The sequence below is a fragment of the Argiope bruennichi genome, chromosome 8, assembly GCF_947563725.1.
Source record: "Argiope bruennichi chromosome 8, qqArgBrue1.1, whole genome shotgun sequence".
NCBI classification, from domain to species: Eukaryota; Metazoa; Arthropoda; class Arachnida; order Araneae; family Araneidae; genus Argiope; species Argiope bruennichi.
The window spans coordinates 44,871,227-44,988,732 of record NC_079158.1 but is presented as its reverse complement, the minus strand read 5'-3'; the positions used below and the strand labels follow the sequence as shown (position 1 = coordinate 44,988,732).

Below are 117,506 nucleotides of genomic sequence, written 5' to 3'. Positions count from 1 at the left end.
AAAAAGGGTATGGAGAGATAGGAAAGCCTGATTAATGCCTAGTCAGCGTCAATTTCCAGGGGATATGGAAAAAATACTGCGGCGTAGAAAAAGTGGAGCTAAGTTTCTGTAGTAATATAGAAATCTTTTTCGATTTTAATTGAGGTTTCGTTAAAGAATAATGCTGAGGGTTTTTTCCAGCTAAATTTCCTTTATAAGATATAATTAACGAGTGATTTTCATTTTTAATTGCACAATGTCATCGAAAATTAGAAACAAAGACTATGCAAATGATACGAGAAATATAAACGATAAATTCTTGAAATATCTTTAATATATTGAAAGATGCAATTCAAATGAAAACCACAAATTTTTATCAAAAAAAAATTTAGTAACGCTATTTCATTCTAATGAAAATTACCCGCGATAATTCAAATTTAGATCTACTACGTATCGAACAACTGTTTCCCATAACCGTAATAAGAATCTTAATGTTTCAAGCGATTATTTGTGTTTCCTTTCTATTTTTTAATAACATCTTTCAAATTTTTCCATTAGAATTTTGATTATATATATATATCAAACAATTGTTGCTCATAATGGTAATAAGAATTTTCTTGCTGTTTCAAACAATTATTTGTTTTTCCTTTATATTTTTCTAATTCTTACATCAGAAGATAGATTAAATGTTTACCTCATAAATTCTTTAATTTTGCTCAATATATTTAATATGGTTTTCTGTTTATAGTACTTTTTCACGAATAAAAGTTTAGATTATATTGGTATTCTTTTAAATTTATAATCTGTGTTTGTTAATATTATTTCAATTATTTATAACTTTTCTTAGCAAGTTAGTTTATAAATACAATGGAATCAGGAGGGTTTGAAAAAATACTCCTTTATACTTGAAAGAACTCAATCCATGATATACGTTTACGTTGCATGTATGATTTGTATACATAGTATGATATAAGTTTCGAAAAATTCCTTTCGAAATTTCACAGCCTATGTTTGAAGTACCCAAGATATTTAATTGGACATTTGAAAAACATCTTCAAAGTTCAATACTAGTTCTTCACGTTTGTCAAGTGATTTTTGCATCACATAAAATGACGACAGAGAAAATTTTATTTGAATAATTGAAAAAAGTAATTTTCCAAATAACAAGAGTTTTAGTAAATACAGTCGACAAGTTCTGCTATTTTAATTGCGCTTTGATCTTGTGAAATGGAAGATAAGATAAAATCCTTTTTCAACGAGTACAACCGATTCTGACTTATCAAATCACAGATTATCGTCCTCAGAAGAAAACATACCGCTAGATGCATTCGAGGAACTCTAACAAGATCAACACGGTAAGGAAACATCGATGCAGTTGAAGCGAGTTTATTTTTAGTCACTGACTGAAAACATAGGTAAGTCTTCTTTCTTTATGAAGCATTTTTTATTGCAATTAGGAAAAAAATTATTAAAGAAAGAAGAGAGAAAAGTTCGATGCTTTTTTTAAAAACGAATGTTAATTCTACAAAAACAAACAAAGACATTAAGTAGTCATTATATGTTGCGAAATTTCTGTTAATTTTTACTTCAGAGTTAATTGCTATATCGAAATCGTGTTTCTACTGTTTTAGTATTTTAATTTGAGCTATTTACTTGCGAAATTGTGTTATTATTTATGAGTTATGCTTATACATATATTAAAACCCCCGGGGGGGAACCTCGAAATGAGATTGAGATGCTTCCGGCATGGTGGGGGATCTGACTCCTCCCATCGATGACGGGACGTTTTTCCTTTTGAGTGGGTTGTACCGTGGCCAGTGATGGCCCTTAGGACTCAACCACAGTTCCCGACAATGTTGCTATCGCGGCGGTCAGGTCATTCAGTTTTTTTGGTTTAAATTCGTGTGGCTTCGTGTGCTGTTGCTGCGTCAAGTGAATCTGACGACTTTGGTTTGCTGTGGGTAGCTGGTGCCACAACAGTTGTACGAAGGTTGAAGGTTCATCGTCTGGGTCACCAATGTAGCGGATTGTGATGAACAAGAATAGAATCTGGGATCTTATGGTTCGTAGCCGTGTAACATGACCACAATACAAAAGCAATTGCTCGTGTAGCTCAGCTGTTAACTGGCTTATAAGCTTTCACCACAACACTCGGAGATTTTCCCATGACACGATTCTTTTTTTTCTGTCTGAAGTTGCATATAAATAAAATAGATTTACGTCATCGAATATGCATTAAATTATTACAAGTTGTACAGTATTTTTAAAAAAATTTGTCTTCCGATGTTTTGATTTTGATATCTTACTGAATATATTAACTAATTATTTGAATTTGTTTACTTAAATTATTTAATTTGAATTTCTTTTTAATAAACATTAAGAAGAAATATTTATCTTATATGAACTTAATAAAACAAATGTTCATGAATTTGCGTTAAAAATGGATTAATTTTTAAACTTTTTATAACTCTGCTGTAACGTTTCTTTAATCTATTATATAACTTTGACTGAATGCACTTTAACAAAAACTTAAAGTATCAACAATTACAGCATTCTACAAAATCTTTGGTATCGTTTGGTAAATTTTGCGGGAAAAATGAATGACAGTTTTGCAAATGTTTTTTAAAAAAATATGTTTACTTCTTTTATAGTTATTAATGAGTTGTGTTGTAATTATTCTAGCTATAGAAGTTTCTCTTTCTTAAAACTTTTGAAGAGGACAAACTATTCTTATGAATCCTTCCATTAGAAAATGTAGCTTTTGATATATAGAAGAACTATAAAATAATCCTCAAGTTCAATACATTTTTAAAATATTTCGATTAGGGAAATAAACAATACTTTATAAAAATAGAAATATTTCAATTTCTTTGTTTCGAATTACAAATGTATGTTTTAGTTTTGTTAGTTAGGAGCCACATAACTATATGTTAGTCCTCTTCTCCTGGTAGATGCTGAAATAAGTCATTGTCTATGCTCATAAAAGCATTAGTAATTTGTTCCGGAGTTCTTTCTAACAATTAGCAATGACGGCTTTTAACTGCATCTTAGATGTAATTCCGAAGAAAGCAATTGCAAATCATTAGATTTGGGCACTTCTGGGGGTTAAAAAAAGAAAGCTTCATCAACACATTACTCAAGCTTGAATTAAAGAATTTCCTCTTGGGGGTAGCCATAGCTATAGCATTTCAAGATAAAAGTTGACTATTAAAGTTATTGCAGTGAAAAAAAGAAATAGCGGTAGTCTCTCCGAAATTAATTGCGGTATTATCTTTCTTATCTTTCATAAAATTTTAGATCTTGGGCTAAACTGAGGAACGCCACAAATGTTCAGATTTTTATTTTCACACATAACAGCAATGTTTTTCGTAGTAAAATAAAGGAAACCCCGGAATTTGTGCATTAACTGCATAAAATAAATGGTGCCTCATCGCTGATCACACGCATTTTTTTTTCAAATAATCGCCCAATAATTCTTTTTGAAAAAATGAGTTGCAATAGACGTATATCATGATATTGCTATGGAGCCGCTCGTTTATTGTTTTGTTCATTTGTTACAACACATGTTGTTTGAGACTTAATCGGCTTTGAAAAAATATTTCCATAAAATTCTTCCTGCTCATAGAGAATGAGTTTGCGTTTCACTTAGTGGCTAATTAGGAAAAATGACAGGAAGGGAAAATAAATTTTTACCGTTGCTTCTTCACCTTTTTATTGTCGAAGGGTGTAAATAATAGTTTTAAAGTTCTTTTATTTTATAATTGGATGTTTTATTTTATAATTATGCTGTTTTTTCCAATATACTGATAATTAATTCATACAATGATATATAAATTTATATGTAAAATAATTAACGAACTTTTTCATAATTCTCTTTTCAGTTTGATTATGCAGAAAATACTTATTTTCAGCTTATTTGCCATAACAGCTTGTCAGGCTCTTTCTCTTCCACTTCTTCCTGCTCTGGAACCTCTATTAAATCATCTTCCTGATATACCTATTCTGGATGATGTTTTGGATTCGGTCTGGGACAATTTTAAGGTACGAATCTCATATGATGTTTCGATTAAAGGAAATTTCTCGATCATTTTAGAACAAGGAATCAAGTAAGTATTTAAGTTCTGAATATCAAGTATTTTAATGTTTAATTTTTTTAGAACTGTTTACTAATATATTGATGGCAGTATGATATATTTTGTTTGCAGATTTGTAGCTTAAGTTAAGTATTTCTTTTCTTAGATGTACAAAAGAATTAATGTGACCACGTTTGAAGGTTTAGAAACAAAATTTAAGTAACTGGAATTCAAACCCAGATTTCTAGATTTATAAAATTCCACAAACTTTCATGTTTGAATTTGCATTGAGCAATTTTATCTTTGAATTTCTATGATTGTGCTAAATATAATTCGTTTCATGCAAATGGAAGTTATTGAGGGCTTGCTCACGTACTTTAAATTTTAATATTTGAATAGGTGTATAAATAACTTGCAAAACTGAACATATTCGAAGACATCAATCAAGTGCAAATGAAAAAAAAAAAAGACCAACTCTTTATTTTTAGATTTCGATAATAATTCTTAAATTAGAGGAATAGCTGTTAACTATTTTGATTACATTTTTCTAATGAGAATATTTTTATTTACAGGATGTATTCGACAAGACATATGATACATTGGAGGAAAATATCAGGCGTCCTATTTTGTTGAATAGACTAGTTTCAATAATCAAATTTAACCTAAAGAACTCAACTTATAATTTAGGATTGAACAAATACTCAGATCTGGTAAAGTATATTCGTTTAATTTTGCATTAATTTAATTTAATAAGTATTTATCCATTGTAAAAAGAAATTTATAGTATCGCCTGCATTAATAACGATGCTTTTAGCATTTTATGTCCTTTCTAATCGCATCCTGTAATGGCAGTTTGACTTTATACGTTCAGTGGGTCTAATTTGGGATAAGGCCATTTTTGGCTTTTTAAATTAATTTGGATTAATAAATGAATTAATTAAATTATTTGCTTAACATATTTTTGTCTTGTAGAAGGAAGGAAGGTTTTAATTGATTGGTTTAATTAGTAATTAGCAGCAATAGGTAACCAGCTATTTGCTCACTATATTGTAGTGAATAGCATATAAGCCAGTTAACAACTACGCTGCACTAGCAATTGCTTTTGCATAATGGTTATGGTACTGTACTGCACCACAAAGTCACAGGTTCTATCCTCACTCATCTCAATCGCTAAATTGGTGACCTCGGAAGATGAAACTTCAACCTTTGTACAGCTGTTGCGGTGCCATCTACCCGCAACGAAAGTCGTCAGACTCACTTGACGCAGCAACCACTCACTCGCACACACTCGCTACTCAACTGGGTACAGGCCCATTAGACAACAGCTACATACATCACCACTCAACAGCCTTATCGTTCGTCTCACCTCCGACTCATTGGAGGGAGAGTCTGTGGTGAATAGCATATAAGCCAGTTAACAAGTACGCAGCACGAGCAATTGCTTTTGCATAATGGTTATGTTACTGGACTGCGAACCACAAGGTCCCAGGCTCTATCCTCGCTCATCTCAATCGCTAAAATATTAATAGAATTAATTAAGTCTGTCAACCAGTTCTGAGGAATTATATCCTACCACAATAAAAGAAAATATTATTTAGAATTGTATTTGCACAATAAAAACTGAACGTTTTGATCTATCAGCAATGAACCGAAACTAATTGGAGATATCATTCCAGTTGTTGAAATTAAGAGCTCTGCAAAATTTTACTATAGTTGAAAATGCAACTTGATAGTGAGTCGGTGATATATTAAATTTCTCAATATCTATGAACGAAATAATTCAATGATATATTTAAATATGCTGGGAGTATGCAAATAACATCCATTTTTATGATAATGTCTTTTTAAATATTAATTATTTCTACAATTTCGGTTTTTTTCACGAATATATTATTATTGTTTGGTTCCATTTGAAACTTTGGTTCCATGGTTCCATTTGAAACGTTGGAATGGAATTATCTTAAAAATGTGGGAGCATGTTCAACATTTTATTATAAATCAAAACTTTTGTACGAAATTTAATAAAATGTAAGAAATTTCTGTACGAGATTTGATCACATGACTAATTAAAATATTGATTATTGAACAAAGAATTTTATTTTTATAATTATTTTTTTTAAAATTCCGATTTTTTATGAAAGTTATCCACCCAATATACTACTAAATACGATGTATTAATAATAAATGTATTATTTGTATATTTGTATGCTATATTTAGTAATATATACGACGTAATATAATATTAAATATTGTATAAATTTTTTTTTAAATCTCGATTTTTTTTGTGAGTTACTCGTATTTAGATGGTTACGGTTACAAAACAATTTTTTTTTAAAAAAAACTAAACTACACCAGATTTACTTTAGTTCTTACAAAGACTTTTTTAAAATCAGATTAAATATAATTCATAATCAAAGCATCTATTCTAGTAGGAATATCATAACAGGAAGTTCTTTAAAAGTCCATTTTACGAAAAATCGTATATTTATATGCATTTTGTTTTCTATGATGTTTTAAATGCTTAAATATACTACAAAATACTAGAAATAAGTCAAATAAATACTATTAAACACGATGCATTAGTGATATAATATAATACTTAATGTTATATATCTATAATAATAAAGTTCAATGTGTATGTGTGTTGGCGCTCTACAGACCAGAACGTTGGACCTGCAGCTGCCAAATTTGGCATGTGTATATTTTGGAGGCCAGGAATGTGCTCCTCGAAACGATTTTTTTTGTATTTTTAATTAGAATTTTAATTAAATTAAGCGAAATTTCGACGTTTTTGCGCCATAACTTCCGAAAATATTACAGCATAGAATTAATTTTTGCAACAAAAAGCTCAAAATATTATCTTTCTAATGATACTAATGTTTTAATCCATAAATTAAGTTTCGATTTAAAAAAAATATTTTAACCGTATTTTTCAACAATATATTTCGCACAAAATAAAAAATAAAATTTAATCTGCACGAGCAAGTCAATGGCAAAAAATTAGCTTTTATCAATGTGTTGCCATCACATTAACAGAAGTTCAAATTTTAAAAAATAAATAAGCTATTATTGCAAATTAAATATATAAAAGTGTAATTTTCAGCACGTACCTGTATGAAGTGAATAAAATTTGAAATATATTTTCTAAAAAGTAAATGGAGGAAAATTTTTCTATGATCTTTTACAATATCTGTATTATTAATTAACAATATCTATAATATATGCATTATTAATGTAAAACAGTTTAATTTAAGGCAAACATGGTTAAATATATATAGGATAATCACTCTAATTAGCACCCATCATCTAATTTGGGGCATATTTTTGCTAACAAAGTATTCTAAATGAACTAAATAATTATATTTTATGTAGCTTGAGTCTATAAATGTTCCGATAAATTACGAATTTTAAATTTTTGCCTAGTTCCTCTGTTCTTTGAATCATATTTAACAAAATATTCTTGATACACTAATATTTTAAATAAAAATTGTTGAACTCCAATCAACTAAATCAATAACTAAAACTGACTAATTTATGAAATTTGAATATCGCTCTTCTATAAAGACTGGCGATTTTAGACCACTTCATCGACCTTCTCAAAGAAGATGCGCCAATCTTCTGGACAGTGATTAGCCTATAAAAGCTTCATAAATCGGTCAAATTTGATCGCAGAAGATAGAAACGTTTATTTATTTATTTAAAAGTTGAAGCGTCAAGATTATTTCTCAGGATATGATTCCATAGGACAAAAGAACTGTGTAAAATTTATACTTCATAATTTTTTCTTAAGTAATTTATGGACTGAAATAAAATAAAATATTTTATTTACATCAGTTAAACATTTTGAAAGTAAAACTAAAAACTGAGTTTTACGATGAATCTGAGAGATTTTTGTTGAATAATTTTTAAAGATATTATATAAATTACTAAAATTATTCTGCAGTGCACATACAACTTCAATGCCGAACGACTCTTTTATAATAATTGTTATTTTAGTTTTTATATTTTATATTAATTTAAAGTTGAAATTTTATGGGCACTGACAGAAAATTAAAGAGAGATATAATTAGGGCAATGAACAGAACTGTTTAAGGCCTGCATAATAGTATTAATTATATAACTATCAAAACTGAATTATATAATTATCAAAATCTGAAGCCTAAAAATACTTTACAGGAAAAGCTATTAAGAGACCAAGTTACATAAAATATTTAATTGAACATTTTAGCATTCATTAATACCGGTGAAGCGGCTGGTCGTCAAAGGCGGATAGTTAATAAATAAATTTAATTGAAATGTTTCCTAATGAAATTGTATCTTAAATATGAAAACTTTTAGTAATACAAATTTAATTAGAAAATAAAAATATGCTATGATTGAATTAGAAATTTATTGTTGTAACACACATACAACTTGATTCTTGTATTAGTCAGTAATTAATTTAATTTTTAAAATTAAATTCAGTGCCAAATTTTTTGATATATTTAATATCCTTTATCATCATCGGGAAACCTTTATGTTGAATAACTAAAATGTTAAAATAAGAAAATTCAAAAATAATTTTCCGCATTTTTATCTGAAGCTTTACTTATTCGAACCTATCTTCTATTATTACATATTTATTCTCCCTATTTTAATCTTATGAGTTTTATGCACCATTAAAATGACAAACATAAATCATAAATGTTATAGAGGCTACTTAGTTTTCCAATAAAAATTTCATTCAAGTTCAGATGTTCAAAATGGACTAGATCAGATTTTGAATTATGTATGAAAACATGATTTATGATATGGCATATTATGGCTTGTTCTTTGTATGATATAACAGTGAAACAGCATAAAGATTGAACAATATTTGAAGTATTATCCAATATCGTTAAATTATGCATTATTTGACAACAAAACTGCTCTGAAGTGAATCAAAAAGGGTTTGGAATCTTTCCTTTTTTTAAGGTATAATTTAAGTTTGATCGAATTCATTTTATAGAGTTTTCTTTAACATAAAAAGAAAAGGTTTCATTAAATAAATTAAATAAAATAAAAATTGTTAACAAAATCAAACAGCTTCTCTCTATTGAGATCCAATTCATTATACAAATTTAAAATTCATTAACTTAAAAAATAAATGAATCAAACAAATAAATTTAAAAATAATATAAATTAAAAAAAATTTAAAAATATTTCTGCTCATTTTTATTTGTTAAAAACATAAGTACCCTTCCTTACATGCTTCTTGTGTTCACTATATTTTTTTTATAAATAAAATTATTTTCAGGTTAAGATACAATTTTTTTTCTTTTTTTTAATTGCATAATTTTAATTAAAGCAATGATTTTTGTTTAATTTTTTTAGAGTCATGATGAATATATGAAGTATCTGAATGGTTTTAAAGTTGGGAATACTTCCAGGATAAATCCAAAACCTTTTATATTACCAAATATTTCTAAAATACCAGATGAAGTAGATTGGAGAGACCATGGATTGGTGACACCTGTTAAAGACCAGGTATCTTTGAAAAATATAGCTAATCATTCGCGCGTTTTTATATTTTACAGTACGAATAACTAAAACTTATAAAAAATTAAATGTTTAAAGGTAAAAGATTTTTAATGGAAATATGTCGCATAGCTTGATTTCGATGTAAATCTTCGTTCAAAATGAACATGCGTTAGTTTTAAGATGTGATTTAAAAAAATAAATTTAAAAAATTAAAAAGAAAGCAATTTAACTCTGAAATGGTATATGCTGTTATTGATTTATCAGTTTAAAAATGAGGGAAAGGATATTTGAAACGTAGGAATTTGAAAGACAGTGGAACCAAACAAATGAATGAAAACAAAAAATGATTGACTCCTACAAACAGACTAAATAGAAATAGATGAATATTTCGATTTAAAAAATAAACATGCGAAATAAATCTATATTTGATGAAAATAAAAGTTCAAAAGATTATGCAGATTGAAGACAGATTAAAAGAGTTTTAATCTGTTTTCTTTTAAAATAACGGAAATGAAAAATAATGAAATTTTAAATTAATTGAGAAAAAGAGAAAACCTATTGTCTTTCATTTAAGTTTTTCCTTAAAAATCTCTACTTATTTTTTTAAAACTTACTAGCTTACTAATAAAAAATTTAAGCATTGAAAAATATTAAAATTTCCAATAACTCAGAAAAAGAAAGAAATTAAAGCATAAAATTATCTATAAAATATTAACTTTAAATTGATAGCAATGAAATCAATAGATTTATTGATACTAATTTCACAAGCTCAAGAGTTTATTCAAGTTTTGAGATTCAATAAGAAAAAAAAATAAAATTTTGTTGTTCTAGAAGAAAAATAAGTATAAAAATACCTATACCTTTTTCTTTTCAAACGCAGAGCAATGTGTAATACCATATTGTCTTATGTATTGTAAGTCAAATGTCCCACAATATATACAACATATATAAATATGGCAATTTTAAACCCTCTTTTTTCTGTATAATTTTCAGAAACTCTGTGGCAGTTGTTGGGCATTTTCTTCAACGGGTGCTTTGGAAGGTCAGACGAAGAAAAAGACAGGAAAGCTAATATCTCTTAGCGAACAGAATCTCGTAGATTGTGTTTCAGGTAGGCAGTTTTATTTATTAGGCACGCATTTCAGATTTTTTTCCCCGACTATATAAGGTTAAAGGAAATTAAAGCGTAAACGTGCTATGAAAAGAAGTCAAATCAATAGCATCTTTAGTGAATGAATTGTTTTTCAGAGTACCCTCGCATAGGATGCAATTTAATCGTATCAAAAACTCGTTCTGAAAATGCATAAAAGCATTTGAGGGATGGATTAGGCCATTTTGTCTATGGGTTAATAATCAAGGATGGCATTGATCCAAGGGCATCTAATAATTTTATTACATTCATTTTATTTGAGTAAAAAATGTGTATCTGTTGTGAACTTTAAAAAAAATTCATTTAATTATCATTTGAATTATGTTGAAATCATAAACGTTTATCTCAGTAATGCATTTAGTTCTTCAATAACCCTACAGAGCGCTATATTAAAGAATATTGTAAATTACTATTATTACCAAAATCAGCCAGTGGATGTCAGATGGCAAAAGTCCAACGCAATAGGTGATGAAAACGACGTTTTATTCCATGAGTATTTCAGAAAACACGGAGCACAGGTAATCACAAATGACTACTTCAATCTGCCTTCAAAGCACAAGGCAGAAACTAAATTACCGGATGGCCGCTACAGCATGGATGTTCGTTGGCCCATATTTTCTCAAATTCATAGTTATGATTTTGATGGAGGGCCTTGAATAGGGAGTTCAAATATCATATTAATGGGACAAAGTTTAATTCTATTAATTTATTGCTCACCAAGCTTCTTAAACACAGGCGGATCATGAGTTATTCATGCTAAAGTCGACTGGATCATCAGGTCTCTACGGATAGGTCAGAATAAAAAGATCAAACTAAATATTTGGCATTCAAATATAATAAAGTCTCAGAAAAATTCAAACCTTTTAGCTTTTGATACTAAAAATATCACTTATAAATACCATTCCTTCAAGTGGTATTTTTTTAATTTAATTTTTAATTCTTTCAATGAATTTTGGAAATAATTAGAATGGGATTCTTCTAACGTCATCACTTGTACTCATTTATTTTTTAAAAGTTGTAATTTATTTATAAGATTAGAATATATATTTTCTATTTTTTTATAATTGTAATTACATTTCCAATTTTGTTGGCCTATCTTACTATTTTTGAGATCTGATTCGTTATTTACGTTCTACCAACAGCACAGATGAATGCCTTAAGGGTTTCCAATATAACATGATAACACTGCCTTCACTCTTTTAAAAATATTCTGTACCAACTTTTTGAATCAGAATTAGATCCTTTGTAGAAATTTGTTCAAGAATTCGTTCATATAAAGATTCTATCCTGGATAGATTCAAATTCACCTATAGGATTGCTTGAGATTCTGTTAAAAATCTACTTTTCATAGTTCATACAATGCACAAGAAAAGAACGTAATTAGTTTCTTAACAAAAAGGTCATGTTTAGAAAATTCAATTTGTTAATTAATTTTATTGCAAAATTATATGCTATATTTCACATTTCAAGAAAAGATAATTTTTGAAAAACATCAATATTTTCATCTATATAATTTTCTAGGTAACAATGAAACAAAGTGACGTTAAAATTGTTAATTTTGGCTTTCAAGCGCACAATCTTTTGCTTTTTGTGAACAGAATAATATTTGAATTTGAATGATTCATCCTTGCTTCATGTCTGTTTCAGATTTTTAAATTACAGTCATTTTTTTTAATTATATATATATATATATAAACTTAAGAAAATATTAGCTGTAATAAACGATATTCAGAATAGGTCATGAATTAGAATAGAATTATTAAACAATAGAAAGAAAAAGTAGAAGGTACTCATATGTTTGATCCATATAATAAAGGAACCGAATAAATTCAGTTCATTATATTATAAACCCTGTTTCCTCAATTTCTAAAAATAATGAAAGAGAAAATATGTACATAAATAAATTTTGGAGAGTGGGAAGCAGCAACTAAATGAGTCTTTTTCTTGAAATTTTAACTATAAATTTAATTAATTAAAATTAATTATTTTTCATTAAACGTATGGAAGAAATATTTAAAAAAAAACATAAGGAAAAAAAATTACACAAAACACAAAATTTATTCTACCGATAAATAAGGCTACATCATTTCGAAAGATTATTTTCACGATAAACAACAAAAATTACAGTGTAATCCAATTTTTAAAGGATTAGATGATAAGTCTGGTGTTTACCATCAAAAAGTTTTATTTTAATATAAAATGTATCCGTCTCTGTTTTTATTCATGATCAAATGCTCACTGTAATGTTTATCCATTTAAAACTAAATACAATTAATAATCACTACAAGATATCTTGCTGCCTAATAAATTAAAAAATAAATTAACCATAAACTTACTAGGATTAATAAATTTAATAGATATATTAATAAACTTCTTACTTAATTCTGTTTTAAAAATTGTTATTGAAATATTCATTCTTATATTAATTGATGCAAAATTGTCAACATCTTTTAAAATTTCCAAGTGAAAATTAAAATTCATAAATTTAGAGTGATTGTAAAAATACCGTTAGAATAACTGAATAGCTAATGACAAACAAAATTAATATAGTAAATGTAAATTAATATAGTACTATTAAAATATAGTAAACAAAATTAACTAAAAAAACATTTCTTAAAGTTATATAAAAACGTCAAGTCAGTTTTAGAATAAAACACCTCTAAAATATTTTAATAAGCCTAATAGCATATTTATCAAGTCAAGCTTATTTTAAAAGCAAGTTTATTTAGCAAGAGAAGGAAAAAAAAAAGGCACATTATTTAAAGAAAAAATAAATAAACAATAATAATAATAAAAGTCCGCACTAGTAGCTTCCATTCTACAAGAGGATATTTTTCATTAAATCATTATTCATATAAAATTTCAAACAACAGTTAACCCTGAAATAATTCATTTGCATTTAAAAAAGTTTCATTTGTATTCTAAATTTCCACTTACCTTTCATTCATCTTTATTTCATCGTAGTCATTTTGAATAGTCTAATATTCTGTCAAAAAATTACATATAAAAATTCATAAGTTCACTGAAATTCGATAATTAAAAACAAAAAAGAAAATCGTTTATCAAACGCAAACGATTAAAAAAACAGAAAAATTCTTTTTAAAATAATGATCTAATAAAAATCGTCCAACTTGGCAGAATGAACGATTAAAATTTTCTGACTTCTTTAATTTATGAATGGTTGTCAATGTACAAAATAAAGTAATAATTTTTTTCTTAAATAATATGCTATTTATTTAATTATTTTCTAAAATACAGGATGAAACAGATATTAAAATGTAGAATTAAAATTTTTTTAAAGTTTTACAACAATATAAATGTTTTATTTTTCAAATAATCAATTTTAATCCTTTTTTTCGTGTATTGTTATTTTTAATTTTTTTCCTAATAACTTCCAATTTTATGATGTTCAATTGATGTAATATTTATTTTTATTCTAATTTTGCATGAAAAATTTTAATAATAAAAATTATGGCAACGCGATAAGAATTTTAAAAGTGATTAATAAGGGGCCGTTAATTCATTATGCGTTTTTGTCAAAATTAAACCTAACGAATGTCAATTTGAAATTATTAATTTGATGAATATTAGTTAAGTAAAATTAAATGTTTTTATAGAATTTTGGTTGTTATTGCCTTTTGTTATTCGCTTATGAAATAGTAAAAATTTGCTTGATTATTTTATATGCTGGTTATTATTTTCTATAGTCTTCAGCTTTATTTTTATCTTTTCATAGTTAATATTTTAAATTTAATTTAATAATTTTAATAAAATTTCTGATCAGACTAATTTAAGGTATTTTATGAAATGAGATAGAATTTAATTGAATTTGAAAAATTAAATTTTGTAGACTTTATTACATATTATATACTTTTTATTATATTATGCTATGGGAAAGTGGCTTAAAGCACTTTTAAGTTACGTTGCGTCTAAAGATGAAAAATTTCGAAAATGCCTTGTCTTTTTAAATACCCCCCCCCCGCTGTTTGGTAAAATGACAAAAAAAATAGAAAAACAAATCTTATTATCTCATTTTTGTTATAAATTCTTATGATTACTTTTTCCGCATTATTTTTATGTAGTAATAACGACAGGTGGCACAACTTAGAGATGTATTTCAGCATCTTTTTGTATGTATTCTAAAAGAAGTTCTTTAAATGTTAATGCTAATTCATTTTCACCCGTTACGTTGTCAGGTTAAAGTCATCCTTGTCTAAAGTTATCATACCACTTTTTTTGCAATCTTAGATGGGTAACCTATTTAAATTCTATGTTACGTAATGCTATTTGATCTTATATAGTATTACATTTTATAATACAATAATATTCAATATTGCAACGCTGTACAGTAACGTTGCGCAATTATTGTGCAACTATCAGCTCCTTGTATGGCACTTTTCTTACATATTTTATATTCTTCTTCCTGAAACTATGAAATTAGCAATTCATGAAATCTATGAAGGGACTTTTTATTTAAAGATTCTCGAAATATAAGAAACAAGGAAACTTTTTTGTCCAACAAGAAAAACATTGCTACCAGTTTTTTATTTACAACAATTTGTGGAAAGATGTAAATATATAGCAAATTTAAATTAATATCGTTAATAATATATGATTTCTGAAGAAAAGGAAAGATGTAATCGTAGAATAGAATATAGCCAAACTTTACTTTTGATGAATTATATTTGCATTCATCAAAAGTGAATGTTTAAAAAGTTACCAAGTTAAATGATTCCATCAACCAGATCTCAGTTAGTTGATGAAATATTGGATTTGTATCTCACCAACGAGTATTTATTAACATGCTCATATAGAAAGCAGAGCCGGCGTCCTGGTTTAGGGGTAGCTCGTCTTTCCCGTAACCTGGGCATCCCGGGTTCGGGAATGGTTGTTCTTCATCTGTGTTCTATCTGTGAGGTGTGTGAATGTGCCCCCCTGTGAAGAGGGGTTGTGCAAACGAATGTGTGAGTTTCATCTTCATATGAGCAAGAAATCAGACTTCTGCCCTCGGGTACTCTGGGGTCTTTACTCTCAGAAGCTACTGCACCCACTTTCAGTGGTAACGCGGACACGACATCATCATCATATAGAAAACAGATATGAAATCTTTTTTTTGCATTACAATTGAAATTTTTCATTGATAGAGTTTAAAAATACTTGGATTCTTTTTCGATGAAGAAGAGGGAAAGAGAAAGAGTATAAAGAGATCTTTTTTTAATTTCCCAAGAACTTTATTTCTTTATTTAATACAACCGAATAGGCATTCCTATTATTTTGTCTTGTTCTAATCGCAGGCAATTAAAGTATTTTATTATTTTTTTTCTTGCTACAGATAATTCTGGCTGTGATGGCGGCTGGATGGATCCTGCTTTCGAGCAAATAAAAAAAGAAAAGGGCATAGATACAGAGGTGTCTTATCCATACGTAGGAATAGTAAGTTACCTTGAAAATATTTAATTCCTTTTTTGAACCAGTGGGAGCGGTCCCTCAAAATCTTCGCTCATATTCCCTAATAAAAGTACTATAAGAGAGAACGCCTCACATGGCACTGGCGGACAATAGTTACGAAATATTAAAATTTTGCAATTTTACTGAATCTATCATGTCATCCTTGGCGAGTTATTTAGCGATTGATCTCTGGAATACGGTTAAAAATCGAATATATATTTTAAATATATATTCGATTATATTTGCGCTTTTCCCAATCGATTGAAACAAGTACTTCTTAAAAAGCTACACTTATAGTCACAAAATCCCATACCATATTTAATAAATTTAAAAAGTTGCGTTTTGAGCTATCGCGTTTATATACTTCTGAAAGTGCTTATGATAGACGTCAACCCTTTTTTGGATTTGGCGCAAAATTTGATAGATGTTTTCACTATAGATGTAAAATGTGTGTGCCGAATTTTATTCCTCTAGCTTTCCTCGTTTTGTAATTAATGTCTTAACTACACGATAACTACAACAACTGGGACAGACAGATTTCTGTCATTTGAACAATCGGACGAACAGACTTCCTCTGATCGGATTTGTTTAAAATTTGATAGAAATCTATAAATCTGGTGTAAAAACAATATACCAAATTTCATCTCCCTACCTCAAAGAGTTTTTGTGTTATCTTTGTCACAGAGGGACAGATAGACAGATAATTTTCTTTTTTTCAAAAATGTGTTTTTCGAACTTTGGGAGGTCTTAAAGAGGAGATTCGTCAGAATCTGGGGTTCGAATCTTTTGACGAATACTATACTTTCTGTTTATTACGTATACGAGAAAGTAAAAAAAATATTGGATTTGAAGAAAATAATGCATTTTTAAAGACTTGAATAGTTTTTTAAAATTGATATTTAAAGAAAAATTAAACTGAGGACAGCCCGGAAACTTGTAATATGTGAAGTATAAAAACGGGGTTTCAAATTTCGAGATTTCATTTAGATGAAATGAGATATCTCAAATGGTTGTTCCGACATTGGGTGAAAATCGGAACAGCGTCGATATTGTTCCGACAATCTTGACACTGGATTGCGACATCATATTTTTGTATTATTAACTTTTCTCGTTTTCTTTTTTATTTCTTTCTTTTTCTGTTATCAACACTATGGTGCAAACGTTTCCCGCTTGTCGCCATGGGACTCATCTTTGAATCTGTACTTGTAATTCAACTTCATCACTTACCATGTTAAGAGCGATACTTTGTTAATCCGAAATAATTTCAATATATAAGGTGCATTCAAGACTTGGTATATTGTTGATTGAAAACTTTTTCTGAATTCATCTGCCGTGAAGTAGAAGTGAGATCCGGAAGAGACGGAACTTCCCTAAGTAAATAAATAAATACTTAAGTAGAAAAGGATTTTAATACGACAATGTCTTTTCCAAAGGTTTTACTTTGACTCTAAGCTATTATAGAAGAGATTAATACAATATATTTTTCCCTTCTAAAATCGCTAGTAGTCAGAAAATGTTAATCTACATACAGATACAGAAAAGATTAATTATTTCCTATTTTGAAACATATTGTTACGAATCTGTGATACGGCTTCCCAGCATAGTTAGTTCCATAGAAGATCCCAGAGCTTGGCGACAAACTTGGTGACCATTTGGCGACTTGGCGACGAATTTGGCGCCGAATTCGTCGCCAAGTTTGTCGCCAAGCTCTGTTACCTCCTATGGAACCAACTATGCTGGGAAGCCGCATCACAGATTCGTAACAATATAAAGTAAGAAATGTAATTAGATTTGAAAATTCATAATCATATACTTCGTATTTTTCAGCAAGACAGCTGCTTTTTCAACTCATTCACAATTGGTGCAACTTGCAGAGGTTACGTCGACATACCGACAGGAGACGAGGAAGCTTTGAAACGAGCTGTGGCAACAATTGGACCGATATCCGTTGCCATCGATGCCGAAGATGAAGAGTTTCACAGCTACAAGTAAGTCTTAAATGTTCTAAGTAAAAAAATAATATTTTCAAATTACAATGAAAATTTGTACAATCTCATTCTACTCACAGTTTAACTGAATTAAACTACACCCCCTCCCCCCCCAAAAGAGACTTTTTTGCATGCACTTTAATAAAGGCTTTATCCCAAAGATCACCTTGCTAGGTATTGGCGTCCAATAGTTACTAAATATTAACCTTTGGCATGAATTAAGCATATTTTCTCTGAATCTATCGTGTGATAATTGGCGAGATTTTTGGCGATTAATATCTGGTATGTTGTTAATAGTATACGAAAATCGATTTTTTTTGTTTGAGATGCATTTTTACCAATCGATTAAAACAAAAAAATTGACATAAGATTTGGTTCATAATTCAGTAGATGTCTACGTTACAGATGTTAAGTCTGTGTTCTCAATTTTATCTATTTGGCTGTCTTCGCTTTGTAGTTATTGTGCTAACTTATATTCGAACAGCCGGACAGACGGACTTCCTCTAAGCAGAACTTGCTCAAAATTTGATAAAAAAAAACTGCAAATCAAAGACCATATATGAAATTTCATTCATTTAGCTCAAAGCATTTTTGAGTTATCGTTGTCACATACAGACATTTCCCAAAAATGTGTTTTTCGAACTCAGGAGGGTCTAAAAAACGTGGATATTCTTTAAAATATTGAGTTCGAATTTTTTGACGATTAAAATACGAATACGAGAAAGTGAGTTTAATTCTAAAGAAATTTAGCATCTAAAGCGGTAATATTATTATTTTTCCTTGTTCCTTCATATCCGCAATATTGACTTATTTTTGTTGATAGATAGATTTGGCATGAAAGCTAAAATTGAATTTTCTCATGAAATGCTAAATATTTATAATTTTTTTTTTTTAAATTTCAAATTTCGATTCTTGCAGAAAGCAATTATGTAACAGTTATTAAGCGTAGTAAATTTTTCAGTTAAAAGCAATTATGTAACAGTTACTAAGCGTAGTAAATTTTTCAGTTAAAGTCAAAATACTTATAAAATTAAGATTCATTCAGATTCAATAAAAAACCAAATTTTTTAAAGAAGTGACCTTGAAAGATACAAAACCAATTTTTTTTCAAATTCTCATTTTATTCATAAAATCAAAGTTATAAAAAGCACAAAAATGAACTTTTTAAATTTTAAATAGAAATATTTTGATATGTAAAATATAGCTCAAAGAATTTGTTGATAAGTAAATAAAATAGATATTGGAGCTTATGTTTTGATGCTATCAGGATATTTCACTATTTTAATCTCTCTTCTGTCTTGACGTCATCAGATTCATTTAATGTCTGCTTATTATATTTTGATATCTTCATATTCATTGTTTCTATACCTTCTTTTGTTTTGATGCGCATTCAGGTCATTATTTTGTTTAAATATCAACAATTTCAGTGTGAGATTTTTAATATAACACCATTACACACTCATTTAACTTGTATAACCGTATTCCTCTTTGACGAATTCAATCCTTCATTCTGCCATGAGAACGCGATTGACATAAATTACTTTTAGGAGTGGAATCTACGACCAACCGAATTGTCAGAAAGATGTTGAGTTACTTACGCATGCTGTTCTTGTTGTTGGTTATGGCACAGAAAATGGCTTGGACTACTGGCTTGTAAAAAACAGGTGAGCAGCTCTTTCCTTCCACCAGAAATAATAAACATTTTATGCTGTGAAAATTGATATAATTTCTCACATAATGAAAATTTTACAAGTTCATTAAATTAAAAAAATCTAAAATATTAAAATTCCATAATGAATTACTTGCTTTGCTATAATAGCATTTAATGCTTAATATAGATATAATATAAGCATATTTGGGAACCAGTCACTAATAATATGGTGGTTTATTCTTTTAAATCCTGCCTATAAAATAATTCCAAATAATAGAATGTTTTTTCGCGTAATTGTTTCCTCTAATGGTTCTTAAATGCATTTTCACAAATGGTCAGCGTTTGGAATTACATATTGTTGATTTAAGTCACCTAATACAATAATTTTTATTTTACGAATCCAGTGTATTCTCTTAATTTCTTAGACCTCAGGCACTTGTTTAATATTTATTTATGGAGTATTTGAATACAGATATTAAGAAGACATTTAAATACATTTGCAACGAAGTGGATTACGAACTGTTTAATTAATTGTTAAAATTAAGATTAAAATAGTATTCTTATAAAAGCAAAATTAATAATTAAAAAAATGAGAAATAATACAAATTTCCTCTTAAAAATTAAACAATTTAAAGAATATATTTAAAAATTTATGTATGGGATTTAAGTAAAATAGATTTAATATATTTATCAGTATAAATAATATTTAAATAAACGCAATTTAAATAAAAACGCATTTTATTATACTAATGTGATTTAAAAGGAATCCGGAATACTTCATTTTAAACAACATTAAGAACGTTAAGAAACTTTTATCAAATATTTTTACGACTTCTGTAAACATCTGGTAATTAAAGGAATGTATCTCATTGTAGCGCCTGAAAATAAACTTGCTTTTAAGATAAGATAAGATAAGAATTTTCACTTTAATGATTTTCTGAAATGGCAAATTTTATTGAGTAAAAAACACGCATTTTTGCTATACAAATTTCTCCTACAAAAGTATTCGAAACTATGCAAAAGATGGTAAAGAAACTGTCATGGATGATCCGAGATCTTATAGACCATCCAATTCGATTAATAATCAAGATATCAATAAAGTCAAAGAACTAGTGTTTGGGAAATAGGGATTGCCGTTTGATGGTATGAGACATTATTGAACTTGTTCCTGTATTATTTGTTTGCATTTAGCAATTTTTAAATTTTGTAACGCGCTGTCTTGTTGTTAAAAGAACTTTGAATTTGTTCCTCTCACCTCCGCAGCCCAAACACTCAAATGGCCTGATAAATGCTTTATGAAAGCAATTCTTCTTTAAAACTCATCATTACATTAATGAAGTTCAGTTATATGATTTTAATATGAGAAAAGAAGAATTAAATACATGGTACCCGAAAGGTGTTGCAAGATTTAAAGATCTACGTCAAAGTCGCTCAAAAATCAAGATAATATTGACTTTTTTCTTTGATTATCATGATAAAGAGGCTTTGATTATTATAATTATTATAATTTAATCTTTGATTATTATAATTCAAAGATTATAATAATCAAAGCTTTCTTTGATTATTATAATTTAATCAATTCCAATTATTATTTAAGTGCTGTGCGGCATTTGCGCGAAAGAATGCGTCGAAAACGCACTGTAATATGGCGAGAAAGCTTGTGAGTTTTGCACAAAGATAATGCGCTTTCTCACAGTAGTTATAATTTGTGAGTTTTTAATTAAACATTCAACAAATATAATTCCATACGCTTTGCATTCACATAATATGACCCCTTGTAATCTTTTCTTTTTATCACAGTTGATATTGCGTCTTTGTGTTCACAGCTTCGAGTCCTTTAATTCGATAAAAGAAAATTCGTTGCAAACTCTGAAGTTGGTTCTGAAAAAAAAAAGATTTAAGTATGTTTTGATGATTTGGAAAAATGTTGGCAAATGTTATTACAGTTGGAGGGGATTTCTTTGAAGGAGATGGAATAAATGTTGACCATTAAATTTATACTTTATTGTTTTATACCACCATTCAGAGTACTTTTTCATCACAGCAATAATTTCATAAGAATCAATTTTTCACATTTTAATTTGATAATTTTTTGCGCAAATATTTTAACTTGGAAATTTATTTTAATTTAGTAATATAAATTAAAATAACGGCAACGGCAACGTTGTGATGTTTCGGAGTTCCCCCGTTTGACAAAGTGATCACGAGCAACCCCACATCATATTTTGGAATAATTACTTTAATTTTTAAGTTTAGGGAAAGATTAAATTTAATTGAACTGGTTCGAACGAGCACAATAAAGCTCTAACGTCATGAAATTTGGTATAATTTTTAGATTTTAACTTTTAAGATTTAATTATTAATTTAAAATAATATTTAGATTATTTATGGGGGTCAATAGAACTTTAATGGAATTACTTTGTATGTGCCTTTTTCTATGGGGACTGAATTAGCTATTTTAAATTATTTATTTTCAAAATTTTTTTAAAAAAAATTACGCAATTTTCTAAAAATTAAATATATGCTTATAGCAAGTCTGCGCATTTTCAATCTGCATGGATTTTTTAAATAATAAATTTTTTTCCATGGTATTCGGCAATGTGAATAATCGAAAAAAAATGTCAAAAAAAATCTTCTGACTCAGATAGATTGATATGCTGCATTAATTTCTTGTTTTGAAGCAGTTAAATTGATATATATTTAATCTACGTTTGTTTATAAATTGCGGTCAAGTGCCAATAAAAATAATAATTTATGTAAAGAAACTTTAACAATATCTCGCTACAAACTGCAGTTTATAGATTTTTTTGTTTTCTTTTGTTGTTTTGTCATTATTAAAATAAATAATAGTTAAGAACGTATTTTAAATATCTTAGAAACAAAAAAAGTAATTGAAAACGCTATATATTTCTGGAGTATATATTATTATGCAAATAAATTTGTGATACTAATTTTTTAATAAAATTTCAGTTGGGGACCGACATGGGGCATGAATGGATACATAAAGATGTCAAGAAACAAGGACAACCAATGTGGAATTGCCACTAAAGCTAGTTACCCACTGGTGTGAAGAACTGTTCCATAAGAAAAAACACCGATGAAAAAAGATATAATTATTGATAATTGAATGAAATTATGTGCATTAATTTTACTTTCTGCATAATGTTTTAGATTATGCAGAAACAATTTCAAAATGTTGAGAAACAAATTATTATGAGCAGAACAATATTAAAAAAATAAATAAATCTTTATGAATGGAATTCTACTAATGCTAGAAATATTCTGATGATTGAAAATTATTGTCTGCGTATCATTATGTGTATTTATTTAATTTAATTTAGATTATTTTTTTTTTGTTATGAAAGTTGTATTTCTAGATTAAAAAATATCGTTTGCTAAATAGTCAGTGTATATATAGTATATGTTTAAGTGTTTTGTAATAAAAGAATATATATTTCTGTTGAAGAATGCAGTGGATTTTGTTATTTTGCGTGATTTAAGTTTCATTTGTTAGAAATCACAAACATTTTTTTCTTTCAGTAATTATTGAAAAAACTAAAACCTAAAAAATGTTGTTATATGTCAAGAAATTGTTGTTTAATTTCTTCCATGGTTTTATTAGGAAATCATTACTTTTATAAAAAAAATATTTATATAATTTTTTTATTTGAGTGAATGGAGATATTTATGCTATTTTTAAAAATTATTAATAGAAATAATTTTTGTAAATATTTGTTTGAAATTTAATGCTTATTACTGAAAGTGAAATATAAAAATACATATTTTATATTTAACTGTTGTATTTTTTCTTGAAAAATAAACATTAAATACTTTAAAAGCAAGAAAATAAATGAAAATACGTTCGATATTTTTTCCTTATGTCGAGGTAATTTTTTTTCTGAGCACTGCCATTTTGTGAATATCCATGATAAGAGTATTTTTTCTTACTTCATTTCACTTAAATAGTAACTAAACATGTATGAAAAAATTCAAATAAATAACTATTTCTAAGAATCGATAAAAATTTTAATTGTGATAAAATCAGAAGCATAACAAAAATCATAATTTATTTTTATATAATCTCATGAAAAAATATATCCACAATTATTTATTAAAATAAAATTGGACATGGAAGCTGCAATTGCTACTTAGAATTAAAAGATAACTATTTATATTAATTTTTTTGAATTTTTTCTGTTTCTAAGTAATATGTATGAAGATTTATTATTACTTATTTACTGATTATTTTATTTTATGAAATTCCTTATTCAGTCACATTCGATATTTTTGAAATTTAATAATAATAAAAAATATTTTTTAGGCTATAGATCTTTAAATTTGTGTGTTTATTTCAGAGAAAAATTCTTAAAATGATGTAAAAACATTTGTGTTTCATAAATTGACAAAATAGACAACTAATCAAAATATTGTAAATTATTCTAAAATATAAATCATTTATCATATTTAATGTACATCCATTATGTGGAAATAGAATATTTCAGTTTTCTTGTTCTGAATTCAAATTAAGATAACTTAAAACAATCGAACTTTACTAACTATGAAATAATATTCCAAGAAGTTGAAAATATAAAATTGCAAAATAAGAATACGTCATAAAAAATCCATAATCTTGACCACTATAGTAATATCATTGAACATTAAACAAGAAGAATTCATCTGCAATGACAGAAAATGTACAATATTTTGATATTTTACATCTTTCAGAAATGTTTAAATTGCTATTAAAGTTCAAAGAAATAAACTCAATTGTTAACTTTGCTATCCTGTTCAAACTACATCAAATCGAAACTGAAAGATTTTTTTTCTGTCTGTGAACGATATACTAGTTAAATTGTGTTTCTTCCCATATCTGTAACAATCATGGAGATATGAGTCAGAACGTATAAAATCCCCGAGTGAATACAATATTACTTTCTGCTTTTTGAAATATTTTGTTGTGCAAATGTTATAAACGAGTAATTGAAGCTCACCGTTCTTTTAGGCGAGCAGTCATATTGAAGTAACATATGTTTATAATCATTTGAAAATGATCGCAAGATACTGATGGAGGTCCTTTAAAAAAGGATATAGAAAAATTTCGTCATTTTATCAAGGCACGGACAATTCCACATCGCTGTTACTATTAATTCACTTCGTAAATGATACATTCTCATTCAATTTTTTGAAATTTCATCAGCAAGCAAGGATATCAAGTAAGTTAATTCTTTAAATTTCTTCTTATTTTTAAATTAGAAATAAAATAAAAAGTTGCTGTTTTAACCCATTTCGGTTCAGTAACCTTATTTGAAGATATTGAAATGACTAAACCGTTTCATTTCTTCGTTTACTTTTTATTTTATCTAACAAGTTTATTGCGTGTACCTTAAATTTAAAACTATTTCGACCAGCTTATGCCACTCATTGAACTGATTTGTAAGTCAAAATTCCGCCATTTTGAAATTTTTCTTTTTTCCCCCCTATGATTTATTGATTTGAAATCAAAAATAGTCTTGATTTTTGACGTTTTATTATATATTAAAAATCTTTTAACATACATTTATTATAAAAATTCTATGAATTTTTTGCAATTAAATTGCAAATTAAAATTGCAATTAATATTAAGTGAAATTAATATTGCAATTGCTTTGCAATATTAATTTTTTTTAAATATTTGATATGTTATAAGTACTTCGAATTTTGTTCCTGAAATATAAGCAAGGGTTTAACAAATTTTTTTGTAAAAATTCAATAGACAATTTTTCTATTTATAAAAAAAATCCCTAAAAAATGAACTTGCTTAGCATTGGATATATGTGTTTGTATTTATTAATAATAAAGATGAATGTATGTGTGTATGTTGTCCTCTAAAGGCCTGATCACTTGATAAGTGCCAAATTTGGCATATATTATGCAGAATAAAAATGTGCATGTCTGTATAATTTTTAAAAATTTTAATTAATTAAAAATTAAGGTGAATTTTACCGATGTTCCGCGATAACTTCCGAAATTATTATTGCGCAAAAATAAATTTTGCACCACTCCAAAATTTAAAAAAATCATTTGTGATATCAGTTTGTGTAAATTTTCTTAAATTTTGGAAATGAAATGTTTTTTTTTTTTTTTTTGCCTAACATCTAACAATAGATCACTTTTTTGCTTTGAAACTGAAGCCGTTTCCAATCAAATATTTAATCGTATGATTTTCTTCCATTTTCAAAAGCTAAAGAAAAAGAATTCTGTAATTTATAAAAGAAAGATCTGTGCAGTTTACAAAAAGAATAATAATAATAAAAAAAAGAAGTTACAATATCGCGAATGATAGAAAACTGATGAATTGACATTTACATTTCTAACAATAGTACAACGACACCAGGGGACTGCTTAAAATTAGAGCTATATTAGAAAATTAAAATAACATCGGTTTATTTACTTATTTGATAGAATCATGGTCATTAAATTATATCTAAACGATTGAACTGAAATTAATTATAACCAATATATGCAGGTGATCTCTAAAGAATCGACTACTATTAAATAAAATATGCATTTAAAAATAATATAAGAAACTCTTGAATGCTTTTTTCAGTCTGATCATGCAGAAAATAATCATCTTCAGTTTGTTTGCCATCACAACATGCCAAGCTTCCCCCCTATTGGATGACGTTCCTCTCTTGGATAACGTTCCATCTGTGCTAAATGGTCTTGGGTGCAGTCTGGGAGAATTTCCAGGTATCAATATTACATGATGTTTACATATATAGAAATATGTCTCCTCCACCCCTATGCCCAACAAAAATTGAAATACTAATATAAAATAATTTTAATATTAAGAAGGAAAATATAAAACAAAAGATGAGCAATTATTCGAAACAAAAAGAATTTTTTTTTTTCTGGAAATTCTAGATATGTACTAAATTGAAACATCTTTTTCCTTGCATTACAAATTACGGAACATAAGAATGAATCAATAAATCTTGTAAGTGTGTAAACGTCAAAAAGAAATAATAAGGAAATTTGAAAACGAAATAAAACTTCCCAGCTGTCAAGTTGATAGTAAACCGCAATGAAAAAACAGATGCTCTATATTAAATAAATTTTTTTATAATTTTACGGATAGAATGTTTTATTGTTAGATGAGTTGAAATTGCATCAATTATAATTAGATGCTTAAATATGCCATAATAATTTTATTTTCGATAAAATTGTGTGATCATATTTTTGAGTAAAAATTTTTTATTCTATAACGTTCCAATAAAGAAATTTATGATATAAAATTTCCATGAAAAAATGGAAGAGTGTTGTTTTAGAAAATAATTTGCATTTACTTGAATGGGAGTTGCTGTTTTAACTTGTTGTATATTAACTATAATGTGATACCGATATTATATATACAAGTAATGATCTTAGTTAAAAAAAAATACTAAAATATTTGAAAAAAAATATCTATTAAATTAATCTATCGGTTAAAATCTGTTTTTGATAATTCAAATTTGTGATATCATAAAAGAATTCTATAGCAATATTAAATCAAGCAAAAAATTAAATTAAAAATTAATGAAACTAAAATTAGTAATACTATTGAAATTACTAATAGAAAGGAAAGAGAGGAAATATTTAAAAATTTTACAAGATAAATAAATAAAGAAAGAACTTCGAAAAAAATTTCCAATTTGATTATATCATTAATTGTTTCAATTTTTATTATTATTTTAATCAAATTTTTATTTCAGTCGTACGCAAAATTTTTTTTAATTTCAAATTCTTATTTTTTTATTATTATTAAATATTATTTTAATCCAAGTTATGTATATTTAAAAAATATATATTTTATTATTATCACTAATAATCATTTATTTCATTTCATTTATTTAATTATTAACATATTTTCATTCTTAGGAAGTCTTTGATAAGTCATACAGTCCCGAGGAAGTAGCTGAGAGGCGTACCAACTTGCTGAACACAGCACTTGAGATACTTTCTTTTAATTTGGACAATTTGACCACCTACACGTTGGGACTGAACAAGTACTCGGATCTGGTAAAATCAATTTTAAATTTCGATATATTTTGGCTTCATTATAAATCATGAAATGGCGCTGCAACATCGTCATTTTTATTTCAAATTTCACAAGCACTTTCATTAGTTCACACAGTTACTAATTTTCATCATTGGTTTGATGATTTGCGTATAGTATCCATTCAATAGCTCGTTCATCATATCTTGTTATTGCATTAAAAAAAAGTACCGGCTGTTATGCTGGCGTCCTGGCCTAGAAGTAGCGCGTCTTCCCTGTGAACTGGGCGTTCTGGGTTCGAGTCCTGGTTCTGGCATGGTTATTCTTCAAAGAAAGAGCCCCCACCCCCGGTAAAAATGGTTGTGCGAGCGAGCGAGTGTGTGTCACCTTCATATGAGCTAGAAGTCAGACTTCTGCCCTCGAGTACTCGGGAATGTTTACCCTCGGAAGCTACCGCACCCCCTTTCCACACGACATCATCCTCTATTGTTATTTTAAGATACGACAACACATGCGAAAGTTAGAATTGTTTCTATTGTACGGGCTGCAGATAAAAAATGCCGGTGTCCTGGCATAGGGGTAGCGCGTCTTCCTTGTGATCTGGGAGTCCAGGGTTCGAATCCCGGTTTGGGCATGGTTGTTCTTCATCTGTGTTCTATCTGTGAGGTGTGTGAATGTGCCCCCCCCCCCCCCTGTAAAAAAGGGTTGTGCAAGCGAATGTGTGTGAGTGTCATGAGCTAGAAATCAGACTTCTGCCCTCGGCTGCTCAGGGGTCTTTACCCTCAGAAGCTACTGCACTTCCTTTCCGTGGTAACGCGGGTACGACATCATCATCACAGATAAAAAAATAAGTGATTTTACCAATGAGTAAGAAAGATCATTTCTACCATTTTCAAAATGTTATGCAAGTAAGGAAAAATGCCGCTTCTTTCTTCCTTACTATACTGGAAAAATCGGAGATAAGCAACGAAAAATTCACAAATTTTCATTTAGTTGCGTGGTTGTTTCCTCACCTGATTAGTTTTTCTTAGATTTTCTTTCTTGAATACGAAAACTTCGTTATGTATAACATTTCTTGCAGTTTAAGCCAAGTATTGTGATATTGTTTATATCTAAGTAAATAATCAACCGTGCAAGATGATTCATTATAGTCTATAAATGGGAGATATTTCATTAATGCCTTTACAGCCCAGATCTCATCCCTTTTGATTTTTTTTTACAAATATAGACTTGCTTTCTGTCAAAGATTCCAGATTTATGATACCGTGAATGCAGTCATCACATGGTTATCATTAAGGAATACAAATACGTTAAAATATAGGCAAAGATATGAACCTCAATTAACAATGAAGTATTTTATTCCATTTCATTTTGTATTATTTTAAGTGACCAGTGGAACTTACTTTCTGGAGCTCTAAATATCTACATCGCTTCATTTGGAAGAGCCAAAAACATTGGATTCTGCTTTACAATCTTTTAGAAAAACATTCCGCAAGCTGGTTGTCTTGTCAGCTATAATAAATTACAACCGTGATGCTATTATTATTTCTTTTTTTTTCCTCTCTCTTTTTTTCTGAAAGTTCCACCGAGATTCCTCATTTCTTCATAAGTGCATAATACCTTACTAATATCGTTGGTTTTGATTCATCAGGTACGATAGTTACAAGAAGCATGGATTTTTACTTTCTGATACAGAAGTGCAAAAAAGTATTGTAATTATCAAAAGCTTCGAACTAGAGATTTTAACGAATATCCACGCTTCAGAAATCAATTCAGACCGACTGTCAAAAATCTTTTTGACAGTCGATCTTTCTTTCGGCCTGTCTGAGAACAAACCCATTTTGAGCTAAGTGGATGGTGTATGGACTTTAGACTAAATTTGTTAGATTTCTATCAACCTTTGAACAAATCCATTCACAGGAATGTCTCCCTGTCTGTCTATTAGAGTACAAGTGAAAATGATAGCTAAAAAACGCAAAGAGCTAAGCAGATAAAACTAAAAAACGCAAAAAACGCAAGAGCTAAGCAGGTAATATGTGGCACGCATGTTTAGCATCGAAAAGATTTTGAACCAAATTCATCAAATGGTTGACCGTCTGTCGATACATACATGTGCATGCATGTAATCGCAATAATTTACAATCGTTATGACTTAAACCAATGAAATTTGGTATGTGACCTTGTGGCGACAACTGTAGTTTCGAGTCAAATTTTGGTTTCAGTTGACTCAGAAGAAAGACGTCCAAACTATATATTCGCAAAACAGATTCAATGCAAATACTTGAAACATCTTGAAGCTATATATTTCGTAATTATTATTCTTTAATGTCATGCAAATCATTCACAGCTTTACCTACACTATTTCATGCAGTTTGAGGGGTGGGAATTGAAGTGAGCAGTGGACTGTACTTTTGCTTTACTTCTTTATTTACAACTACATACACTTCTTTTGCGGTGAGTAGTTTGTGGTGAATATCATATAAGCCAGTTAACAATATGCTGCACGGGCAATTGCTTTTGCATAATGGTTATGCTTCTGAACTGCGAACCACAAGGCCCCAGGTTCTATCCCCGCGAGTCTTAATCGCCACATTGGTGACCTTGGACGATGAAGCTTCAAAAATCCTTCTACCGCCATCTATCCGCAACCAAAGTCGTCAGACTCACTTGACGCAGCAACAGCATCAGCAACCACTCACCCACACACGCTCGTCATAACGCTTGGCACTACTCAAATGGGTACAGGCGCATGAGAATCAACAGCTAATACGTCACCATTCAACAGCCATTTCGTTCGTCTCGCCTCCGACTCACTGGAGGGAGAGTCTGTGGTGAATAGCATATAAGTCAGTTATTAACTACGCTGCACGAACAATTGCTTTTGCATAATGGTTATGTTACTGGACTGCGAACCACAAGGTCCCACGTTCTATCCCTAAAAGGTTCTTCCAGGTTCTATCCACATCGCATATCCCTAAAAGTTCATATAATACATGGCTGATTGCGGTATTGCATTGCGGTTGGCTTTGTTAAGCCTTACAACTGAAGTTGTTTACAGCTTCTACGGGGGCTGGGGAGCCTATGCGGGTCAACGTTCTAATGAACCCCTGAAAGACTCGACTTTCAGGGCGGGTAAAAGGGTTGCCGTAATTTCAAGATGGCCAAGTTTAGCGTTAAGCTACATTATCGTGAACAAGGGGGATATGACTTTCATTTGAAAAAAATGAAGGTGGTGGGGTAATTGACATTCTTTGATAGCAATCTAGGGGTGGAAGACTCTTTCAAGTCCCCCCCATAGGGAATGCATAATGTTTTTGCGATTTTTCTCAATAGTGGACAATGGCCAAAAGAAAACAACCCATGATCGATATATCTAGAGTCCTTAAACTTTCATTCAAAACAAAAAAATTTGAAATCGGTAACCAGTGGTTTTAGCTGGATGAATGATATTTTTTTCTTTGAATTTTTTAAATGTATAAATATTTAAATTTTATCTATTTGTCATTTGTTACATTTGAAAACTGAAAATTACTGTCTAAAATCTATTAAAATAATCATTTAATTTTCTAGAATTACACTGAGTACATGAAATATCTGAACGGCTTCCGAATCAACAACATGTCGAATACCAATCCGAAGTTATATGTTCCCCCATCCAATGACATGAAGTTGCCGGACAGAGTGGACTGGCGAGATCAAGGATATGTGACATCTGTTAAAGATCAGGTATCCGTCTAATATGCAGTTATCACATCTTCTTATTATTATGTTCTATACCATCATTTCTATATCTATTAAAAATAAAGATAAATATGTATTCGCGCTTTTTAGGGTAAATCATTTGATCTACAGCTACTAATTTCCATATAAATATTAATACAGAGTGAAAATGTGCTCTTCCAAGAGAATTTTTCTAATTAAAATTTTAATTAATCTATATACTTATAATAAAGCTCAATGTGTGTGTGTGTGTGTGTGTGTGTGTTGGCGCTCTACAGGCCAGACCGTTTGACATACAGCTACCAAATTTGGTACATGTATACCTTGGAGGTTGGGAATGTGCACCTGGGGTTTCTTTTTTCGAATTTTTAATTAGAATTTTAATTATTAATTAAAAACTAACTTTCCCGCCAAAAAAATCTTCCATTTTCCCCACCGCCAACTTTTCCGCCAAAAAAATCTTCCATTATCCCCAGCGCCAAACGAGAAAGGCTTCAGGTTTTTTTTTCTCCCAACAGTAATGAGGCTAGGGTTAAAATTTTTCGGCGGATTATTATCAATCGGTTCTGTTTATTTTCTTAATGTTTGATGCATTTAAAATTAAACATTGTTAATGAATCAATCTTTCAGATTCATTCTGAAGTACTTTTGAATTAAAATAAAACAGAATAAAGGAAATTAAAAATTTCTAATCCGCATAGCGTTACCCCAACTGGCGTAGAAAAAATCACGTATTTGCGTTACGTAACCGGCGAAGAAAATTCACGCATGCGCATTCTGTTCTGAGTGTTGCCATGACAACGTTATCAATGAATGATTTAAATTATTTTTGGGTTAGTTGCATGCTTTTGTAAGTAAATTGTATTTATGTTAGTTATATATTTTTTGTATATGCTTATAGTTTTAAGTACATCGTTTTTTAAGTAGTTTTTTTAAAACCTGTTTTCAACCGTTTATTTTAAACGATTCGTTTTATTTTCTTAGTGTTTGATGCATTTAAATTTAAACATTGTTAATTAATCGATCTGCTCATAATGAATCTAAGAAAATTTTGTTGACCAACTCTTGAGATATTACATAAATTAAAAAAGATATTCTTTAGTGCCCATAAAGTTTAAACGCTGAGTGACTCTATTTTCAGTAATCAGATTATAAAAAAATGCTTTGTTTCAGTAAAAAATATTATTATATTAATTGAAGATAAATTCTTTCCACTTTAATTTAAAGCATAAATTCTACGGGTGCTAACAGAAAATGAGAGAGATACATATTACGTTATGACTGAAGGCCTTTATAATATTATGAATGAATTATGTGATAATCAAAATTTGAAGTTTTAAAATATTTTGATAAAGAAGCTATTAAAGTAGAAATTGCATAAAATATTTAATTATTAAAATTTTAACGAACATTAAGATTGGCGAACCGGCTGGTCGCCAAAGGCGGCTAGTTAAAAATAAAGCGAAATATAAGCGTTGGCTCTAGAAACAATTGTTCAAAACTGATTTTTTTACTTTCTCGTACACATAGTATAGATAAAGTATAGTAATCGTCAAAAAATTTGAACTCGAGATTTTGCGGAATTTCCACGTTTTAGACCTCCTTGAGTTGGAAAAATACATTTTTGGAAAATGTCCGTCTGTCTGTGACATAGATAACAACACTTGGAAATAGAGGGATAAAATTAGGTATACGGTCTTGGCACCAAATTCGCAGATTTCAAATTTTGAGTAAGCAGTGTTCAGAGAAAGTCCATCTGCCATGCTGTTCGAATATAAGTTAACACGATAATTAAAAAACGATAGAGAGCTAGATAAATAAGATTCGGTACACAGATTTAATACCTGTAGTGAAAATACCTATCAAGGTTTGAGCCAATCAGCAACGAGTTGACTGTCGGTAGGGCTATACTTTCAGAAACATATGAAAGTCATAATTCAGAAATACAATGACTTAAATGTATCAAATTTGGTGTGGGATTTTATGAATACGAGTGCAGTTTTGTGCCAAATCTTTGTTTCAATCGATTGAGAAAAACCTGTCTAAAGCACGACTTTGAATTTTCTGATACTACTAATCGTGTACCAAGGATTAATCGCCAAAGAACTCCCAAGGATGACACGATAGATTCAGTAAAAATTCTAAGTTTACGCCAAAGGTTAATATTTCGTAATTATTGTGCACCAGTGCCATGGAAGGCGTTCTCTGGCATAATAAGTTTATTAGAGAACATGAGAGAAAGTTTTTGGTAGATCACTCCTGTTGGTTACATTTTAAAATTTTAAAAATTCTCATTTTAATTCTTCCAGTTTCATTGTCGTGCAATTTTTTTCCTTTTGATTTTTTTCAAAAAATATTTATTTTTGTTTATTTTTATTGACAGATTTCGTTGTTGCAAACAAAATCAACCATTTCAATCATTCTATCAAATATTCTATCAGAGAATAGTATAATTTTCTTTTTTCATCAAAAACAAAGGAGATAATATTCTGCTAATTATCCGGGTAATTTATATTACCCGGAGTACTAATGCCTTTCAAGATTAACAGATCATGACTATCAAGATTAACAGATCATGACTATCAAGATTAATAGATTTAAATCATGATAGAAGCTCTTAATATTTTCGACGAACGAACAGGTCACCAAAGACAACTAGTGCATCAAAATACTTAAATCCAGGATATCTGATAATAACATCTTAACTGTTTTATTTCCTTTACTAAGTAATGAGATGATATCTTCTGTTTGTTCTCTGCAATGTTCTCTTCTATCGGCAAACTTCGAGGAGAACTCCGAAATTGAGGACGACAAGCTTCCGACATGGTGGTTGGTTCTCGCCACCCTTGTGGGTACACGAAAAAATGAGATTTTGGCTCTTCCCATCGCTGACGGGACGTACTTCTTAGGGAAGGATTGTACCGTGACCGGTGATGGCCATTGCGATTCAACCACAGTTCCCGCCTGTGTTGCTATTGCGGTGGTCCGGTCATTTTTTTCCGTGTGCCTTCCAGCGGGTCGGAGTAGCCAGTTTGTGAGCTTACCCTATTAGGTTTTCAGATTTCTGAGAACTGATCACTCTTGATCCTGCTTAAGTTAGGTAGTCAAACAATCGGTCATTTGAGTACAGTATACATACAAATAATATTGTAATTTTTAAAATTTTTTCGCAGGTATTATACTGTAAATAATAGTATCTAATAAAAAAAGTTGCAGAAGATTGAAATGTATGAAGTTTTTATTTTATTTTCTGGTATAGAGAAAAAGCATTTGTGAAAAAAAATAATCGAAGGAAGGCTTTAAACAACGACGATCTTTCGGTTATTATTTAGAAAAACGAATGGATTGAATTTGCTCATCCAACTTTCAATTGTTCACTTTTTTCTTATCCAAACAAATAAATTAGTTTAATCGTTTTCAAAAATATTATCTTTAAATTTATTTACCAGTTTTAAAATGAGAGAAAAAAAATATTTTTCATATGATGATAAAAAGATAAGATGATTAAAATATATTAAAAAATAATGCATAAGGTATTTTTAAAAAATCCAATTTAAACTTTTCACTTTATTATCGCAAACTGAGCTAAGTAACTTCTACTACAATATGAATTTGATCTCTCTCTCTTTATTGCATAGTCACTCTGTGGCAGCTGTTGGGCCTTCTCATCAGCAGGTGCTCTGGAGGGTCAGCTGAAGAAGAAGACGGGATCTCTTGTATCTCTCAGTGCGGAGAATCTCCTCGACTGTGTCACAGGTGGGTTTGTCGTGTGACTATTTTAAGCCAAGTTTTTGCAGAGTAACTTCTGAAGGTAAAAACCCCTAAGCACTAGACGGCAGAAGTCTGATTTCTAGCTCATATGAAGAAGAAACACGCACACACTCGCTTGCACAACCCCTTTTCACACGGGGGGGGGGGCTCATTCAAGCACCTCACAGATAGAACACAGGGCAGAGAACAACCATGCCCGAACTGAGACTCGAATCCAGGACTCCCAGAACACGGGGAAGACGCGCTACCCCTAAGCCAGGATGCTGGCGGTGGATTTGATGCCTCAATCATATTCAGGATGTGACAAAACACAATATTAACACTAAAACAAAGGGATTGTTCTTCCCTCGACTTCTCGTACACTTACACAATGTAACAATTTCTTTCCTCCTCCCCCCGCCCCCCATCCCCTCTCCACCGAATGCAACATAGAGAAGGGCACGTTCAAAGGGTAAAATATCATGCTAAAAGATATTCGAATTCTTTTGAGCATTAGACAACTTTATATGTTTTGTATACGAAAAAGTAGGAAAGTCGATATATGGCTTTTTTGTGGTTGTGAAAAAATATCGAGACCATACTCTTTATCCTCAAGACTAAAACACACATAGAGAAAAGGCTTGGCAGATACCCACGATACTGGCTTTGAAACTCCCACGCATTCGTCAATATATGTCCTAGCTTCGGCGAACCAACTAAACACCAAAGCGGCTAATTCCTAATAATGCAAAAATATAGCAAATGATAGTACTGTAAACAGCAATATAAGTTACTAGTATCATAAGCTACTGTGGCCATTCACGATAGGAGATAATAATAAGAGATAAAGAAAAGATACTAAAGAACCAGTAGGTATGGTTTCGATAAAATATTCTCTATTTTCTCCAATAAAGGTGTTAGCCTAGAGAACGCATTGCATAGCATTGGCGTACAATAGTTACGAAACATTCACTTTTTTTTTACTGAATCTATCGTGACATCCTAAATGAGTTTAATGGAGGTTAATCCTTGGTATTCAGTTAGTAGCATCCGAAAATGGAATTTGTGGTTCAAACGTGTTTTTCCCAATCGAGTGAAACAAAATTTTGACACAAAATTACACTTGTAGTCACAAAATCCCATAACAAATTTGATATATTTAAGTCACAGCGTTTTTGAGTTATTGTGTTCCCATATATTTGAAAGTACAGATTGTAACACTCCCCGTTTCCCAGTACTGATAAGACATTTACAGCCAGCTGTGTCGTCGATGTTAAGTACTTAACTCCTCGAGATAGCCAGATGGTGGATCATTTCACCTGGGTGGTCTCGCATCCGTTCATTAGTGACTACAGTGAAAGACCTCATGTGGGAATTCCTCTTCCAAGAGATATTGATAGTACCTTTAAAGAGAAAGGGGTGTCCAAACATCTGGAGGCTAGATGTTTCTTATTGTGAAAGGACCATCCCACGACCCACTGGCACCGCTGAGGGAGCATATGGCTGAACCCCGATTGACCGAAAGAGAGCTCAAATGACCAATGTAAATTAAGAGGGGGAGATTGTCGCCGAAATAAAGTGCGGAAATTTTTTTTAGGAGGGGAGAAGAAACGAATTGCAGGAGACTCTTGGACTACGCCCACGAGTTCGGAGACCGAGAACCAACTGAATTTCAAGATAAACTTTCGACTTCGACTGTTTTATCTCCTACTACAGGTGTAAATAACTATTTATTTAACCAAGATTAGAACAAGTTGTTCTTTTGTATATATAGGGCTGTAAAATAAAGGATTGTCTGGAAATTCTGCTTCGTTATTTGATCAGTCTAGATCAAGACATTACAAGTTCGACAGATGGTCAATCCCTTGTTGGATTTGGCTTAGAATTTGATGGCAGTCCACACTGTAAATATAAATTCTGTGCACAGAATTTTACCTGTCTATATGTCTTCATTTTGTAATTATTGCTTTGAATTATATTCGTACAGCCGGACAGGCATATTTTATCTGATCGGCTTTTTCCTCAAAATTTGCTATGGCCGCGGTGGCCTGGTGATAAGGTCTCGGCTTCGGAACTGGAGGGCTTCAGGTTCGTGACCCGATTCGTCGTGTAAGCGAGTCTGGTAACGTTAAAACCGTCCGGGCCAAAGGCCTTCTCGCTGGTGTGGTGTGGAGAGGAGGATGCCAGCTCAGGTGTCGTCCTCGTCCTCTGACCATGGTTCAAATTTGAGAAGTCCGTCTTAAAATAGCCCTAGTTTTGTTTTAAAACTGGACATTAATATAATTAATCTAAAGCTCAAAACTTGCTGAAAATCCACAAATTTTGTATAAAGTAACTAAATTTAATCCGTCTAATTCAAAGCTTTTTTGAGTTATCTTTGTCACAGATGGACATTTTCCAGAAATGTGTTTTTCGGACTCAGAGCTTGGAGATTTGTCAAAATCTCGAATTCGAATTTTTTGATGTTTATTATACTTTCTCTATTACTGCGTATTCGAGAAAGTAAAAATGTAACATTTGTCTAAACGTTTTAATTCATCAACACTGCAAGCCAATTCGTAATATCATTTCAAAACCAGCCATTACTGAGTTTAACCAAGGGGATCAATTTCACTAATTCCTCATCTAATTTATTTATTTGTATTTGGTTATTTATGTGTTTTTTTATTGTATATTCTTCATCTAAATTTAATTTATAATCTAAAGTTATTATTTTCTATTAGCTTTACTATTTTTAAAAATTACTTGTTATCTTTTATTGCATAGGTATTTCTGTTTCTTATCTTGTTTTTGAATTATGTAATTCATTTCTTATTTTTATTTTCTTTTTTACTTTATTTATTTTTTATTTTTTTATTTATTAATTATTCTGTAGATATTTATGCATGTTATTTCTTAATTCATTTATATTCACTGTATTCCATAAATTTTCTGTATATATTGCGCCTTTGTATCGAGGGATGAAAATATGGACTCTTATGTCTTTATACTGAAGTATTTGTGTTTAGGTGGCCAGCCGACTTCCTTCCGAACGGCTCAAGTCAGATCGGGGATTCTTCATTAAAAGTATATTTTCAAAAAGAGAGAAATAAATTTAATTTCTCATTAATATGAAACATCAAATGCAAAGCAACTGGGAATTGAAAAAACTCTTTAAACTATAAAAAAAGTATAAAATTATAAGTATTAACTCACAATTTTTTAAATATAAATATAATTATAATTTACGTACATTTAAAAAGAGTTTTTTTTGATAAAAGGGTTTATAAGTCAAATTCCTATTTTTTTCTATTTTTCTTCCCTTTTAATTCACGTTTCTTATCTCCAGGATTGGAACAATATTAGAATGAATTTCATTCTTTTTCTTAATAGACTATTTTGAAAAATTTCTTCTGCGGGGCTGCTGATTCTTTTAAATTAAGTGCCTTTGAATTAAGTGCTTCATAATTTTTCTCATTCAGCACGATCACTTCCATGGTTTACGCTTGTGCGATTATCTAATCTTCTTTGCTACCTCATAGCTGTAGTAACCATAACCCTAACTATAACCGGCTACTCCGACCCGCCCGAAGGCACACGCAAGAATATGAATGAAGCAGCAGCACTGGCCAGAGCTGTGGGTGAATCCTAAGACTTCACCGACCACGACACAAACATTCCCTTGGGAAGTACGTTCCGTCATCGATGGGAGGAGCCAACACGCACCTTTTTCTGTATCCACTAGGGTGGCGAGTACCAAACAGCATGCTGGAAGCTTCTCATCTTCAATTACGACGTGACCCCCAATGGAAGTCATAAGTATAGTAGATAAAGAAGAATCTAATTAGATTGTGAGTATAAATAAAAGGCGGGTTATATGGCGGCAAGCCTCCTAAGGCTAGTATGCACCACTGCAATTGTGTCTTTTATACACTAGTATTATGCATTCTTGCCAAAGAAAGTACTAATAAGATTTGATTAAAACATATCAAACATAAGTTCACTTCCTTTATTCCATTTACTGGAAAATAACGGATTTTTTCTTCCCAACAGACAACTACGGCTGCGACGGCGGGTACATGGATCCAGCTTTCGAACTGGTGAAAAAGGAAAAAGGAATTGATACCGAGGCATCTTATCCTTATCAAGGCGTTGTGAGTTTCTTTTTTAATAATTCACAATCCTCTCGGGGGAAAAAATCAAAGCATGTTAATGGGTATTTCAGTTTACTCTGGTACTCCAGATGCCATTGAATAAATGGCATCTTTAGCAAAGTCATCGGAAGGCGCGGGGAAATCTCATAATTTAAATCCTCAATAATCATTTTAATGTAAATAATGTATATTGTTTTACGTAATTTTACGCAAGAATAAATAGATGAAAAGGCAATCTGAAATTTATGCACCACATTGGCAACTAGATATCCGAGAGATCAATACGTTACATAAAAAATTATTATGTACACAAACAAAAATTTAGACTTATGTATTGTGCTCTTCCTATCAATGCAGCCAAGAAAGCTATAGTAATTTTATTCGATGTTATTATTTTTAAAAAATCTAGTAGAATAAGACTTCTTTTGTTGTTTATTAGACTGGTTTCTTAAGGAAAAAAAAAACGCTGTACATGATTATGTCTGAATTTGTATATTCAGATGTCTCTTGTATTCACTAGGCAGACAAATGCAGTTTCAAACCGTCAACAATCGGAGCAACATGTAAAGGTTATGTAGACATACCGTCCGGAGATGAGAATGCTTTGAAACAAGCCGTGGCAACAGTAGGCCCGATTTCGGTTGCTATTGACGCTAATTCTAAGGAATTTCTAAACTACAAGTAAGTTGTAGAAGTTTTAAGCAAAATATGATATGTATCTTTTGAAACATAATGCTATTATTACATCTTCCAGTACAATGGATTAGTAAAAAAGTGGTTTGAATAAACTTTATGCATTATGTTTCCGAGAGTATAAATTTAGATTAATCGAATATCTAAAATAATTATAGCATTATCATCTGCCATTTTTTTTTTATTTCGGCAAAAAAATGGCAGACAATATTCGCGATAACATAGAACGTTATTCATGTATCGAAAGTTACTTCTTGCAAAAGATATTTATTTTCTGTTAGGCCTTGAAGTTCCTCAAAAAGTATCCGAGAACAGAAGTATTGATTTTGTAAGTTTTTTATGGGAAAGGGGCTATGCTGCCTTTTTCTATATTTCTTGGGATGTTAAATATAATCCTCTTTATATTTCACTAGAGTCTTCTGTAACTCTTGCCACTTTTCCTTAGAGCCTTTATTCTATTCCTTTTTACATTTCACGAGAGTCTACTCTTTTTGGAGTGTCTTCTCTACCATTTTTCAAATTTTCATGAAAATATACTCGAACTCTTTTCACATTTCTTAGAATTTCTGCTTTAATCTTTTCCAAATTTCCATGAGAAATTAATCTGATTTTTTCATACTTTCTGGGGTAAATGGCTTATATGTGCCTTTAAATGGTATCTAATGTACATTTAGTTTTGAATTATGATGGATTATGATCTTTTGCACGCAAATGAACCCAATTTAAAATTGCTTTAAACTAGGGAAGTGAGTCGTTACGGTGGAACTCATATCGAAATACGATAATGAAGACACCATTTCTCACAAAACAGTCTCGTAAGCAAAATTATTCTGTTCTAATATCCCAGCTGCATGATGCAGACTGAAATGCTACTGCTGTGAGCAATGGAACTGATTTATCTGCACTACCTTGCACCGCACACACACACACACACACACACACACACACACACACACACACACACACACACACACACACACACACACACACCTGCATAAGAAGGACATTTCCAGAAAATTCAAGAAAATGCATAAATATGATATTTTACTTTAATGGTATATTTTCTCATGCAAATAGGAGCTTCAGAATTCACTAAAAACTGCCAGAAAAAAACATTTGTTACTTAACTCACCGAAATGCTGCTCCTAGAGAGTATGGTTTATTTTCAAAGATGTGATGTGAAAATTTCTATAGGTGATACCGGTTAATTTAGATTTAATCTAGAATTTTATAATAATATTCTATGCCACTTAATTAATGACCAAATCCCCACCTTCCATTGTTCTCTTAGCATTAAATTTTAGAAAATGATTTTCTTCTTATAAGATTCATAAGACGGCAAACGTTAAGAGAAAATTCAATTATTATAAAAAATAGAAGATACATTTATTTTAGCTTACGACGATCAGCTCTCATTGTTATTCAGAATTTAAAACTACTTCGTCTTTTATTTGTTGTCATTACCACTACATTTATTAAAGTTAGTAAAAAAAAAAATTAACTTGCATTGTTTGGAAAAAAAAATAAATAAGAAAGCAGAGAAAAACAAAATTAAATAAGAAACTTACACTTATTACTGATGATAGTGGTAATTAATTATATAGATTCACATGAAAATGTTAGGCGCCATGTGAATCACTAAACTTCCCATTCAAACAGCACCGGTAATTGATTTTATACTGATATGGCCTGAACGAAACCATATCAGTCATTTTTGATTGAAAATATAATTTCAGATCAAGCTACGTTAGTCATTGTAGACTAATGATATGCATTGAAAAATTATATTCTAATAATAAATTTTAATATATAGATCACAAAATAATACATCTAAATGGATGCAGTCTTATCGGATGCATAAGTTTGGTAATCATGCATATTAATCTAATTGGACATCGAGGGCTGGACAGAAAGAACGTCAAAATAGACTTGGTGTTTAACGTTCTAAAAACAATACATCTTTCTCTAAAGTCTCCTGGTTTGAGTATTTTGTTCAGAATTGTATTTGTATTATTACAATTTATTTAAAACAGTACAATATGGTATTAGTAAACTTATAAATATCTTGACAAGACTTTAGTCTGTGCTCTTATCTTTTGTTTTAGGAGTGGCATCTATGACCAGCCAGCTTGCAAAAGTGATTATAATTCTATGAGCCACGCTGTCCTCCTGGTTGGTTACGGCACAGAAAATGGCATGGATTACTGGCTCATAAAAAACAGGTGCATTAAGTTAAAAAGTTGACGTTTCTGTGTGATACACTCGAAATTCTAAATTCAGTTTTATTTAAATTTTTTCCATTAAAATTTTTAAAAATAGCCAATTTTTATGATGCAGAGAGATTTATTTATTAAAATAAAAAGCAAAGTTTCATTAGCTACTTTCAATTGGCGCCCTATTTACTGACAAAAATATTTGATGATTCCTTTTCTCTTAATTATATACGGCAAAAATTAAATGTGAGGAATCTGCATATCATGAAAGGTAATGAGTGCCTGCCAAAATATCTATACTGTATTGACCTAGAAAGTTTACAAATCTACCTTTCATGCAGTTTTATTCACAGGAGTGGCAACTACAAGTTTTAGTCAACACCGTTATGATTGTGATTCTGTAATTAATATCATAAAGGTCGTATTACAATCATAAATGTCGTGTAATTTATTATACAACAAGTTTAATTAAATCAATTTTAAACAAATGTTAAGCTGTAATAGCTGAGAATGACTAACACAGGACAAAAATGTTTATTATATATTGTTACGAAATTTCCTGGGGTTCGTTTAGATAGTGGGAGTTATATGGTGTGGAGAACGCTCAATCAGCAGTAGAAAATAAAACAACGACGTTTATTTACACGAAGACACACAGGACAACACAAAGACGACAGCTATATACAGCACAGAAGACGATTATCTTCAGCCGAGACGTGCAGCATACAACAGACTCTACTGCAGACACTAGCGCACAGTTTAGTTCAGCACTAGCTTCAGTCCGTCGCTGCTCCGCTTATCCCTGGAAGACCAGTTCTTCACTGTCGACTCCACTGGTTCACGACTCCTCTCCGGCAGCTGCAGCTCCTTTTATACGCCTCAGGAGGCGGGGCTAGAAGCCTCTCAACCAATCAGGAACGTTCGAGGCGTATCTCCGTTCCTACTGGACGGATCGGGAAAATTCTCGATGTTTCGGGTATAATCTATTTTGGCGCCAAACTCGCCAAATTCGTAGCCAAGCTCTGGGACTTCCTATGGAACCAAGTATGCTGGGAAGCCGAATCACAAATTCGTAACAATATATTACATGCAGAGGCATAGGGCGAAACATTTCATAGGAAGACTTCTTTAACTTTAAAACATAACTCAAACTTAATTTTATTGTTTATTTTTAAGAGGAAAAGGAATATTTAGAGTAGAGGATTTCGAATATTATATTTGCAAACCAATTGCCAAGCGTCTTTTTTTTTTCTTGCTAAGAAAAAATCAAAATACATTTGGAATTAATTGAAATATATAACATAGAAAGTGTACTTACTCTATCTTGACTCATTCTGTTTCTCAAGTAGGAATTTAGTAATCGAAGAGAAGAAAAATTTCTTTTATTCTAAACTGTAGATTTAGAAAGAGTTACTAAGATTCTTTGAAGCTTATTTTATCGTTGGAAATTGTCCAGAATGCAAATGTAGAACTTCCAGAAAAGATTTCGGTGATTTTTCCAAAGCTGACTATTCCTTTCCGCATTTCATTTCCACGATGGCACTGTAAATTGTTCCAGAATAATGGAATTCAAAATAGATCTTTTATGTTAATTATATAGTTGTTAAAACGTGCATGTAAAAATGTTTAATACCCTCTCGATATGTTCGGGTGTAAACAGTATAACAATGATGGTGAAAGTATTGATCGAGATTATAATTAAAAATATTTTTTTAATTTATTAAAATCGGAGAAAAAAATGAATTGAATTAAAATATCATCACTGGAAAGCTTATCTATTTCTAAAACGTCTTCGGAATAGTTGTGTAGTCTTGCAGGAAGAGACCTGGCAAGCACTGATAGTCGGTATAGGCTGAAAGCGTTTTGTTTTGTTTATATTCACAAAAATCTAAAGATTGACATATTTACGCAAACCCAATTTGACTTTGGAGAGATAAATTCTAAAACTAATTTCTTGAAAGAAATATAATAACGGAATCTTAATATAATTACACCATAACTAATAACGCCATCTTACCGAACACATTTCGTTCTAAAAGCTTGATGCATCCATGCATCAATCATTTCTCCTGTCAAGTTTTATCGTAACGCAAGGGTGCGGTGTTCGGCCATGAATCTATCGGAAACGAATATAAGCGTCGTTCGTCCTGAAAAGATGAAAATAGTGCAAAAATAAAACTGCATTAGCAGATGATAGATATTTCAAAAGCTATAATGTGAAAGCCGACCCCAAAATAAAAAAAAGAAGAATAAATAGCCAGTTTGTTGCTTACGAATTTTGTGGCTTCAACAGTTTGTTGCCTTCAAATCGCTTCGAAAACCTCAAGCCAAAACAATATCATGTTTTCACACGATAATTGTTTTTGAGTGATAATTTGTTCCTAAGTGATTGAACAGAAACCTTAACATTTTTGATTGAAATGTTGCCCACCCCCTTTTTTTTAATGAACCCTCATTACACAAGAAAGCATAATTTCATGGCAAATTTGATAGCTTTAGTTCTTCTCTGTAGAGCATCCACAAGGATTTTGTATTGTGCATATCGCATCACATATGCAGATAGTATGTAAATCTATTAGCATCATCTGGTTTAAATAATCTTAAAATAATTCATACCATTAAATTACATGACATTTCATATTTATACTTGTTTTCAGCTGGGGTCCCTCTTGGGGCATGAAGGGATACGCTAAGATGGCAAGAAACAAGAACAACAAGTGTGGAATTGCAACGATAGCAAGCTACCCTTTGATGTGAAGAACAATTCGCTAAGAACAAATTGCAAACCACATCAGAAATGAGAATAAATTATTTATTGATATTTTTTTCTTCTTTTCTTGATTTTTTAGATAACGCATATATTTAATAATAGCTGTAAAAACATGATTGTAAAATAAATAAATTTTTTAATAAATGTTCTTATTGTGAATTGAATTTTAATAGAATATGAAAGCTTTTAATATTTTTAGAAATTTTTTTGCCTTTCGGAACATGAAAAATAAATGTTATTAATTTATTTATGTATATATTAATTCTGTTTTCTAATATATTAAGATTCTGGACTAAACGTAATGCGTGAAAAAAAATTCTTTTGAAAATATTTTTTATGTATGGTTTATTTTAGAATATGTTTAATGCTCAACTGTGCAAATATATCGTATTAAGTGTGCTTGTATTATAAAGAAACATATTTTTTTTTCATCTAAGAATAAAACAGTTATGATTACATGAAAACAATTTAAATGGCATAAAAGATTTCTGAGTTTAGGCTATTACATTTCATTCTTAAAAATATTATTTTAAAAGCTTGTAAATATATGTTTTTTAATTGCTTTTTAAATGTAGTTATAAATCTTTGAATTGAAAGATATCTATTGTCAGTTTTATTCAGTTTGCTTAAATAAATGATTGAAATTGAAATTAAAAGATTTTATTAAGTATAACGGAATAAAATTAAATTTATCTTATTCCATTGATTTCTGCAGACGATAAAGACAATCTATGTTGAACTTGTGATGTCTGAAATTTGCTGGAAAGTGAAGGAATAACTCGAGTGAATTGGCTGTTGGGCCCGTTAAATAAATATCAAGAAATATGAGAGAGATATTTTAAGCTGTTTCTACGAATCTTCATGTTTCGAATACGAGAGGTTCGAATAAAAAACGATATGAATTTTACACATTCAGAAACATTTATTTTTCACGCACACCACAGGACGTCACAAAACATTAAAGTACGGTGTTTCCACCCCAATACCGTGCACGAAGCACATCGTTGATGAAATGGTGGAACCCGAAGACGTCACAAGACAGATAGATACAACACCAACTTACATCGTTTTACTAATGAACATGTTAGGTGTGCCCTCTAGTGGCGAAAATTCGGAAAATAAGCAAACACCCTTTGAAACTAACAGCATATGAAGAATATGCTTATTGAACAATTAGTTTTCTAACCTTATTGTACAATTATTAGTAAGGTGGGGTAGCAGTATGGAATTTTGAGTACGGAAAGATCGAACTTTCTTACTAAATGACATCTATTTATAACTTTTATTTTTATAAATAACCATTTATATTAAACCCATTTGGTAACATCATTAAGACACTTCGTTTCAAATTATGTATATTCTATTCATATTTATTGTCATTAGACTTCTTGCTGAAAAAAACTAGTGAACTTTATCTTCGATTTCTCATATGCAAACTTAATATGTACATTTTGTGCTCCTTTGTAAAGTGAAAGAAAATGAATATACTTTTTAAACATCTGCTTTTTGATTAATACAGTCCATAATTTGAAACATATCTGGAATTTCATGTTGCGTTTAGCTAGGCTTTCCCGTTTTCGATTTATCGCATTCACATACTAGACTGACAGTCAACCCGTTGAAGCACTCAGCCCTAAATTTAACATGACTTTACAATTTTTATAGTAAAAAATACCTAAGATTTTTATGACTATAAGATGTATTTCATTTATATAATATTTTCACTTTTAATTTTCACATAGTGTGATCAGACTTCCAATCCATTGATAAATTTTTGATGAAATTTAATTTTATTATAACGATTTTTAATTATAAAGATAAAGCATTAAGCTGCATTGCATTCTTCCTGCCGTTTGCGTTTTTAAGTTATCAAACTTATCCACAGGTGGAAAAAAGACTGACAGAATTGAAAGACTGACAGACTTCATCCAAACTGACAGAAATCGTCAGTTTTACTGTCAAGACCTTATACTACTTTGATTAAAAAGTGTCCAGAATGTTTCATTTGAAACAAATATCTAGCCAATATCATCTGAAAATTTTAACAATACTTAATTCTGTAAATAAATGGCAATAATCAGAAATTTATTTTATTTTATTGCTTGAAAAAAATCGTTTTTTTTAATTAAAAAAGAATTTCCACTAATGTATGTTCTTTGTAAAGTAATATTCGTCATTTTTCTGAAATGGCGAATCTTATTGAACAAAAAACATGCATTATTTTTTGTTTTCGCAGTGAAATTCCTGTCACAAAAGAATTCGAAATGTTTCAAAAAGTTTTTAATGATCACGATATAAATTAGTTCAAAGAATTAATGACTTTTTTTTTTTGACGAGAAGCAACAATATTGAACAAGTTCCTGTTTCATTTGGTTCTTGTCAAGTAATTTTAAAAGATTTAAGGCTACAACAAGTCGTTTCGCGAACAAATTCGTGTATCATTTGGTTCGTGGCAAGTAATTTTAAAAGATATAAGGCTGCAACGCGTCGTTTCTCGAATTCTCCCAAAAAATTTGAATCTGTTCCAAAAATAGCTAAGTGATCTGAACGAAGCTTTCTAAAGGTACCATTACCGGTATTGAAACGTAAACATTAGCTTTTAAAACAGAAGTAGCTCAAGAACCATGTTAATGGCCTTAGAAATATAAAGCGAAGCCGAAAAGAAAACGGCTTTGAGAAAAGGGAAAAACGTTAAAATTTGCTCAAGAATCAAAGAAATGCTGCATGTTTTCAGTTGATTATCGTGGTGTTTGCATTATGAATTTCTATCAAAGAGTTAAGCAATCAATAAAGATTATTATTTGAATGTTTTGAGATATTTGCTTGCAGGAATTAATCAAAAACAGCTTGAAATGTTACAAGAAAATTCGCAGGTTTTAACCTACAATAAATAATTCGAATTCTCATAATGCAATTTTGATTCGTGAGTTTTTAATCAAAAATGAACAAATGTTACACCACAAGCTCCATATACATGTGATATGACATCGTTTCATTTTTTTCTTATTTCAATATTTAAATTGCATTGCTGTGATTATTATTTTGAGTTCATTAATTCGATAAAAGAAAATTTGACACAAACTTTGAAGAATTTCACAAAAATAATTTTAAGACATGGTTTGATGATTGGAAAATACGTTGGCAAAAGTGCATAACAGTCACAGCTTGATAGCTATTATCTTAAAGAATATGCAATACATTTTGATCAATAAATTAATACCCTTTTTACAAGCTATCAAGTACCCTTAGTACCCTTTTACAAGCAATCCGTGCACGTATGATTATAGTAATACTTCATTTTAATTATTTAAGCTTTCGCTGTTTCTGAATTATCGTGTTGATAAATGGATGAAATTCTAAGATTTTTTTTTAAGCTCTAGTAGTTTAAAACAGAGAGACTAGTCAATATCTTCAGGTTCAATTCTTTTTGACAAATACTGTATCTTCTCATACATTTCGTATACTGGAAAGAAAAAATCATATTTCAAAATCGTACTTTTCTTTTTAGTTTATATTTCCTGGCGCCATCTACTGGTGATAGAATTTATTAGAAAAATAAGAAATAAATTATTCCCCCAATAAAATTTTTTTAATACTAAAAAATAATCAATTTTCTCTTAAAGGCGGTCTTTTTGTAAATCAGTTCAAATATGAAAATTCACGTGCAAACAATTTACTGTTAAATTGATTGTTCAGTTTTTCCACCTCATTTCGATTAAAATTTTAAAAATCTTAAAATACATTTTGAGGTAAAAATAATCATTAATCGCAAGAGGATGAAAGTAATTCTAGGGATTATTTTTATGCATTTTTTTCACATTACGTTATTTCAAATAATTTTATCAATATGATTTAAAAATATTATGTGTCTCTAAGTTAATGATTTTCAGAGATTAAATATTAAATATAAACGTAAAAAAAAGGTAGAAATTTAAAATGAACTTTAAAATAAAAAATACATGATTATAGTCCAGGTTTAATTCATGCATATTGTCTTTATCTAGCTTGCTTGCAACAGCCATTGCATTCTACGCGAAAGATTTTTAAATCACACAGCTATTTATTATTGCATTATCATGTTAACAGAAACAAACCTTAAAATTCTGATTTAAAATTAATTCCCAAAGAAAGTAGTTTCGTTTAATCATAAAATTAGCACTGAAAAAACCCGCGATTGAAATATTTGATAAGAAAAAAATATTGGTATGAATTCCTTTACAACAATAAAAATAATTCTTATTCATTATGGTTAAATTTAATTAGGAAAAAAAAATTAAGAAATGTAAAATGAGTTAATCACTAAAAAGCTATTTTGAGGACTTTTAAGTGATGCAAAAAAAATTTTCACGTTATTTTATTCCCAGAAATTATTGAGGAAAAATTTTGAAATTTCAATGAATTAAAAATCAAATTGAAGTTCCGTAAAACCTTATCCTTGTGATTGGCTTCTACCTTAGTAACTGTTTGCCAATTTTAGCAGTTCTATATCGGAATATTTACCATGTAAAAAGTTTTGAGCAGTTTTTACATCTCTTAATATATTGAAAGTGTGTATGCAAAAATAATGTTAAAAAATGTTAAATGGAATATCATGTTAAAATTCTTACTTTTAACACTGAAAGGGAAAAAGGGAAACTTTAAAAAAAAAATGTACCGGAATATGCTAAATTAAAAGCATTTAGAAGACCACTGTATTTTTTTAAAACCAACAGATTAAATTATTTATGAATTAGTTATATGAGGTATTATATTTTAATTTAAATTAAATAATTGAATCAGATGAAAATACTATACCCTTCCTTTCACGAAATCCTGATGTACATAAACCTAAGTTAATTATTCATAAATAGAGCTAACAAGGCAGGTATGCAACTAATATTTGATAATGTTCTTTCCATTTTTATTTTTTCGTATACGAAATACAGATAAATCTTATGATCAGCAAAAGTTTTAATTTCAAGTTTTCGATAAATCTCCATGTTTCGGACTTCCATGAGTTTGAAAAGCAAATTTTCGGAATTATGTCTGTCCGTAAACACGATAATTAAAAACCACTTTTGACTAGAGGAATAAAATTTTATATATTGACTTCAGACCAATCTTTTCCAAGGAAGTGTGTCTGTCTGGCTGTTCAAGTACAAGTAAGCTTGTTAGCTACAAAATGTAAAGAGCTAGATTCATGAAATTTGGCACATAGATTTGGCATCTAAAATGTAGACACATTTCAAACTTTAAATGAAATCTGCCAAATAGTTGATTTGATGTTGGTGTATATTTTCATGTGTATGTGGACACCATGCCTTAAATCAATGAAATCCGGATTCAGTTGTAGTTTCGTATGAAATTTGGTTTCAATTGATGTGAAAAAAAAAGAATCCAAAACACAAATTCGCCAGCTATATTCAGTAAAAATGCTAAATTCATGCAAAAGTTCTATATTCCGAAACGATTGTTTACAATGTCATGCCAAGTCATTAGCAGTCTTGGCCAAGATCCACAGTTTTATGTGGGGGTGGGGTTTAGCTCCGTTATTAGAGAGTGCCGAGAAAGTTTTGTGGAGACCAATTAGGTTGGTTTTTAATAGTTTATAATAATCATTTTTTAAAATAATTTTTGATATTCTCGGATACGTAGATTGTCAAAAAAATCCAGCCTCGAAACTTTTTAAATTTATTTTTTCGCTTAAGACCATCCAGAGTTCGAAAAGGAACATTTTTGAAATCATATCTATGTATAAGCACATGAATATAATAACTATAAAAAGTAAGGAATTAATCGGATGATGTTTAATATGACGCCTATATACCATTATCGTAAATTGCTTTACAAATTTCATCAAAATGTATCTAAGGACTCTATCTGGCCATTTATGCTTTTAAACTCAGCTTAGAAGCTTAGCGAGGCAAATGAAATTTTTTTATCTAATGATTTTATTACCAGAGATGCTGATTCACATTCATTTTATGGAACTGATGATAATGATGATGTCGTGTCCGCGTTAGCACGAAAAGGGGGCGCAGTAGCTTCTGAAGGTAAAGGCCCCTGAGCCCTCGAGGGCAGAAGTCTGACTTCTAGCTAATGTGAAGACCCCTTTTTACAGGTGGGCACATTCACACACCTCACAGATAGAACACAGATGAAGAACAACCATGCCCGAACCGGGCTTCGAACCCGGAACGCCCAGAACACGAGGAAGGCGCGCTACCCCTATGCCAGGACGCCGGCATTTTATGGAGCTAATTTATTAATATGTTAAATGTCAGTTGATTTGCCTATTCATATGATGTAAACACAGTAACTCAAAATTGTAATTAGAAAGATGTTAAAATTTAATCCATTATACAAAATTAAAAGTATCTAAATTATTTAGATTAAATCCATTACCGGATAGATAATCTATTTTTTTATTTGCATGTAGTGAAAATATTAATTCAAGAACACAACCAATAAGGTAATTGAAATTTAGTATATGGCCTAGGCATTAAAACTCTAGACCAGTATTAAAATGAAGTGTCCTCAATTCAACATTAAGAATTCCAAATGTTGCCTGTAAATACGTATAAAAATGCAGAATATAAGGCATAGGAATATGCTTATTAAAACTATTACAAATTTCTAAAAATAATTAGCACGAGTTTGAGATTCCAAAGCTTGAAATTAAAAACCTATGAGATTGGTCAAACTTATGAAATCACACTTATACATTGAAAACAACCGCGAATAAATGCAAAATTATATTTTTAAAAATACAAACTTCAATGGTACAGGAGATCAATGGATAATATAAGTCATTTAAAGAAAATTTTACATAAAATTTATATTATTTTTTGGAATTAGCTATAACCATTCAAAAGTGTATTGATGTAGATTATTACAAACAAATTTACTTCAATTTAATAAATTACATATGAAAACTTATTTTTATTTCGATATTTTACAAAATATGTCTGGTAACCTGGATCATGCTAAAAAGCACAAGGTTTAAAATGAAAATAAATAATTTTTGGTCTTAACTTTCAATATCAGAAATAATATAATTTTTACCAATTACATCTTTATTAGCTATTTAATTCACAATAATTGCAATAGTAAAATAATAAAACTTTACCTTTTAACACATAGTTTATTAAATCTTACACAATGCATCGAGTTTGTTGATAATTAAAAAAAGAAGAAATAAATCATAATATTTGAATAGTTTATAGATTATAAGATACAGTGAAAGAAAAAAAAAAACACATGACTTCTTTCTCTAATTATCTAACTCATGCAACAAAAGGTAAAGTTTAAATTCCAAATGTTTACACTATTTCTTAAAAAAAAAGATTAAAGAAATTATCTTTTGTGCTATCATAGAAGCATTTTGTTCTCCAAAGAATTTTAATTCATTATGTGAATTATCTTTATTTCAAGCTTTCACTCATTGTCATGACTTTTCTTTTTACACATACAGATAAAATAAATCGCGTGTTTTAGAAAATCGGACAGCAATTTATCACGTTTTTTTTCGATAATTTAATCGTATGACAAATCATTCATTTTTAATAAATCTCGTGAGTTGAATTTAATATAAAAGGCATCAAATGGACATTTTGAGTATGAATTCATTGTTGATATATCAACAAAATATTGTTTAATTCTACGTAGGTAAGTCAGGATTTAAACTGAAACTAAATAGGTAAGTTGCATTTCGTATTCAATATTCTTTCCTTTGTTTGCATGTCTCTAGTAAAAAAAAATAAAAAAATAAAAAAATAAATTTGTAAATCGATAAAAGAATGTTTTAAAAAGAACTATTTAAATTTATTTCTTAAACTAGACCATCAGCATCGAATTTTTTAAAAAAAAAGAATAAAAATTATAAGTTTGCGTATCTCAGTTACAATGCTGTTCCATTAATTATTTGCTCAGAGTTTCTAAGAAAATTACTTAAAATTTAAATGCATTAATCCCCAAAATATAACTTTTTTTTGCATTTGACTTACATAAATTCTTAGCAAAAATTGAAACATTTAATAATATTTAATAGTAAATTTCAGTTTAATATTTGCGTGTTTACAGATATGTTAATCAGACAAAATAATAGTAAAAATATAAACGAGAGCACTAACCTGTGTATTTATAATAATGTATTTCCTTTAAAATATTTAATTTATTGATTTATTTATAATAAATTTGTAAAGCAAACTTTATTTGCTATTTTAGATTATCGTTTGCGGATTAAAATGGAAATTCACGAATAAGTATATTAGTTCAGGTTATTCTTTTAAATTTCATTGATCGTAAATTGTTTGCAAACAAATAATGTTTTATTAAATAAAATATTTGTTATTATATTATGTTATTATTATATTATATTTAATAATGATAAATGAAATAATATTAAATAAAACTTCTTTAAGTTGACAGAATAAATATTTTCTTATGATATTTATATCATTTTTTTTTCACTTTTCATTTCCAGATTGAACGCGATGCAGCTGATCATTATTTTAGGTTTGTTTGCGGTGGCAACGAGTTACTCTCTGTCCATCAAATCTGAGCTGGATGAACACTGGGGGCATTTCAAAGTACGACTGTTCAATTATCATATTCTGTTTTTTTTTTTTTTTTTTTTTTTTTTTTACTTAAATCTAAATTAATGTAAACTATAATTTACTAATAAGTTTAATAGTTTACCTAGACTTAGAAATTGTTATAGTTTTATGATAAGGTCTCAGCTTTGCTGCTGAAAAACTGAAACTGCACTCTACTGAAGAATCCACAATCTATTTGGTTTGGTGCAAGTTAAATAGACCTTACATATGTGTTTTTTAAAGTTCAGACTTAAAAGTATCACTTATTCTCTACAAAATGTTCAAAATAACAAAAGAGATTGAAAATGGAATCTAAAAAGTATAAGGTTATTTGCTATCTTTCGGTTACTATATTTGGTAATTACATCTCAAACTAAGACGTCTTTAGAAGAAATTTTTAAAAATAAGATATATCAAATGCTATAACGATTCATACACAATAGGAGATATTATATGCATTTTATTTTGTTTTTTGAAGTTATTTGTTAGAAATCGGCAAACATTATTTTTATAAATTAAATCTGAAATTTTGATCATTTATGCCTGATCTAGACAAAATCGGCATACGCGTTCTTTAAGGCAACAGAAAGGTCAAATTTTCCAACTCCAGAATTAAATAAAAATAATAATTAATTAAAATTTAATCAAGTGTTTGGATAGTTTTCTGCTATCTTTTCCAAAAGTATTATTTCACAATACCATCTTTAAAAACTTCAAAAATTATTTCACTTCAAAAAAATTCGGAATTTATTCCGGTACAATTTTTTTTTTTTCGTTTTAATAAATTATTTAAATTGATGATACGTAACGTTTTTATTGTTATGATGAAATTCAAACTAATTTCATTTTTTCATCAAACCATTCCAATACCTCTTTTTTTTTTGCCAATGCTAAAATTACCACAGGTGCCAAATTGACACTCTTTGAATAAGCCAGAACAAAGAAAAAAATAAAATTTTCAAAAAAAAAAAAAAAAATGTTTACATTGAGATAAGATGTTGCTTTCTTTAGTGTATACTCTCGTGTAGAATTTTCACTTCCAATTTTATTTCGTAATATAGTATATACTTTTTAATTTGAACGTTCAATTACTTGAAGTATACTGATCCCACCGAATATTTTTATTATTAACAAATTACAAAATGAAATTTTAAATACATGCATTGCACATTAAGTTTCAACAGTCAGATAAGCCGATATACCAAATAAATGAGCTATTTACCAAAAGTGGATAGTTTTCTATAAAATCTCCAAGCTTGAAGACAACCATGTAACTGCAGTACAATTAATTTAGGGAGCAAGATTTCATATTGAAATAACGTCATTCTGAAATTGTATATTGAACTTTTCCTAAACGTTATAATAATTTAATTTTTAGGTAATTTTTTTTTGGAATAGAATGAAAATGAATTTTTCAAAACATCAAATATTTACTCAAAGACATCTCCATATTTTTGAAAGCTTAAGTTTAGTTATTTCTGTTAATTAATAAACAAAATAAAGTTTACGACACTTATTAATTGATATTAAATTTTGGAATTCGTACGATAAGTATATATAAAAATGATAATGTATACGATAATGCATACAAAAAAGGTAATATATATGCTAATGTATTCAAAAATGATAATGTATATGATAATGCATACAAAAAAGGTAATATATATGCTAATGTATTCAAAAATGATAATGTATATGATAATGCATACAAAAAAAGGTAATATATATGCTAATGTATGCAAAAATGATAATGTATATGATAATGCATACAAAAAAGGTAATATATATGCTAATGTATGCAAAAATGATAATGTATATGATAATGCATACAAAAAAGGTAATATATATGCTAATGTATGCAAAAATGATAATGTATATAAAAATGATAAATTATTGATGTATAAAAATGATTGCAGAGAAATTAACTGATATTTTTGTCTGTACATAGAAAGCATTTGGAAAATCGTATAAAGATTCAGAGGAAACAAGAAGGCGTCTTATATGGGAGGAGAGAATCACTTCCATTTCCAACCACAACCTTAGAGCTGACATGGGATTTCACACCTACAAAAGAGGACTCAACAAATACTCAGACTTGGTAAGAAATTTCATGAAATTCATATCATGCCTAGTAATTTATTCATATCAGGAAAATCAATTGAGAAATTATGTTTCTTTTGATAAATATTTCGTTGTCCTAGAAACTAATTTCATTCTTCGATAAAATCAGCTGGAGTGCCCCCCCCCCAATTTTTTTTTCGCATACTCTCTAATGAAGTTGTCATGCCAGACAACGCCTTGCGAGGTAATGGCTTACTATAATTAGGAAATATTAACTTTTGGAGTGTGTATTCAGCAGTTTTACTGAATCCATCGTGTCATTCTTGGCGAGTGATTTGGCGATTTATCCCTGTCATGCGGTTAATACTATTCAAAAATCGAATTTGTGTTTTAGACATGTTTTCCGCAACCGATTGAAACAAAATTTTAATACAAAACTGCACTTGTAGTCACAAAATTTCATACCAAATTTGATATATTTAAGTCATTGCATTTCTGAACTGTCGCACTTAGATGTTTCTGAAAGTTCAGACCGACAGACAGTCAAACTGTCTTTGGATTTGGCTCTGAATTTGACAGATGTCTAACACTATAAATATTAAACCTATGTACCAAATTTTATCTATCTAGCGCTCTTCTTTTTTTAAATATCATTTTAACTTATATTTGAAGAACTGGATAGACGGACTTCCACTGAATAGATCTTATTCAAAATTTGATAGAAATCTCCAAATTTGGTATAAAGATCAATTACCAAATTTCAACCGTCTAGCTCAAAGCGTATTTCAGTTATCTTTATCACAGACAGACAGACGGCCATTTTCTGAAAATGTGTTTTTCGAAATGAGGGATGTCTAAAACGTGTAGATTCGTTACAATCTCGTGTTCGAATTTTTCGACAATTACTATATTTTCTCTATACAACGTATACTAGAAAGTAAAAAATTTCGGTAATTTCTTTCATTCCATGAATAGAGCTTATTTTTTTATCATTTGGGCATCTATAATTTACAGCATTTTTACGTTTTGAAATTGATATTGGGTCCTATCATTTATATCCTCTGCTTTTACACTGTGGACTGTACAGAATATTATATAATTGAATGCAAAAACAAGAACTTCTGGATATCTGTCTTATTTTTACCTACATAATTTTTTTGTACGTTTATAAATTAAAACATGGCCAAAAGTATTCTAATAATATGTTATGAATATGTAAATTTAGTTAAAATGCCACAATCAGTCAGAGCTTGTGATATTGAAACCTAAACAAAATATTACTGATTTACCATTGCATAATTGGTTCAAAAACATATCATAAAACACTTTTTATTTAAGTCGAAACAAATGTACAAATTTTTAGTCAAATACTTGAAATAATCGGTTTTTCAATGTATTTGCTTTATAGTATTGTATGTTCTTTATGTAAGCAACTTTTGAATATAAATGATATAACTTTTGAATATAAATGATATAACTTTTGAATATAAATGATATATATATAAATTCATAAGATATTTTAAATTATTTAAAACATTTAACCTTATATCTATCAACGATTTATATTTATACCATATTTTTTTAAAAATTTAATTTTGAATAAGATAACAATTCACCATTTAATTACTTACTTCCTACATTCTTTTAGCTTTAAGAAGAAAAATGTTTAGGAAAAGAAAAATTTATTAAATACTGATTTACAATACAAAAAATTTTAATTAAAAATTTAATAGTAATACAACTTCCGAATAATATTTTCTGAATTTACTCCTATATTTATAGATTTAAACTACTGCTGTTGCAAAGAAGTGAATGTAGTTCAAAATACAGATTGTTTAGCTTTTAATATATATATATATATATTTGTTGTTGTTTCTTGAGATGCCAATTAAAATGATTTTTTTTCACGAAATATTTCAGACCCACGAAGAATACATGAGTACTCTGAATGGTTTTAGAGTCAGGAACGGCATGAAAAAAAATGTGACCTCTTGGTTTCGCTCGATCAATGATCAGGTTCCAAATCAAGTGGACTGGAGGGATGATGGATTGGTGACTTCTGTTAAAGATCAGGTACGTGAGATTAAATGTTTTTTTTTTAAAGTTATTGTTATGAAAGTAATCTGGCAGCCTTGATAACTTAAGCTGTTTATCCCAGTGAGAATTATTCGATATTATTTTCGTACATTTAAAACTGGTAAAAATAAAAGAATATGTGTGGTACGTTGATATGTGTAAATTGAAAGAAAACAAAATAATTATTCTGTTAATTAAATGCTTTACTTATCTAATTTTTATGTTGAAAATGCTGATAAAGATTGTTATAATGTATTTTTAAACATTAAATAAGACTAAATATGTTTGTGATTTTTTTAATATTCGAAAAATAGCAAAATCACGCATTTAAATACTATGAAATATGAAATTTCCGAGTAGCAACAACAAAAATATTCGGATTTTGATAAATTACTGAAACTCAAAGTAAGAAAAAGCCATTTTTTTTTTAAATAGCAAAAAAAGATGTATGATGTTTTTTATGAACTTAAAACTCTCTATATACTGCTTGATGCACAAGGGATGCAAATACATATATATATACACTTAATTTTTCTGCGCATTTGTATTATTAACGATAATGCAATATAAAATTTTCATAATTTAATTACCAGCTAATCGGTTTACGTAATTAATTTTAATTTTATAAACATAATGCCACGTAAAATTTAATTTAAATAGAAAAAAAAAAGATTTTTCGATATTATCCTATTTATAACGACGATTTTTAATTTAAAGACCATAATGTAAAAAATTAAATTTTACATTTAAACACTTTTATAGAAATGTTATAGAACACTACTAAAATTTGCCAATGATTTAAGGGAATTGTTTTTATTTATTTTCCAAGTAAGGGTAAAGACTATCGAATAGAATAAAAAGAAGTGAAAAATGAAATGAAGGTATTCATTTTTAGCTGGAAATGTTTTCGGATATATAGATTTTGAAATATATTGAAATTTAAACCTCGGACTCCCTTGAAAGATCTACCTTGAAAAGAAATCTTGAAATTTAAATCAAATAGCGGGTAAATGGATCCACTTTCGCTTTATAATTATTTATGTCATGAGTAGGCAATTTCTAAAAGATCTGCTAATAAACCTTACGATTGAAAAAATCATTTTATAAATTTTTCAATTATCTGTTGTTCGACCAAAGAATATTAAATTTACTCACGATTTTTCCTTTCTTTTCTCCAGGGTTCATGCGGTAGTTGCTGGGCCTTCTCCACAACCGGCTCTTTAGAAGGACAACATAAGAAGAAGACTGGAAAATTGGTGTCACTTAGTGAACAGAATCTTATAGACTGTGTTACAGGTATAAGCTACATAATCTTGAACAGTTAAATAGATTTTCATGTGTTACATACACCAGATAATTATATCTATAATATCGGTAGATAAATTTTGTATCGAATTAATGATATATTTCATTGTTGTAAAGAGATTGAATAGATTAAGCGCGGTCAGGTATCAAATTAATTGGGAATATTCAGTCTACAAATGAAAGATTATTCAATTCCTCTATATAAGAAACGAGCAAAACTAGCAGGAGTAAGTTTCTATCAAATTAAACAAAATATCTTGTTTTGCAGAGTATTGACTTTTTTTGTTCCCTCTTCTCCATTAAACAAAAATTAAAAAGGGAAGCAATATTGACAAAGACAACAGCAGGAAGTTTTCGGACAGAATTGAAGATATTGTAATGATTCAGCTTCTTCCTGGGTGACCACTGTGACATTCCTTTTTCCCACACTCGATAATTTACATTCCGGGCCATTCTTCATCAACGAAACTCCCACAGTGTTAAGTGCCTCCAGATTGCCAAATGGAAGACCCTCCTTTTAAGTACGGTCGTCTGGCCAATTAGTGCTAATCCAGATAAGGAACCACACGTGCGTTTCCCAGGGAAATAAATCGTGTCTTCGAAAGGCGAGAGTGTCAAACACTCCAGATGTCCTTCATTTTTCCCATTGTGGAGGGTGGATCATCAATGGACATTTCCTACGGGCGACCAGAGACGATTCAGGTTGTTCTGAACGGTGATTGGGTAACAGGGAGTCTGAGAGGAAAATAAAAGGTGAGATTTTTCGGAAGAAGGGGAGAGAGAAGCTTTGTGTAAATCGGACTTCTGAGTAAAATTCGGTGGATTCCGAGAGCTACCCCTGGAGTAGCCTAAGACGCCAAAAGCCTGTTAGCTGTTCTTGTAAAGTTGTTTCCTTCGAAATTGTTCGAGGAACTATTCTTGTTTAATTTTCGTGTTGTAAATAGCATCATTCATTTAACCTAGATGAGAAAGAGTTGTTTTTATGTAATAAAGCTGTAAATAAAGAATTTGATCATAACGCTACCTGTTATTGGATCGAGACTTTACAATATACTTGAAAAACTGTTTTTGTCAAAACTACATCAATTCTGAAAATTAATGATTATATAAATAAAAAAATCAAAGAAATCTAATTGGAATTTGAAAACATTCCACTTAAAAGGTTTTCAGCAATTCCGGTTTTAAAATTTTCGACAAAGAACAAGTGGCTAAGAAAAAGTCAAAAGACTCAATTTCAGTAGCTTTTCACTGCATTAAAGATATAAAAATCATTAACTTGAATTTTAAACAAACAATAGATTGCAAAAATATAAGCAAAATGTAAAAATCGTTATGCCGATCTTATTTATACAAAATATGATTGTTCGGAAATGATTCTTTTATTCTTTTTCCTTAATTATATATATAAAAACATTAACTTATTTTAGCTTATTTTCGGTAGTAGTTTTGCTTATGATACAAAAATCCTCAAATTATATTTATTTTCTGAAAAAAAAAAAATGTAGCAGAATTTTACAGATTGAGGAGTCGTAATTTTCTTTTATTTGTTCATCTTTGAAAAGCAATGTGAAAACTTAATATATATTTAAAATATTTAAGGATAACAATAATTATTTATTCCTTTTAGAGAATAACGGGTGTCACGGAGGTACCATGGATGTAGCATTTGAGTTTATAAAAAAAGAAAATGGCATCGACACGGAAGACTCATATCCTTACGAAGAAGCTGTAAGTACAATTTTTTTCAAAATTTTATTACAATCATTGTTTGAAAGTATTTCTGTAGATCAAAGATTCTAAATTTTGTTAAGTCCCCCAGTTTTAAGAGAAGATATAAAAAATTACCTGGAAATGAATAGTGTAAAGTTTATATTATTAACGCTTTTTTGTTTTTTAAAAACTTAGCTTCCTATTTTTTTAAATTATATTTATTCCCATCTTTTGAATTTACAAATTTAATCAGAAAAACTGAAGTTGTTCCAATACGAAGCATTAGAACAGGAGCAAATAAAATTTTAATTCTTTTAACACATTTCATAAAAATTAAATAATGCTATAAATAAATAGCAAAATACGGCAAAAATCAAAGCATGTTAAAATGTTTGGTAAAATACCGAAATTTTAAAATTTTTGTCTATTAGTCATAATATATATAATGTGTTAAATGCAATTCAGATATGAGAATTCACTAGTAAAACCTCCAGAAAAGTAAATAATTAATTACCTTCAAAATCTGTTTAAAATTTATCTCACCAGTAAATTTGTTTACATTTTATAGCTGGTATTTGCAGATCTCGTGCCTTTTCTGTTTAAATGAAATTATTTTCGAAATTCGATGTACATTGTCATTCGAATCGGCTGTGAATCTTCTGATTGATGCAACCGTGAAACATATCTAGCTGCTATTTAAAATGGAAAAGTTTAAATTTTTTTTTTTTTTTTGTATTTCATATAATGCAAAAAATTGCAATTTTTAAAACAATCGATTTTTTTAAACATATTTTGAGTAAAAGCACTGCAATGAAGCTTTAAAGCTGTGTCCTTTAAAAATGCTTAATTAATGAAATATATTAAATTATAAAGCAGTTCGGATAAATATTGAAAATTAACTGAACTAAAATAGTGCATTTTTCCTTGTCGGAGTTATTAAAATCGATAAAATAATATTAAATGTTATTAACGTTTTTAGACAGGGTGCCGAGAAATTTAAACAGGTTGTCCAAAATTATGAAAGTTACATCAGAAATAAAACTGATATTGCAAAAATATGATTGACTTTTGATCAATGAAACAATGCGTGCATTGTTTATAATTAAAAGCATATGTTTTTAATTTATAGCAAGACAGCTGTTTGTTCAAGCCATCTGGAGTAGGAGCCACATGTACAGGACATGCTGCCATCCCAACGGGAAATGAAAAAGCCTTGAAACAGGCAGTGGCCACCCTCGGACCCATATCTGTGGCGATCGATGCTCACCATGAATCATTTCATGACTACAAGTAAGAGAAAAATGCTAAAAATACGCAGAAATTTTTTCATTAGAATGTGTGGTGAAAAATTATAATCCTATGTGCTATTCGACTAAATTTTTTCGATTGTCTTCAATAAAAATTTTCTAATAAATAATCATATTTTGCTATATGAGATTTATTATTATCCGAAGCCGTTATCTGAATAAAAGCATTTTATGCCATGTTAAAAAGAAAAAATCTATGTAATGACGTTAATGTAATTGTCCAGTGTAATTTTCTCAGTTTCTGTTCCTTTTTAATATTAATGTTGTAGTGAATAGCATATAAGCCAGTTAACAACTACGCTACCCGAGCAATTGCTTTTGTATCATGGTCATGTTATTAGGCTGCGAACCACAAGGTCCCAAGTTCTATCCTCGCTCACATCTATCCGCTACATTGGTGACCTCAGACGATGAACCTTCGTACAGCTGTTGTGGCGCCATCTACCCACAACCAAAGTCATCAGACTCACATGACGCTAGACTCACTTGACGCAGCAAAAGCATAAGCAACCACTCACCCACACTGGCTCGCCATAACGCTTGGCGCTACTCAAATGGGTATAGGCGCATTAGAATCAACAGTCATATCGATCGTCTCGCCTCCGACTGACTGGAGGGAGAATCTGTAGTGAATAGCATATTAACCAGTTAACAATTACGCTACCCGAGCAATTGCTTTTCTATCATGGTCATGTTACTGGACTGCGAACCAGAAGGTCCCAGGTTCTATCCTTGCGCATCTCAATTCGTTACAATGTTAACTACAATAGTGGCAATATATTTACAAATAAATGCTTTTATATTTAAAATGAATAGAGTGGGCACTAAGGGCACCTAATTAAAAATTATAACTTAATATATATGTATTTTCTAAGGCATGAAAGGCAACGCATAAGTTAATAGATGAAAATTCAAATATATTCAGAGTTACTTATAAAGTAGTGTTAAGCACTTTAAATTAAAAATAGCCTCTCGTTTATCCAAGAAAACAGCATATACCTATACCAAAATGACTACTCAGTATTCATTAAAACAGGTTGCAGCACCCATAGTAGCGAAATAAGGGAGTTACAAAAATAACTCAAAGGAGATTGGTAAAAAAAAATCCAGTCAGAAAAATGTACTCTATATCATAATAAAAATACAAATAAAAGTTTCATGAAGCTATCTGCAAAATTGGCGGAGATATTTACGATTATAATTATGAAATTTCTATGACTTAAAAAAGATTTCGTCCTAAAATTGAAAAATGTATCCTCACACTCCCTTCTCCGAATGAGTTTTTCATATATTTTTTAAAATTATTTTTTAATCACTTCCTTTGTTGCTTAAATATCACTTTACATTTACTTAACTAGGAAAAAACTGTCTGATAATACTAAGAATGCATTTTTCATTTTTAGACGAAACTCTTTTTCAAACTCGGAAAACTCATAATTTTAATCTCAAATATTTCTGCCAATCTTACTGATGACTAACCATGAAACTTTTTCTTGTGTTTTTATTTTCTTAGATTTTCTAATTGAATATTTTAACCGATTTCTTTTACTTTTTTTTTTTGAGTTACTTCTGTAACTTTCTTATTTCACCTCCAGGGGCTCTGTAGCATGACTCAATAAATACAAATTAGAAACATGTTATTTCCCTATATTGATAACATATTCCTGTATAAAATATATTACATGCATTTGTAATACACTTGATTACAGGTACATGTTATTTCTTTGGCTCAAATGAGTTATCGTTTTGAATTGAAGAAGTTTGGCTTTATAGGAAATTACCGATTACCCTTTATAATGCTTTCATTCAACATGGATGGCAAACTCGCATGTTAAAAAAAAAGGATAACTTTACTTTTTTAAAACCTTATAATATAGAAATAAAAACAGAGTATGCTCATATTAACTTTCACCTGTTGATGGGCTTATTTCTTAGTCTCATTCAGACCCCTAATTTTGTACAAGAACAACTATTTTATTTATCTAGCTCGTATCTTTATTTAAAATAATTTTCATAAACTCTAGGACAAACTGATAGATAGGAATACAAAAAAAATCTTATTCAAGTTATCAGTACTTTAATTGATCAAGTAATCAATGCCAAAATTTCGATTTGATTTTTTTGGAGGGAGGGGGGGGGAGGTTTAAAGCAGAAATGGGAAACAAAAATTGAAGAAGGGTACAATAAAATAGTTTATTCAAACTAAAATAAGCAAGAATTAAAGACTTCAATATTTTTTTATAGAATTGGTATCTACGATGAACCTAATTGCGGAAATGAATTGTCCGATTTGACCCATGCAGTTCTGGTCATTGGGTACGGTACAGAAGACGGTGCTGATTACTGGTTGGTCAAAAACAGGTGATAAAATCTAATTTGAAATATAAATTCTCTATTAGCTTAATTTTTCGGTGCAGGAAATTAAATATTAATAAGTAATAATAAAAACAAAACTTGTTTCTCATGTTGCTTGTATTAAGAGAAGCGTTTATTTTATTAGAATAAACCAGTGCTTATAAAAACATTTTATAAATAAATTGAAATTACAATCACATTTATAATATATTATCTGCAATTTTAACTTCGTTACATTAAGGTTTCGTTTTGAAATAATGTGAGGAATATTTTGGAACAGACCGTAGAATTGAATTTTTCTCAAATGACGAGACCAAACTTGAGCTGGCACTCCCTCCTCTTCACATCAGCGGGAAAGCGTTTGACTTTCACTGTCAATTTTAATATGCAATTAACCCACATATGCGCAGAATATATGTAGACTCGGATTTCAATCCTGGAATCCACCGAAACGAAACTGAGACCTTAACTTTAAGTATAATAAGTATGTCCTAACAATGTAAATAATTGTAGAATATAATTTAGCAACTAAATAGATTTAATAACTCGAAATAACTTATAGCAGTAAAGAGCTTGCTCTCTAGTTTCCTTAAGTGTGCAAATAATAGACTCACTATTTTTTATAAATTAAAAAAAATTCTACAGTATGTTAGCAGAAATAAAAAAATATATATATATAGAATTCTCTAGAATATAAATGAGGAACAAATACCTTTCTGAACTGAATTATCGATTCTTTGTTTAAAATAATCGATTTTACATTGGTCTGAATTCGAGCCACAGACAAGCAAATTTCAATTTCGGAGCTTTGTTGATAAAGTTTATTAAGCGGCAAAATTTTAATATTTACAGAATGTTTAGGAGATTTTTTTATGATATTTCATTCTGCTTTAGTTTCCATACAATATTATTTTCAAATCCTTAGTTCAGAACTTTTAATGTCCGTATTTATTTTTAAATAAAAAATTTGTATAAATGTATCTTCCATTTTTTTAGCTTACAAATATATTATACTTTATATTGTATTGTATATATTGTACTTTGTCATTTTAAATATTTCTTATTTTTCAATGTTTATAATATGCCATAATTCGTTATTTTAAATTGTACAGAATCAAAAAATTAATTTTTTCTCATATTTACAACTAGATGGCGCCACATAAATGGAATTAAAAATTAATAAAAATCAATCGATTTATTAATAATTAAGCTAAATAAAAAGACAAGAATAAATTAGGAAGTAAGGAAATACTATTAATTCTTAAATATTTCCATGAAGATAGTTTAAAAACAGATTATACTTTATATTGTATTGTATATATTGTACTTTGTAGTTTTAATTTTTTCTTATTTTTCAATGTTTATAATATGCCATAATTCGTTATTTTAAATTGTACAGAATCAAAAAATTAATTTTTTCTCATATTTATAACTAGATGGCGCCACATAAATAGAATTAAAAATCAATGAAAATCGATCGGTTTAGTAATAATTAAGCTAAATAAAAACACAAGAATAAATTAGAATGTAAGGAAATACTATTAATTCGTAAATATTTCCATGAAGATAGTTTAAAAACCGATTCAAACATAAAAAATTCATTATTTATCTTCAATATAATTATGATTCATCTCTGTATTTCATCTATATGTGCCGATAATTTATTTCGAGGTTATCTTCCAAAAGTTAAGGACTCAACTGAAATTAAGGAAAAATTAAGTGCCTAATAAATTCTACATTGTAGAATTCATAATTGAAGATGAAGCAGTAATGCTTTTAGTTGTAAATCCGAAAATGGGGAAAAAATGATTAATATACTTATGCATATAATTAAGTACCTTTAATTACTTTAAATAAGTTATATTTTTAAATCTGAATACAATTGCTGATTACTGTTTTTGTTATGGCTGATTAAAATTTCACATTTTAGCTTTTTTCTTTTCCTTCAAATTTTGTTCTTTTCTTATGCATGCATGCCAAATTTGATAGGAGCTATTAACGTTGTAGAGACAGATATTTGGTGTTTTAGGGGTTTAGGGAAAAATTTCCTTTTTAAATCATTGGAAGTCATTTCTTTAGATAGCCATTGGGAATATCTATTATTCTCTCATTAATAATGCAGTAAAACTGTGTAATAAAATTGTCTATTGAATAAGTAGACAGTGTAACGAATTGGGATGAGCGAGGATAGAACCTGGGACCTTGTGGTTCGCCGTCCAGTAACATGACCACGATACAAAAGCAATTGCTCCGGCAGCGTAGCTGTTAACTGGCTTATAGCTTTTACCACAACAGTAATCAAATTATTCAATGAGATGCACAAAATTATAATTAGTATTCTTATTAAAATTTTAGGTATTGTACCCGTATTAATTCCCAAGCTAAGAGAAAACTTTTGTTTGATACAGGATTCTGCCATAACAAATACATTTGAATTTGCACTTTTATGTCAAATTTTAATTTTTTATTTCAGTTGGGGTGAATCCTTTGGAGTAAATGGATACATTAAGATGTCAAGGAACAAGGACAATCAGTGTGGAATAGCTACGTTTGCATCCTATCCGCTTATCTGAAGACATTTTGAGAATTATTCACATAGAAATGTGAATAATTACTTGCCCTTTCATTTAAATTATGTTCGGACTACATATATTTATTATGTATATATTACATTTTATTTATTTTTTTCATCAATAAATTTGTAGTTAATATAGCAGGCATTTTCATTTAAAAAATTACACATATTTTAAAATGTTTTTAATATTTGAGCACAGGAAAATGAACACAACTATCATATAAAGAAGAAATTTTATAATCATGTTTATACATATAAGTCTGATATATGTATGAGACCACTTTCATAAAAAATAAACAAAGCAGTTAAAAGCTGCTCAATCAAAGAGTGTATTGATTTTGAGATCTATGAATTACTTATAATTCTAGCAGGCAATTAAAAAAATATCTAATTTTAAGTCTTAAAAATACTGTAGTTAATTTAAGGACAGTAATATAAAGAAATTAAGATATTATTAACATAAAAAACATGGACAATTTATTGTAATTTAAAATTGTTTATGTTTCCTCAAGAATACAAAATGGTTTCTCTTTTTGAATTAATGTGCATTGACTTAATATTACATTGACTTAATATTAGAAATAGAGCAAAAAAATACGTAATTTTTTTTCAAAATAAATAAATTACAATCTAATTAAAATATTATATAATATAAAATTAATAATAATTAGAACTATCAATTTGTTAGAAAATTTGCATATATTCTGTCTAAACGTGTTCGGTACTAAAACCTCAATATTTTTATTACTAAATGAATGAATAAATTGAATATAATCGAGCAGAATATGTGTTGAAAGCCTAATAGAATTACGATAATAATTTATCAAAAATCATAAATCAAGAAATAAATGGAAATCGATCTGGAGATAAATAACAATATTTTAATCTTTAAAGCAACATTAAATAATATACAAATTAATTTTTGGATATAGCTTACTTAGTAAAAAAATGGATAATACTGGCAAACTGTTAGAGAAATGACTGGTTTTTGCTATGAAACTAGAGACGCTATTACAGTGGTAAAGATAACAAATAATTCAATAGTTGTTGTTATGTAGATTATCTCATTTTAAATTATCTTTGCTGCGTTGTCTCTGATTTACTGATAACGAACTGATTAAACATAGAGTCAACTGATCGAACAAAAGATTCGTTTCTCAGATTTAGGTCTTTCACACTTCAGGTAAGTTTTAATATGATGATTTTATAATTTTATTAATCGGGGGTTATAAAATTAGGATTAGCTTTTCTTTTAAGAATAGACAAATGCTTATATTTAGAACGGAGTTTTATTGATATTATTTTATGAGTCAAAGTAAAATACTGATTTAGATCTTTTTGAAAAGAATTGAGTCTAAAGATACTGAGATGGTTATATTAAGAGCGAGTTAATGAAACAACTCTTTATATTTCTATATTAAATTGTCACGGTTCAGATAAAATTGTTTTCATAGTTTCTTTAATAAAGGTTCTAAAATTATTAATGATTTTGGAATCTTTTAATCATAGAATAAAAATTAGTTGAAAAAGCATTATCTGTATATTTATAGCAAAACGAATTGAGAAATTATATAATACCATCACTTATTCTTAATGTTGTTGCTGCAATATTATTTCTTGGATTATTAAATTATGTGAGAATAAGTTTGTTCTATTTCTGCCTACTAAAATGATATTGTTTCAAGATGAAGAAAATGGATGGAGTTAAAAACAGTCGATAATTATATAGTATATCAAATTTTTGTAACAAATAAAATAAAATAAATTAATTAAAAACTTGGATAATTTGAAGAAGTATTTATGGAACATACTTTAAATAAACAGACTGTATTTCAGCTAAAAGGGAAAATATTAATACGTAAACAAATTCTACACATTACCATACTTTTCAATATCATTTTTATTTCATTTCACTTCACTACCCATTTAATAATATTTATTTATATGTAAGATTATTTCACCCTACATGCGTTTCTTTTGCAAAAGATATTTTTTACTAAAACCACGCCACGCTAAGATATTATTTTCATTCATAAGAGGAAGGATAATTAATTTAACTTAAAAATTAGACGTTATTAGTTTGAAACTACTCAAATACCCTGTTTATTATTGAGTCTTACACTATATTTATTAGATAACAGTTTTATATATTAAATAAATATCATTAAATTTTTGACAAAAAAAGGCATACCTAATTTTTTAAAATAATTATCTTTTATTAAAAAACAGAAAAAATTGTTAATTATATGTCGTTTAACTATTTTAAGGTTTTTTTTAAATATAATTTAAATAAAACTGTATTTTTGCAGAATTTGAGTTAAATAAAAAGAGTGTTAAGCCGTTTTCAAAATATACCCATACTAAGAAAATCCTCGAAAGATGTATTGTTTTCATCGTAAGTAGAATATCAACAATTTGGTTAATGTATTTATCTATAATATTTAATTAATATGTCTATTTCAATATATTTATCTAATTTATATGTCTATAATATCCAAAACTATAAAAATATTTTGTAAATTTATAGTTTAGATAGAATTTTAGAGAAAAATCTTGATTGAATTGATTTGATATAATCAAAAGAATGTAAAAATTTTAAAAATATATTTGGAATCAGCAGTTTATTTTTCATGCAAAATATATTCATTAAGATATATTTTTTTATTTGAAATTCATTATTCTGTAAGTATAAAATTATACAATGAGTTAGTAAACTTATATCGTTCTATCTATCTATCTCGATATCATAAATTACAATTAAAATGGGAGCGTATAAAAACATAGACTATAAATCTATGCCAGTTTTTCATGTATTGTATTATAACTAGAAATAATTAATCATGGAAATTAAACGTCTAGTTTCAAAACTGAACAGAAATATTCCTGACTGTAATTTATAGGTTTACTTTTCTCTGAAGATGAAGGCTCTAATTTTCTTCGTAGTTTTTCATGTAGCAACAGGTCAGCTTTTACCAAAACACGAGGAGCTTGACAAACAGTGGACGCTTTTCAAAGTAAAGTCTTTGATTTATATTCATAATTTTTGATTGAAGATGGCGATGCATAATAATTACAATGTATGAAATGACACATTAATTTGAAAAATATTTCAAATATTTGAATACACAATAGTTTGAAAATAAATAAATATTATTTTATAAAGCTTTCAAATCAAAGAAATTAGTATTTTTCATTCTGAAAAATTTTTAATCCTCCAAATTTGGTTTACTTATTAATGCTATTTATACAAAGCGCTTACAGAAATGACTCAAAAGTTGTAATAATACAGTTAATTTATAGTTATATTCAAGGCTAAAATATTGCTTTTAAATTGATTTAAAGAAACAAAATACTCTTTTTCAAAAAAAGAAATTGTGAATTGTAGTAGTAAAAGCAATTAAAATCGTCTTGCGGATTGTATTATCAAATTTGGTTTTATTTCACTTCATTTTTGATTTAATATTAAAAAAATTAAGATTTTTAAATTAAAAAAATTCATAAAACTTTTATTTTTTAATGTTTTAAAATTATTTTAACTGATTTTTTCCTGAATGAATTGGCAACAGAAGTTAATATGGAATGAAAGCTCTGACTTTATGTAAAAGTTTAATTATTTTTTTTTTTGCCAGTTAAATATGAAAATTTTTACCCTTAGTACCTGTATTCTAATGCAATATCGTATTCTATTCAAAACGCTTGTATTTTGAAATCTCACACACTATTATCTGCAAAAAGTTGATTTTCAGAATTATTGCTTCCATTAAGCTGCTAACTTTTCAAAGCATTATAAGTCTTTGTAATTCGAGAATGTGGCAGTTGTTTCGCCAGAAGTATGAATAAAGAAAAAAACTTAAAGCTAAAAATATTCTAAGTAAAAAAAAAAAAAAAAAAAATGTATAATTTTATAAATTCACATTTGTAATATTTGTCTTGGAAAAATTAATGTCTTGGAATTGGTCTTGAAGTTATGAATATTAGTTAGATTGTAAAACGAAGAACAGAAATATATACAAAACGCAGAACACAAACGGAATTTATTTGAGTAGTGAAATATAATAACCATTTCAGCTAAGAAATTCATTCATTCAAAAATATTTTTAATTAATTAACTTTGAATATGGAAAACTGATTCAAACTGAAAAGGAAACTTATCACGTCTAACTAACCACGACTTCCATTTCTCCAGCGTTTTCCACTTCACCAATGGGAAGACAATTAAAAAAAATAAATAGATATTACATTGTTACAATATATGAGCCAAAAATAATATTGATTACAGCCGTTAGTTAAAATGATGGTATGCTCACCGCCTATTACGTTTTATGTTGCTATCTAATATTCAACGTATTACAATGTAAGTTAATAAATAAGTATGAAAAAATTATGAACTTGCAGGTGATTAACTATTAAAGATAAATTGTCTTCTTTACGAAAAAAAAATGATAAAATTACAATAATAGTTAAATCATATTTAGATTTCATTATAAATAAGTTAATATCTAAAAGACTTAATTTCTTTGTAAGTTAAAATTTTTATTCCTTAAAAGTAATTATAATTACCTGTCAAAGAATATCGAGATATTAATAAGAAGTTGAGTAGTTAAGTATTTTTCAGGGATATTATTAGAATCTGTGCAAAGTTTTGTTAGGAGCACTATTAATTACTATTCAAATGATTAATAGCTAACTGTTTCTTTAATAATTTTTGTATTCTTTTTCATTTGTCCACAAGTACATTATATATGAGACTAAATACATTTCAGAACGAATTAAGAATACAGTATGCATTTAAAGGAATTTAATATTTGTAATATTTCAAGATCTATTATGCTCTTTTTACAAATTATCATTTATAGCTTATTTCATTTAATAATTTGATCAAAAATTATTCAAAATCTTTTTCAAAATCTATTTATTCTGATTTTTTTATTGTATTCTTGATGCATTGTTCTTTCTGTTCTGTTTTAAAAGATTCGTTTCGGAAAATCATACGAAAATGAGGAAGAAAAATTACGTCGTACGATTTGGCAACACACATTGCGTGATATTGCCCAGCATAACATTGAAGCAGATCTTGGAATGCATTCCTACAGGATGGGAATCAATCAGTTTTCTGACAGAGTGAGTATATTTTTCCTGAATAATCTTCAAAATATATTTTTATTTGTATAAAAATAATTATCCTGAAGTTTTTCCACATTTATGGAGAAAAAACACTGAAGGTTAAAAAAAATTAAATATATGAAGTTTATAATATTTATCATTGATTTTTTTTCAAAGAGGTTTTGAACTAATTTTCGGATTATTCATTTCAGTTATAAAATTGCTACTGCTTGAGTGAAATTTTAATTAAATGGGAAGCAAATAAATGAAATAATAATAAAAATAAAATTAAAATTAATTGAATTAATATTAAAGTGAATCTAACAGATTTGAGAGCAAAATCTAAATTTTATTGTTTTTAACATCTGGGTTAGAAGACATTGTGAGTTATTTTTGTAAAAAAAGGCGTTTGTTCTTTTAAAGTATGGAATTTTATATTGATTAAAAATGTTTTATATCCATTTGATTCTTCTCGTGAAGTCACAGTTGAAAGTCCTGCGTAAAGAGTCTTTCTTAAACATAGAGAAGTCTCTTCAACGAGGAATAGAATATTTAAATGTGAATGTGTCATTATTTAAAGTGATTTGATATTAGAAGAAACCTCTGAATTAAATTGTACGCAATTCGAATGGATTTCAATTTAAAAGGTAACCGACAAGTTGAAACTCGAATTTGGATGAAGATTCGCATTTTTATTTTTCGTCGTTTCAAGAAATAGGTACGTTTCTGTTTCCAGTGATATTTTATCATGTAAGAACATGATGTTGTTTTGGTTAGGAGTTTTTGAAGCTCGAAATTGCGTAGACAATGAATATTGAAAGAATACAAATTAATTTTTAGTTAGTTTAAAGAAAAGTTAGCTCAATTTTTATTTAATAAACTTTTTTTTTATCTATCATTTCTATGAAACCTTTTCTTGAGCTGACTTTTTGAAAACATTAATAATTTAAATTAAAAAAACAAGCTACTATTAGAAAAAGTGATGCAGAAATACTCAATAACAATATTTTTCAATTTGTTCTATACTTCATAGCGTGCAATTATCGCTGACAAATTTTATTGTTATTCATTAAAATATGTCAGAATTATTAATTTTTAGAAAAATTCGAATTTAACAAAAAAAAAAATCATTTGCACATTTCTTTGTTTCCAATGGTTCAACTAATCTATAAAGAAAAAATATTTATAAAACAAACTAAAATATTTTATTGTTTTGACAGATTTTGAAAATTTGAATTTTGTTTGGAGTTATTCAACTATTTTAATAAATGAATATTAGTAATTGGAATAATTAACTAAGTGTGTTTAAAGAGTTATTTTTTCATGATTGTTAAGTTTAATTCTTCCTTTGAAAGTATTACTAAAATTCCTTTTTTTGAAACCAAACTATTTCAAGCACTTAATTTTATAGTTTAGAAGCGCAGATTTTAAAAGGGAGGATGGCAATTAAGGGCTGATTAGTTATAATATTCATTAAGATTTTGGATTTGTAATATTAACGACTACCAGACTAATGGAATAACGTTTACATCAATAAAAGAGAATTCATATAGTTTTTGTTGAATTTTAATCTAAAGGATCAGATTTCAAGCAATAATCTACAATATTGTTTGGAAAATAAATTTTTTCTAAGACTTTAACTAATACTTTTATTGTTATCTTGTTATAATTCTTTTTAGCTCAAAAGAAATTATAATAAAAAAAAGTTTGTCACAGAAATAACTTCATTTAAATCCAATTCTTACTTGGTCGAATATGATTTATTTTGAAATGCTCTGTTTTTTGTAGGTGCCACAGGAGTTGGTTGGAAATGCTGGGGAATTCTTCAGTAAAAGAAATCCTCGGATTGGACCTTACTGGAAATACAATCCATTCCACGATGATCCTGTACCGGAGACATTAGATTGGAGAGACGCTGGACTCGTGACACCAGTTAAAAACCAGGTATAAAGCCATTTTCGTTATTATTTATCGGTGAATTTTTTTCATACCATATCGCGTTTTTTGATATTTTTACTTGAATCAATCTTTTTTTAAAAATTATACTTTGAAACAATTTATTTTGATTTATTATGTTTAATATAATGCTCCCTATATGTTGCTATAATGCTAATAATATGCTCCCTATAAGTTGAATTTGATATTAAACACAGGGTTACTATAATTATTATAGCCTTATAGCTAATTTTTAAACAGTTAGTGAAATGCCGGGAATATTTCATCTTGTTTGAGTCAATAAATTATTTCTGTAAAAGTTAAGATTTCTACTTTTTTCCTCCTGAACCATCAGGTCATAGTAAAAAATTGCCGGCACTCTAAAACATCTGAAAAAAAATTCTCATCGTTTTATAACTAAAATTAACCGAGCTATAGTTGTTTAACCTTAATAGGGGTTGCGCAAAAAATTAGTTTAAGAAACCATTTGGAAAAATAACACAATGCTGCATAATTTCAATTTGCAAACGATGACTTAACATTTCTTTAAAAGTTTAAAATTCATATTTAAAATTCTTCTAAAATATTTAATTTCAGAATTTCATCAATTTATAATAAAAATTTCATAAGTTTCTTCATCAATTTTAGTAGCAGGAGAATGGAATTTTATTTTGTTTTAAATTTTACTTAAAATTTTTAAAAGTGTCAAGAATATATAACTAAATTTTATTGATAAGACTAAGAGATTAAAAGATAAAGTAACAGGAATTATAGGAATAGTATAAGAGGTTATATTTCAAAACTTTTTGAGAAATATATTTAGTGACTCAAATAACGTAAAATATTTTCCTGTTATTTCAACATTTTTCCAATTGGGACTATTTGTATATCATTAATGGTGTAGAAATGAGCTGTTGGGCCACAATAACAGTTGCCAACTTGTATTTTAAATTTTCGTGCCTGAAGAAAGTATGATACGAAAAATATTTTCTAGTTATTTTTCTATTTTCAGCACACCAGAATTTCAAAAGGAATATCAAAAATAAAAGCTTGCCACTCTTTAGTGACAGATAAAATAAAACATTATTTCAAACTAAACATTCCATTCTGAAAATCGTGTTTTCTAATGTTCAACGTAACGTTTCCTGAGTGATTGAATAAATGCGAAGCATAATATTATCTTACAGATCAGAGATCGTCTGGCGTCTATCAATGGAAGCTATATCTTTCAAATAAAATCACAGTTAAAAATCGCATGATATGAGATTGGCGATCATTTTTGTGAGTTTATTTGAAAGTAACGATTCGTACTCGACACATTTTTTTTACTGCCTCTCAAGCTGATATATTTTCACTCGCGTGTTGGCATAGTCATCAAACTTTAATTCATGCCTTTTCCATACCAAAATAAATTCGGCATAAAATCGTTAAAAAATCATGAAATAATAATTAAAAAATCTAAAAATTTCCTCTGTCTACTCAGAGATCTTCAATTGTTAGACTAATGCAGATTTTATATTCCTTATCTCTTTAAATGAATGTTTTGGTTCTGTAGTGCAAAGTACGGCTTTTGTGTCATTAAAGGGCAGAGAAACATTTTGTTTGAATGCTTGTTTAAATTTCAGGAGCCTTGTGGTGCCTGTTGGGCCTTTTCTGCCACGGGATCATTAGAGGGACAACATAAGAAAAAAACTGGGCAGCTTGTTTCTCTCAGTGAGCAGAATCTAGTCGATTGCTCTACAGGTAATTTAGATACTCTACTGGTAATTCAGTCATGAGTTCTCGCGAAAAAATGGTTTCGATTTTAAAGTTTCAGAAAAATTCAAAAGCCCCGTAATTAAGTTTAAAAAATCTATAAAGGGTAAAAATAATAGGTCTGAACATTGGGAGTGACGAAAAAGTGAAAAGAGATGATCATTCACAAATTTTCTAAAATCATTAGGAGTGGTCTTCTCCAAACTTTCTCGTATATTCTCTAATAAAGGTGTTATTCCAGGGAACTCCTTGCATGGCAGTTGCGTACAATAGTTACGGAATATTAATCTTTGGCGAGAATAGCGCATTTTTACTGAATTTATCGGGTTATCCTTGGCGAGTTATTTGGCATTAATCCCTGACTTGCGGTTAATAGTGCCTGAAAATCGAAATGTTTTAGATGCGTTTTTAATTTTCCCAATCGATTGAAACAAAATTTGTTAAAAAGCTACACTAGTAATCACAAAATCTCATACCAAATTTAATATATTTAACTCACTGTATTTTTGTGTTATCGCGTTTATATGTTTCTGAAAGTACAGACCAACAAACTGTCAACCTCTCATTGGTTTCGGCTCAAAATGTGACCAATGTGTGCACTATAGATGTTAAATGTGTGCATCGAATTTTATAGTTATTGTATTAAATTATATTAACAGTCGGACATACGGATTTCCTCTAAACAGAGTTTGCTCAAAATTTGATCGAAATCTACAAATCTGATGTAAAGACCGTATACCAAATTTCACCCGCCTAGCTCAAAGCGTTTTTGAGTTATCTTTATCACAGACAGACAGACATTTTCCAGAAAAAAAATGTTTTTCAAACTCAAGAGGATCTAAAATGAAAGGTGGAGACTCGTCAAAATCTCGAGTTCGAATTTTTTGACAATTACTATACTTTCTCTACACTATGCATACGAGAAAGTAAAAATGAAAATTTCACAATATTTTGGAGATTTTTGTATTTTAAGACAGAAATGTTTTTATTGACTAATTCTTCACTATTTTTTGCTGCTCATATTTTTAAAATATGTCTGGATTTTCCTTATGTATAAACTTCAGAATTTTTTATTTTTTCAAAATTAATTTGCATATTTATTTTCATTAACTTACATATTCATTTCTGTGGACTGAAATGGGATAATGACCTGGATAATTTAAACTAGCAACAACTTATATTATTTTAAACAACTTCATAATTTTAAAAGCAACATCTGAAGGAAGAATAATTTTCTTTGCTAATGAAATAAATTTGATTGTTAGAAAACTTTATTCTTTTTCTAAACTCAAACGTATAGCGAAGACTCTTTATAACGCTTTTAATTTGTTGATTTTTTAATGCCAAAACAGTTTTAATTTTTTTAAATATATAAAGATAAAGATTTTTTTCCATTATATAAGATAATAAATATTTCATTTCTTATCTAGAAAACAATGGATGCAATGGCGGAGATGTGAATGCTGCTTTCGAATACGTAGTCAAAAATGGAGGAATAGACACAGAGTCTTCATATCCTTATACAGCCACGGTATGATCACAATTTTAAAAAAACAATACATAGCGCAATATAGTCATTATTTCATAGAAATTTTAATTCATAAATGTGTACTTTCTTGATAGTTGAACTGCAGATAAACATTAATTTCGTTTATATGAAAATTATTTTCTAACATCAGAAATATGCTACACAATAAGTGCAACAGACTTTGAATTCTTTGGATCGTCTAGGCTCAAATCAATTAAGAATTATTCTTATTTCTCATTTAGAACGGAACTTGTCATTTTAACAACAAGAATATTGGTGCCACCTGTTCAGGATATATGAATATTCCAGAGGGGGATGAGGAAGCTTTAAAGAAAGCAGTTGCTACCGTTGGACCCATATCAGTCATCATTGACGCTTGCCACAATACATTCATCAATTACAGGTATGTGTTCAAAATAGAAAGTTTCATTCAAATAAAAGCATATTTATTAAATTTTCCATTATAATTCTACATTATTATTGAAATATTTTTGCTAAATTTCGTATTTTATTTGCTCTTTATATTAGATTTTTCCATGTTTTTGAAATTTGTTGGATTAATGTACAGATTGTAATGCTACAGAAAGTTAATTTTGTATTATAAAATTTTTAAAGATTTCTAAAGTTCTATCATGTTTTTCTTTATATGAGAATGGCTACATTTTTCATTTACCTTAAGTATATTGGATTTCTTATATTTCCAACCTTAATAAACGAATATCTTTGAACTAGGAGTGGAATTTTCGACGAACCGAAGTGTCGGACAGACATCCCGAGTCATGCTGTACTTGTGATTGGTTATGGAACGGAAGATGGAAAAGATTACTGGCTAGTTAAAAATAGGTATGATATCGCAGTTATTTTTCTAATACTTGACATTTTTCTGTCGTTCTTGTTTTATTTAAAAATAATACCATTTTTACTTTCTCCTTTACGAAATTCATTTAGAGAAAAAGTAATGGTTCAAAAAATAAAGTTCTAAAATATTGAAGAATCATTCCATTTTTAATGTCATAAAATATACAATAAAATATTTTTGGAGTCATGCCTATCAATCCATGCACAAGGAATATTAACAGCTCAAAACTAAATAAATGAAATTTAGTCAATTGTCCTTGTACTAAAATCAGAAATTAATAGCAAAATTTGTGTAATTTATTGAACAGGAAGAAACAATTCTCCTAAATGCATAGTTGTTCATTTCAAGTACGCAATGAATATGTATGTATTCGAGATACAGATGGAGAGAAGTCTAAAACAATGCAAATGTTAATAAGTCTTAACATTTGCATTTCTCTAGATTTCTCGCCATCTGCATATTCTTCTAAAGAAAATATCATATCTATTTCTAATTATTGTATTTATTTGAGAAATCGTACAGCAAAAATATTACTCTTAATCGTTTCTGTTATTTTATCTATAATTAAAGAACAGTTTACAGGCTTACGAAAATCGAGATAAAAAAAGTGTGATAGTTAAAGCAAGCAATGTTTTAAAATCTAAATTCTAAATTAAGTTTTAAAGAAATTTTTTCTTCATGTTATACTACCAAATTTATAGACAGAAACCATCAAAAATACTTTCTTTTGAGACCTCTATCGGTTGATTGATACTATGATAAATTTATTTTTAATGATTGTATATTATTGATATTCTTATGTGAAGCGTACAATATCACCCCACTTTTATATTTTAAAAAGAAGTAAATTAGTCATAGTAATCTAAGAGTGGCGAAAAACTGAAAATAGGGGAAAATCTTTCACATAAATAAAAATGCTTAGAAAAAAAAAGAGTTAATCGCTTCACAAAAACACATTATTAATATTATAGAGTATGTATTGTAGTACGTTTTCGCACCTATTCCTAGTATTTACATCAAATGAATCTATATTGCAAGATAGTTGATTGCACTAATCTATTTTTCTAGTTATCTGCTGACTGAGTTTTGGCTATATTAACGTCCCGTTTTAAAGCAACATTAATGCTAATTTGAGACGGACCTCATAATTTTGAACAGTGGTCAGATGACGAGGCACCTAAGCTGGCACCTACCTCTCCGCACCACATCACACCAGCTGGAGGAAGTTTGGCTCGGACGGATTTAACGTGCACCAACCCTCTTACACGACGGTTCTTCGGTAGAATCTGGTCATGAACCTAAAACCCTCTGGTTCCGAAGCCAAGACTTTACCACCAGGCCACCGCAATTCCAACTAATGACTGAGAGAAAACAGTTAAAATATTATAATTTGTTTTTATGTAATATATTCCCATTATATATTGAAAAAGATGGGAAACAATGTTAAAAACAAGAGAAAAAACAAACAAACAGGATACTACTATACCTGAAAAGCAGGATTATTTATAATTATGATAAGCCGAAAAAATTTTAATTTTTCTATGATGAAATTGCATAAGTTAGCAAATTAAAAAAAACGCATGTAAGTATATTCCAATTCCATGTATAAAAGTCTTATATAATGCTGCAGTAGATATTGTTACGAATTTGAAATATTGCTCCGCTGCTCAGTTTATTTGCCTTTAAAGAAGGCAGCTCTAATAGATGCTGAATGGAATCTGGGTCAATGGTCCCTGGGCTTGAAGAGAATTTGGCGATAAAAATATTTGACCCGAAATATTTGTGAATCTTGGCGACAGCTCCATTGTACTAGAGTTTTGACATTTATTAGAAATTCGAGACCTTGTCATCACTAGAGAGCTTAGTCTAACAGATGCTAGGAGTTAAATCTATTAGGTGGAGCAATTGAGCTGACTTCGACTTAATGAGTAAAGCCTCTTTTTGAAGAAATGATCTCCTGCGTGTTCTCTGTCTTATGCAACTGAAGTTGCTTAATAGCGATGAACGGCTTATGTGTTGCTGTTTACTGCAAGTGAGTACAGTTCTTGAGTATGCGTCGGCTGCGTTTTGCTACTATGTATTCGTATTTTTATAGAATAAAGCGTCGTTATCTGTTATTGAGTCTGTTGGGATTTTTAATCGAAATACATCAAACAGATTTGATTTTCCGTAGAAATTGCATTTAAAGTATTTTTAAATCCATCCTTGAATCCCTCATTTAGATAATATTTCCATCTTTGTTTGTTTGATTTTTTCAAATTTTTCTTCTTTTTGGCAGTTGGGGCGTATCTTGGGGAGTGTCTGGCTACATCAAGATGTCGAGGAATAAAAATAATCAGTGCGGAATCGCATCGAGAGCAAGTTTTCCCCTCGTTTGATATAACTTCATAATTAAAAATGATGTAGATGAACTCAGACGACGAGAAATAGCGGCATGTATAAGAAATGTGAATATTTTTGTGAATTTTATATTATTTAATACTTAATAAAATTTGATAGAAAAAAAACCTTTTTACTTTTTTTTAGTTTCAATGATTTACAGACGAATGAAAATGCCTTTTGACATGAAAATAAGAATGTATTTTTGAACATAATAATTCTATATTGAGGTATTCTTTGTAAATCGAGAGATATATTTATGTGCTTTATGTACAGAATGTTTCTCTTTCTTTCTTTTCAAATCTTTCGAGTTCTGCAGAGTAATATGATGGAACTAGAGTTACAAAATTTGGCATGTAATTATTTTCTTAGGATGATACTAGTCACAAAACTATACTTTTCAGAATTTTAAATAAAAAAATCATCAAAATTTTAATGCTTTATTTCAGTAACTTTTTTGCTATAATATGATCCAAAATCATTGTGAAAAATGACGAAATTATAATTAATTTTTAACAGGAATATCTGTTCAAAATTCTGAAATCTTTTTCTTATTGAATACCCATTGAACAAGAAGTAACTACAAGTCAACTTTGTCAAAGCTGAGTCCTATAACTTACCCAGTACAGGCAGTTCAGATACATTTTGTTATCATTAACTTTGCAATTGATAAATAATAGCTAGATTACAAGTATTAAAACTAAACTCAGTAACGGGTCAGCCAGTGTGGGCCATGGCCTACAATGCACATACCTACTTTTCTGACCGAAAGCCCTGGGAAGTACGGCATATATCGCGATTAGGCAGTCAGCCTAACGCGGAACCCCACTGCTTAGTTCCCAGGAATGCTTGGTCTTCAGTTTAGTGACCCACAGAATGGGTGAATAGGCCTTGCATAGCCCGAAGATCGAACCTCGGACCTGTGCGTTGGTAATGCAAAGTGCTACCACTATGCTACCGGGCTTCAGAGTGTCTGTATTATTAAATTTAAATAAAATAAACCATGTGTCCGACTATTATTTTTTTTTTAAGTATGAAACTTCGAGACAGGCATTATATGTTCATATGATAGCTGTCACATTCAACACATTGATTTAATTTTGGAATCCATAGCACATCTTGCAAGTATTAAAGAGCTTCACAAATTACAAATATTAAAACAACATGCAATTATATGTTAGAATAACTCATTTAGCGACTAATTAGTTCGTCAAAAGTAATAATTTCTAAAAATTTCAATTAAATACAGAGGGTATTGATACATTTTTAGAATGATTTCCATAAAGATTTATTTAAAAAAAGCAAATATTTTGGAATAATAATTTAATCATTGGCTTGTAATTTGCAATAAGAAATATCGTCAGCTACTTTTAAATTTATACTTCTTTCAAAATTGCATATGCAAAGAAACAAGCTGTGGATTAATAGATATGTTTTTGCGCTAAAGGAATGAGAAAGAGAAATATTCCTGTTCCTTAAACCATAAGCAATATGAAATACATGGTATTAAGATTTTTAAACTCAAAATAAGCAACCTTATTAATTAAAAAGGGAACAAATCGAATGTAATTGTTTCTGTATTGAAAGAAGACTCATAGTAATACCCAAAAAAATTCAAATATTTCTTGAATGAAGCGTCTTTAAGTGCGTTTGTAGCAACAATAATTAAAAAAAACTGAGGTTTACTACTTAAAAAAATCTAAAAAATCTAATATTCATCTTCCTTTGTCGAGGTTGTTTGCTATAGCTTGTGTGAAAACTGTCTAACAGGGTATAAAAGGATATATACTGTGACCCGTGATAAAGCATGAGTTTACCTAAATAAGTACAATTAAACTAGGCCTGTTAACTATCGAAAACAAAGAGAGAGAAAAAAATATAGGAATCTGATTACGTCAATGCTAAGAAGATGAGGGTTTAATGATTGTTAAAGGATGATTAATGAAGGTGAAGGGGATGACAATGTGAAATAAAAAAATAAGAAAAGTGAGAAAAAAATGTCAAAATCAATAAACACAATATATTAACACGAGACAATTTTACATTCGATATTTTAGAAGAAATTCCATTTCTTTATCCCAGTGACCTTCATCAAGACAAAGCTTCAAATCACACTTCGAAATGTATTACTGCAATCCTTAAAAAAATGAAGTATGGCATACATATTTTGCATATATAATGCAGCTGTTGAATACACATTTTTTAAACATATTTTTGCAAAATTCCCTGACTTTTCACATGTGGATTATTGTACCTCCGGTCAGTTTAAAAAAGCTCTAAGTTCTAATGCGCCTTGATTGATGGATTCTAGAAGGTAGTAGAAGAAGAATGGAAAGAAATATCTCTAGAAAAGCCCTTCTATCGTAAAAATATAGATTCAGACTAATAAATATAAAAAAAAAGGATATCGTATACAACTTGTAAAAAATATTCTTTACATTTTGAATATTAATTAAATGGCTCCAAAGTGTATTTAAAAAAATTACGTACACCTTCTATATTTGTGCAATTTGCTTGATTTTAAAGGCTTTTTCAGCAAAATCTTTTTAAAATTGATACTTTGATTGACACGCAATACGTACTAAAAACATTATAGAGTGTGCTTGCATTGTGATATGCATTTCTCTTATTTTCTGTTCATATAATTGCGCTTACAATTACATTCACAAGAAAGAGTAGCAGCGTTTAAAAATGGACACGGCTTAAAAAATCTTCATTATTATTTGATTCTAAAATTACATCTTAAATGCAAGCACAACGAAATTTCAGAAATTTTACAAAAGGCAACAATTAATACAGCGTATCTTTCAACAACGAAATATACTGTTATAAAATGTGCTAAAATTACATTCTTAAAATTGAGGAAAATATTACGCGAGCAGAAGATTTGTTTCATTGAAGAGATAAATTTCTGATGATGTAAAAATAATTTTGGATTGCAATATTTTTGAAAGTTATGGCAAAAATCGCCAAACTCTCACTTATTTTTATTTGATTAAAATTTACAAAAAAAAAAAAGGAAACATTTCTCTGCAACTTGACATATTTTCTAATAAATGTTGTGTACTATTAAGTGTATGCTATTGGTTATCTGTAGTTACATAAGAGCCTATTAGAGCGGGATCTTTAGCGATTAATCGTTAGGATGGAGTTCATAAAATATCGGCAGAAAACCGAATGTGTATTTTGGACACTTTTTCCCTGACTGTTTGAATACCAAAATTTATCAATAATTACAACTGTAATCAAAAGATCACACACCAAATTTCATATATTTAAATCATTACGTTTTTAACTTACCGCTTTTACTTGTTTCTGAAAGTACAGACATACAGATACTCACCATTTGGCAGATTTGGTTCAAAATTGGACACTTATCTATAATTTAGGTATTAAATTTATGTATAAAATTTTATCCACCCCTTTCTCTCTTCATTTTGTATTTATTGTACCCTCTTATATTCGGACAGCCTGACAGACAAATACCCTAAGAATTGATTTCGTTTAAAATTTAATAGAAATTTACAAATTTGTTCTGAAGTTCATGTACCAAATTTCACCTATCTAGCTGAAAGCATCTTTGAGTTATCATGTTCAGAGACAGACATATAAAAATGAATTTCTCTAAGTCAGGAATGTTTGAAACGTATAGATTCCTCAAAATCTCGCGTTCGAATCTTTTGATGATTACAATATTTACTCTTTGCATATTTCGTTACGAAGAATTAAAAATTTCTCCAAGAACCACATTCCTACCATTCAAAGTTTATATGTACCAAATCTGGTAGTTTAGGTCAAACGATCTAATCTATCGAAAACCAACACATAAACACACACATTTATTTTTATTATTTGTAACGATGATATACTCAGTTTCGTTTTCCATGAGACCGTTACGTCACGTAAATCAACAACATCCATTCAAATCTTCAAGAAATGAAATTCACTCCACCCAGCATTAGAGCTTCCTTTAAATATGTGGCATCCGAGTCTGTTTACAAAATTTTCTTCCCAAGTTCGAAAACAACTGGCATATATCCGTTTAACGACCTCATTTAAATAATGTAAGAATGACTCATTTTGAAATAATGGTCTTCATTTCCATTCTTTATCGCCTGGAGTGTTTATGCCTTTATTATCTTCATTTAGTCGCGCCTTAGACGGTGACTGAAATTTGATCAGCTGAGTATCCTTTGGAAATATGCTTTTAACTTCAAGCACGCCGGAGAAATTCCCAGATCTTTATCTTGACATGGAGATAAAGATCTGGGAATTTTGCATGTTCATATGCAACTGTAACATATCGCAATAAAATGTGTTCTCTATAATTGTATGAAATATTTATTCATGTAAAGAATTATTTCTTTTTTCAGATTTACTTAGATCCGCAATTATTTTCAAATACCAAACCCGAATCCGAATACACATCCGAGTTCTCCAGATTAAAATAACTCAAATGTATATAGCATTTTGTAATTAATTTTGATTAAACAGTTGATGAGTTATAAGATTAAAAATTTGAATTCTTAATGTTAAATTATTTAAAAGGACCTATTTGCTGCGTATGTATTGAAAGAGATTTTAATTTATTTTTCTCGGTCATCTTCGGTTATTTTAAACTTATTTGTCTGAAAATTTATACCTGGGGATTTCACATTATGTAAAATCAGTGAAACGATGAAAAATTAGTTACTGTTGTTTATAGAAGAATCAAAATACATATGTATATAGTCCCTTACGTCAAGGCAATTAACACATTTTTAAAATGTATATTCTTCTCAATCCAATGACAATTTTACCTTGATTTTAACTTTTATAGATTATGAGCAATAACTAGTGTCTGGGTACTTTTCTTTACTCAGAAACTAATTAAAGTATAATAAAACTCTAAATGCCTGTAAGGGATCATATCCATATTTACATTTACTCAAATTGTAGCAGTTGCATTCCTCTTATCTTCTCTTTTGGATACTACATGGCGATGCCTGATTAGGCCATCCCATAGTGCATTGCGATTGTGATTGGAATGAGATGTGATGTTGTGAAGCCGCGCGCGTGAATGTCTTGTGTTTGTGTTTGTTCAGTGTGTGAATGTGATTATTAAAAGAAATGTTCCTAAAACATTCGTCCTGTTGCTTCCTGCATGGATCATAATAATCTACATACCACCACAATGGCGCCCAACGTGGGGCCCGACGGAAAAGAATTTGTGAGGAAATGAAAGTGACGTCTTCCCGACCATCACAAGAAAAGTTTTCCCGCCACCACAAAATTCAATTTTTATTTTCTCATATACGAAGTATAGAAAAGTATACTGTAACCGTCAAAAAATTCAAACACCAAATCATCTTTAGACTTTTCTGAATCCGAAAAATATATTTTGGGAATTGTGTCGATCTGCCAGTAAACACAATAAATTGAAAACGCATTGAGCTAGAAAAGGGAAATTCGGTATAGGGTCTGTACAACAACTTTGTAGATTTCTGTCAAATTTTTAACGAAGTCTGTCTGGCTGTTCGAGTACAAGTAAATTCGATAGCTATAAAACGTAAAAAGCTAGAAAATAAAACAACGACGTTTATTTACACGAAGACACGATACAGCACAGAAGACGATTATCTTCAGCCGAGACATGCAGCATACAAACAGACTCTACTGCAGACAGTAGCGCACAGCGTAGTTCAGCACTAGCTTCACTCCGTCGCTCTGGAAGGCTAGTTCTTTACCGTCGATTCCGACTACTCTTCTCTGTCGCTTCAGATTACGACTCGACTACTCTCTGGTTCACGACTACTCCCCGGCAGCTGCAGCTCCTTTTATAGGTCTCAGGAGGCGGAGCTAGAAGCCTCTCAACCAATCAGGAACGTTCGAGGCATATCTCGGTTCCTACTGGAAGGATCGGGAAAATTCTCGATGTTTCGGGTATAATCTATTTTGGCGCCAAATTCGCTGCCAAGTCGCCAAATGGTCGCCTAGCTCTGGGACCTCCTATGAAACCAACTATGCTGGGAAGCCGCATCGCAGATTCGTAACAATATATAAACGAACTGTTAAGGAATAATTGTCGGTAAGCAACATTTAAGGAATATATTGAATAGTTATCTTTGACCTTGAGACTTACGTATCTAAGAAGTTTTTAAGATAAATTAAAAATTCTTGTCATTTCTTATCAATTCAACAAAAATTAAAAATAACGATTTTAAACCCATTTTTCTCGAAATATAGTTTTTCACCATTTTTATTTTTTCAAACCCGATTAATAAAATTCTATTGAAAATATTTGTTTGAAATTTAGCAAACATTTAGCTTATAATATTATCCAAGGAATGAACCAAAATATGAGTGCAATGTCAAAACATTTGAAAATAAGGCACCTGTTAAACTTGAAAAACGATAAAAAAATCCTTAAAATTCCCCAAAGTTTTTCAAATCTTGAAATGGAACTCTGGAGAGGAGCATTGTTGGTAGGTCAAGCATCATTCTCATTATCCCCCCATTGTTCTAAATTGCAAGGGCGTTTCCAATAGCCTTCATATTGCTTCACAATTTTGTAAATCTAATACTCAATGTTCTGTTTAATCTGTAACTGCAAAAATTTTAAATGAAAGTGAAGGAAGTTGAATAATTGTTCCGAAGTTCTAAATGAAAGGAACGTATCTAAACGATTCATACGTTTGTTCTTTGACATAAACTCGACAACTATTTATTTTTGAGTAACAATTTCTCTTTTAATATTGTATTAACATGTCACGCCAACTTATTTATTCAAAAAGACTTTAAATAAAATAATAATACTGTGAAGTAATGTAAGTGTAATTCAGCATGCAAAGATGCATACAAAATGTTCCTGGTAATGGTCTGATGATACAACACGTGTTAACCCTTGGATTAATTACTTGTGGAAAACCCTATCCTTTACCACCCCACCCCTTCGTGAAATTAATTGTCCTAGGAAACATAGTGGATGTGCAATGTCAAAAATAACAGAGAAATTCCTCTGCAATGAAGTCTTGGCGTATTTTCAGCTGTAATTATTTTAACAATTACCCACAATTTCAAAACAACATGATTTCCATTGTTAAAGAAATAGCTTCAGGTGATATTTTGTAAATGTCACCTTACGACATTTTACAGAATAATACCCTTCCTCCAACAGAAATAAAGGATCCCTTCTGCAAGTATTTTTAAAGAAAGAGAATATATTGGCCAGTTGTTACAAGTTTTATACTGCAGTGTTTTGAACGTGTCATCATTACCCGGATGAGATAAGTGACAAGTCATGCAGTGACAGTTTGTTAAAAGTAAGTCATACTCTAAACTAATTGAAAATTATTATGTTGATCAATGAATAAATTATCAGTTAATAAATATTCATGTTTGCAGTAAAATTTAGATTTCAGAAGGCAATTGAAAAATTATGAATACTCAATTAGTCGTGCTTTGTAAAAATTCAACTATTGTTAATAACTCAGCTCTATACAGCTTAAATTTTTAATTTTTAAAAGCAAAAGTTTGATTTATATAATCGCGCTCATTGATATATATGTATATAAAGTAGATCTATTTAATTAAGAGTTAAGAATGCATGAAAATATTAAGGAAAGATTTCTCTTCTCGATTTTTAACACTTCTTTACATGATGATGGAAATTTCCATCATACCATTTAGTGAACAAAAAATTGTACTCTAAACAGGTGTACTGTAAATTTGCTATTGTTGGCAACCTTTTTCACAACTATTGTGTAATAAGAAATGTAGCTGACAAACAAAAATCAAATGTCACAATCATTATAGGTTTGAACTTGTCATTCCACTGTTTGTTGTGGTTGGAATAAACGAGCGATTTCTTGAATATTTTTTTATAACTAATCTGAGATTTTTTTGCTAATAAAAGCGATAATGAGTGGAGAAATTTAAAAAAGAAGTACATTGAAATTTTATACAGAGCTTAACATGTAAATTTGCATGATGATGGACATTTCCATCATACTGTTTTTAATTATTTTATATTATATATTTATACTATAATTTTTTTAAACATCTTTTTTCTAATCTAGATCATAAATTATATCCGCCTGGTTTATTCCACAAAAAAGAAAAATATCATCCAAAAAAGGGCTAATATACTTCTCAGTATGTCTTGTTTTGTGTTAAGCTTCGTTCGCCAGGGAAGATATTTGAATAGGCATTTTAGACTTAACATGGATCGATAAAAAATGCAAGTTATGAGGCCTCTCGTTAAATAACTTTTCAATTACGATTCATATTTTATCAGACTTTTTAACTTAATCAACCCGTAATTTATTTATTTTTGTATTTTTAAAAAAATATAAATTTTATTTAATTATTTATTTTGATTAACGAGAGTGTAGAATCCATATTTGCTCAGAATATATTATTTAAGCAAATGCTCTATGTTAATAAATATTGTTATATATATATATATGTTATGAAACAGATTGGTACTTGATCAGATGTAGCTGACAGTGTGTTGATCTTATCCTAATAATTTTTAATTCGAAGAATTGGGATTTTTTACAAATCAATTTATTTGACAAGTAGGTTAATATTACATTTTTAACCGATTTGTCGCTCCCCTCCCTTCAATTTTGCATTTCAAACAGGTAGCAAATCAAAAATTGGTCAAGCAAGTCCAAAATTGGTACATATTTACAATTTTGGTGTATGTCTAGACAGTGTATCGTTATCAATCTTCTCACCTGTGGCAATGTTCCCCTCTTTTCAATTTTGTATTCCAGTCAGATATCAAAACAGAAATGGGGCAAGAAAGTCCAAAATTACTTATTTACAATTTTGGTAAATAGGTATCGATTTTGCTTAGTAAAATATGTAAATATGTATCGATTTTGCTGAGCTAAACATGGTTAGAGAGAAAAACATGGCGAGTACACGTTGACGGATTTAGATAAACATTACAGATGTATAATTTCAGCATAATGATAATTTAGCAAAATTAAATGTTATAAGTATTATTTTTGGACTATGCAGACAGGCACAATTTTAAAAAATGGGATTTGGCCAATCAGCAGCCATCTCGTTGAAACGAAATCTTTTGATTGGCCGATCTTCCTAGAGATAGAGGATAAAATTCTCTAAATAATGAATTGCCTCTAAAATACTTATAAACAATGAAATTCGAAGGTTCTTAACACAGTCAAATTTAATACCAAAAATTAATTTTGAAATTTAAAATGTTACTTTCACCGGATTATTTTATGAAGTACGATTAAAACACCGAGGGGGGGGTTTAGTAAAGTTAAATTTTTTTCACCAGTATATTAATTAACTCAAATAACATAATTCAGTGGTATGAGTGGCAAAACTTTCTGATACACACACTAATAAAGATGCTGTCCACCTTTTTTATTCATTAACCACATAAAACTATGGAGTTTGAGTAAGGTTGAATATTTAACCCTTTCAATTTTTCCCAATTCTAGAACATGAGAGTTTTGTTCTTCTTAGTATAGCAAAAACAGTCGGATATAGACGCTTTTTCTACAACCGAATTAAATTTAAATTAATAAAATGAACAGTTTAGTAAAAAGATAGTCACTAAATTTCATTAAATAAGCTGTGAGATTTTGAATTATTGTATCTACAGGTTAGTTGTTAGACATGTGTACCATATTTTATCTATCTAGCTCTTTATGTTCTGTAGCTATCATATTCCCTTGTTTTCAGGCAGCTGTTCGGACAGGTTTCCTCTACATACATTTTACTCAAAACTTGATAGAATTCTACAGATTTGGTGTAAGGATCATATACCGAATTTCATCTGTCTAGCTCTATACTTTTTTGAGTTATACCGTTTTGAATATATCGTGTTCATAGAGAAGCAGGTATAATTCCAAGAATGTGCTTTTCGAACCCAGCGAGGTCTAAAACATGAAAATTCGTCAAAATATTAAAATTTTTTTAACGATTACAATATTTTCTCTATGTATATTACTCATTCGAGAAAAGTAAAAAAAAAAAATTAATTTAAAATATTCCTTTTATTGGAAATACATGCCTGCTTTTGGATGTTCACAAGTTAACGATTAGACCACTACTTGAATAGCCATCAAATATATGAAATACATTTTTATCTATCATAGATACTGAAAGTTTAAATAATGTTTTGATTCTATTTTCACTTTTTTACGATCTCACGTTCTTTCATAGATAATATTGGTGGTTTCGATATGATGTTTCTGCAAGAAAAGCATTTATTTTACAGTTTGTGATAATGCCTATGAAACAAGGTTCATCGAAAATTTGCATCCTAAAAAAAGTGTTAACTGGTAACTGCATTCAATAAAAAAACATCCAATATTACTTAATTTTTGGCATCGATATAACTTTAAGAGTTGCTATTCTTTCTCTAACTAAATCATTAATTATTTTGTGCGTTTATTTATATTATTATCATTTATATTAACATCAAAATAATTAAATATTTTTCATATGTCTTCATTATCGCCTTATTTATTCTTTATTTAAAAGGACATCTATAGTAAAACAATCCATTTACAGAGCGCATTACAAATTAAACAACAAGCATATATATACAAAACACTATAATAAGGGAACGACAAGATTATTATTATAAAACATAAAGGTATTTAATAGATGCATATAATTAATTTAAACACATTAAAAACAAACTAAAAATTAAGAAATTGCTAATTATGAATTTTAAAAGAATTTAATATGTTCAAAAGATTTAAAAACTAAATAAATTTTATTTGGAAAACATTAAAAATGCATTAGTTGAATTTAATCAGTCTTAAAAATGCACAAATATGAAAAGTCGAACAGTAGAAATTTCAAAATTAACTGCATTTAAGCCTAAAATCTATTGATTTTAGGCTTATTGTGCTTATTGTTGCAAAATTTTTGCTATTTGATTTTAAAAACTCTAAAAGCCATATAAAAAAATCAAGTTCTTCAAAAAATTTGTTGAATAGTTTGTATAATGAGAATTCAACTACAGATTAAATATTTCAGATAAAATGTTTATAGTCAACAACTTATCTGAGAACATGTTAGTAAATCTTAATTATGTGAAAAAAATTTCATTACATAGAGGCAGAAACATTTACTATCCACTTTATTTTCTCCATAGGTTACGATTTTGTAGCTTACTGCGCCATATTGCCCAGAGAAGATGCGTGGAACTACCAATAATTCATTTCTCACTCCAGTGATCTTTCCTGCTCTGATTCTCATTTGTTTCACATTGTACGAAGTTTCTACTGACACCTTAAATGTAGATTTTGATGATTACTGGGAGTTATTTAAGGTAAGAAAGTTTTCTTTTTCTTAAAATTTCTCTCTTAACGAAAAAGATTTGTGAACTGGGAGATCCGAAAATCAGCAATCTGCAATTGCGTTACCTCAATTTTCTTCCAATGTATGAATATAATCGGCATTTTTTAAAGTTTTCGGGTAATGATTTAATTTATCAAATTATGAGGGTCTTTTTTTCAACCTCTGTTGAATCACTGAAAGATTAAACCAAGAGTAGATTTAATTATCAATAGTGCCATAAGTTACGTAAGAACTCCAGAAGTCCATGTTACACCAATGGCGCATATTCTTCGAAAAGGGGGTCGAAAACTTGCTCCAAAGCACTCTGATAAATGCCCGAATATTCGTAGCGATTATGTAAAAAAGTAACCATGCATGAATATAATTTTCATAATAAATTAATCTTGCTGTCGATTCTTCTGTATTTTTATGGCCCATCGGAGGTTGAAATTTGAAATAAAAAACACTCCTACCCTCCTGTAGGCGATGGACGTGCTGTGGAAGCTTAGTAATTTTCTACCTATTTTATAGACGAGTTATTCAGCTCAGAAATACAGTACACTCACGAGTATCCGGCCTAATGCGGTGGAAGGGTAAGCCGGATACCAAAAAATCTGGATAGGTCGGAGTTCTACGAACTCATTTCCTTGCCCAACAATACCAGAAGACAAAGTTTTTATACCAAAATTCACTATATATATATAGGGATGACGAATATTTTCAGAGCGGTTATTACGTAACCAATATCAAAAAGTCACAAATACAAGTGATCAATACTTTTTAAAGAGGGGTGTGATTCAAATCCTTGATACGATCTTACTGATGATATTTCGATTACAGGTTTTGGATCACGATAGAAAGTAACAATCGATACGATATCACTGAAATTTGCCGGAGCGGTGACTTTACTGGAAAGTGACAATCGATACGATCTGTCCAATGGAAGCTCTCGAAAGAAATCTGTGATTGGATTGAAAAGTGAACGGACCGGTTATTGGAATTATCGTATCGTATCATTGAATTGCATATCACTGAAATTTATCGGAGCGGTGATTTCACCGGAAAGTGCGAAGTCACCGCTCCACTTTACGGGAGTGACCGATATTCGTATTTGATGATGCACTATTCCATACAGATCATTTTTAATTGCTCGTGACATGATTGACTTTGATTACATGTACTCTGTTTACTGCTGGCGCCATCTATTGGTAGAATATAGGACTAAAGTAAACATTTTAAAGAAATGACATATTTTTAACTCATCTTTTCCAGAAAATGGTTCACTCTAATAAATAAATTAAATAAATAGTTTCGAAAAAAAAATTTAAGAAGTAAGCTGAAACAGATAAATTAATTCAATCACACGTTAATTAAATTAGTAAATTAAGTATTAATTACAATTAATAAATGTTATATTTAATATTAAGTAATAATTTTTAATTAATAATATGATTGAAGTAACAGATATTTGGAACGCATATTTAAAAATAACAATAGCAATATTATTTGTTATTCAAAAAATCGTGGATTATGCGTCTCTCTCTCTCTATATATATATATATTCACTCCTGCGTATTTTCTCACTTCGTATTCAGTACTGCGCCCTCCATTTATCTCAAGCCACGAAAAATGTGAACGCGATCGCGGCCCAATAAATCATAGAAGCAGTTGCCGGTAAAGTGTCGAGTTAAAATAGAAGCCTCTATATTAGTTGTTTATTAATGTTTATATACTACACAGCACGTTTCAGTATTTATTAGAGAAAAAGTAAGTTAAATGATATAAACTATTCACATTAAAGCATAAATTTTTAGATTCACTATGGTATACTAAAAAAACATTAAAAATACCCCCAAGAACAATTTACGAATCAGAAACAGTAGCAACAATTCAGGTCCATTACACCCTGACGAAATAATGAGCAACGAGCAGAACGCTGCTCTTTTCCTGTTACAACTTGTATTTCGCACACGACACGTAGGAGGATCGTAGCAGACGCCGCTTCGAATACCTTGGCAATGTTGCCAATACAATGCCTTGCCTCCCTCATTTAATAATGATAAAAGAAAATTAGGCCTAATAGTACAGAAACCGGATAATTTCTAACCGGATACTTGATAGTGTACTCTATAGGAATATTGAAATTATCATTTCTCTATAACTTCCTTGCGATTTTCGATCTAGACATAGTTAAAATTAGGTAAATTATCGCCGCCACTTACTGCAACTTTTTTAGATGCGTTTCGATATTTACTTCGGCTTGCATTAAAAATTAATTTACTTCTAAACTGGGCTGCTTTTTAATCTGTATATGTGGCGTCTTATTAGAAAGTTTTCATCAGCTGCATTCTCTTTCATTCACTTTGAATTTCATAGTTCTGTCCTAAGAGCTGTCATATAAGCGGGTCTGGTTCACATTAAATCCGTCGGAGACAAATGTCATACCACTGGTGTGATGCGGAAGTTTGAAGAGGGGGCGCCATTTCAGGTGTCAGCCTCGTCATCTGATTGCATTTCAAAATTACGAAGTCCGTTCTAAAATAGCCCTAGTGTTGCTTCAAAACGGGACGTTATATAACTAAACAGAACTATGGAAATCGGACACGAATTTGTCAATGATCCGATATTTTTAAACATATAAAACATAAATATTTTAAAATTACCATTAAGAGTGAATTTATGAAAAGATAGACGAATCAAGTCTAAAACATTATCATTCAACGAGAGTGTGGACAAGAAGTTCCAATATCCTTGAATTTTTTTAACTGCAAATTATTTCACTATTATTTCAAACCACTAAATTCATTTCAGTTTTTCATTGCAGAGAACATACTGCAAAGTGTATCGTGACGCCGATGAAGAAGCACAACGCCGACTGCTGTGGGAGACTCAAGTCCTGGAATGCTTTCTGCATAACATCAGAGCTCATTTCGGGCTCTTGCCTTTCACCAGAGGATGCAACGCTTATTCGGACCTTGTAAGAAACAAACATTTTGATTTTAGATACACACATTTCGCTGATTTCCATTTGTTTCACGTTTATGAAAATCCAATTTCATTACCGATTTTTTACTCAATTATTTACACTGTTGCAGATGAAATTCCACTAAAATCAACAAGTGAGCTCTAGTGAGTGTATGATAACAGAGTCAACAGACCTGAATAACAAATAACTACGTTTATTAACACAAAGACACGAATACACAGAAGACAAAACATTGTCAAGATATACACAAGCATTACACAAAAGAAGTTACAACGAACAACACCGCACAAGTAGTAATCGGTAGTAAAACCCCAACAGCACACAAAGTGGCTAGACAAAACTCAATAGGAAGAGAGAACCCACGTAGATTTGAACTAATGTCTTTTCAAACGTCTGCTATTCCTCACAATCTCCTCGCTTTAGATGTACCCAACTGTCGACTCATTGCTATACAATTAACTACTCAATACATAAATCGATGTTACTTGAATACTTTCTCCAAAACTCGGCGCACGGCTCAATTTTGAACCACTAATCACTTGAATTCCGCTCAACGCTTGCATTACGCTGGACTAATCTAACTAATTCGTCGTTAAGTCAACTCGTATTCACTATATCATTTTTGGCTTGGGCAGACGGTTTTTTATAGCTTCCAGAACAGAGCAGAGAAGGTTTTCGAAGAATAAAGCATAATTCGCCTCATATTAATTCTATCGCTCAAATTCCTGATGGTTCTACTATCATACACTTTGTCGCCAAATTTGCCGCCAAGCTCGGGGGTCACTGATTCGGCATTTGATCAGCATCCAATAGAGCTATTTGTAAACTATTTTTTCTGCGATGGAACTAATTGTGCTGGAAAGCAACATTACAGGTTCGTAGCAATATATACTAGATCAGGTTTCCCAATTTTTTATGTTTGAATAACCACATTCTTTCATGCCATTTCTCTGTTCAAATAAATATTAAAAAATGATATTAAATGATTAAGACTAAATGACTATATCGTTATCCAAGATGGTGTAAGTAATAATGAGGAATAACTGATGAGACTTCGAAATTTTCCAGAATACTCCTATCAAAGTATTATCAATCCCTTCCCCAAAATAAACATTGTTGGCGTGAGAAATTGAAAATCATGAATGTCAAGAGTGCACTTATTTCTGCCTTCTAACACGAGCGTTTTGTACTTCATTGTATTGTGAAAAAAAAATCTAATGTTCACTTTGGAGCATTTTTTCAGTTGACTAAAACCAAAATTTCCCTCCGAACTAAAATTTTAGTAACAGGATTGCAAACCAATTTCTTTTATCTAAGTCATTGCGTTTTTATTTTATCATATATGAAGAGAAAGTATTACAATCGTCAAAAAAAATTCGAACTTCAGATTTCAATAAAACTTCATGTTGCAGATCTTTCTAAGACCGAAAAACATATTTTTGGAATTATGTTTGTCCCTCTGTATGTCTGTGAACTAGATCATACCAAAAACCTTTATCTTCGCTTTATAATCTACACAGCAGATTTGAAAATTTTTATCAATTTTTTGAGGAACCTCGTTCAAAGGAAGTCCGTCTGTCAGGCAGTCCAAATAAAAATTAACACGATAGCATCAAAATGAACAAAGCTAGATGTACAAAACTGGTACCAGATTTAATATCTAAAATGCAAATATATATATCAAATTTAAATTAAATATCTCTAGAAGGTTCACTGTTTGTCGGTCTGTACTTTTGCATATATGTAAATTCTATAATTTAAAAACGCAATGACTTTATTTAAATCATTAAATTAATTTTAGTATTTCATTATATAACTTTAATTGCAATTCTATAGATTTTTTTAGATTTCGTTTAAATAGAAAAAAAAGAATGGTGTTTGCACAGATGCTAGTATTTATGTTCTAAACACACGCAAATAACCTAAGAACGCACGCTGATAGACGATTTTTTTAACTATATTTTTCAACAATGGGATGAGGTTAATAATATACAAATGCATGTATTAGATAGCAGGCGGGAAAGATTTATGGAGACCACACCCGCTAGTGTAATAATTGTGTTTTCAAGATTAAGAACATACAGATTAACAGATGGTCAACCAATCAACGGATTTGATTTAAAATTTACTGCGGACCTACAATTAACATGTTAAAACTGTGCACCCTATTCAGTAGTAACTGTGTTCAAATGCTTTTAGATAGACTGATAGACAAACTTCCAATGAATAGATTTCGTTCAAAATTTAATATACTGTGTTCAAAGGCTTTTAGATAGACTGATAGAACAAACTTCCTCTGAATAGATTTCTTTCAAAATTTAATATACTGTGTTCAAATGCTTTTAGATAGGCTGATAGACAAACTTCCTCTGAATAAATTTCGTTCAAAATTTAATATATTTTGTTCAAATGCTTTTAGATAGACTGATAGACAAATTTCCTCTGAATAGATTTCGTTCAAAATTTAATATACTGTGTTCGAATGCTTTTAGATAGACTGATAGACAAACTTCCTCTGAATAGATTTCGTTCAAAATTTAATATAAATGAATAAATTTGATGCAATATACACGTATTTAATTTCAGCCATCTATCTGTAATGCTTTTAAAGCTGTACTGATTACAGATAAATTAAATGCGAAAATACGAAAAAAGTCTTTTTGGAACTTGAATATTAGGAATTCGAATTTTTTAAGGATTAAATACTTCGTATATGATACAGGAAAAAAAAAACAGAAGTTGCTCTACACAGAGTGCAAAGCATTGACGTTTATTCTATACACAGTATTTGTTCGTTAATAATCGTGATAAAACCATCATTCGGCGATTTCATGCTCGCCATTTAAGCAACGGTAGTTACACAGTAACCCACGACTCCAAAGATTACAATGATTTCTACAATAAATAAATAAATAAAAAATAAATAAAATAAATAAAAATAAAAAAATTTTAAAAAATCAGGGTGGTTGGTCCCCCCCCCCCCCAAATTTTCTTGCTTACTCTGTAATAAAGGTGTTATTTCAGAGAAGGGCTTACATCGCATCGGCGTACAATAGTTACGAAATATTAACTTTTGGAGTGAATTTAGCATTTCTTGGCGAGTTATTACGAGTTCTTAGCCATTCTTGGCGAGTTATTTCGCAATTAATGCCTGGCGTTCGGTTAATGTTATCCGAAAATCGAATTTGTGTTTTAGATGCATTTTTACCAACCGATAGAAAAAAATGTGGCTCAAAACTTCACTTGTAGTCACAAAATCACATACCAAATTTCATATATTTAAGTCATTGCGTCTTTGAGTTATCGCGTTTACATGTTTCTGAAAGTACAGACCGACAGACGGTCAATTCCTTGTTGGATTTGGCTCAAAATTGGAAAGATGATTACACTATAGATGTTAATTCTGTGTATATAATTTTATCTATCTAGCTCTCCTCATTTTGTAGTTATCGTGTTAAATTATATTCGAATAGCCGGCCGGACAGACAGACTTCCTTTGAACGAAATGTGCTCAAAATTTCATAAAAATCTATAAATTTGGTATAAAGACCGTATACCAAATTTCATTTTTCTAGATTAAAGCGTTCGCGAGTCATAGATAGTAAGTCAGCCATCTAACTCTCCGACCCGCCGCGAAGGCACACGGATTTAAACCATAAAACTGAATGACCAGACCGCCGCAACAGCAACATTGGCGGGAACTGTGGTTGAGTCCTAAGGGCCGTCACCGGCCACGGTACAACCCTCCCCGAAAGAAGTACGTCCCGTCATCGATGGGAGGAGTCAGATTTCCCACCTGTTAGTGTACCCTCCAGGGTGGCGAGATTCAGCCATCATGCCGGAAGCATCTCATCCTCATTTCGAAGTGCCCCCCCCCCCCTGGGAGTTTGTCATAGATAGTAAGATGGACATTTTCCAAAAATGTGTTTTCCGAAGAAGGTCTCTTAAATGTAGAGATTCAAGAAGGTCTCAAATGAGGAGATTCGTCACAATCTCGAGTTTGAATTTTTTGACGATTACTATACTTTCTCAACGCGCATGTCACGCATATGTAATCATTTTGTAATACCTTTGCTGTTTCTTTTGCTGGTTTTTGAATTAGCTGAATAATTAGTTGCAGTAAAGCTTTCTATTTCATTTTTAATTGTTCACCACCAGACAGATGAGGAATTCAACCAACACATGAAAGGATACAAGAATATAGACTACCAGAGTAACAGCTCATCTTGGGTAGGAACTTCCAGTTTGGGTGCTCCTTCCTCTATCGACCATAGAAACGATGGTTTAGTCACAGGCGTTAAAGATCAAGTAAGAGCTTGTATTTAATTGACTTGAATTGGTGTTATGAATATAAAATTGCGCGTATGTGTGTGTGGGAGGGGAGGGGTTCCCAACTCGGGATGATATCAGGGGGACAGATACTTTTTTACTAAGTGTCGCTATGTATATGATCTATTTCCTGGAACATTGAATGTTTCTTACAATAATAGTTAATCATTTTGGAAATTTCAGAAGTCGTATTCTCTCTCTCACGCACATAACTGTCTTAGAGAATCAACTGGGTCCATCTGCTACAAAAATACACAAATAAGCAAATATGAGATAATATCAGGTGGCTTACCAACGGGCAATTTCTTACTGCCATCTGTATGTTATTGGCATAATATAAGAAAATAGCTAAATAAGTGAAAGTAAAAACAAAAGGAGAAAATTCGTTTTTGAAGTTCATTTTTGATATTGCTAAAAGAGTTTTGAATTCTATTGAACGCATGTAAGATAAAAACAAATATTTTGAATAGAGCTACCAAAAGGCAAATCTATCAAATTAAGATAATTGGTAAAACGAAGAAACAGTTATACAGCCCCAATTATTGATCCAATTTCACCACTTTCTATTTCATTTGAAAGCTCATGATGTGTAGACATGCCGTCAGTCCTTTCTCTTCCACCTCTACCTCCAAAATATCTAATAACACATCTTAGATGAAAATTGCTCATTTCAATCGGCTTGATTTCCAAATACTTCTCAACTGTAATTGAAGCACACATGTGAATCAATTTCCTCACAAAATTTTTCTGGAAAACATCCTACTCCAATGTAAAACAGAAATAGAAGTTTCCACGAAATTTTCCCGCATTTTCTCTATTAAAAGTTTTAACCCCCCCCCCCGCCCCTGCCACATATGTCCTGGACAATAGGTAAGGCAGCGAATGTCTTATATGGCATTTGTCGACAATAATTACGAAATATAGATCTTTGTTGTGAGTTTAGCATTTTTGCAGAATTTGTCGTGAAGAATACGTATTTCAAACGCCTTTTCTTCCGATCGAATAGTAACCAAAATTTGACACGAAATCGCAATGGTAATTGCAAATTGACATATGCATGTGAAAGTGTAAATTGACAGACAGGCAACATTTTTACTGATTTGACACAAAACTTAATAGAAATCTGTCCTCTCATTTTAGATGCTAGATCTGTATACCAAAACTTATTTATATAATTCTATACGTTTCGAAGATATAAAGTTCATTTCTACAGTAATAGCCAGATAAATAGACTCCATCTAAATGGATTTCATTTAAAATTTTGTAGAAATATATAAATTTGGTTTAAAATTTATATATTAAATTACATCTTTTTAACTCAAAGTGTTTGTAAATTAGCGTTTTCACAGACAAACAGGCAGACATAATGCCAAAAATATGTTTTCGAACTTAAAGAGGTTTGAAATGTGATGATTCATCAAATTTCCGAATGTGAGTTTTTTGATGAATACAATTCTTTCTCTACGTATACGAAAATGTATCTATTTTTTCATGCAATATTTATATATTCCAATGTAGTTTTGACTAGTAGAAATTAACAGCAATTTCCTTTACTATGGGTTCTTGATTTGTGGGTTTGGCTCCTTGCAACATGCCAAACTGGGTGAATCAAAAAATATATGAATTATATGCATTAAGTTTGATATTTTTTAAATTCTTAATATTGATACGTAAAGTAAAAAATAAACCTTAAAATTTAAAAGCAGTTTTGTCTTTTTTAATTACAATCAATAAATCTTGATTTCACTGGACTTCACATTAGCGTTATACGATGCATCATATTTGAATTTCTATATGTATTCAACAAGACAAGATTATCTTAGTCCCCATATCTATATATTTCAGTATAACGAATGAAATAAAGATGTGTGATTAAATAATCAATCATTGCCTAATCAATAAAGAAAATACAATATTGGATATTACTTGAAATCTTTTTCAGTTTTTTTTTTCTTTCGATTATCGTTTTCTGGTTAGCTGTCCAGCAACCAAGCAATCAATATAAAAGGAAATATTAACAGAAAAAAGTTTGACATCAAATTTTTTTTTTTGATGAAGAAAGCGGGAAGAAAAGCAATTATAATAAAAGAACGGAGGATTTGTTGTAACGCCTCAAATGAAAGTGATAAGTATCTAATTCATCTCTCTCTCTTAAGCCTTCTCTGAAATTCCGATATCGACCTGTATGTTCTTTCACAATTCTTCTCTTGTTGGTATTGAAAAATCGAATTGTTGTCTTTGAAGTTTCTTGTTTCTTTTATGTCACATGAAGGATTCTTTATTTTTTTCTATTTTCCTTTCCAATGCCTTTTTTAGATGGGCAAAAATATTTCCTTTTTTATCTTTCTCTTTTCGATTAGTCATGTCTATTTAAATAAATTTCTACCTTTGTATTTGTGTATATGTTACCTTTAAAGTATGAAATCCGTTATTTTATAGAATACTTAGTTATTCCATGAAATAACTGATCGTGTCCGTTAAAGTGTAAAACTCTCTTGTATTTCATGGTTTAACTAGTTATTTCATAGAATAACGATCTGCAGCCCGTTAAAGTGTAAAATAATCTATATCATATATCTCGCATGACAAATACATTTACCTTCCACCCCTACTGCATTTATGTTTTTGTTTGTTTGCTTTAGAAATAAAAAATGTTTTTGTTTTAGAAACAATGTTCTTTGTAATTCCAAGTGTCATTTTAGTAATCCTTGTTGTAACAAATGATTTTATGGTACGTTTCCATAAATACCATTTATGCACTGCATAAATTAGATAAATTGCTACTGTTTCATTTTAATTGTCTATCATTAGTTTAATTTCATTTGAGATAAATTGTTTATTTTAAACTTTAACTGTTTCTCATTAGTTAATTTATAGAATACCTCGTTATTTCATAGAATAACTAGTTAAAGTGTCAAATGAATAACATATTACACACTTTAACGGACACGATCAGTTATTTCATGGAATAACTAGGTATTCTATGAAATAACTGCATTATATACTTTAACGGTAACATATATATATATATATATATATATATATATATATATATATATATATATATATATATATATATATATATATATATATATATATATATATATATATATATATATATATATATATATATATATATATATATATATATACATATATATATATATATATTCGAATCTCCATATATAGAAACTGAAGATTCACGGAGATAAAATTCGATATATAGAAATTTTGATTTATAGAAATTTCAATATATAGAAATATATACCAAAAGTTTTTCATCATTTTCGTGCTAAAAATAATTATAGAAAGTTAATTTCTTAGATTTAAAGAAGATGAATTTAAAAAAGAAACATAAGTTTCTTCTAATAGCTTTTTTAAATGTATAAATAACAATGATTTTTTCATAATTATTTTGATTTTATTTTCAAAAATTTAATAATTTTTTTACTATTTCTTTCTTTCCAACTTGTTTTCTACGTCTTTTATAAAATGTGACTTTTTTTTTTTTTGACATTTATAGAGTTAAGATAGAAAATTATGTTTGTTACTGAGAAATTTAAAAGGAAATTAAAGTAAAAATGTTGATGCAATTTAGGAAAAGAATGTGTAAAAAGGGGCTAATATTGACATAACATCAACACGGGTGTATTGCTTTTTCGTAAATGATTTTCCGATCTTCAAAAATCTCCATTGCATTTAAAATTACACTCCATTGCATTTAACTGCAATAGAGTTTCTAATAATTATAGAAGAAGATAAAGTATTATAGCAATTGCAAAGAAATTTGTTTTACATCAATGATATAATTTACTAAATTTTAATAAATTCTTTTCTTTATTCACTTTTCCTGAAACTTAATAAGATTTGGAGAAAAAAAATGAGATATTAAAGTTCCTATATCAGACATTTTTATTCCGTTATTTTCTTCTTATTTTTCCAGTTCTTATTTGAAAATCTCGCTCTAATTTAAAATTAGAAGAATCAAAATAAGTTTTTTTTCATTAATAATTTTCCTATTGAATACTGAGACATCTTTTCCCTGGCAGAGGCAGAGATTCAGTTTATTTTATTTAACTAAGTTCAATTATATTAACGTCCCGTTTGAAAACAACACAACGGATATTTTGAAACTGACCTCGGAATTTTGAACTGATCAGATGATGAGGACAACACCTGAGACGGCACACCATCTCCAAATTTCCGCACCATACCAATGGCAGAGTACCTTGCCCATGATGCTGGATAAGATATGTATTAGGCTCACATATGTTCCGTTTCATATATTCCTCAAATTTACAACTAGACAAAACAGGCCACTCCAGGGATTTTGTCAATACTAAGTATAGTCTAGGCTAAATTTTAAAAAATATATCATTTTTTAATGTACAGAAAGTAATTTTTACTATCATACATTTAAAGTACGAATCCTTTGGTGCTCAAAGATTCATATTTAAAATGCATTAGTTTAATTTAAATTAGTGCGATTACTTTTAACCAGAGATTCCTAGATCCTATTCTAGATTATATTACACTCATGTTCATAAATTAAGGATAATGCAAGTTCAGGAAAAGAAAGAGTCAGAAGCAAAATAAATGTAAATTATTTGTAAAGCATATTTATTAAACAAAAGGTAAAGAGCAAAAAAGATGCTATATGTTTGATATCATTTATAAAAATTGTGATTTTTTCCGCATTGGAGCAAATTACAAAAAAAAAAAAAAAAAAAAACCCCTATTTACAAAAATTAATATTACATGGTTGATATGATGGTTTATACATAGTATGTCTCCCAGACGATGTAATACAGTCCGTACAACGCCTAGGCATGCTGAGTATCAAATTATCGATATGATCTTGGGGAATATTACACCACTCATCAAGCAATGCTCTTCGAAGTTTCGGTAGACATGTAGGAGGTGGTTGACGGGCTGCAACTCGTCCGTCAAGCGTGTCGCACACATGCTCTACTAGATTCGAGTCCGGTTGAGAATGCTGGCCAGTCCATACGGGTGATATCCTCCGATCGAAGGCATTCGTTTACGATGTTTGCATGGTGAGGACGGGCGCTGTCATCCATAAACACAAATTCTGCGCATATTGCGCCCAGAAACAAATGTACATGTTGTTCCAGAATGACGTCCCGATAGATTTGGCCTGTCATGGTTCCAATTTGAACATGGAGGTCAGTTCTGGAACCCAGAATAATTCCTCCCCAAACGAGCAATTCTGCTCCATCGTAACGGTGTCGTTCAATGATGTTCTCTTGGTGATAACGGGTACCTGGCGCTCTCCATATGAAAGTCCGGCGAGAATCAGACTGCAAGCTAAACCTGGACTCGTCGGAAAACATCACACAAGCCGACTCTTGGGGTGTCCACAATGCATGCTCTCTACTCCAGGCTAGCCGCAGTAAGTGGAACACATTTGGCAGTCCTATGAGCATATAGACCAATATGCCCTAAGCGTCTGTACATGGTCTGCCTTGAAACTGTCGTACCAATGGCTGAAGAGAGAAGACGAGACAGGTATAATGCTGTTCTTCGTCTGTTTCTTTTGGCAGTAATTGCCAAATAATTGTCCTCATTCGGCATTGGGGGCGACCTGTACTGTAACGTCTACTCACATTACCATCATCTTGGAATTGGTGCCAAAGCCTGGATATGACTCTCTGGGCGATTCCAAGTTCCTCGGATACTTCCAGCTGGGTACGCCCACATTCTTGACGGTCGATAATTCTACCACGTAAAAAATCATCCAAATGCGTCCTTTGTGTCATAACTATGCGGTTATTGCACTGAAAGGCTTATAAAGCGCTTGCGAACAATCTTACTTCTTTGCCTTCTTTGCCTGCCTCCTTTGCCTGTATTCCTTATACATTACTCTCTTACACTCTTGTCATTGTGACGTACGATTCATGTCATTTGGTGGCTTCCTGCAATTTGCATATGATTTTTGAAGATGTGTGTAGTCATTTTACGGGTGATATATGTATTTTAGAGTTCGATTTCCGCGTGACTCTTGAATTAACCTTATTTATGAACATGAGTGTAAGTATCTACTACAAAACTGTCGAAAAAGAAAGATTCATCCTCTTCATATTTCGTTTCGTATCACAGCAAAAATTGATTATCTCTCTACTTGCAATCTAAGTTTCATATTTCATTTTTAGTTGATTAAACTGCGATCATTGATTGCTTAATAAGGGAGCAGCTGCGACTTCAACGACATACGATACGGCATTAATCATATGAATGTATTAATGATAATCGACTTTGATGATTTACATCTTATCACACTAAATAAAAGTACAATTTAAAATTATACTTGAACAGCAAAGATTCTGACTTATTAGATATACTGATTAAAGGGGAAATTATAACCAAATTGGGAAAATTGGTCTATTACTTGAGGATGGGTCAAAGTCAAAGGGGTTGGTCAAGTTGGGAGTTAGGTCAATATATCAATTCTACTTTACAATATATTTCAAAAACGGAGGGTGGATTGAGTTTCTTTCCCTTTTTGCACGGTGAATAGGGTTTTATCTCGGATGTGTAGAGTGCTGGGAGACTCGCAACCATCTTGGACATACCTAGATAAATGATCTTTCATTTGAAATAATATAAAATTGACAAAATCATTTCAGTAATTGAAACTGGGGGACTAGCTCTTTGACTTTTCCTTTTATTTTGGATGTGTAGATCAGTAACCGAAGTCAAATATCAAAGTATGTGTGTGCATGAGAAAGAGAGAGAAAAAAATGTAACAATGCCCGTCTAGATCGTGTGATTGCTTCTAATTTTTATGAACTTAAAGGCATTATTTATTGAAGAACTAGAAACCAGTTGTTTAGACAGTTATGTTACCCATGACTGAAAAATATAAATTCTGTTTCAGAGAATGTGTGGTGCCTGTTGGGCATTTTCTGCCATCGGTTCTTTGGAGGGTCAGCAGAAAAAGAAGTCCGACAACCTCGTCGCTCTCAGCGAACAACAGCTGGTCGAGTGTTCAACTAATGATAGTAACCATCACTTCTTTATCTTTACTAATAATAAAAATGAATGCGTATGTGTGTGTATTACACTTTACAAATCAGACCTTTTGATACGTAATTCACAGATTTGGTGTATATATACTTCGAAAGAAGGAAATGTGCCCCTAGAGCCCTTTTTCTGATATATTAATCAGAATTTTAATTAATAAAAAAATTAAGCGCCATTTTGGCATTTCGCCCCGATAGATTTCGAAAATACTGCAGCATAAAAATTATTTTTACATCTTCTCAAAATTCAATAGATTATCTTTTCAATGCTGCCAATTTTTGACTACATAATTTCGTTCGAATGTTTAATTGATTTAGGAAAAATTTAAGTTTTGTTTCCACAAAAATACATTTTATGGTTAAAATAAATTTCAAATCGTTTTCATTACGGTTAATAATATCGCAACACGGTTTTTTTTCCTTCCATTATTGATGATCAAAATATGAAGATTATCTTTTTTCCATGTTGAATAGGTTTCAGTATAAGACATACTTTTAATAAATTTTTTTAAAAAATATTGTTGTAAATTGTGTCCCAAAATTAACGCAAGATTTGAATTTGCCACCATTCGGGCAGTAAAGTATTGGCAACCCTATTAAAAAACCATTTGACAGCTGATAGCTTAGGGTTAGTAAATATGGGTCGTTAAACGATAGAACAACTTAACGAACAAAAATAACAAAGCCTGGCTTCCACAGTTCAAAAATCTGAGAATTGGTCCCCTGGATCGCGTGATTTAACACCATTGGATTTCTTTTTATGGGGATATTTCACAGGTCTATGCCATCAAGCTAAAAAGCACGATGCATTGAAGGAGGAAATTTAATGCCGCATCAGAGAAATCCAGCCACATATAGGAAAAATAGGCATGGGAAATTTCGACAAAAAAGTGCGTATTTGTCAGCAAAAACGTGGAGGCCATTTGTCCTAAGGGTTATTCTGTACATAACCCTATCCTGTGTACTTTACAATTCAATAAAAATATACCAATTTAAAGGAAAAAAATTGGTTTTTTTATTTAATTGAAATCTTGCATTAACACGCTTTTCTGTCATTTAACGCTCCATTTTTACTAACCCTAAACTATCAGCTGTCAAATGTTTTTTTTAAAGGGTTGCCATCACTTTATTTCACGAATGGCGGCAAATTCAAATTTTTTGTTTTAATTTTAGGACACCCTTTATTTGCAATTAAGGCTTAACGTCAGAGCTAAGCAATGGCAAAAGAATTTTAAAGTGTGCCAATTTTCAAACACTATTAGTACAATTTGAAATCGACTGTCATATAAAGCACATATTCTTGTGAGCCCTTTGTTTGTTTGTTTGTGTGTGTGTGTGTGTGTTGGCTCTGCGCAATACCAGCTAGACCGCTTGACCTATAATTATCATATTTGGCACTTATATATCCATAGAGAAAGAAAATGTGAACCATCGATCTATTTTTTTTAAAAACTTTAATTATATTTTTATTTAATTAAAAATTAATCTGAAATTTTCTGCTTTTCCTCGATAACTCCCGAAAATATTGATGAACAAAGAGAAAATTTTACACTGTTTCAAAATTTAAAAATTATCTTTTAATGATACAGACCTAATAGCCTTGCACATTTTTTTCCCCTCTGTTTTGATGATTTAATTTTTTTTGCTTATTTTTCAACAACAGATTACACTGCTATTCATTGTTTCATCAAATATTGAATTTAATGCTTTTATTTCTTTTTTGAAAATTGAAAAAGAAGGATTCAATTTAAATTCTGTGCAGCTTAAAAGACGAATAAAATTGAAACTACAATGCTACGAAACGTAAAAGATACACAAATCATACATTTATGTTTTTAAAAGCACTTAAATATTATGGGACTGGTCTAAATTAGAAAGAATATATGTAAGACAATTAAAATACTACGGGTTTAAAGTCTGATAATTTGAAAAAATTATGGATATAAAGTTACCTAGGTGATATAAGTGAAATTAAATATAAACAATAATCAGCTGGTCGCCAAAGCCAATAAGCAAATTTTATTTACCGTAAGTAGACTTTGCAAAGGTGGTTTGATGGCTACTGCATTTGAATGCATTTAAAGAAATATGATATTTGCATTGTTGTATTAATTTAAATTCATAAAACTTTAAATTTCTAAACTCTTTATTGAGCTTTTTACGTAATAAAATATATTTATAGTAAACGATGGTTGCAATGGTGGTTTGATGACAGCTGCGTTTGAATACATTAAAAGATCTCAAGGAGTGGATACTGAAAAGTCATATCCCTATACAGCATCGGTAAGAATTTATTTATTATGCATTATTTGTGCTTATTTTCCTTTTATATATTATGGTACCATGTGGTACGTTCCATAGCATTCAAAGCAATACACTTTAACAAGCAATATGTTATGTCTTTTAAATCCTTTTAGCTAATAGTAATATAGATGATGTCACTAATGTATATCAACTTTATATAAAATACCAATTGAAATACCAAACTATGTGAATGTTCATAGTTTGAATACATAACCGTATATAAACTAGTTGAGCAAATATCACTATTTCATTATGTATGAAGAGTTTATTTCAAAATAGATGAATCATAATCGCTCTATATCTGTATTCTTTAATAAATTAAATAATATAAGTTCCAAAATAATATATTATTTATAATTCCCTTATTTATAAAGAGGGGATTTTTTTTAGCTAAGAAAAGAAGGAACAAAAAAGATTTTAAATGTACTTATCTAGAAATTGCACGAGGATCGCGGTGGCCTGGTGGTAAGGTCTCGGCTTCGGAACTGGAGGGTTTCAGGTTCGTGACCCGATTCCACCGAAGAACCGTCGTATAAGGGGGCCTGTTGCACGTTAAATCCGTCATGACCAAACGTCCTCCCGCTGGTGTGGTGTGGAGAGGGGGGTGCCATCTCAGGTGTCGTCCTCGTCGTCTGACCGTCATTCAAAATTACGAGGTCCGTCCCAAAATAGCCCTAGTGTTGCTTCAAACGGGACGTTAATATAACCAAACGAAACAAATCTAGAAATTGCACAACATGTAATATCTGAGATGATTAAAGTAATGAAACATTGTACGATCATTTTCAATATTGTGCAGCAACCATTATGACTTAAAAAAGGAATTTTTATTAAGATATACAAATAAAGGAGGAAATATTATATTTATGGCATATTAGGCACTTGTCAAATGGAGAATTTGATCACACAAGTCTCATAGAGGACCTTCATATTGAAAATCAGGCTGGTAATTATAGATTGTTGCAATAAACTCCATTTTTTGGAAAGAGAGGTTTTTAAATCCTATAAGCGTAGAAGGAGTGTTGCTATATTTCTTCCAAGAGCATTACCAAGTATAGTGCATGTGACTTAAATTTGGCGAGCTTGCTCGTCTCTTCATTCGACGGACCACCAAAAACAATTGAAAAGGTGAGATCTGTGTAAGCTCAAATTTATTGTCTATATAAAAAAACTTATTTCCAATATTTCCATAGTAAAGCTTCGCATTAGAATCAAGACGATATATGTAACTGTCTTATCACACATGAGCATAGATGGATATTTGGATGAAATATAACTGACCATATAACTGACGGGGCCTCCTGGAATGAAACGCATGTCAGTGTCATCATCCAGACTGATAGCTACCCTCACACATACCCTGAATCCACGAAGTCTAACTCTTTAGAGCTTAAGTTGGGATTAAATTTCAGACCAACAGTCTTTTTAGGAACGGACAAGATAGGGATTCATTAATAAAGAGTACAAACCTTCATTCATTTTTACTTTACTTGTACTCTTATATGAGCATAATATGATAGAATCTTAAGACCGATCTTCCTAAATCATGCATAAATGCTTCTGCTTCATGTCTAAAACAGAGCTACATCGAGATTTAATAACGTATTTTCTGTTTGCAGAAACTGCAGATAATTTTAAAACCAGTTTTTGGGGACATGTCCAGTGAAATTAATTGACATTTGACTAATAAAGTTTCATATCATATTCTAATGTCGCATGAGATATTGCATATACTGTGTATTTTATGTTAAAATTTACTCGTATTTTGAAAGTGCTTTTCTATTTTACTAAATTTTAATATTATTTTTTTGAAACTCTACACACAGTTCCTTGTGATATGATGTTTTTTGTCTTCATATCGCTTCCATGCATCACTGGTTTGATCTCTTAATATCTACTCCAGTTATCAGGAAATATTGTGCGATTAATCATTCTTTTCTTCTTTCTCTTCAGCAAGGCGACTGTAACTTCAGACCAAATCACGTGGGTGCAAAAATCACAGGTTTCGTAGAATTGCCACCAGGGGACGAGAAAGCTCTTCGTGATGCAGTAGCCTCTGTGGGTCCGATATCGGTTGCAATAGACGCTGGACCACGCAGTTTTAGGACATACAAGTAAGTCCCCTTTTATATGTAAAACACTGGCTTTATATTTTAACAGATGGGCAAGGCCATTCAAAACAATTACATCTATCACAAATGACAATAATTTCCTAATAACTTCTTGCTGCGGGGTTTTCTCAGAAGTCCGTCAAGGGTATTTCACTAATGAAGCTGACTTGAAAGCCTGCATTGTTCAAAATATAGCCTTCATTCTAAATGAAGTTCCATGCGACCGTTGGTATCGAAGTGGTACGTTTTTAGGATATTGTCGACCGGAAAGGTATGCACATAGAGCACACAGGTGTTTTAATAAATAAATCAAATATTCTGTTATTCTTTTATTTTATTCTTACTTTTTATTTCGTTACAACGCCGCCACCTGTTAGAAATATTTCAAATTATTTTCTCCTACCGAAATCTCGGCCCAATGTTTTAAATAATAAATATACAAAAATTTGAAAATTTCATTCGAATCCGTTCAGTAGAAACGGAGCTGTGTCGGAGTCAGTTTAATACCTGTACATAGAGCGGCCACCTGTACATAGAGCGAATGCTTTGAAATCATTTTAATACTTCCTTTTTTCATAGAAAAGCCCTATTACTTGAAAATAATGATATATCTACATAAAAATGTATTTGCTTAAAAATGTGCACATTTGCTTGGCCATTAAGATCACCAGATCTGAACCCTTGTGACTTCTGGCTGCAGGGTTCTCACAAAGGGTATGTAAGTAATGAAGCGAACTTGAAAGCCATCATAGTTCAAAATATATCCTTCATTTCTAATGAAACATTTCATGCGGCCGATGATATCGCGGTGGTACGTTTTTAGGATATTGCTGACCAGCAAGGTATGCACATAGAGTAGTACACAGGCGCCTTAATAAACAAAATATTATGTCATTCTTTTATATTTTTGAATAGTTTCGCCGTTGTGCCGCCACCTGTTAGAAAAATTTCAAACTATTTTTTTCCTATCGAAATCACGGTTCTAGGGTTTAAATAACAAATATGTGAAAATATAAATATATATGAAAATTTCATTCGAATCCGTTCAGTAGAAATGGAGTTGCTTTTGTGTCAGTTTAATTGTAATCACTTGTAAATAGTATAAATGATTTGAAATCATTTCAATATTTCTTTTTTTTTTTCATAGAAAAGTCCTATTACTTGAAAATAATGATATATCTTCATAAAAATTGCAGTATGAAACTGATCTGCTCTTTAATTTTAGAGAGGGTATCTACGACGATCCTGAATGCAGCAGCAACCTACTAGATCACGCAGTTACGCTGATTGGTTATGGAACAGAAGATGGCACGGATTACTGGTTGGTTAAAAATAGGTAATTCGAAATTCCTTACAAAACAAATTGTAGTTATTATTACATTTGAGGTTATAGCTATGAGAGGAATAATTGATTGAGGGTTATTGTGGCACCATTTAAAAATATACTAAAAAGCCCCCAAGAGTGGAAAACCTGGAAAAAATTTGAAATTCAGTTAATCCTTAGTAATCTGTTGATGTCCGATAAGAGGACTGTTGGATTAGTAAAACGACAGAATAGTGGATGTTCGTTCTAAATTCCCGTTTGGTCAGCAAATCATTTGTTATGCAAAAAATATTCAAAAAATTGAATATTTTTTTGCAATTAAATTGCAATTTTTCGAAATTATTCAAAAAATTGCACTGTAATAAATATTACAGAATAAGAGCAGAAACCTTATATATATATATATATATATATATATATATATATATATATATATATATATTTATATATATATATATATGTGTGTGTGTGTGTGTGTGTGTGTGTGTGTGTGTGTATTGCCAAGGTCGCTTACATGGATATTATTTCGAATCTGTAACACCACTCCTATGCTATGCTACTTCTTTATTAAAAAGAAAAAATCTACAGAAATTATTGATGCACACCTAGTTCATTACTTCAACCTTGAAGACAAATTGTGTGCCATTTGGCAAAAAAAAAAAAAAAAAAAAAAGGTTCTGGAATATGCAGGAATCCGTAGAAGCCGAAATCTATAATTTTTTCTGGCTAATTGCAAGTGATGTCACACTGAGCTGGAAAGTCATCTAACTCAAATGAATTAATTTCTCTTTCGAGTTTGTTCATAATGCGAGCTGGAATCTATTAGACGCGGAGTGGTTACTGTTATTTAACAATTAAATTCCTTTTAATATTTAATAATTAATCTCCAATCTAATGAGTTGTTAATGTCTACAAATACCATTCATTGTGGACCGGGATAGTCTGGTTGGTAGAGCGTTGGATTCGCGTCCATTGTGTAGCGAGTTCGAGCCCCGCCCGATGAAGACCCTCCGCATGTGTGGTAGCTGACGCGGGTATAAATCTGTCGTGGTCGCAAAGTCCTCCATGTCGAGAGTAATACCACTGGGGGTACTGGATCAGGGCTGATAGTTCTCTCATTCAAGTCTAAATTGCAATCTGTGGTTGAGTGAATGAAATGTATGAATGAAGTCCGCCCCGTAAAAAGAGTTGTGACGTGAGTAGAGGCAAAGTTGTACTCTTGGCAATAATTTGCGCCGCTAAAACAAGAGGCGCAACTTATCGGAAGTCGCTGTCTTCATTACAGCGGGCTTATCAATTTCAAGTGCCATAAGAAGCAACAACACAATTCTTTGTACGCATTTCGGTGGCACTTTTTTGTTACAATCTGTGCACCGTATTTTTTAACATATATGTGGTATAAAGGTCTAAAAATATATGACTTTTCTACCATCCGCAGGGGTGTTTGTGGGACCCCAAAAAATCCCCGGAAACTTTTACGGACTTACTACCGACATTTTGGAGTTTCGAGAAGGGGGGGGGGGAGAAATGAAAAATTACGATTATGAAGTATTGAATGACCTAATAATAAAAGTTCAATGAATTACTTTTTTTGCAAAATTAATAACCATTAATTTCGCAAAATTAAGACCTTTGAACCCAGGTCACGTGATCGCACTTCTGGTCGAACGAAGTCTCTCCCTTTTTTTTCTGCCGCGCCTACTTGCCGAAAAGAATCCAGAAGAGAATGTCCGAGAACCGGGGGAATGAGTCATAACTCGCAATAAGGAAAGAACAAAAAAGAAGTTTTTTCCCCCTTTTCACGCATTATCACTGCCTTTGGAGAAAGAAAGGAAAAGTTTTCACCACACACACTGACCTTGCGTTTTCTGCTTTCAAAGCAAACAAAATTACCCAGATCAAAATAAATAATTCATTATTATTCCTACTTCCTTTTGAACGACGATCCCCGGAATTTCCGGGTATCGAAGTTCAAAATCCCCGGAATTCCGGGGTTTCCCCGGAGCACAAACACCCCTGCATCCGGCTTATGCTGGACGCACAACTACAGGTGAATGTTTTTTGTAACAATATCCGCAAATTTATTTTCCCTATAATGGTCTACACTTACTCATCCGAAAAATATCGTTCTATTGGGTGAAGGGACAGATTAATGCATTGCCGCATTTGTGTCATGTAATTTAGAACATTAACTAGTGCAGTTATATTGACTTTTCGATTTGAAGCTAAATGAAATTTATTACTGTAAGGACATCATATGTTTAAAATAGAATCAAAAGTGATGGTATCTGATTTTCGACGGCAGGTTTAATGTACATCAGGTCCCAAGGCCAGATTATAAGTAAATAGGCAGAGTAGGTCACACTCTGATGAATCAACAAATTTTAATATTATTTTCAAGGTTAACTAATTTTCTACTTACATTTTTTTCCCGGCTTTTACTCTACGTATTAATTAAATTAAAGTATAGCATTTTTTAGAACATCAGAACATTATTCTTAAAATCTTTCTCTTGCTTTCAAATTTTCTCAAATATCTAATTGTTTTTGTACTTGGTTTAAAATTCACAACTCAAAAGGTCCGACAAAATTTGTATAAAAATATGCATATTGCGTTAAAAGATTTTGGAATTTGTTTAACATTTCGCTAAAAATGACATTATTATTATTAATATTTTAATTTTCAGGATACAGGTACCAATTTTCCTGCAGGTGTTTTAAAGTTTTGATAATTCAGTTTGTTATTACATTTTTAAAGCTGATTATACAGAAATCAAATTGAAATTAATAACAAGCGGCAGTGGTCTCCCAAAATCTTTCTCGCATAATCTCCAATTAAGGTCTTATTCTCTTCTTACCGCATAGAATTACGGATCTTTGGTAAGGCCTCAAAAGTTTTGCATGCCATTTGCGAATAATAATTACGAAATATAGATCTCTAGCATTTTTTCTGAATCTATCAAAGAATGATCCTTATCAAGGATTTTAAAATAAAATAGGTACAGTGCATTCCATAAGCAGCTTGAATTGATTTCATAGCAAAAAATCAACGGCAGTGAAAGTTGTATTATTTTTTAAAAGGATGAATCGCAAATAATGCTCTCGAAGTTTTTTGGTTTAATATGAAGATTTTTCAGCTTTCATTGCACAAGGAAAATAGGTGAAAAGAAATTTATTTTAGTGGGATTAATTCCAATTTTTAAAATTCCGAGACGGTTGTTTTTATAAATATTCCGTTCGATTAAATCCATTTGATAAATTTGTATTATATTGTTTGTTTTTCAGTTGGGGTACTTCTTGGGGAATGAAAGGATACATGAAAGTGGCAAGAAATAGGAACAATATGTGTGGTATCGCCAGTAAAGCAAGTTATCCTTTAGTTTAGATGCAAATTTGGAGACCAACGGTTTATTGGAAAAATTCAAGCGATTGAGACAACGTTATCAGTTTGGAACATTTTCTCTACAAGCATCTATTTTGTTACTTATTATTCAGTTTTATTTATTGAGTAAAAAATTCTGAGAAAAGTTCAGGAGTGCCATTTCTACTCAATGACTGAAAATAATTGCTGTGACAAAAAAAGTTTCAAGTGGCCAATAAAAATATGTGATATAGATTTTGATGTTTTATTTGGTGTTATAAAGTTTATATAAAAATATTTTTTTACCCTTCATTCAATTATGATTTGTTCCTACAGAACTCACAACAACGGATATTTATAATATATTTACAATCTTAAAATCAAGTTCTATTTCTTAAAAAGTATTGAGAGTTTGGAGAGTTATGCAAAAATGAAACATAAATATATTAAGCAAAACATGTGTAGAAGATATCGGCAAAATAAATGAATAATTATAATATTGCACATTCAGTTTTTAATAGCAAATAAATTAAAAAGTATACATATAAGCCACTGAAAGTGGTCTTGTCGAATTTTTTTCTCACATTTCCTAAAAATGGTATTATTTCTTTCTCCACAGCATTAAAAATGTGAATCATTATAAAAAATATGAATTCCGCAAATGTTCAAATTTTTACATTTGGAATTTGCATATGAGCGGTTTATAGTATAATGAATAAAAAGCTAGCATACATTTGGGGGACTTTTTTTTTGTCCCTTAATTCATTAAGAGAAGACAAGGGCTGGAAAATTGAGTTCGGGGGTCAGATTTTGTATGATAGCAGCATAACTTTAGAATAATGATTGAAAATTTAAAAACATATTGTAATTAACACCACCTTTGTGATTCTTGGAATTTAAAATCAACCTTTTCTTTTTAAAGTAAAACATAATTTTATGATGAACACTTCTAAAAATTCGAATTCTCCTTTTCCCCCCCACCCTTTTACTATATTTTCCCAATAATGTAGATTCAGCTGGCTGTCATCTATTGGAGATACCTGCTGCCATCTGTGATCAAAAAATGTTATTTTCCTTTTATCGGTTATCTATATTGATCCATGAAATTTTCTCCAAGTTTTAACTTATTAATATTAATTGATGCAGCGTTATAAAAACCCAATTGAATACTCTTTCTCAACATATTAAAATGTATATCGTAATGCTTATTTACTTTAAACGTGAGCTCTTTTTGATATTGTTCAAAATGAAACTTCTTAACAAATTACTCGGAAAAATTAATGCAGTCATTTAAAAAAGAAAGGAATATGCGTTAAGTAAAATGCATTAATAAAATGCATACATAACTAAAACTAAATGAATTAATTTTTTTAAAGCAATGCTAAGCCTTATTATCACAAGAAGAATAATTTTCGAATGATTACTTGATAAACTCTGCAACCTAAAATAAAGTATTTTTCGATAAATGTAAAGCTTTAACAATACACAATTTAAATTAATATCATTTTTCTCTCAAATAAGTTTCTTAATTTTGATTAGCAAAGTATTTAGATTTTACAAATCATAAAAAAATAATTTTATAATAATTTTTTTTTAATTTAAAGCTTATAATTTTTAGAATGCTGCTGCAATACTTTGTAAACATAAAAACACATAACAATATAGACAGCTAATCTAATAAAAATATCAGCGACATTCTGTGCATATGCAAAATAAGAAGAATTATAAACGTTTACATTTCTTATTTTTTCTTTCTATTTCTATGCGTAGATGCGTTCAATAAAAGTCTATTATTAAAAAGTATACCCTAATTATAACTTTTTTTTTCAGAATATTCTAAATTGGAATTAAAATTCAATAAAATCGCATAAAATTAGATTTTATAATGAATTTCTTTTAATTTAAAGATTAATATTTTTAAAATGCTGCTGCAATACTTTGTAAACATGAAAACACATAACAATATACACAGCTAATCTAAAAAAAATATCAGCGACATTCTGTGCATATGAAAAATATTAAAAATTATAAACGTTTACATTCTTTTTTTTTTCTTTCTATGCATAGATGCATTCAATAAAAGCCTATTCTTAAAAAGTATACCATAATTATAACTTTTTTTTCAGAA

The 117,506-nt window shown here is 29.9% G+C and overlaps 4 protein-coding genes across 7 annotated transcripts; all 4 read left to right on the top strand.

Annotated features, from left to right (window-relative positions):
- Positions 1–1,241: 1,241 nt before the first annotated feature.
- Positions 1,242–45,165, top strand: LOC129980627 (uncharacterized). Its single transcript, XM_056091009.1, has 16 exons — positions 1,242–1,394; positions 3,861–4,020; positions 4,625–4,762; positions 9,405–9,557; positions 10,545–10,662; positions 16,034–16,134; positions 17,977–18,137; positions 19,685–19,801; positions 22,759–22,852; positions 27,685–27,825; positions 31,373–31,528; positions 35,161–35,278; positions 39,305–39,405; positions 39,926–40,086; positions 42,204–42,320; positions 44,969–45,165. The coding sequence occupies exons 2-16, from the start codon at positions 3,868–3,870 to the stop codon at positions 45,066–45,068; spliced, it is 1,929 nt and encodes a 642-aa protein (XP_055946984.1). The 5' UTR covers positions 1,242–1,394; positions 3,861–3,867; the 3' UTR covers positions 45,069–45,165.
- Positions 45,166–52,599: 7,434 nt separating this feature from the next.
- On the top strand, positions 52,600–67,178 carry LOC129980978 (procathepsin L-like). Of its 2 annotated transcripts, XM_056091537.1 has the most exons (9): positions 52,600–52,759; positions 53,546–53,651; positions 55,606–55,755; positions 57,639–57,791; positions 58,973–59,090; positions 60,727–60,827; positions 61,939–62,099; positions 64,361–64,477; positions 66,945–67,178. In XM_056091537.1, the coding sequence occupies exons 2-9, from the start codon at positions 53,556–53,558 to the stop codon at positions 67,042–67,044; spliced, it is 996 nt and encodes a 331-aa protein (XP_055947512.1). In that variant the 5' UTR covers positions 52,600–52,759; positions 53,546–53,555; the 3' UTR covers positions 67,045–67,178. The 2 variants fall into 2 exon arrangements, with proteins under 2 accessions (XP_055947512.1, XP_055947513.1); XM_056091538.1 differs by lacking the exon at positions 64,361–64,477.
- A 996-nt stretch (positions 67,179–68,174) lies between these two features.
- LOC129980979 (procathepsin L-like) lies at positions 68,175–80,726 on the top strand. 3 transcript variants are annotated; one of them, XM_056091539.1, is made up of 9 exons: positions 68,175–68,229; positions 69,947–70,060; positions 72,018–72,167; positions 73,938–74,093; positions 75,710–75,827; positions 77,270–77,370; positions 77,610–77,770; positions 78,100–78,210; positions 80,505–80,726. In XM_056091539.1, exons 2-9 carry the CDS (start codon positions 69,965–69,967, stop codon positions 80,602–80,604), a joined length of 993 nt encoding a protein of 330 aa, XP_055947514.1. In that variant the 5' UTR covers positions 68,175–68,229; positions 69,947–69,964; the 3' UTR covers positions 80,605–80,726. The 3 variants fall into 3 exon arrangements, with proteins under 3 accessions (XP_055947514.1, XP_055947516.1, XP_055947515.1); XM_056091541.1 differs by lacking the exon at positions 80,505–80,726 and adding an exon at positions 79,295–80,473; XM_056091540.1 differs by lacking the exon at positions 68,175–68,229 and adding an exon at positions 69,422–69,441.
- A 7,066-nt stretch (positions 80,727–87,792) lies between these two features.
- LOC129980977 (procathepsin L-like) lies at positions 87,793–115,584 on the top strand. The gene is made up of 9 exons (XM_056091535.1): positions 87,793–87,906; positions 91,737–91,913; positions 94,746–94,898; positions 99,066–99,215; positions 106,135–106,258; positions 108,462–108,562; positions 110,537–110,697; positions 111,920–112,030; positions 115,303–115,584. Exons 2-9 carry the CDS (start codon positions 91,779–91,781, stop codon positions 115,400–115,402), a joined length of 1,035 nt encoding a protein of 344 aa, XP_055947510.1. The 5' UTR covers positions 87,793–87,906; positions 91,737–91,778; the 3' UTR covers positions 115,403–115,584.
- Positions 115,585–117,506: the final 1,922 nt, after the last annotated feature.

What these genes read in the sequence shown, in the direction of transcription:
- LOC129980979 (XM_056091539.1), top strand. Translation starts at nt 69,965, where the DNA reads ATGAAGGCTCTAATTTTCTTCGTAGTTTTTCATGTAGCAACAGGTCAG. An exon ending in CATATCCTTATACAGCCACG is followed by an intron (nt 77,371 to 77,609) that starts GTATGATCACAA and finishes TTTCTCATTTAG; the next exon opens with AACGGAACTTGTCATTTTAA. An exon ending in AATACATTCATCAATTACAG is followed by an intron (nt 77,771 to 78,099) that starts GTATGTGTTCAA and finishes TCTTTGAACTAG; the next exon opens with GAGTGGAATTTTCGACGAAC.
- LOC129980978 (XM_056091537.1), top strand. Translation starts at nt 53,556, where the DNA reads ATGCAGCTGATCATTATTTTAGGTTTGTTTGCGGTGGCAACGAGTTAC. An exon ending in AACACTGGGGGCATTTCAAA is followed by an intron (nt 53,652 to 55,605) that starts GTACGACTGTTC and finishes GTCTGTACATAG; the next exon opens with AAAGCATTTGGAAAATCGTA. An exon ending in TCTTATAGACTGTGTTACAG is followed by an intron (nt 59,091 to 60,726) that starts GTATAAGCTACA and finishes TATTCCTTTTAG; the next exon opens with AGAATAACGGGTGTCACGGA.
- LOC129980977 (XM_056091535.1), top strand. Translation starts at nt 91,779, where the DNA reads ATGCGTGGAACTACCAATAATTCATTTCTCACTCCAGTGATCTTTCCT. An exon ending in ATTACTGGGAGTTATTTAAG is followed by an intron (nt 91,914 to 94,745) that starts GTAAGAAAGTTT and finishes TTTTCATTGCAG; the next exon opens with AGAACATACTGCAAAGTGTA. An exon ending in CGAGTGTTCAACTAATGATA is followed by an intron (nt 106,259 to 108,461) that starts GTAACCATCACT and finishes ATATATTTATAG; the next exon opens with TAAACGATGGTTGCAATGGT.
- LOC129980627 (XM_056091009.1), top strand. Translation starts at nt 3,868, where the DNA reads ATGCAGAAAATACTTATTTTCAGCTTATTTGCCATAACAGCTTGTCAG. An exon ending in TCTCGTAGATTGTGTTTCAG is followed by an intron (nt 10,663 to 16,033) that starts GTAGGCAGTTTT and finishes TTCTTGCTACAG; the next exon opens with ATAATTCTGGCTGTGATGGC. An exon ending in CTAAAGCTAGTTACCCACTG is followed by an intron (nt 22,853 to 27,684) that starts GTGTGAAGAACT and finishes TTTCATTCTTAG; the next exon opens with GAAGTCTTTGATAAGTCATA.